This window comes from Corvus hawaiiensis, chromosome 7, assembly GCF_020740725.1.
Source record: "Corvus hawaiiensis isolate bCorHaw1 chromosome 7, bCorHaw1.pri.cur, whole genome shotgun sequence".
Taxonomy (NCBI): domain Eukaryota; kingdom Metazoa; phylum Chordata; class Aves; order Passeriformes; family Corvidae; genus Corvus; species Corvus hawaiiensis.
This window is the reverse complement of record NC_063219.1, coordinates 39,612,841-39,754,609: the sequence shown is the minus strand read 5'-3', so window position 1 is coordinate 39,754,609 and position 141,769 is coordinate 39,612,841. Positions and strand designations below refer to the sequence as shown.

The 141,769-nt window shown below is 51.7% G+C and overlaps 2 protein-coding genes and 2 long non-coding RNA genes across 4 annotated transcripts; 1 reads left to right on the top strand and 3 right to left on the bottom strand.

Annotated features, from left to right (window-relative positions):
- The first annotated feature begins 49,203 nt into the window (after positions 1–49,203).
- LOC125328991 lies at positions 49,204–53,456 on the top strand. Its single transcript, XR_007204998.1, has 2 exons — positions 49,204–51,342; positions 52,312–53,456. It is a non-coding gene; the product is annotated as an uncharacterized LOC125328991 (long non-coding RNA).
- Positions 53,457–59,449: 5,993 nt separating this feature from the next.
- Positions 59,450–86,584, bottom strand: KCNJ3 (potassium inwardly rectifying channel subfamily J member 3). The gene is made up of 3 exons (XM_048310338.1): positions 85,654–86,584; positions 81,383–81,599; positions 59,450–60,662 (listed from the first exon to the last, which is right to left on the bottom strand). Exons 1-3 carry the CDS (start codon positions 86,329–86,331, stop codon positions 60,076–60,078), a joined length of 1,482 nt encoding a protein of 493 aa, XP_048166295.1. The 5' UTR covers positions 86,332–86,584; the 3' UTR covers positions 59,450–60,075.
- Positions 86,585–90,359: 3,775 nt separating this feature from the next.
- GALNT13 (polypeptide N-acetylgalactosaminyltransferase 13) lies at positions 90,360–131,631 on the bottom strand. Its single transcript, XM_048310337.1, is given in 14 exon segments — positions 90,360–91,651; positions 97,209–97,238; positions 101,032–101,166; positions 102,147–102,245; positions 104,673–104,812; positions 107,667–107,847; positions 112,759–112,876; positions 118,418–118,588; positions 119,632–119,752; positions 119,755–119,838; positions 122,204–122,370; positions 126,975–127,143; positions 130,568–130,814; positions 131,536–131,631. Coding segments are annotated over 14 exon segments (1,815 nt in total). The 5' UTR covers positions 131,548–131,631; the 3' UTR covers positions 90,360–91,510.
- A 3,880-nt stretch (positions 131,632–135,511) lies between these two features.
- Positions 135,512–141,236, bottom strand: LOC125328990. Its single transcript, XR_007204996.1, has 3 exons — positions 140,266–141,236; positions 137,232–137,337; positions 135,512–135,568 (listed from the first exon to the last, which is right to left on the bottom strand). It is a non-coding gene; the product is annotated as an uncharacterized LOC125328990 (long non-coding RNA).
- Between the last annotated feature and the right edge of the window lie 533 nt (positions 141,237–141,769).

Sequence of the window (141,769 nt, the reverse complement as noted above, 5' to 3'; positions counted from 1 at the left end):
TCCGGAGGGGTGGGAATGCTGTGCTGTGTTCCTTGGGCTGTGGAGGCAGAGCAACAAAACCCCTGGCACAGGGACTGCAGAGCGGTTTGGGGTGGGAGGGACCTTAAATCCCATCCCAATCCCACCCCTGCCATGGCAGGGACACCTCCCACTGTCCCAGGCTGCTCCCAGCCCCGGTGTCCAGCCTGGCCTTGGACACTGCCAGGGATCCAGGGGCAGCCCCAGCTGCTCTGGGCACCCTGTGCCAGGGCCTGCCCACCCTCCCAGGGAACAATTCCTTCCCAATATCCCATCCATCCCTGCCCTCTTTCAGCTCAAAACCATTCCCCCTTGTCCAAAGTCACTCTCTGCCCATGTTAAAAGTCACTCCCCCTGGTTTTTATAAGTCCCCATTTTTTATTTCTATGGGGCCACATCAAAGGCTGCGGAGTCTGGGACAGCTCCACCATCCCTGCTGTTTTGTTGTTCCCAAAAGTCCAAGTTTTATTTCCAGAACTTCTTCCTGAGCTTTGGGAAGAAAAGCTGTTCCCCTCCACAGCAGAATCCCAGAGCGGTTTGGGGCTGCAGGGACCATAAAGACCCTGCAGTTCCAAGCCCCTGCTGCGGGCAGGGAACCTTGAAATTCCCTGGAGCAGCTGCAGCGTCCCTTGGGAGCACAGGGCTGGCTGTGGGAGGCGTCGCACGGGCAGGTCACTGTGCTTAAGGAGGTTTTTTGAACCGATCCATGTTTATTTATAAACCAATGATGTGACAGTGCTCACGCTGGGAACATCTATATTTTTCATCAAGGCTTTTTATTATGGCCAAACACGAAATCATAACTGTGAACAGGAAAATCCTGTTTAGCCATGGGCTAAACATCTCAGCACCGCTGCAGCCACACTCAGAGCCCTGGTTCACTCTTCAGCTTATCGGCCTAAACAAACATTTTTTAAAATACACTCAGAGCAAAGCATATGCTCAGGATTCACAATGGTTTTTTCCACCTCAGAGGATTTTCAAAGCTATTTGCCGGCTGGGAATGTGCAGATTCATCCAGGCTTGCTTGAAAAATTATCCTGTTTGTAAGTAATGACTTGCTGGTAATTGTTATCTCCTCAGAACTCGGGCACTTCAACCTGTGCTCATCCACGGGCTGATCCTGCCAGCAACAGGACCTTTATTTATCTCCTCTTTGGGATTTTGCAAAAATGTGGCACGGGAGGAAAACACAGCTCATCTGTCCTGGGGTGCCACCGTCAGAGCAGGGTCTGGGTGACCTGCCCTGATTTAGGAGCAGCTGCCACCAGCTCCAGGGGACATGAGGGCTTGGGGTTTGCTCCCTGTGGGTCACGGGGTGTGTTCAAGGGGGGTGCTCAGCCTGGGGTACTGATCCAGGACACTGCCAGGCATCCCTGGGATGGTCAGTGGGGATTAAAGCACAGGAGGAGCAGCTGAGGGAGCTGGGAAAGGGGCTCAGCCTGGAGCAAAGGAGCTCAGGGGGGACCTTGTGGCTCTGCACAAGTCCCTGACAGGAGGGGGCAGCCGGGGGGGTCGGGCTCTGCTGGCAGGGAACAGGGACAGGAGGAGAGGGAACGGCCTCAGGCTGGGCCAGGGGAGGCTCAGGGTGGACAGCAGCAGGAATTTCCCCATGGAAAGGGTGCTCAGGCCTTGGAAGTGCCCAGGGAGGTTTGGAGTGCCCATCCCTGGAGGTGTCCAAGGAATTCCTGGAGGTGGCACTGAGTGCTCTGGGCTGGGGACAAGGTGGGGATGGGGCACAGCTGGGACTCCATGGGCTGGGAGGGCTTTTCCAGCCTCAGGCATCCTGGGATTCTTTGTTCAGCCCCACTGTGGGGCCAATTCCCCCTCAGCACCCTTATGGCCATTGGGTGCAGTCTCTGTGCTCCACTCCCTGTGCTCCTCCCACTCTTCCCTGGCTGCTTTTGCTGATGTATTTTTCCAAATTCCCTCATTTCCCATTTATTTCCCACCTCCAATCCCTTTTTTCCCCTTTCTCTATTCCCAACTCAGGCTGAACCAGGTCAATGAGGTTGAAGAAACTTCAAGATACCATTTCCTAGCTTAAGCCCTGTTCCCTTAGCTCCGTCAGGGATCACATTGCCATGGAATCCCCTGGAAAGCTAAAAGGGAGGTGGGAGAAGCAGGAATGCCGAAGGGGCCGGATCCACATGCCCAGCATGGTTTGACTGACAAAATCTTCAGGAGCAAATCACCTTTGTGAGGTTAAACCCTGCTCAAAGCCCTGTTAGGGAAGGGGGGCAGCGCAGTCCCCAGTCCCAAATCAACGGGGAGATGATGGATCCTGGGAAGATCCCGGAGAAATGAGGCAGCTCCTGTGATTATGGCTGTGTGTGTTTAGTGGCACTGGAGCACCCTGCGTGCCTGGGGCTGCCAGAGGCCCTTTTCCCTCCAGGATTTCATACGGAGGAGGTGCTCACCTGCTCTAAAAGGTTTAATTGCCGGGGCTGATTCCCCCTCTGGAGTAATTTATATTGCTGCAAGGATGGCTCCCCGAGGGGAATATCCTTGGAAATTGTTGCTACCACGGAAAAGCCTTTTCCTGAGGATGAGAAATGCTGTGGATTCTCGGATTTGAAGCTGAGCTGCTCTTCTGGAGCCCCTTGCTTTCAGGGACGGGAAGGGGGTGCCTCGGGAGCGGGGATTCAGGCTGAATTCTGCCCTGAATCCTGATTAGGGAGAGCAGAGAGCTCCAAACCTGCTCGGGATGGACTGGCTGAGAGAACACCACAGAGTTATCCCTTGATTATCCCTTGATTATCCCTGTAGTGTCCGGGAGAGGTGGGGCTGGAGAGCAGGGCTCTGGTGCTTGCCCTGCCTTGGGCCGGGGCGGCACCACGGGGGCATGGAATGGGAACACGGCTTGGGAAAGGGGCACGGGTGCACCCTGCCATGGCACCCCGGGGCCCACAGAGCCGGCAAACCTCAGCCACGGCTCACAGGGGCTTTGGGGGGTGGAGATTTGGCACTGAAAATTATGGAAGCACATCTGTCTGTCTTGGAAATCATGGAATGCTCTAATGGTCTGGGTTGGAAGGGAGCTTAAAGCTCATCCCATCCCACCCCTGCCATGGGCAGGGACACCTCCCACTGTCCCAGGCTGCTCCCAGCCCCAATGTCCAGCCTGGCCTTGGGCACTGCCAGGGATCCAGGGGCAGCCCCAGCTGCTCTGGGCACCCTGTGCCAGGGCCTCCACACCCTCCCAGGGAACAATTCCCAATTCCCAATCTCCCACCCATCCCTGCCCTCTGGCAGTGGGAAGCCATTCCCTGTGTCCTGTCCCTCCAGGCCTTGTCCCCAGTCCCTCTCCAGCTCTCCTGGAGCCCCTTTAGGCCCTGCAAGGGGCTCGGAGCTCTCCCTGGAGCCTTCTCCTGTCCAGGTGAATCCCCCATGCTCCTGCTGGCAGCTCCTGGTGCTCTGCTCCCGGGCTTGGCAAACCCCTGGGACCCTCCTTTCCATGGTTTTTTCCCAGCCTTTGGCTTTTCCCTCCTGTTCAGGAAGCAGCCTGGGTGTGCTGGAGCAGGAGCTCCATCTCCACGTGCTGGGGATGCTTGTCAGAGGTTTGGATCTGGAAATGTTTGGAAACCAAGCAGTCGTTGGCTTCTCAGGGGCTCTGCTCCTCTCCCCATTGGACCCTTAATTCCATGTCCATGGTTCTTCCCAAGTTCCTTCGCTCCGAAGAAAACCAGGAACTGAAGAGCACTAATTTTCACCTCCTCATCACAATCACCCTAAAAGGGCCCAACTCCTCCATCCCCGGGCGTTTCCTCTCTGTCCTTCCCCACATCCCTTCCCAGGCCTTTTCCAGTACAGCTGGAATTCCGAGTGCCCTTTGGAGGCCTCGCTCTCCCGGCTGGGCCCTGGCTCAGCACAACCTCTGGAATTCTGCTCCCCCATCATCCAGCAGTGCCAGGCAGGCGAATTCCTTCACAGACTCTTCCTCCAGATTGCCAATTCCCGGCACAGATGGCTCTGCAGGAGCCTGTGTGGGAGAAGAGTGGCTTTTTAAGCCAATTAAACAGAAACCTTGTCCAAGAAGGCTTCTGGAAATGCTGGTGCCTGTGAATTCCTGACGTCCTGGGCTCTGTGCTGCCAGGGCTGCTCCTCCGAAGCAGGAGAGGGAGCGATGGGCACAGTTTCCTTGCTTTAAGGTCACTGCTGATTTTTAACGTTTTTTATTTATTTTTTTATTTAAAGCAAAACTCCTAAAAGAACTTCCAGCCTGGCAATATCACAGAGTATTTCAGATATCCAAGGAGAAGCTTTCTGTCATTTCTGCCTGTGAATTCTCCCTGCCACGTTCCAGGCTGGCCCTCAGCATGAAAGGCAAGCCATGATTTGTAGTGAGAGAGATGAGAGGAGGGCAAAGAGAGAGAAAAAGGTGTTAAACAACACCCAAAGGGGGAAATCCTGGTTAATAACATTAATATTTCCTTATTACTGAAGCATTTGGGCTCAAGAACCCAAAAAGCTGCAGGAAAAACCCATCCAGGTTGAAGAGAGGAGGCCCCAGGTCAGGGCAGGCCCTGCTTTGTGCCCATAGTGACAGAAACCCCAGTGTCCCCACACTGTTCCCCCACCTTGCTGAGGGGGCTGGAAAGGGGCTCAGCCCGGGAAAAGAGGCTCGGGAGGGACCTGCCCCCTCTCCACAGCTCCTGGCAGGGGGTTGGGATTCCCTCTCCATCCAGTTCACATCAGCAACAGGAAAATTGGTGAGACCGGCTGGAAGGAGGCTGTGGGGAAATCCTCTCTGGTATTCAGGGCTCAGGTGGGAGCTCCTGGAAGAACACCAGGAGTCCTGGCAGATCCCAGGCGATCCCAGGGCTGGGTGATCCCAGCCTGGCCATGTGGAGAAGTGTCTCCCACACCAGTGATGGTGCCTGAGGTGTGTCAGGGGCGTGGTTGGGTCCCTCTGGGACAATCTCAGGTCATGTGAGACCCCAAAAACCCCTGAGCAGGAGCAGTAATACCAGGCTGTGATAAAGCAGGGATTAAACCTGCTATTTGTGGGTATTGAAGCAGCCTGGATTCTTGCAAGAGCTTTATTCCCCTCTCAATTCCCCTTTTTCCAATGCTTTCCCCTCAGCCAGGGCTCTGTGTCAGACCTCGTTCATCCCCTCTCCACATTTACCCTCCCCAGCTTCTCTCAACACAGTTAAAGCTGCTCCAGGGCTCTGTGTGGTCTGTACTTACCTCAGATTTGGGGCCCTGGTAAATTTTTGTGTGTTTTTGTGATAGTCACGGGCTGATCTCACTCCTCCTGCTGCTCACACCTTTCTCCTATTCTCCAGTCCCTCATTTTCTCTCTTCTTCTCCTCACTCTGTAACTCTTTTAGCCAAGGGAATGTCCCTTCTCTTGAAGCCATCCCAGAACCCTGAAATAATAATTGCAATAATAATAATAATAATAAAAAAAATAATACAGCCAGTCACCAAGATTTCCCCTCCTTCTTTCCCCCTTCTTTTCCTCTTCTTCCCCCCCTTTCCCCCTTCTTTCCCACTCCTTTTCCCCTCCTTTTCCCCTTCTTTCCCTCCTTTTTTCCCTCCTTTCTGCCTCCTTTCCCCTCTTTTGCCCTTCTTTTCCCCTTCCTTCCCCATTCTTTTCCCCTTCCTTCCCCATTCCTTTCCCCCTCCTTTCCCCCCTTCTTTCCTTTCCTGAGTCGTCCTCTCTCTTTCCCTTTTCCACTGCTCCTTTCCACCTTTCCCTCCTTCCCCTTTTCCTCCTCCTTCCCCCTTCCTTGCCCAATGATCTCCAGATCCCACCCGGATCCCGAGTTTTGGTTGCTGTTTGTCCTTTCCTCAGTGGAATTGCTCCAGCTCAGGATGGAGAAGACAACCCGGGGCCAGCTGAGCGGGTCCTGCTCCATCCCTGGGATTGGGAATGGTGTTCATTGCTGCCAAACAACTCCCAAAGTCTCTCAGCCCTTTTCCCTTTGGATTTGGGGAGGGAATTGTCCGCGGGTGCTGCTGGAGGAGGCAGCGCTGGAGCTCGGCCGCTCGGAATTCCCTGTGCCGGCCCTTCCCTCGTTATTCCATCCCACACATCCCGCATGCGAGCGCCGCTCCGGCATTTACAGACGCGGGGAGAAGGAGCCGGGGCGGGCGAGGCTTTGGGAACGGGAAGGCGCCTGACAAACACGAAAGCGAATCCACTCGGGAATAAGGCAAACACTGCCGGGAAGGAGCGGGAATGAGACAAATATTGGACTAAGACAAATACTGCTGCGGATTCCAATGTCAATTCTGGCGGCAGCGGCCGAGCTGGGAGCGTGTTGACAATTGGAGATGAGGGGCTGAGACGGGAGGAGATGATCCTCCAGCCCTGGGCCGGGGTCACCGTGTCACTGGAGTGGGTGACCGGAATTACTGGGATACGACACCCGAACAAACAGGAGCAGGGCTCCTGAATACCTGGATGCAGCCGAGGGGTGGTGTTTGTATCAGCACAGCCCCAGGGGTGCTGGGATCTCCGGGCGTGTCGGGATTTGGAGCTGGAATTCCCTGGAGAGGAGGATATCCCAAACTGGCTCCCAAAGCTCTTCCCTATCTGCAGCAGGAGGGATGGGATGGGATGGGATGGGATGGGATGGGATGGGGATGGGATGGGATGGGATGGGATGGGATGGGATGGGATGGGATGGGGATGGGATGGGATGGGATGGGGATGGGATGGGATGGGATGGGATGGGATGGGATGGGATGGGATGGGATGGGATGGGATGGGATGGGATGGGATGGGATGGGATGGGATGGGATGGATGGGGACGGGATGGGATGGGGATGGGATGGGATGGGATGGGATGGGATGGGATGGGATGGGGATGGGATGGGATGGGATGGGATGGGATGGGATGGGATGGGATGGGATGGGATGGCATGGCATGGCTTGGCATGGCATGGCATGGCATGGGAATACAGCCACACTCTGTGGTAGATGGATGATGAGCAAAACAGGAAAACCCATTGGGGGAGGTGACAAAGAAGGGTCAGTATTTAGAAAATGGTGTCACTTTCTAGGTGACACCTGAGGGTGACAACGCCTGGCCTTCCCCAGAGGTGACCTGGGACGTTCCCAAGGCAGCCTTGTCCATCCAGAGGACTTGAACTCTTCCGGCACCCCCAGGGCAGCAGAGCTTGGCCCAAGTCAGGTCCTGTGATCCCTGAAGGTCCCTTCCACCCCAGACCATCCCATGGTTCTCCAAGGCCGGCTTCCTGACAGATCCAGCCCATGGAATTGTCTTGTGAGGGCTGAGGATGGAAAAACCTTGGAATCCTGGTGATGTAACTGGAGAAGGTTTTCCAGTTGTTTGGAGTCTCCTTCTCCAGAGATATCAATCCATGTGGGATCCTGTGCTCCGGGTGATCCAGCTTGGGGTGGATGACCTCCAGAGGTGCCTTCAATCCCAACCACTCTGTTTTCCTGGGATTCTGCACTGCCTGTCCTCTTTGAGGGGGGTTAATTTCTTCATTGGTTTGGGCATTTTGGGGGGGGAATTTGTTGGTTTGGTTGGGGTTTTGTTTGTTTGTTTAGTTTTGGTTTGGGGATTTTTATTGTTTGGGGTTTTTCTTGTTTTGTGGTTTTTGTGTGGTTTGTATTTTTATTTTATTTTATTTTATTTTATTTATTTTATTTTATTTTATTTATTTTCCTCCTGCCCCGGCAGGTGCTCGGTGCCTCCCAGCAGCTTTGAGCAGTCGCTTCCTCCATCACCCAGCGCTTCCCTTTGGACGGGAATGAGATTTTCCATCGTTCCTGACTCAGAGTTTCCTGGACATCCCACTCCTGGGACAAACTGCCTGGGCAATTTGCTCCCTTTTTACAGCCGGGGTTACCCTTCCCTTCTTCCCTCCTCCATCCCTACAGTTCCCACTCGGCCGAGCAATATCCTCGATGGAATTAATTCCCAGGAGCTGCTTTGGTCTCCCCTGGGATCCTGCCCGGTGCCAGGGATCAGCAGCTCCTCCCAAACCCCTCCCACTCCTCCCCTGGATGCAGGGATGGGGTTAAAGGGATGAACTTCATGGATGGATGGGATTACACGGGGAAAGGGAGGATCCACAGGCTGCACCAGGCTTAGGTAGGATTCCCACAGGGAAAAGCGAGGACTTAAAAAAGTCTGAGATTTGTAGCAGATGATTGGGGAAAGAAAGAGAGACTCAGGGGGGTTTCATCAGGAGATGGGGACAGGAGGCTGGGAAACATTCCTGAACAGCAGGAGGGTGGAAAAGAAATGGGATGTTAGAGGAGTTTAATGCTGTTAATCAGACATCTCTTCCCTTCTAAAAAAAGTGGTTTTCTCCTAAGGATTTTCAAATAAAGGATAAGTTTAATAGGAATAGTGCAGTGCAGCAGGAATGTGGGAACAAAAATGGTTAAATGCTAAAATCTCCCTGGTTTTCCTAGAGAATCAGACATTTTCCTATTTCCTATTCTCCTATTTCCTGTAAAATCAGACTTTTTTTAATACACAGACTCCAGCGGGTGTAAATCCTTCCTTATGCTCTCCTGGGGGTTTGAGGGGTGTGGGGCCTGTGGGACGTTCCCTTTAACGGGGAAGCAGCTCCCATTTGTGTTGGAATTAGGGCAGAGGGAAGGTTTTGCTCCTGTGCTCACCACAGTGGGAACACTGCGAGGAAAAAAAGGATTTTCATCCTCACGGTGCCTCTGGTTTGCCACACGCAGGATCCAGATTTTGGGTCTCAGCCACAGAAATGAATCATCTGTGAGGGGAAAGAGTCCTCAAGAATGGCTGGGATACCCTAAAAATGTGCTGAAAGTTCAGGAGGGCTGCAGATAATTGAGCAGAGCTTTTGAAATCCAGAATAAATCACTGAGGTTTGCAGGGCACACACAGAGTTCTCCACGGCCCTGTGCTTCACACAGCAAACTCAGCTGTCCCAAACAAAAACACAGCAGGAAAATGGGCTGAAAAAAGAGGATTTGGGGCACGTTTTGAAAAATTCGGCCACTTTGAGGAGGATTCAGAGCCAGCCATGAGTCCTCAGCATCATTTCTCACCGGGAGGGAAACACAACTGGGGGTGTCCTGGAAGGGAAATCTCTGGAGCCGTGGAAATCCTCGGCCCTTCCTCAGGGCTGTGCACAAGCAATATAAATCCCATTAAAATGGTCAAAGGAAAGCCAATTCCCACCAGTCCCATCAGCTCCCAGGATTCAAAGGAGCCCAGCACCTTGTGCCCCTCAGCTGCCCAAATCAGCCTGATGAGCTGCACCTTCCCATAAATCTCGCTTCTCCTTAATTAGGGCATCACTGGATGGCTGAGGCACAAAACTTCCTGTGCTGGGTTCTGTGGGAAGTGGGGCCAGGCTGGAAAATCTCCCTGGGAAGAGGTGGGAATACATTTGGAATCTCTCTGATAAAGGTTTGAGTGACTCCGGAGTGGGAAACATCCGCAGGAGGGGCTGGGAGCGAAGGAGGAATTGCTGCTGGATTCATCAGACTGCAGTCATCCCCCAATATTCCTGAAGAAAAACGGGCAGGAATTCTTTCCAACAAAAAGAAAGCAGCGTGGCAGAGAGTTGCCTGTGACACGGGGTTATTGATAGCAGTGATAAATTCCCAACATCCAGCAGGGAAAAACCCCAAGGGCAGGGCTGGGAGTGGGAGCGGGAAGCGCTGGGAAGCGCTGGGGCGGCTTCGTTCCAGCTCGGCCTCATTATGGCATCGGGAAGTGTAAAATCCAGAGGCTGGGGAAATGTCTCATTAAGGGCTTCCCGGCTCGTTCCGGGCCTGGAATAATGAAAAATGCAGGAGAGCCTCTGGCACACGGGGTGGGGGTGGCAGGAGCAGCCCTTTGGCACAGGGGGTGAATTCCTGGGATAGTCGGGATTGTCCGGCGTGGGAGGGGAGACAGGGGCAGAGCTGTGGGAAAACGGGGATGGGAATATCGGGGATCAGGGGGGGTTTTACACTAGGAGCATTGGATCTGGGCTCAGGCACAGAATCCCAGGATCCCTGAGGCTGGAAAACCCTCTGGGATCTTCAAATCCAAGCTGTGCCCGATGCCCACCTTGTCCCCAGCCTGGAGCACTGAGTGCCACGTCCAGGAATTCCTTGGACACTCCAGGGCTGGGCACTCCAAACCCCCCTGGGCAGCCATTCCAATGTTGAACAACCCTTGGCCTTGGAATTCTTGGCCTCGTTGGGTCTGTGTGGCCTCTGAGTGCAGGGAGGAGGAGCAGGAGCTGGGATCTGGGATAGCCACAACCTTTCCCTGTCTGTTTATATTCCCTCTGGATGCATCCAAACAAATTTCCCCGGAAGCTGGCAGTGTTTTCAGCTTCCAGAATAGCTGAATTGTTTTGAAATATTTGGATGCTTGAAATATTTTGATGCTTGAATTATGGTTTGATTTGAAAGATTTTTTTTGTTTGAAAAAGTTGGATGTTTGGAGTATTTTGATGTTGAACCAAAAAACTTGATTTAAAATTTCCTGTCTTTCTTTCAGGGGGTTGAGTTCCGACAGGGATAATCCAGGATTGGAAATTGCATCTAATTTTTGATCCATCCACTGAGAAAATAAACTGAAATTTAGAGATATAGGAACATTCTGGAGTAAAAGGAATTGTCCCTGGATTTTTTCAACACTGGATGGAGAAAATACCTGATCCAAACCCTTCTGAGGCCATAGAAAATATAATTTCCTGGAGAGGCAGCTGGAATTCCTGATGTCCAGGGATATTTAACTCCTACCTGGATATCCAGGTGTGTGGGGAGCGGAGGGATGCTCGGGAACCACCTCCTCCCATGGAGAGGGCGGCTGGAAAACTGATCCCGAACATCCCTGCCACCTGCTGCACGTTTGGAATGAACTTTTGGAGCCTTGGTAAGAGGTGAAACAGCACCAAGTTCCTGCTTTTCCCCCAATTTCCCACAGAACTACTCTGCAACACCACCTAGTGCTGCCGGAACGCGCAGCGGGGCGGGACGGGGCCGGCACCCACTGGTCCCAAAAACCCGGCTCGGGGCTTCTGCAGCCGGGAAAGGCACCGGGAATTCCTTCAGGAAGGGATCTCCTGCCCTGGGAGCCGATTAGCTGGGGAAATCAGGATACTGGGAAGGTCTAGGAGCCTCCCAAATTTCTTTGTGCGTTGTTGGGCTTAGGAGAAAGTTGTTTTTTCTGTCCCTGGAACAGCTGGAGCAGGGATTACTGTTCCCTGAAGGGCTGTGTCCATAGAATCCTGTAAGTGCCGCTGGCACAGCCAGCACCTCTCTGCCTCTGGAGAGCTGGACAGGCCTTGCATCCGTTTTTCCTACAGCACTTCCATAGGACAGGGCTCCAGAATTCGGGATACTGAGAGTGCTGCACTGAGGGGAAGGGATGGAGGAGGGGATTTCTCCAGGTGGGCACTTCCATGGATCCTGCATCCAGCTGGGGAGAGGAACAGGAGGAAAACAGGAGTTGGAATGAGGAGAAAACATCTGTGGGAAGCCTTCAGTTAATTAGTATTGTTGTAATTGTGGTGCAGTTATTATTATTATTATTATTATTAGGATATGAAAAGTTGACTCTGTTATCAATGCCAGAAATATCAATACCATTGGAATGATCCTGGAGGAGCAGGATCTAAACAGATTCCCGGTGGAGCACCAGGAATTCTATTGGAAAAGGATAACACGGAGTGTTTCAGGCACTCCAAGCATGTCTCATCCAGCTTTTCTGGAAAAGGTGGAGTTCTCTCGACTCCTTTCCTTTGTACTTGGAGGGAAGCGGTGAAACTTCTGGGCCAGGGCAGGCTCAAGGTGGACAGCAGCAGGAATTTCCCCATGGAAAGGGTGCTCAGGCCTTGGAAGTGCCCAGAGAGGCTTGGAGTGCCCATCCCTGGAGGTGTCCAAGGAATTCCTGGAGGTGGCACTCAGTGCTCTGGGCTGGGGACAAGGTGGACATCAGGAAAAGCTTGGACTCGACTCCACCTTTTTAGGGTGAGTGCATTCTTTAGGATATTCTTAGGGCGAGTTTCATTTTTAGGCAAGTTTACTTTTTAGGCTATTTTTCAGGGTAAGTTTAATTTTTTAGGGTAAGTTTAATTTTTGGGGCAAGTTACTTTTTCAGGGTAAGTTGCACTTTTAGGGTGGGTGTAACTTTTTAGGTGAAGTGTGTATTTTTTAGGGTAAGTTCAATTTTTAGGATAAGTTCATTTTTTAGCTTGAGTGCATTTTTTTAGTTCTGGTTTTAGGCTAAGTCTATTTTTTTAAGGGAAACTGTTTTTTTAAGATAAGTATTTTTATTCCAATCCACAAAGGGAAAAGGAGAAGGGTTAGAAGTTCTTCCGTGGCAGTGTTATCCTGGGAGAACATCCAGAGATTTGCCTTCAGCACCGGCGGCTCTTCAGCTCTGGAAGTTCGGAATTTGGAATTTCCCGATGCTCTTCCCTGCACCCCTCATCCCGCTGCATTCCCTGGGGGCAGCAGCTTGGATGCACCCACAGGAGGGATCCAGGCGTGTGGAGAGAGCTCCTGGCACAGAACACTCCCAGCCTGGAGCTGCTGTCCAAAGGCATCCACCGTGTCCAGGTGAGCCACGAGAGGTGCCTGTGGTGGCTGAACATTTTTTTGGACATCTCACCATGGTTGGAAAGTCCCAAAATCTCAGGATCACTGAGGCTGGAAAGGATGTCCAGGGACACCGAGTCCCAGCTGTGCCCCAATCCCCACCTTGTCCCCAGCCCAGAGCACTGAGTGCCACCTCCAGGAATTCCTTGGACACCTCCAGGGATGGGCACTCCAAGCCTCCCTAGGCTGTACATTCCAACATTTAACAACCCTTTCCATGGGGAAATTCCTGCTGCTGCCCACCCTGCCCCTCCCCTGGCCCAGCCTGAGGCCGTTCCCTCTCCTCCTGTCCCTGTTCCCTGCGAGCAGAGCCCGACCCCCCCGGCTGCCCCCTCCTATCAGGGGCTTGTGCAGAGCCACAAGGTCCCCCCTGAGCTCCTTTGCTCCAGCAGCTCTGTCCCATCCCTGTCCCTGCAGGAAGGGCCCTTCCCAGGCAGCTCTCCCGGGGCAGCCCCTGGAGCCGCCGTTCCCGAGGCTTTGGCTCCTTCCCCGCTGCTCTGGGATGCTGCAGCTCCAGGCAGTTGGGTTTTGCTCTGCAGCCTCCTCCTCACAGCCCGGCCCTGACAGCTCTGTCAGGAGGAACAGACAGGAGCCCTGATTCAGACTGAAGGCTCCTCTCTGATAGTGCAGGGCACCAAAGCAGATGCTGATAATCAAGATAATCAAATCATCTGCTGAGATGTGAGGCTTCCAGACGGGCAGACACGTTGGGCTGCGTGAGCAGCCCTGGCATTTATTTCACTCACTCCAGGCTGGCCGGGCTTTACAACCTTTTCCACACAAATTATTTTGGGGCTGGGGAAAATCGCTGTGAGTAGCAAGGCTGCTGCTTAGGAAGGGTCTGAGGCAGCCTCTGAGCTGGTTTAATCTGCCCTGACGTGGCTCAGTGCAGGCACAGACTGCACTCAGCAGCTGCCTCACCAGTGCTGGGCTCAAATGATGCTCCCACAGTGGCCAAAAACACCCCCGGGGGTGCTGGGGAGTCCCTGGGGTGTCCCCGGGGCATCCTGGCCAGGATGCTGCCACCAAAGGGACTCTGTGGCATGAACTGGCAACATCTGGGAACAACTTCTACATTCCCAGGAGCTCAGGAGTGTCCATCACGCCTGTAGCTGGGAGAAACCCAACCAAAAATGCTGCTCCTTAGGTGCTCCCATCCCTGGAAGTGTCCCAGGCCAGGCTGGATGGGGCTTGGAGCAGCCTGGGATAGTGGGAGATATCCCAGCCCATGGCAGGGGTGGGATGGGACGAGCTTTAAGCCTTCCAAACCAAACCACTTTAGGATTCCGTGGTTCTTATCCCTATTTAAAAAAAAAAAAAAAAACAACATTTTAAGATGAGTTTAGGAGAGTCTGTATTGGAGGAACTTTGTGGCTGGACCTTAAAACTTCCTGCACCTCTAAGGAATCCCCGGGAACGAGAGAGGAAATCCCAGCACGGGGTGCCTGCAGCTCCTACAAACCAAAACTCCCTGGAGCTAAAGGATCCCCAGGAAGGGGAGAGGAAATCCCAGCACGGGGTGCCTGCAGCTCCTCAGCTGCTGCTGGAGCCTCCCCGCGCCCCCAGCCCAGCAGCAGCCGCTGCCCATCCCCGAGGTGGGGCTCTGCTGTGCCCGGGGGCTCTGCTGTGCCCTGGGGTTGCCCGGCCGGGGCTCTGCTGTGCCCCCCGGCGCTGCCCGGCGCTCCGGGAACGCTCCAGACCCGGGATCCCGGCTGCTCCAGGCACCGCTCCCTGTCCTGGGCTCGTCCCGGCGCTGGATGGCAGGTACTGTGGGGGGCCAGGAATGACCTGACCTTCCCCAGGTGAGCTTTTGGACGTTCCCAGGCAGGGAATTCGCTGGGAGTTGTGTCCTTGGTGTTCAGTAGCACCTTCCTGAGCTGGGTTTAAAGGCGGAAAGTGGAAAGGGAATGACTCCAGAGCTGTTGGTTTGGAACTCTGGGGTGGCTCTGGAGATACTCCTGGGTTTGGTGGCGGCTGTGTCCTGCTGTTATTTACTCTCCGAAGGGAAGCGGGTAATTTGAATTTTATCTTCAGGGAAGTTTAGGAGAGTTTCTCTTAAAAGCATGAGCTGAGTCCACATAAGAGGTTTGGACCCTGAGCAGGGGCAGTGCTATGAGTCCCTGGCTGCCTGGAGCCCTGCTTGGGCCCGGGAGCTTTCGGGGAATTGGATGATTTTTAATAGTTTTTACTGCTTAAAAGAAATGGCAGGGTAACCAAGTAATAAAAAAATTTCCCATTTTTATTAAGGTAAAGAAATAGGAGCTTTCATTTGTTGGGTTTTGTTTTTCTTGAGTTTTGGTTCTGGATTTTTTTGGTTTGGTTTTTTTTTTTTTCTTGTTTGGTTGGTTTGAAGTCTTTTAAAATTTTGTTTTGGAGGGTTTTTGGTTTGGGCTTTTTGGGCTTTGGGTTTTTTTTTGTCTCTGTAATCTTTCCTTGAATCATCGTTGAACTTGAAATGACAACTCCAAACCTGCAGCTGGCCTCACTTCCAGCTCTGCAGCTGAGGTGCTGGAGTCAAACCACGGCTGTTGCTCGTTTTTGGCCCTTCTGCAGTCACAGGCTCAGATAAAACTAAAATAAAGCTCAATAACTTGACATAAGTTGGCAGGAAAGGTTTATTTAAATTAAATAAATACACAAACCATCCTCTGGCTGTGGACAGGGAGCTTGGACCTGTAATTTGCTGGGAAACAGGGAATGGAGGATGGGGGTTTACATTGCAGGGTTGTTCTTGAGGTGTCAGACTGGAACTTAGCAGGAACAAATCTGGGAATTCCCGCAATGCCTTCCCGTCAGCATTCCCTGCTCCCAGCTGCTGCTGGAGTGCATTAGCTGGACATTGACCTCCTGTCTGAGAGGCTGTCGGGGTTGGGATTGATGAGGAAAAGGAGCTGGAAGCGCTCCCAGCTCCTGAACCCTGCAGGGAGAGACGCGGGATTTTGTGGGGATGCGGAATTTGTCATCGCCACTGCCTGCCCCGCCCTGGCAGAGGATCTCAGGGGTCCCTTCCCACCCAAACCAGTCTGTGATTCCAGCTTCCTTCCTCCTCTCCTGGGAATGAGGAACCTGTGCTGGGGCTGCTGTGAAAACCCAGCCTGACTTCCCAGGCTGGAACAGGGAGGTTCTCACCCTCAGAGGGAACGTGGCAGCCGGAGAGATCCCAGGGAGCCCGACAGCCACGGGGGCTGCACATCCCGCACAGCCCCAGCTCCCAGGCCGAGAATATTCAGTGTTCCATGGGCTCTGCTGGCACCGCTCTGTGCTCGGAGCTGGAGAGGCCAGGGCAGCTCAGCTGGGACACAGCAGGGCTGGGACAGGGACACTTCTCAGGCTCCGCCCAGCAAGGAATTGCTGGCTGGGAGGGTGGGCAGGCCCTGGCACGGGGTGCCCAGAGCAGCTGGGGCTGCCCCTGGATCCCTGGCAGGGCCCAAGGCCAGGCTGGACATTGGGGCTTGGAGCAGCCTGGGACAGTGGGAGGTGTCCCTGCCCATGGCAGGGGTGGCACTGGGTGGGATTTAAGGTCCTTCCAACCCAGATAATTCTGAGATTTGGTGGTTCCTGCCCTGCTCCTTTTTCTGTCCATTTGGGGCTGGTTTCCCTGTGTTTTATGAGCTGTGTCACCTGCAGCAGGTGGGGACATTTGGGGTGATTCCATGGCTGTGCTGAGCCCCTGCAGGGATGTCATTAATTTATTAATTAGCTTAAAACAATTTAGTTGTGAATATTTTATTTGTTTCCCTAAAAAGTAAACTTTTAATTATTCCAACTCTTTGTTGGGATCATCCTCCTGCACCCGTCAGGTTTGAAGGAGGGATTCCACCTGCGATGCCCAGTTCCAGATGTGCTGATCCACAGCTGGACAGCCCCTGGCCTTATCCAGGGTGAATGTTGGGAATGTGATGGCGACACGACAGGGATGCTGGAACTGAAGAACAGCAGAGGCTGATATTGAATCAAATCTTTGTGGTGACTCCTGAGCCGGGTGAGGCTGTGCCGTGCCTGGCTGTCCCTGGAGCAGCCCCGGGATTCTGGGAAGCGTTCGGGAGGAGCAGGAATCCCGGCTGGGTGGGATTTGCACCGTGTCGCGTTACACGTGCTCCCGTCCCGTGCTCGGTGCTGCAGCACAGCCGCGCTGACCTCGCTTGGCTTCACACCACGGAGCAGGGCGGGAGGAGCTCCCGGGGCTTGGGAATGGCGTTTAGGGGGAATTGGGGCTGAATTCCAGCCCTGCTCGCTCTGGCGGTTTGTTTCAAAGCGTTTTGGTTCGTGCCATGGTTTTGTGTTTATATCCAGGGTTCTTACAGGATATTTTTATCGGGTGGCTGTATTTCCTGTTTTATCCCCATTTCTGACTCATTTCTGGGGACAGAACATGGGCTCAGACACTGAACCTCACTGGCTCCATCCCACCACCAAATATGGCAGGACAAATACCTGAAAATAATTGTCTTAATTTTTTATTTGTGATTTTGTGTGTTTGGGAGCATCCCTGCATCCATTTGGGAGCATCCCTGCATCCATTTGGGAGCATCCCTGTGCCCATTTGGGAACATCCCTGTGCCCGTTTGGGAACATCTCTGTGCCCGTTTGGGAACATCCCTGCATCCATTTGGGAGCATCCCGGAGCTCAGTGTTGGCTGGAGGGCCGGAGCCAGCTCGGAGGGATAAATAAGGAAATAAAAGGAGCGGCTGTGGCTGATGAGGGCCAGCTCCGCGGGAATGTTAATTGCTGTAATTGGCTCGCGGTTGCCATGGTGATCGCGGGGCGCTCCGCCGGGGCTGCCACGGGCGAGGGGGGTTTGCTCCCTGGATCCTCCCTGGATCCTCATTCCCGGAGTGCGGCAGCCCTGGAAAAGATGCCCATTTCCCTGGAACTCGTGCCTGGATCTGGGGATGCGCTGCCTGTGGCAAGCCATGGATATTTCATGGATATTCCGTGGATCTTCCATGGATATCCCGGGTGTATTTATTGCTGTGGGTGAAGCTCTGCCGTGGCTCCATCCGTCCTCTCTCCAAGGGGTCCCAAAAAAGCCCACTGGAGCATGTGAAGTGTGGTGGGACTCAATTGGCATCTGCAGGAATAATTGCCCGGCTGATCCAGAGGAGAGATTTCATTGGGGTTTTTTAGGAGCTACCCCTAATCCCATTCCTGGAATAAGGAATTGCTAGCTCCACAGAGGGTCACTCCCAGCCTCCCTCAGGGTTCATTTCTGGAGGGTCCCGGCTCAGGTATTCCTTTTGTGGAGGAATCTTCAGGAATTCCAAGCTTTTCCATTAGAAGGACAATTTTGGGAAGTTCTCAAGGAGCAGAACTTCAACTGTCACTTTTCCTAAGTGAGGATTCCCGTGTCCAATCCCCCATTCCCTCCCTCCATCCCTCCCTGAACCCCCACTGTTATTTTGAAGCAGAACAAAGTTTCTGATGGAAAGCAAAGAGCTGCCAGAGGGCCCTTCCACGCTTCCCGTGACAATAATTCCCTGCCCACCTCAGCCAGGATCAATCCATCCGTGGCTTTTCCTTCCCTGCAGCCCAGGGCAAGTGTGGAAGGAAAAATAAATAATTTGCGAGGGTCTGAGCAAAGCTCGGGATTATTCAGAGCTAAACTGCAGTGGATGAGGTGCCCCTGCCTGACGCTGCACTCCGAAGGCAGCAGGAAAACTTGGATGTGCAGCTTTTCCCGGAGCTCACGGAATCACAGCTGCTTTATTTGTGCTGTGACCAGGAAAAGCCATAAATAAATCATGTGCAGGATCCTTGCCTCCCCTCTTCCCGGATTTCCAGGATGCTGTGCTGGTACCGCATCCCTGCAGCCGGCCTGGATCCAGCCCCGTCCCCGGGGCCTCGAGCCCTGCGGAGTCGCTCCCGCTCCCTTTTCCCTCCCTCGCTCCCAGGAAAGCCCTGGAGAGCCACGTGCCCGGCTAATAACAGTCCCAGCCGCTGTAATTCCTCAGAAAATCAGGCGTTTGGGAAGGGTTATTGGAGCAGGAGCAGCTGCTCTGCGCCTTCGGAGCTGTGCCGAGGTTGTTGTGGTTCCCGAGCCCTGGACTGCCACAGGCTGGGATCGGGATCCCACGGGAGAAGCCCCGGCCTGGCACAGTCCCTCCCCAAGAGGTTGTTTATTTGCCATTTCCTTCGAGCTTTTCAGGCCGATTTCAAAGAGCAGGGTCCGGGGCGATTTTAAAGGCGTTGGATCATTTTTCCTGCAGGGAGAACGACAGCGCTGTTGGGGAAAGGGGGAAAGTTCCGTCCAGGCTTTATTGCCCAGCCAGGGGTTAAATCCTCGAGGATCCTCTCAGACAAAAAGCAAAACCCCGAGCTCGTGGCTGGATCACAAGTTTTTATGTAAATGAAGCCCAGAGCAGGTCCAGGGAGCAGTGAGGGATGGCGAGGAGTTCCCGGGTTTATTATTCATGGAGGAATCCAGCGGCAGCAGCGCCGTGCCCGGGGCTGGGAGCAGCGCTCGCTCCTGGCTCTGCTCTCAAACCCCACGGAGGAGCCGGGCCAGCCCCAGCCTGGGGATCTTGCTCTGAGGATCAAAAATAAGGATTAGAGGAAGGAATTTCTGAAGAGGTTTCAGTTTGAAATCTCCCTCACCGTGCTGAGCTCCGCAGGGACATTCCCAGCACAAAAATCCCTGGAACAAGGACCTTTATTTCTCCTGGAAGGTGCAGTTGTTAGCGAGGTGACAATCTCCTTTTGCTGCCTTTCGCTCTCACACAGTGACAATAAATCGGAGCTTTCGGGGCTTTTTCCTCCGATAATTCCACCCGAATCCGGGCTGGATCCGCTCCCCGTGCCAGGAGCTCGGCTCTAGCCCGGGTTTTCCTTCACGGAAAGAGCCTTAGCCAGGAATTTCTCTCTCCCCACTCCAGCTCTATCATTTCAAAGTTTATTCCCAAGCTTTCACTCCGTGTTGTCCCCCGGTCGCGCTCCCCTTTGCCAGCCCCAAGCATCGGTGCTGCGGGACCAAATCCCAAATTCCAGCCCAAAACACACAGAGGGGGATGTGGGCAGGAAAGAAAAAAAAAAAAAAAACCATCCCAAAGAAATCCCCAGCCTGGGAAAGCCGGGAATGCGACTGAGCGGCTCCGGCATGCGGGAAAAAGGGGACAGAGCAACTTGATTTTTAAATTCCTGTGAAACCCCAGGACTAGGGGTGGAGGGAGGATTTGGGATTTGGGATTTCACTGAGCACGTGAATATTTGTGTGTGTTCCTTGTGTCCGGCTCGGGCGGGGAGGACTTGCTGCTGCTGGTGCCGAATTCCCGCTGGAAGCAGCCGCGATGAGCCGGGAAGTCATCCCAGCGTAATTGGGACTTTTTGTTTTGTTTTCTTCAAGGCAATAATTGCCCGCGCTCCCTGATTGTTCCGAGAGGGCAGGGAAAGCGTGACTGTGGAGGCAGCGCCGGGAACAAAGCTGGGCTGGGATTGATCCTCCAGGGAAAAGGGGCTCAGCCACGCTGGGCTGGGTGCTCCTCTGAAAGGAGTCCTTTTTTTTTTTTTTATTAATAGAAATGCCAGTTAATTTGATTTATAATCCGGAGTGTTAATGGAAGAGAATCATAAAGCAGCCAGCTCGGGCAGCTCGCCGAGTGCCGTGCGGCTCCTCCCTAATTAGCCCCGAGCTGCCGGACAATTCCGAGCCCTGAACCCCCCAAAATCCAACCCCGCTCTGTCCAGCACCCAACCCAAAGTTTTGCTTTCCGATGCTCAGAACCTTCTGTTGTGGCGGTTTGGGGTTGGTGTTTTTTTTTTTTTTTCTCGGAAATTTTATTTTTATTTTCTTTTCTTCCCAGCACGGCGGCTGCCAGAAGCCAGCAATGAGCAATGTTTGAAGGGGCAAAAGCGCTGGCTGTAAATGTGCACAATATTCCACATTATATACATGTCACTCCCGAGCACCGCTGGAACGAGGCAGTGTCAAATCTGGATGACAGATTGAGGTGAAAGCTGGGAAGGGAGAGCCTGCGAAGGAGCAGCCCTGACTGAGGCAGGCACCCTATAGAATTTATCCTGCAGGCTATGGGGAACCGCTTCCACCGCACAAAGCGCTGCGAGAGGGATAATTGTCACTAATTTGGGGCTGGGCAGCCGCCGGTCTCACAATGCCACCTAGTGCTGCTGGCCCGGGTGACCCTATAAGCGGGACCGGCCCCAGGTCCCCAGAGCCCGGCCCCGACCCCAAAAACCGGACCGGCCCCAGGTCCCGGCCCCGACCCCAAAAACCGGACTGGCCCCAGGTCCCCAGAGCCCGGCGCCGACCCCAAAAACCGGACCGGCCCCAAAAAGCTTCCCTGAGCTGGGATGAAACCTCCTCCCGCCACAAAGTTGTTGGAAAGCTGCTCTGGGGGGAGGTTCCGGCCGTTCCCATGGCAAGGTCGTGCCCTTGAGGGCCGGGCTAGGGGATTGGGGATTCCCGAGACTGGGAGGCTCCAAAGGAGGGATAATGAGGGGTCAGGTGTGGTGTGGTGTGAGGGGTCAGGGGTGAGGGGTCAGGTGTGGTTGGGGTGTGAGGGGTTGGGGGTGGTTGGGGTGGGGGCTCGCAGCCCTGTGTGTGCACACGTGGGGGTTTGGCAGGTTTGTTTGGGGCTGGAAGGAAGGAACTAGCACAGCAATGAGGAAAAGCAGGCTGCAGTCCCAGAGCTGCACGGGGCCGGGCAACTTTGCTTTATAATTATTTTTTTTAATTATCTGATTTCACCTTTCCTTTTTTTTTTTTAATTTGCTCCCACTCAGTGCGAACAATTTTATGATAAAACATCCAGGCTCCACAGAGCTGGAAAGCCAGGAATGAGCTCCCTTGGGAGATGGAGAAGAAGCTCCTGGTCACTCTGGTGAGAAGGATCATTAACACCCATTCCTGGGTCAGCAAATTCCAGAGGAATATTCCCAGAGTGAACCTGGGTGCAGGTGGGAGCCAGGATCTTGGACATCCAGGACATCCAGGGCCAACCATCTCCTTACTCCGGGGTGGATGTTGGGAGCAGAGCTCCCAGTCCAGCATTGAGACTCCAAGCTTTCAATCATTTTTTAAATTTCAGTTTTTAACAGAACTCCTGATACTCCAAAGCCTTGAAAATCTGGAAAATAACTTTGGATTTGTTTGGATTTTTAGTGTGAGTTTGGGGGGTTTTTGCCTAAATCTGTTGTATCTGAAGCAAATATTCCATCAGAAATACATCAGTGATCTTGGGAAGGGCTTTACATCCCAATTTTCCCATATGGAGGGAACAGGGGAAGTTATTTGGGTTTTTTTGGTGTTGTTTCCCTCTCCCTGCACATTTTGGGCCTGGGACAAAAATCCATGGATGCTCCAGGATTGGGGAGCAGAGCTGGGCAGCTTGGAGGCTTTTCCTGGGAAATCTGCCTGGCCTTTGTCAGAAAGAGCAACAAAAAACCAGCAGGTCCTTAGAGCTCATTTTTATCCCACCCAGCTGGCATTTTCTATTGGAAAAAACGATCCATTTAAAAAATAATAATTAAAAATCTGATGAGTCCTGTAAATATCAGCAGTTCCTGAGCTCCCTCAGAATTCCTGCTGCCCGTGTGTGTCCATGTGCTGCTGCCGAGCTCCAGCAGTGGAAATTGGGGGAATCATCCTCCCAGAAGGGAAGTGGCTGCATCCAGCCCCTCTCCTGGAGCCCTCCCGCAGGGCAGCTCCAGCCCAGTGCATGGCACTGAGATTTAAAAGGATGTCCCCGGCAGGAATAAATCCTGGCCTCTCTGAGTCCATCCCAGGGTGGTTTTGGGGGGGTCTGGAGATGTTTTAGAGCCAGAGATTTTTTGGAGGAGCTGGGAAGAGCCAGGGTTTGTGCTGTTATTTTTTATTATTTTATGGAGAACTCGGAGAGGGGGAGCCTGGGTAGAGGAAGGATCATCAAATCCCAGACTGGTTTGGGGTGGAAAGGATGTGAAGGATCATCCCATCCCACCCCTGCCATGGGCAGGGACACCTCCCACTGTGCCAGGCTGCTCCCAGCCCCAATGTCCAGCCTGGCCTTGGGCACTGCCAGGGATCCAGGGGCAGCCCCAGCTGCTCTGGGCACCCTGTGCCAGGGCCTGCCCACCCTCCCAGGGAACAATTCCTTCCCAATATCCCACCCATCCCTGTGAATTTACTGCTTGCTGCAGGTCCATGGATTTACAGGTTCCTGGGGTCTCTAGAGCCGAGTTTCCCCCCTCACACCCTCTTTGTGGTGGACACCAGCTGTCGATTGTCCTGTCTGCAGTGCCAGGGCAGCGGATCCAGGGAATTCCGTGTGCCCAGTGCTTGGAGAGCCAGATCTGTAATTCCTTCCTTTGGGATCGGAGTGAAGCCCAGCGCAGGGTTCACGTGCCCAGGGTCAGGCTGTGCTGGGGAGGTCACTGTGGGACTGGAGTGGGCACTTCCCATGGAATGCTGCCCCTATCCCGGGCTATCTGCCGCTCTCCTGGGCACCTTGAGCTCCCTTCCCACTGTCCCTGTACTTCCCACTGTCTTGCCGTGTCCAGCCAACCCTTCACTTTCACGTCACCTCTCTGTCCCTCTCCAGGAGCTGTTCTTTTTTCCAGATTTTTTTCCATAGCAGTGTCCAGGGTCAGTAGGAGACTTCATGGACCAGTTCCCGTTGGATATTCCTTAGGTGCTGGCTGCTTTCCCCACCACATTTCCCTGCCTGGTTTAACCAATTCCAGGCACTTCCCTGACTGCATCCATGGGCTCGTGGCCGGCTGTATCTCCAACAGCTCCCAGTTTCAGGCACTCATCCTCCCTCTGTGTCTCCTTCCTGCTGCAGGCCCATAGAGGTGTGATCCAGGTGGGATTTCATGGAGTTACCAGGACAGGGAACGTCTCCTGCCCAGCACTGCACGGGCACGGAGGGAAAAGCGTTATTTAACTTTTGGGAGCACCCCGCTTTTGCCCTATAACGATATTCCTTCCTTGCCTCCATTAATCCCCACAAAACCGATCCTGAAGGACAGCTCGGGCTGGAGAGAGGGAGGGGGGCTGTGCCTGCAGCACCCAGCCCGCATTCCTGGAGCTGCAGCTCCATCTAGCCACGGCTCCGTGAGCGCGCTGGGATGCGGGATCTGGGCTATGGGATGCGGGATATGGAATACAGCCACGGCATCCCAGCGCACTCCCGCCGCCATCCCCCTCCCTGCAGAGCCCATCGCCCGCTCCTCCCTGACTCCAAATGGCTGTAAGTAATCGAGATCCCCTTGGTTTAGTTCTTTTCCAACTTTATCCCTGTTTTCTGGAGCACCACGCTCTGCTCCGTCACAGGCTGGGGTAGGACCGAGCCGCTGCACTTTTCCCCTCTCAGTTCCACGGAATTTTAGAAGGAATTTCTCCCGGCCTGTGGGAAGAGGCGTTAAAAGCCTTTTTCCTCCCCATCACAAGGGCAGGGCCCAAGTCGTTATCAGCGATCGCTATCTCGTAGTGACGTAATTAACGCCTGTAATTAACGCCTGTAGCGGATCCCTGCAGCCCTTACATGCAGCTATATCCCCTAAACCCCTGTATTTATTGGGTGCTGCTCCTGGCGAGGGGTACAAGGAGAGTTTGACCCCTCTGAGCCCTGGATCTGGCTCGGAACTCCCTTTCCCCCGTGGAAGAACCACGGAAAGCCCAGCTCTGGGAGCCGCCGCCCCTTTCTGCGCATTAAATAATGGAATTCAGCTGGAATAGCAGTTCATTATCTGTGCTCGCTGCCTCTGTCACGGGCAGCTGATGGCAGCTGATTGCAGCGAGCTCAGCTCACTCATTAATTGCCGTTGATTAACAGAGTTTGATAGCACGGGAACCCTTTCTGCTGCTGGGTTTTGCTGCTTTCCAGCGGCTCTGGATCCCAGGAATGTGGGGAAATACCTCCCTCTAGTGCTGCCGGCCCGGGGTTGTCTGGAATTCAATATTCTTCCTCTGACAAGGCACAGAGCTTGATGCCGGCTGATTTGGAGGGGGCTGGGGATGGCTTTGGGGATTTCCTGGAGGGGCTGAGGCTCCTTTGGAGCGAAATCCTCGTCCTGAAAGGCCACGGGCAGCGAGGGATGCACGAGGGAGATGTCCGAGGAATATGGGATGGCAGCAGGGAGGGAATTGCTGTTCTGCTCCAGGTGAGCTGAGTTACAACTTAAAGGTTTCCCAGACTTCTCCGGGAACCTTGGGGATGCAGCTGGGAGGAGACATAGGGCTGGCCCAGAGCACCCCCAGGCTCTGGTGGGCTCCCAGTTTCCCTGGAAGTGGAGCCCACCCAGGCACTCCTCAGCCCCACCAGCCCTGGAGCAGCCTCCCCATGGGGGGACACGAGGCTCTCCCAAATTTCCATCCAGTTCTGGATGGAAGCAACCCCTGAAAACCCAGCCCAGCCCCTCCTCATCACCCAGAGCTGGTGCTCAACATCCCACACCCAGAACTGCTCCCAAGGCTCTGGGGTATTCATCAGAACACTCTAATACCTGGGGGAATCGGGGAAAACTGGGAAGGAGGTGCTCATGGATGCAGAGTGATGGTTTCTGCCATTAATTCCCAAAGTTATTCCTCATACAGCATGAGAAGCTTTGCTCTGGCAGCACTCTACTGAAGTGTCTCGAATGTGCATTTAATTTGGATTTAATAACACCATTTTTCCCTCAGAAAACTCCGTCAATTATTGAAAGTATTTCTTGAGGTTTAGCAATTATTTAAGAGGTACATTTACAGTAAAGTAATTAACTCAAATGGCTTCGTGGTGGAAATGGTGTATTTCAAACAAATTTCAATATTTGTTCGCTGGAGAAAATATTTTCTCCTTCTCTAATTTGATCATCTCCAGGCATTGTCTGGGAAAGGTTTTAGTCTTAGCAACTTGCTGGGGAGTTTTGGGAGTCTTGGGGATGTGAGAGCAGGAAACACTTTTAGAGGTGGGACCGGCTCCAGCTGTATCCAGCCACTCATGGATTCTTCCTAAGCTGCTTGTTGGGTTTTCCTTAAAGAAAAAAATCAGCTGCAGGAGAAAATCAGGGAATCCTAAACTGGTTTGGGTTGGAGGAACCTTAAATCCCATCCCACCCCTGCCATGGCAGGGACACCTCCCACTGTCCCAGGCTGCTCCAAGCCCCAATGTCCAGCCTGGCCTTGGGCACTGCCAGGGATCCAGGGGCAGCCCCAGCTGCTCTGGGCACCCTGTGCCAGGGCCTGCCCACCCTCCCAGGGAACAATTCCCAATATCCCATCCATCGCTGCCCTCTGGCACTGGGAAGCCATTCCCTGGGTCCTGTCCCTCCAGGCCTTGTCCCCAGTCCCTCTCCAGCTCTCCTGGAGCCCCTTCAGGCCCTGCAAGGGGCTCTGAGCTCTCCCTGTGTCCTTCCCTTCTCCAGGGGAACATTCCCAGCTCTCCCAGCCTGGCTGCAGAGGGGTCCAGCCCTGGGAGCAGCTCTGTGGCTCCTCTGGACTCTCTCCATACCCTGCTGCTGGATACCCCAAGGCTGAGGGCAGTTGGGGTCTCACAGGTCCCCACCCTCCATCCCTTGGGCCCCTCTGTGCACTTTGTCTCCTCTTTCCCTCACTCTCTCACCATTCCATGATCCCATTTTTCCCCTGCATGTTCCCATCTCCTCTCCTGTCCCTCTCCATGGGCAGTGGCACAGGACAGGGAAAGGGGCAGGGCTCTGCTGGCTGCTGGAAAAGGAACCAAAACCTTGAATTTGTTTAATGCCAGCAGGAATCACCTGGGGGCTGAGCCCTCAGCAGGCCCTGGGTGAGGGGAGGCAGGAGGGGAGAGGCCCCTGGGGAAGCAGCTGATGCCTTAAGAGGCCTCCTAGACACAGAGGCTGGACAGGAGTAAAAGAATAAAATAGGTATTTATTGGAAAGGCCTTCAAAGGTACCCCCTGGGAGCCACAGGCTGTTACCAAAATGGACTCCAAGGTGGACCGCAGGTCACTCCTTCACACCTTTATAGGTTTGGTTCGTTTGCATAGCAGGGTTAATTCTCCAATTAAAGCTTCAGTTAATGATGTCATTTCCCCTCTGCTGGACCCCCTTAGAAGCTCTTTGGATTCTACTTTTTGGGGTTAGGATGGTCTGGGTGACCTTGGAGAGCCAGCCTGGAGAGGCTTTGTTATGTCTGCCCAGCAGAAGTGAGCAGGAGTTAGCAAGCGACAAGAAACCTCAGAGCTACACTCTAAGCACTACAGAATCAGCAAAATAGAAAAGCTAAAACCCAGGCATCACAGCCACCAAGTGACCTCTGAGGGACATTAAAATCACCCCAGCACATGGGGGCAGGCACATCCCTACATTTGTGATTGTCCCCACTGTTCCTCCTTCTGCCCTGAATGAACTCCTCTCCTCTATCCTCCTCCTCCTCCTCCTCCCGGCGTGGTCACTCTCACAGCATCTTCTGCTCGTTCCGAAGAAACTTTTCAGCCAGAATTAAAATGGGTGCCCAGGAAATTGTCGCCAAAACTGCCTCAAGCTCTCACCAAAACTGCCTCAAGCTGCATGGATGGAGATGCTGAGCTCCCAGCTGGAATGACTGACGTCCAGAGCTCAGGTGTGCGCGTGGGACAAGCAGGTGAGGGAACTCATCATTCCCTTTGGAATGAGGGCTGGGATGTCACAGGTGGCACGAGCTGACTGTAAAGCACAAGGAATCCGTGCCCAGGGATTCCCAGGAGCCAGAGGATAAAGCAAACCTGGGATGAGGCCTGCAGGAGCCGCCTGGCAGAGGCCACAAAGAATTCCCAGTCCACGGGAATGGTGTTGGATGCAGGTAAGGGGACAGCACTGAGGGGCACTGGGGGCTGAGCCCACCCACCGCCCATTCCCAGCCTGCTGAGAATCGCCTTCCCTTGGCCAAAAATGTGGCAAAGCTCTGGAATTATCTTTGTCCGTGCTGGCAGCAATCCCAGGAGTGTTCCTGAGGGGAATGTGGCTGGGACAGGGCACCAGGAGCACAAACCGGGCCCTGCAGACCAGCGCTGGGCCATTTTCCTGCACCAGGTTTGTAGGAAAACTCATTTGTGGGGATATTCCTGCCTGGGAATGGATGGATTTGCTCAGAGCAGTGGAAGAAACACGAGCAGAGTTGGGACAAATCCCTTGTTCAAGGCTTCCCTGGAAAATGTTGTATTATAAAGTCAGGGAAGTGTTAAGGTTGGAAAAGACCTTTAAGGTCATCAAGGTCAAGCATCAACCACAGCGTTCACCACTGACCCGCGTCCCCAAGTGCCACATCCACATATTTCCTGGGTATTTCCAGGGATGGGGGCTCCCCCACTGCCTTCCAACGCTTTACAAAACCCTTTCCATGAAAAAGTCTTTCCTAATATCCACCCTAAACCCCCCAGGCACAACCTGAGGCCATTATTCACCCAGGGCTGAACAACTGCGCTCGGAGTAGCCAGCACCTCGATTCCCAAAGGCTCTTCCCAGATTTTCTTGAGTGATGTTTTATGTGGATCTGAGCTGCCTCTGCACAGATTCCAAGCTCCATTCCTGGAGTTCCAGCTGTGCTGCTGGCCCGGGAGCAGCCCCCGGCATTGCTGCTGCCTCCCAGAGAGATTCCCTTCGGTGCTTGTTTGCAATACTGGCTGTTGGACCTTTCTTTCTGCCCAGAACTTTGTTTCTCCCAGCAGGAATCTCCGTGGGCTTGCTCGGGATGAGTTCCAGAGGAAATTCCATCCCTGGAGGTGTCCCAGGCCAGGCTGGACGGTGACTCCAGGGTGTCCCCTCCCTGCATCCCACTGAGGGGAGCTCTAATCCCAGCGATGAGCCCCGAGCCTGGCAAGGGATTTTTTTATCCGCATTATTTCTTGTGGCAATAGGACGAGGGTTGATGGTCTGAAAGTGCCAGAGGGCAGGGATGGGTGGGATATTGGGAAGGAATTCCTGCCTGGGAGGGTGGGGAGGGGCTGGGATGGAATTCCCAGAGCAGCTGGGGCTGCCCCTGGATCCCTGGCAGTGCCCAAGGCCAGGCTGGACATTGGGGCTGGGAGCAGCCTGGGACAGTGGGAGGTGTCCCTGGAGTGGCACTGGATAATTCCTAAATGTCCCATCCCCCCCAAACCATTCTGTGCCCTGCAATCATTTCTGTAAATCCTTGGTGCTTGGACTTGTTCTGTTGGTCCTTGGGTAGCAGAGATGGAATTGTTTGCAGGGTTTTTCCTCACAGGATTTAAATAATTCCCAAATTCGCTGCCTTAGCAGGGACATCGGCCCCTTGGTGTCCCTCCCAGCACCACGAGCGTGCTGTGACGGTGAGCGTTGAAATCCTGGGGGGACAAACCCGGCCAACACCCCTGGATGCCCACAATTCCAGCAGCCCGTGACGTCACAGAACAAATTCCAGCAGCCTTCAGCATTGTGGAACTCCGGGAAGGTGTTCAGGGAAGGCTTTAGATAAGGGCTGGGGGAGATAACAGCGGAAAGGTCAGAAATGGGGTTGGCAAGGCACGTCAAGGGGCCGGGGTGGCAGAGCTGTGCCCTGGCTGGGGGCCGGCTCAGTGTCCTTGTGGGGTGACTTCTGCCCACTGCCAGGGCTGGCACAGAGCCCGTGGGATGTGAAACGGGATTGGGAACACAGCAGCAAGCAGCAAACACACAGTGACCCTGTGATTGGGGCCCCACAGCTGCCCACAGCCGCTTTTGTATAGAATATATCGGGATTTGTACAGACACGGGATCCTGACGGGTCAGAGCAGGTTAGGAAATGCCAAGATAAATTATCCTGGTGCCCCCAGGGCTTGGCACTGCCTGCAGTTCCAGGCTCTCCTGTTATCTCTGTGCCCTTATCAGCTGTCCCCCTTATCATGGGGGAACATGGGCCTGGCAGTGCTTGGCCAGTGTCAGGTCATCTCTCCTGGCCTTTGGCTGAAGGGGACGGGGCTCAGAAACTGTCCCATTCCTTGTGGGAATCTCCTGGATTTATCCAGCCCTTCCAGAGGGTCTGTGCAGGCTGCATGTGGGGCTGGAATTCTCCTGGGCTGGGTCAAGCAGCCGGAGCTCCAGGGGGGTAACAGAGCTGGGAATTCTGTGCCAGCTCCCAGCCTTGGAAACCTGGTCCTGCTGGGGAACTCCTTGGCACAATTAACATTTCTAATGGTTGTAGTTGAAAGTTACATTTGTTCTGCTGGAACAACTTCAAAACGGCACATTCCTCCCTCTGGGTCTTCACATGTCCTAAAAATGGGATATTTGTTCTACAGGGTCTCTCCAGGGAGAGCTCCGAGCCCCTGGCAGGGCCTAAAGGGGCTCCAGGAGAGCTGGAGAGGGACTGGGGACAAGGACTGGAGGGACAGGACACAGGGAATGGCTTCCCAGTGCCAGAGGGCAGGGATGGGTGGGAGATTGGGAAGGAATTGTTCCCTGGGAGGGCGGGCAGGCCCTGGCACAGGGTGCCCAGAGCAGCTGGGGCTGCCCCTGGATCCCTGGCAGTGCCCAAGGCCAGGCTGGACATTGGGGCTGGAGCAGCCTGGGACAGTGGGAGGGGGTGGATCGGGATGATCTTGAAGGTCACTTCAAACGAAACCAGTCTGTGATTCCAGGTTTTACAAATGCAAGAACAGTTTTTGTTCTCTGAAATTTAAATTTTAGTTTTTGTTGACTCCAGCTGGACTTGGCCCCATCAAGGCCCTCTGCTCTCACCCGGGCCTGTCTGAGGGGTGCAAGCCACATTGAACCCCAGGTAACACCTTTCTTTTAGGGCTGCCTTCTAGTTCTGAATTTCCAGTTCTCATTTGAAATTTGAAAATAGTTTTGCTCTTCTGGAGGCACAAAAACAAGCCCAGGGAATGCCACCCCATTCCCAGAGCACCCTGCTGGCAGCCCAAGGTGGCAAAAAGCATCATGCTGAGCAAATCTTCCCTGGAAGCGCCTTGTTCCTAAGGTGGGGTTTGCTTCTGGAGTATCTGATTTATCCCACGTTAAAGGTTAATTTTTCCTTCTTTATTTGATGGAATTCCAGCAGGCTCCGCGTCTCCTGCGTTTTCTGGCAGCTCCCTTATCTGAGCTGCTCCAGAGCAGTTCTCCAACGATTTGTGGGCATCACGTGCCTCGCTGCCAGACTATTCCTGGATCCTTATCCATGGACAGCAGCTCCCTGCTCCGAGGGCAGCCGCAGCCGGGGTGGCAGCGGATGAGTGGCAGGGACGGGCACGGCAGAGGTGCCAAGGGAGTCAGGATCATCCCAAAGGCCCAGCAGGGGCTCCCAGCAGGAGATTTTATGTCCTTGGGGCCATTTCTTCCATGTGGGATCTGTGTCCCGGTGTGGGAATATCCAAGGGATGAACCTCATCCATCAGCTGATGAACCTCAACCCCAGCTCCGCTTTCCTGAATCCTTTGGGACTTTCCAGCGCCTCTCCAAAAGGAATTTTATGGGGAATGGAGTCCTTGCCTCCTCTGCCCTCAAGCCCAGCCTCCATAGAAGGCTGCTCCAGCTTCCATCCCCCCTTCCCTGGGCAATCCATCTCCCCTTCCCCAGGGAATCCATCTCCCCTTTCCCATGGAACCCAGCCCCCCTTCCCCAGGGAACCCAGCCCTCCTTCCCCAGGGAATCCATCCTCCCTTCCCTGGACAATCCAGCCCCCCTTCCCCAGGGAATCCAGCCCCCCTTTCCCATGGAATCCATCCTCCCTTCCCTGGGCAATCCATCCCCCCTTCCCTGGGCAATCCAGCCCCCCTTCCCTGGGGAACTCAGAGCTGCTGGGGGTGGCACAGTCCCCTCCACTCTCCAAGGGGCTCTCCAGCCCCTTCACCCCAAAAGCAGGAGCTTCCCCTTGGAAGCTGTTGCAGTCTCAGAGGGCATTTTAAGGTGGATCCTTTGCTGGAAACCACTTTAATGTGTTGATTCTTAATAGGAAAACAGAAATCCTGGAGAGCAGTGCCCAGTTCATGGCACAATCCCGTCCCAGCTTCCTTATTCCAGGGCATGGCCCCATCTTGCTGGAATTCAGAGCAATCCATGATGGAAAAATGGCAGGAGCTGGCTTCCCAAAGACACCCAGCCACCGGCAGTGCTTTGGGATGTGGAAGCTGGGATGAGCCCATGGATGGGGCTGGCCAGTCCTTTCCCACTGGAAAAAGGATCCACAGCCATCCCTCTGCCAGGGAGGGGGAGGGAGGCAGAGCCAGCAGCTCAACCCAAAAAAATCCCCAGAATGCTGGGATTTGAGTCTATTTTGCAGTGTTGTAGTTCGCCAAATATAGTTTTCCTGTAGTGGGGAATATTGATGGATTTCATCTGACTGTGCCCAAAATAACCTCTCCAATGTGCTGAGCACGGATTTTCTCAGTTGGTGACTGGGGCAGGGATTTCACAGAGCCCCACTTTGGGTGTAGGAACTCAAAGCTCATCCCAATCCCACGGGCAGGGACACCTCCCACTCTCCCAGGTTGCTCCAACCATCCAGCCCGGCCTGGAGCACTCCCAGGCTGGGCCATCCACACCACTGGGGCCAGGAGCTGCTCCAGAAATCCCTCTGAATCCCAAGTTCTGTGGGAAGGACAAAAGGGCGGCAGCTCCAGCTCTATTTCTGTGCCACGAGGGTGGCAGATGGTGCTGCTTTTGTGCTTCCCACTCTCCCAATGTTTAATTACAGCCCAGAAATAGCTGCCTCCATGGTCAGCTGCTCCTCCAGCACGGTGGGACGACAAGGAAGAACAAAACCAGCTTTTTTTTTCCCTTTCCCTTCAGGAAAAAACTCCAATAATTGTGACAGAGCCTTTTCAGAGAGGAGGGTTCTGCCAGGTTTATGTTGTGCCCCGTTTTCCTCCAGCCACCTGGAGGATTTAGTGACAGTAAAAGGGCTGTTCCCTAACAGGAGTGTTTATTACACAGGAAAATTCCAGGTTTTCTGCCCTGGATCCCTGCCAGTGTCCGAGGCCAGGCTGGACATTGGGGCTTGGAGCAGCCTGGGACAGTGGAAGTTGTCCCTGCCCCTGGCAGGGGTGGCACTGGATGGGATTGAATGTCCCTCCCATCCCAACCCATTCCATGATTCTGGTTTGATGAGCCAATGGCTGGGCCTGTGCATCCCACCTGAAAATAATCCCAGTGGGAAAGGAGAGCGGCTGGATGTACACCCAGCCCTCAAACACCTCCCTGCTCTGCCTTCACCCCATAAAAAATGGGATCTCTCCCTTCTTGCCTGACCCTGTGAAGTCTCATTCCAACGAATCCACCACCAACAGCTTGGCTTTGGGAGTGAAAGCTGCAGCCTGGAACCTGATTTTGGGGGAAAATCCAAACTGAGAGCTTCCACGTGCTCCCAGCCATGGGAAAATATGGCTTTCCTCAGGGAAAACATGTTCCAAACCTGGGGACAGGGAGGAGCAGAGGGTGGGAGCAGATGCCAGGCCTGGGAGCAGGCAGAGGGCACGCAGCCCTGGAACATCCCGTGCTTGGATTCTGCTCCTCCTGCCTGGAACGCTTTGCCATGGGAAGGGAAAACCACTGTAATTAGGGAAATAACAGCCCAGGCTTGTGTGGGGATGCCTCAGCTCTGGCAGGAACCATCCCTGGGCTTCCTGGGGAGGCTCCTTTTCCAACAGGGAGCTGCCCCGAGGTGCTGCAGGTAAAACAAGCAGCTCTTGCCCAAGGTGCTTCAGGGTAAAACAGGAAAGGTGAGGAAAAATGGGGGGGAAAGAATCTTAAATTCCGGTTAAACACGGAGCTAAATATCAAACTGATTTAAACCCAATGTGTCAGGTTTTCAAGCTGTTTATTTCTCCGTGTTTTTTTGGACAGGTGGAGAGAAAGAATCTGGAATTGGAGTAAAACACAAAGCCAAGTATCCAAGTGATTTAAACACAAGATTTGACTTTTCATGCTCTGCCAGCTGTTTATTTCTCCATGCTTTTTGGACAGGTGAGGAGAAAGAATCTTAAATTTGAGTTAAACATGGAGCCAAATATGATTTAAACCCAAGATTTAAACTTTTCAGGATGTTTATTGCTCACCCATGTTTCCTGGAAAGCTGGGGAGAGAGAATCCTAAATTCAAGTTTAACACAAAGTCAACTATCCAACGGATTTAAATACAAGATTTAAGTTTTCAAGCTGTGCCAGCTGTTTATTTCTCCATGCTTTTTGGACAGCTGGGGAGAAAGAATCTGGAATTGGAGTTGAACACGGAGCCAAATATCCAAGAGATTTAAACCCAACATGTAAGGTTTTTAAAGTGTTTCATTCTCATCCCTGTTTTTTGGAAAGGTGGGGAGAATCTTAAATTCAAGTTTAGCACAGAGCCAAACATCCAAATGATTTAAACCCAAGATTTCAGCTTTTCAAGCTGCTTATTCCTCAGGCAGGTGTAAATGTGAACCTTGCGTGAAGCAGCTGTAAAATTTGGGCACAGTTGTGTAAAATTCAGGCCCAGGTGTGTAAAATCCAGGCCCAGTTGTGTAAAATTTGAGCCCAGTTGTGTAAAATTCGGGCCCAGGTGTGTAAAATCCAGGCCCAGGTGTGTAAAATTCAGGTCCAGCTGTCTAAAATTTGGGAACAGCTGTGTAAAATTCAGGCCCAGCTGTAAAAAATTCAGGCACAGTTGTGTAAGATCCGAGCCCAGGTTGTGCCATGGGGCCAGGGCTTGGCACAGCCAACACCTGCTCACACCAGGGGCCAGGGATGTCCCAAAGGTGACACTTTGGTCCCCAGCCCTTGTTTTTGGTGACACCAGAGCCAACCCCTCGTGTTTCAGAGCTGGGAAAGGTTGCTGAGAGCAGGGACTGGAGAGAGGGAGCTTTGCACTTTCCTGGGAATGTGCCCTGAGCCGGGAACTGTGGCAGGTAATTGTGGAGTTTGTGTGAGTGAGTTCCCCTGCGTTCCTTAGAGGATCCAAACCTGGAATGAAAATGACTTCATTGCAGTTCCTGGGTGGGTTGAGTTGGGTTTTCTGTGTGTGGCTGCAGGCAGGGAGAGAACGTTTGCTGGGGGAGAGGAGCAGGAGGCAGAACACGGCTGGGAGCCCGTGGGCACCGCCGTGTGCTGTGCAGAATCAGGGAATGCCAGAATCCCAGCATGGTCTGGGTGGGAAGGGATCCTAAATCCCATCCAGTGCCACTCCTGCCATGGGCTGGGACACCTCTCACCATCCCAGGGTGCTCCAAGCCCCGTCCAACCTGGCTTTGGGCACTGCCAGGGATCCAGGGGCAGCCACAGCTCTCTGAGAATTCCATTCCAGCCCCTCCTCACCCTCCCAGCCAGGAATTCCTTCCCAATATCCCATCCATCCATCTAAGGATGGAGTGTGAGTTCATGGATGCTGCTCACAGCCCAGCAAAACAAATTGCCCTAATTAGTTGATCAACCCTAATCAATACCCAACCTGTGGTTATCAACTGTAGATTAATGATGGGAATTTCCATCCCAGGCTGGAATCTGTGCCCATAAATCACAGGGAGCATCTGGCTGCCTTTACAATATTGACCCACTTATATAATTTTGTGTTTTCCATAAATCTCCAGGATTTATTTGGTCTCCTCCCTTTGCTGTTTCCTTGCCATGGAGCTTTTTTCAGCCTTCAGAATCTTGGAGCAGCTGGTGCTTGGCTGACTTTGGGACCATCGTTTTCCGTGCTGAGATAATTCCCTCCTGTTCCAGGAGAGGATCCACTCTGGCCTGGGGCTGCTGCAGAGGGAGGGGTTTATTGGAATATTGTGAGGGATCACAGGAATTACTCTCCAGGGAGGGAGAGACAAATAATCCAGAGTCATATGGAATGAAATAATGGAACGGTTGGGTGGGAAGGGATTTAAATCCCATCCCATTCCCACCCTGCCATGGCAGGACACCTCCCACCATCCCAGGTGAATCCAAGCCCCAATGTCCAGCCTGGCCTTGGGCACTGCCAGGGATCCAGGGGCAGCCACAGCTGCTCTGGGAATTCCAGCGCAGAGTCTCCCCACCCTCCCAGGGAACAATTCCTTCCCAATCTCCCATCCAGCCCTGCCCTCTGGCACTGGGAAGCCACTCCCTGTGTCCTGTCCCTCCATCCCTTGTCCCCAGTCCCTCTCCAGCTCTCCTGGAGCCCCTTCAGGCCCTGCCAGGGGCTCGGAGCTCTCCCTGTGTCCTTCCCTTCTCCAGGGGAACATTCCCAGCTCTCCCAGCCTGTCTCTGTGGGAGATGCTCCAATTCCCTCAGCAATGGCACAAAGTTATTCCATGTGAATATGGAATTTTCCTGTTATTCAGCAGCGCTATCTCTCCTTGATTGGGATTTGATTGATTATTGCTTTTCCTCGGAGAAATCCTATTAATTGCCTCATTAGCATAATTTGGAATGCTAATTGGTGTCGTGTCCAGATTGGAAGGCACAGCCCCAGCCTGTGCCCTGCTGTCTCTGCTGGCAGCAGATCCCTCTGCCTGGCAGCGTTCCAGGGCCAGGCTGTTTTGGTTGAAGGAAAGGAGCCTGGATCTGGTATTTTCCAGGGAAAACGAGCTTCCGATTGCTGTCCCCAGTACTCACTGAGCCGGGTTTAGCACCAGGCCGGCTGATGGCTTAGGCCTGGCCGTGGCTCTCTGGCTCTGGCGTCAATGACACCCCGTGCAAAGGGCAATGGGATCGTCAGGGATGATCCTGCTCCTTGAATAGATCCCACTGATGGCAGGGAATGCTGTGGAACACATGGATTCCCCCAGTCCAAGGAAAATGTGTTTTCTGTGCTTTCCGTGACCCTGCTGCTCATCAGAGGGAGGCAAGGCCAGACCTGCTGATGTTTTACTGTGCAGCCACAACGGGGCTGAGGAGGACACTCCAATATTTAAATTATGGATTTCACTTTGGATAGGGTTTGGGAGGGCTTTGGGAGGGTTCCCCATCCCTGGCAGTGTCCAAGGCCAGGCTGGACATTGGGGCTTGGAGCAGCCTGGGACAATGGGAGGTGTCCCTGCCCGTGGCAGGGGTGGGATAGGATGGGTTTTAAGGTCCTTCCCAGCCCAACCCATCCTGAGGTTTTCGGATTCTATGGAATGTGTCTGGCTCGATTTTCCACTGCTTATTTTAGATTTTGGTGGGACTGGCCTCTAAATCCAGCTGGGGACTGAGAAAAACACCTGGAACAATCTTCCTTCCATTTTCAGTCATGTTCTCTCCTAAATTTCTTGAAATCTCAGGAAATATTTCAAGAGGAGAGGGAGCAAACCACCAGCAGTCGATCTCCTTCCTCTGGAAAAGGATGCTGAGGTTGGAGAAAATGGAGTGAAGGAAATCCCAGGAATCTGGGGCACCGGGGATTCATTCCCTTTGGAAAACTAGTCATCCCTCGGCCTCTGAAATTGGAGAATCACTTCCCTGCTGGGATGGCACAGGGACACCACGGTGAGGTTGGAAGGGATCACCTTGCACAGCTCCCTGGGGAAGCTGGGCCCTGCAGTTCCCAGTTTTTGGAAGGAAAGCTGCTGGAGTGTTACAGGGCCACGCCCAGCACGTCCTGGCAGGGGATGCTCCACACAGGAATTCCCTCTTCCACAGCCCTTGGAGTGTTACAGATTCCAGACCAGCTCCACACAGGAATTCCCTCTTCCACAGACCCTGGAGTCACAGATTCCAGACCAGCTCCACACAGGAATTCCCTCTTCCACAGCCCCTGGAGTCACAGATTCCAGACCAGCTCCACACAGGAATTCCCTCTCCACAGCCCTTGGAGTCACAGATTCCAGACCAGCTCCACACAGGAATTCCCTCTCCACAACCCTTGGAGTGTTACAGATTCCAGACCAGCTCCACACAGGAATTCCCTCTTCCACAGCCCTTGGAGTGTTACAGATTCCAGACCAGCTCCACACAGGAATTCCCTCTTCCACAGCCCTTGGAGTCACAGATTCCAGACCAGCTCCACACAGGAATTTCCTCTTCCACAGCCCTTGGAGTGTTACAGATTCCAGACCAGCTCCACACAGGAATTCCCTCTTCCACAGACCCTGGAGTCACAGATTCCAGACCAGCTCCACACAGGAATTCCCTCTCCACAGCCCTTGGAGTCACAGATTCCAGACCAGCTCCACACAGGAATTCCCTCTCCACAGCCCTTGGAGTCACAGATTCCAGACCAGCTCCACACAGGAATTCCCTCTTCCACAGCCCCTGGAGTCACAGATTCCAGACCAGCTCCACACAGGAATTCCCTCTTCCACAACCCTTGGAGTCACAGATTCCAGAGAAGCCTTGGAGAGGTCCAAGGCTAATGGAGAAGTGAAATATGGGATGTGTCAGGAATTTAATTAAAGAGAGAACGATTCCAGTCCCTCAGCTCGTTTAAACCAGAGCTCAGGAGGGTCTTCTCTCATCACAGGTAATTATCCAAGCATTCCCTGCTCCCATTCCCAAGGAAGAGCAGAGTGAGCTCATCCATCACCTGGTTAATGCCAGGGTTTGTGGTAAACAGGAACAAGGCGTTAGCAGGTGAAGTGTGATTGGGATCTTCTCAGCTCCCTCAGCACCAGAGGAACCTTTCCCAAACCTATCCCAAGAGGTGTTTCAAAGCAGAAATATTTTAAAATATTAACTAATTAATAATAAAATTTAATTAAATAATTGGATAATTAATTTAATTTCATTTTAATCATTAAATAATTGAATCATTATCTCCTCCCAGGGCAGAGAGGAAGAACAAACCCTTCTGTGGCACAGACAAAAAACCAATAATTCCCTGAGGCTTCCCAAGCCCTGGGTGCTGTCCTCGTCCTCTCCAGGGGTCAGAGCTGGGGACTCACCCAGGCTGAACCTCCTCAGGGGTGATGAATCCCCAGCACCTGCGCCGTGAATCCTCAGGGAAGCACTGGAGAGGGAAAACTGGGCAGAGCACGGCTGCTGCTCCTGGCAAAGGGCACCTGGAAGCTGTGCCAGGGCCTTGGGGTTCAGCCACAGCAGCCCCAGAGTGCTCCAGGAGGGCACAATTCTTGTACTGGCAGCTTGCATCAGACAAGGTTTGCTTTGGGTCCTTTTCCTCCCTATTTTGGTGCAGAAAAAGCCCAATTAAAGTGGCCTAAAAAACCCAATTAAAAGTGCAGAAAAAGCCCAATTAAAGGGGCAGAGAAAGGCCAATTAAAGGGGCAGAGAAAGCCAATTAAGGTGCACAAAAAGCCCCATTGAAGTTGCCTTCAAACATGGCTGGCAGGTTGCCTTCCCTGCCCATGGAGGGGATGGAATGGGATTGGCTTTAAGGTCCCTTCCAACCCAATCCCGTCTGGGATACGATCACAAAAAGGGTCCTTAAACCCTGCAGCTGCATCCCGGGTGTGGAAGAGGTGGGAATGCAGCAGCAGGTCTGGCATGGGCTGGGATCCCCAAGGTTCTCCCTCACCTCCTGCCCACCCTGTGCCTCGGACGAGGGGTGTCCAGTGGGACCCTCAACGTGCCAGTCCCGGCAGCTCTGGGATCTCCACCCCAGGCAGGGCAGTTCCAGGGGGGCTGCAGCTCCTGGAGAATCCACCCTGGGACCCAGCACCCCAAGCTGGGCTGGACCCCTGGATCCCAATCCCACAGGAGGCTCTGGATGCAGCAGCTCCTATCCCAAACCCGCTGGGCCGTGGGGCTGAGCTCGGCAGCTCCAGAGGAACAGGGGTACATTTTGAGTGGGAATAATCTGCATTATGAATGGAGGAACACGTCACGCCAGCCCTACACGGAAAGGCACTCACGGTGCTGCTCTCCAGAGGGTGTTGGAGGGAACAGGACTTCATTCCTCTCTCCATGATTCATCCATATGCAAAGCCCCTCTGTGGAGGTAAAAACCTTTTATGCTCATCCATAGATAACGAGGAAAGAGTTATAAATACTTAACGGTATTTAATCTCTCACAAGTGCGTGCTTTAGCTCTTCTTAGGGCTGGAATTGTCTCCTGCCGGGCCTCTCCCAGCCTGTTTGCCCTGGAGAACGGGAACTGCACTTGGAGACATGGATGCATTTAATGAATAAGTTGTCAGCTCGAAAGGAGCGCTCAGAAGGTTGTTAAATCCGTGTATCCAGACCGAGGGGTGGGCAGGAGAGGGGTGGTGCTGGAACAGCTGAGTCACTCAGGAGCATTTTATGGGGTAGAGCGAAGCTACGGCCCAGCAGGGAAAGGATGCCAGCAGAACTGCAAACCCCTTCCCTGCCTGCATGCAAAGGTGGAGTTCAGAAATCAGCTCCCCACAACAGGAGAAGTGTTTCAGGGCCTCTCCTAGACAGAAGAGTAGGAATGGCATCTCTAAGGTCATTCCTAACCCAAAGCATTCCGGGATTCCCGGAGTCTGAGTGGCAGTGGTTGATTCCAACCGGGATGGTTCGTTCTAGAACACTCTGAGTGCCAATGTGTGCCCAGGCTGCTCGCGCAGACCTCGAAGCCAGGCTCTCCACGTCCCCAGGTGCCACGTCCCATGGCTCAGGAGCCCCTGCAGGGGTGGGGGACAGTCCCCTGTCACCAGGGAGGTCACTGCACCGGGCTCTGGCCCTGCCTGCAGCCAGCCTCAAACACTGGGACAGCTCTTTGCAGCTCCTGTCTGAGCCGTTCCCCATCTCTCTGGATGGGGTGTGGGGTGCCAGGCTCCTGGCACGATCTCCCTGAGGCCGGGATGGGCCATCTGACTGCTTTGGGGACAGAACAAAGGGAGAACAGGGCAAAGGAAAATGATTTAGGATGGTGCAAAACCTGCCTGGGGAAGGGGCAGCAGAGCTGCAGCAAGAGCACAGCCCCAAGCTGCTCCTGGGAGGCCATAAAACGGTTACAGCTCATTAGCTAATTAGCTGAAGTGCTAATTAGGAGCACCCTGCCCTGCTCCAGGTCAGGCCCAGTAGGAGCTGCCCTGGAAGGAGCAGTCTGGGATGGTTGGGCTCCCTGCAGGAATTGTCCTTGCTGCTGGTGTGGGGTGCCTGTGGGGTGCGGGGATGTGGCAGTGGGATTTTGGGAAGGGCTTTGGGTGGCTGGGGTGGGGCTGGCTGTGCTTGGCGTGGTTTGGAGCTGGGCGGGGTGGCTCAGGGTGGTCCCTGTGCAGCCGGGCTGCTCCTGGGGGCTGCCCCTGCCTCGGGAGGGCTCCTGCCCTTCCCACAGCACCGGGAGGGCTGGACGGGAGTGCCTGGGGAGGGATTGTGCTCCCGGGGCTCTGGGAGTGCCTGGGGACAGTGAAGGAGCTGCAAACCCAGAAATCCAGAATCCACCTGAGGATGTGACTCCCGTGGTGGCAGGTGCTGTGCAAATGTCCTAAATCCCTCCTGGATCCCAGGATCTCCTTTCATGGCTCTCCCAGCTCCTCACCAGTTGAGATCAAACCCTGTAAATGGCTTTCTGCTCCCAGAAATGGCCCTGGGGGCTCGCTGGGGCGTGGAAGTGCTCAGGAGACTGAATTTCATTGGGGAAGTGGTGTTGGGGCTGAGAACTTGCAGTGCAGCTTGTCTGGCACTTGGCTGAGTGCGGAGGGGCAGAGCCTGCTCGCAACCCTGTTAAAGGGGGTTTGGGGTGATTCCTGGTGTGAACTGGAGCTCTAAAGGGAGCTGAAGGTGCTCTGACCCCGCAGCAGAGCCGGGAGGTTGGGTAGGAACGGGGCTGGGGTTGGCTTAGTGGAACACCTGCAGTGCTGAGGAAAGGATGTGGATCAGCCTTGCAGGGTTTTCCAGCCTTAAAGATTCCATGAAATGGTTTTTCTTGATGTGTTCAGGTATCCCATGGTTTGGGTGGGAAGAGACCCTAAAATCATCCAGTGCCACCCTGCCATGGGCAGGGACACCTCCCACTGTCCCAGGCTGCTCCAAGCCCCAGTGTCCAGCCTGGCCTTGGGCACTGCCAGGGATCCAGGGGCAGCCACAGCTGCTCTGGGCACCCTGTGCCAGGGCCTGCCCACCCTCACAGGGAAGAATTTCTCCCAGTTTTCCCAGTGCCCTTCCCACCCTGGGGACACCGTGGCTGCAGGATCTGGTTTAGTGTTGTCAGCTCCTGCCTGGAGTGAGACTGATGCATCCACAGAACCCCGTGGAAGCTCGGCTGCATTTTCCCCTCTTGCCTGGCTCGGATTTGTGTATCCTGGGCGCAGCTCTGTCCATTTTCCATCTCTTTGGATGGAATGTGCCTGTGCCAGGCTCCTGGCGCAGCTACCCTGGGCTGGGATAGGACTTCCAGCTGTTCTGGATAGAGAGGGAGAACCAGGCAAAGGAGCCTGAAGGGTGTAATTCCAAACCCTGGAGCGTTTCCAGCCTCTGGGACCAGATAGATGTGCCTGTCCCTACAACTTCCCCATCCTGTGCTGACAAATTGCTCTATCTTCACATGCACAGCTCCTGAAAAATGGCAAAATCTCATTATTTTGTAGCATATGGAACCATTCCAAGGCAAAACAGCTTCTCTGGAATATTTGCTGCGATTCCCAGGTATAAGTGGAAGCCATAATTAGCAGGCTGGTGTGAGAACCCAAACACTCCTCAGGCTGGAGGAGATGCAATCTGCTGAAGTAGATTCCGATCCCATGGGATGCTCAGAGCTCCTGCACTGCAGCTGGAGCTGGATTTGCATCCCGAGCCGGGTGCTGGCAGCTCTGGCTCTGTAACTGTTTGGATTTGGATCCCTCTGTCCATCCTGGCCTGCAGGAGCTCTCCAGAGCAGCATCCCAGAGCTCCTGAGGGCTCTGAAGGTTTCCCCCAGGTGTTCCCTGTTTGCTGAGCCCTGTCCTGCTCACCCTGGGTTCATCTGAGATCAGTGCAGAGAGGGGAGCTGGGAGGGGGAGCGGGTGTTGATTGGAGGCTGCATTTCCATGGAGTGCCCTGGAGTGGGAATAAAAGTCCTTTGGACAGTGTGCAGGCTTGGAAAACAAAGAGCAGAGCCCTCCTCCTCCATCTCCATGGAAATGCAGAGCTTTCCACCCTGTGTGCTTCACCGTTTAGGATCTCTGAGAGTCCCCGATGTATTTGGGCTGTGGTTGATTTAACCCTGAAGGATTTAACCCTTTGGTGCTCCTGAGATACCAATATACACCAGGAACGATTTTCCTGCATATAAAATGGGAATTAGGGAGGGATTTTTCTGTTTCTGGAGCAGGATTTACTCCCTGGGTTTTAAGGTGCCCTTACAAGAACAGAGTCTTCGGGTTTGGATAAAGAAGAAACTGGGAAGGAATTGTTTCCTGGGAGGGTGGGCAGGCCCTGGCACAGGGTGCCCAGAGCAGCTGGGGCTGCCCCTGGATCCCTGGCAGTGCCCAAGGCCAGGCTGGACATTGGGGCTGGGAGCGGCCTGGCACAGTGGGAGGTGTCCCTGCCATGGCAGGGGTGGCACTGGATGGGCTTTAAGGTCCCTTCTACCCCAAACCATTTTATATTTCCGTTCTCTTCACCTCCAACCCCGCTGTAAGCAGTGCCTGAAATGCGAGTTTCCCCCAGTGATTAACTCCGGACAGGGAATGTTGGCTACAAACACCTGGAGCTCCAGGCTGGCTCCTGGATTTTCTCCTGAACCAGGCCAGGTCCCATCAGCAGCCGCCTCGGGCCGGGCATGCAGGGAGGGAGGAGCTCATTAGCAGCTGGGTAATTCAGAGGCTTTTGTGAGAGCAGCCCTTGGATCCCTCCTGGTGAGCAGCTCCTGCACAAGCGGGAGGAAATGGGATCACTCCAAAGGGGATCACTCAATCCAGAGGGGATTAGAGCGGGGTTAATGGCAGTTCTGGGGTTAATTGTGGATCCCTTTTGTAGTGAGCTCCACCACCACTGGGAGGATGTGGGGACTGAGGATCCCCAGGAGCTCCAGGAGTGATTTCCAGGAGCTGCCTCTGTGACCCAGAGCTGGAATTAGCCGTGCCCATAAATGTCCCCTCTCCGCACGAGCTGATCCATGGATTGGTGTCCAGCCACTGGAACCAGGATGAAATGCCTTTTCCACCGCCGCGTTTGCTGCTTTTTCACGCTTGCCCTCACGACAAGTGTTGGTTTGGGATGGTTAACGTGGGTGAGCTTTAAGGTCCCTTCCTCCTCAAACCCTTCTGGGATTTCGGGAGCGCTCGGGGGCCGGAGCTGGGGCTGTAACAGCACCAGGGAACCTCGGAGCCCTAAACTGCTCCAATGTGCTAAACCCTGCTGCAAAAACCTCTCCCTAGCCTCTACCAAAGCCCTGCTTTCCATCCCCATCCCTCCTTCCTGCCCCTCCTCGCTCCCAGTTTCCCGAAGGCGGCACTGCCGGTGTTTGTAGGGAGCTGGGGATGAGCCCAGCGGGGGTGGGAGGCTCCTGACAGCCCGGAGGGGCTGCAGAGGGCTCGGCTCAAACCCTGAGCTGTTATTTACCCCGGGCAGAGCCACTTTGCCATGGAAAAATGCGGGTAATGGGTCCTGGAGAGGAAACTGGAGGTTTTTCTGGATGTTCAGGGCTATTATCCTTTAGATTAAGAGCAGCCAGTCCCAGCTAATGAGCTCCAGCCCACAGAGTGTGCGAGATGAACTCTCGCTACGTAGAGAGCTTTGGTTAATCTTGTAATTATCAAATGAATGAAATTACTTCTAACAGCCTGTAATTTCGTGGTCAAGCAGATAATTGCCATCCCTGCCTAAAGCAGGGAAAATCCGCCTTGGTGGGAATCAACTCTGGGCTCCAGGTGCAGGGGCAGCGGGTTCTGCTCATCCCTGCTCATCCCTGGCTGCCCGGGGGATTTGGAGTCCCCGTCCCTGGAGGGGTCCGAGGAAGGGCTGGAGGTGACAGTGCTGAGTTCTGCAGAGCCACGAGGTCCCCCCTGAGTTTCCTTTGCTCCAGGCTGAGCCCCTTTCCAGCTCCCTCAGCTGATCCAGGGAGGTCTGTTTTGGGGGGGGAAAAAATCCTTGGATTTGGCAATTCCTAATAACACATGTCCCTGAAAGTTTTGACAGCTGGGAATAGAAAACCATCAAAAAACTCTTCCAGAGCTGAGTCACTCGGTGCTCTGGGCTGGGAATGGGACACGGGCTGGGTTTAATGGTCCTGGAGGGCTTTTCCAGCCCCAGGGGTTCTGGGATTTTGTGGTGTCAGAGCTGCTGGGTCTGAGATCAGCAGTGGCCCCAGCCTGGCTCTCAGCAGATCCCAGCCCTTCCTGGGGTGGACATCCCACCCCTCTGAGCTCTGCAGCTTTGCCTCCTCCTCATTCCAAGCCAAATTTGAAACCCCTGCTGTTCAGGAGCTGCTGGAGCTGGATTTTTCCTTCTCTCTGTGCTTTGACCCAGCTGCTTTGGGTTTCACTAAGCAACCGCTGACTTTCCCCTTATTAACATTTGCTGCTGCTTATAAATAAGAAATGAGGTTCTAATAATAATCACTTTCTTTGCTTAATTAAGGCACTTCCATTTAACGACTGCTGAGTGTTTTTCTGCTTCCCGGTTTGTTTTTGAACGCCTTGCCTTAATGATGCCAGGGTTTGAGGGATGGCCCTCAGGAGGAGGAACTTTCCTGGACAAATTAGGGACTCTCTGGGGACTGAGCCACAAGTGGTGACAGTCAGGTGCGACCCAGGGCTCTGCCATTAATGACTTCCAGATGTTTCCAGTGAGGTTTTCAGGGAATGTGCTGGAAGAGGCAGGCAAGGAAATTAAGGCAGGTGATTACAGTAAATCCCAGTTCCAAGGGCAGCTCCTTTTTCCTCACCAACAGCCGGGAAAAGGGCAGAGCGGGAATAAATGGATACATCCAAGGGAGGGAGAACCAGCACCTCAAGCTGGGGGATGAGAGTAGCGAAATGCTGGAGCTGTGCCCGGTGTCTTTAGCAGCCCTTCCCACATTATTTAATGTCATTCCCTCGAAAACGTTCTTTTAAAAATACAACAGCTCCAGAAACAGCGAGAACTCCAAGGTGACATTTTGATGCATAAACACTTGGGAAACAATGGCAGGAGTTCACATCACACAAATGGGGATGTTTGTGGTAAAACCCGCAAGGGAACAACTCCGTGGCTCGGAGAGGAGCAGGTGCAGGGGAGTGATTCCTTTGGGGAATGTCAGCCCAAACTTCTGGGGTTTGGCCGTCTCCCTGCAGGAGCCAAGAGGTGCCTGGTGGGACAGGAAAAGGTGAAAGAAGCAGGGATTTAGACTGGATAAAGGAAAAGGTTTTTTACAGTGAGCGTGGGCAGGCCCTGGCACAGGGTGCCCAGAGCAGCTGGGGCTGCCCCTGGATCCCTGGCAGTGCCCAAGGCCAGGCTGGACATTGGGGCTGGAGCAGCCTGGGACAGTGGGAGGTGTTGGGGTTGAAATGGGACGGGATTTATGGTCCCTTCCAGCCCACACCAGGCTGGGATGTGCTGAGCTGCCCTTCACGAGAAGGGTTCAGGGAATCACAGAACGGCTCCGTGGAATGACCAAAATACCCCTCCCCAGCCCATGGGTGCCGGGCACTCTCACTCCAAAGTGACTCAGCTCTGGAAAACAGGGTTTTGGTGGCTTTCTATTTTCAGTTGTCAAAACTTTCAGGGAAATGTGTTATTAGGAATTACCAAATTAAGGACTTTCCCCCCCCAAATTAGAAATACCTGGATCAGCTGAGGGAGCTGGGAAGGGGCTGGAGAATTCCTGAGGGAGCTGGGAAAGGGGCTCAGGCTGGAGCAAAGGAGCTCAGGGGGGACCTTGTGGCTCTGCACAAGTCCCTGACAGGAGGGGGCAGCCGGGGGGGTCGGGCTCTGCTCGCAGGGAACAGGGACAGGAGAGAGGGAACGGCCTCAGGCTGGGCCAGGGGAGGGACAGGGTGAATATTGGGAGCATTTCCTGTCCATCCTATTGCAGGGCGTGAAGCTCCAGCATTCCCTCTTTGCTCCTGGCAGGATTTAGGTGTGAAGCCCAAGGAGCCCGGGAATGCTGAGTGCAAACATTTCCTGCCCTTTTCCAGAAGGTATCCACGGATTCCAGCTGATCCCGCAGGTGCCCATCCCTCCCCTGGCCTTCCCGTGCCCACCTGCTCCAAGGTGCGTGGTTCGGCTAAAAAAAGCTCGTTAATTAAACATTCCCGGCTGTGCCAGATGGAGCCGAGCTCCCAGGGCAGGGAGGGATTTGGGAACGCTGGCAAGGCACAAAAGGCGCTGCCAGCCCTGCCCTGGCTGGGCAGGGGGTGCCCGGGGATGGGGTGACAGCAGAGCCACCCCCGTGCTGTAAAGGGACATTAAAGGGGAAGGAATGTGGGATGTTGAGCTCCCTGCTGGGCTGGGTGATGGAAGAACGGCTTTCCTCTCTGGAATTCCGCTCTGGAAAGCGGCACGGGAATCGCAGCCGTGCAGGACCTGCCCTGTGGATGAGCTCCGTTCGCTCAGCGCTGCTCACACAGGAACGGTGGAGTGTCCTTTCCATCCAAGGTTGTTTCCATGGTAACGAGACGGGATCTCTGGGACCGGGAATGTCGCTGCTCCCTGCACCGGCGCTGGGAATTCTGCTCTGCTCCTTTCCCCACTGAAACAGGCAGAGGGGGCAAGGGATGGGAATAATCCTGGAGCTCCAGAACTTTCTTCTCTCATGCCTTGGCCGTTGGCTCGTGAGGGAATTGCAGGAATTTTGGATGGAAAAGCTGCAGCCCCGTCCTGAGCTGATGGGCAGTCAGGTGTTGGGTGCCCCTTGCAGGGCCTAAAGAGATTCCAGGAGAGCTGGAGAGGGACTGGGGCCAAGGCATGGAGGGACAGGACACAGGGAATGGCTTCCCAGTGCCAGAGGGCAGGGCTGGATGGGAGATTGGGAAGGAATTCCTGGCTGGCTGGGAGGGGAGGCCCTGGCACAGGTTATTCCATGGCTGGCCCATCCCTGGAAGTGTCCCAGGCCAGGCTGGAGCAGCCTGGGATAGTGGGAGGTGTCCCTGCCCACGGCAGGGGTGGGATGGGATTTAAGAGCCCTCCCAATCCAAACCATTCTTGGATTCATCCATTTTCCCAGTGCCAGAAATCCCTGGTCCCTCCAGCTGCAAACCTCGAACCCTGTGGCCGTGCCTGCCCATCCCAGCCTTCAAAACAGCCCGGGCTCATTTAACCAGAGCAGGACCCCAATTCTCGCAATCCCCCTGTACGTTCCCACCTCTTTGCCAGGTAATTTTCCTTTTGTTTCCCAAACAGGTGGCAAAGCTCTGCGGGCTGCAGTTGCTGGGTGTGGAGTGGGGCCCTCATTCCAAAGGGAAGGGCACATCCTGCTGATTAGGCTGAGCTAATTAACAGCAGCTGTATCCCCGTGGGAGCCCGCACACAGCTCTGGCACTTGTTGTCCCCTCCAGAGAGGTTTTTAGCGAGGTTCTGGGGTGTGGCAGTGCCGCAGCGTCCCCAGCTCTGCCTCCTCGGTGCTATTTTTTAGCAACAATCCGAATTATGGCCACAACAACTCCTGGTTCCCAAAGCCCGGCCACGCAGAACCCCTTCAGAAGCCCACGGCTTCTGAAATACGCTTTAATCAGGATTGCTGAGGTGCTGCCTATAAAACACATCCCATCCCTGACAGGAATGACGGTCTGGAGCCATTCCCTGATGAACTCCCTGTTCTCCGAGGGAATGTGCCCGGGCTGTAGCTGGAGTTCCTCATGGGGGAGGCTCTGTGGCCGTGAAAAGGAGCGTGAACCACCTGCGAATTCCTAATCCCCGGGGTCTGACAGAAGCCCAGGAAGCCAATCTTTCCCAAAGAGCGGGATTTCGGTGTCTCCAGGAGCAGGGAGCTCTCGCAGTTCGAGGCTCCGTGTCCAAAGCCCAGTTCCGTGCCTGTTTGGGCTCAAGTCATTTGTGGGAATTGCAGGTGCCACCGGTGAGTTTCTCTTTGGGCGCTTTTTCTCTCCAATTCCAGATGTAACGGCCTTGAACTGCCAGGTAGGGATGGATGGGATATTGGGAAGGAATTCCTGGATGGGAGGGTGGGGAGGGGCTGGGATGGAATTCCCAGAGCAGCTGTGGCTGCCCCTGGATCCCTGGCAGTGTCCCAGGCCAGGCTGGACATTGGGGCTTGGAGCAGCCTGGGACAGTGGAAGGTGTCCCTGGGTTGGAATGGGATGAGTTTTAAGGCCCTTTCCAACCCAAACCAGTCTGGGATTCCCTGTGAAGGTTTTTTGGTGATATTTTATGATTTTTTGGGTAAATGCATTCCCACTGGTGGTCCCAGCCAGTGCCAAATGTCCCCGCTCCATCCCTGGGCTTTAATTCCAGTGGGTCCCAGGGGGGCCTTCTATTCCAGCTGGATCCCATATTCCCTTTCCTTAGGCTGTGCTGCTGAGCCATCACCAGGAGTTCCTTTGTCCTGGTGTGTATATAAAACTATGGAGACCCTGATTTGGGATGCAGGGATCCAGCCTGGACTTGGGATCCTCCTGAGCCCGAAAACCAGCAATGCCTGTCCTGCGGGACAGAGGGGCAGCAGGAGGGAGAACCTGGGACACGGTGCCTCTCTCTGCTGGGAGCAGGGGCAGTCCAGCGGCAAATCCCCTTTCCAAACCTTTATTCCCTAATTAGAGCCATCTGGAAGCCCTGGATCTCAGTGGATTCCGATTATCCAGCGAATTTAATCATGGGATAATAGAAGCGTGGGCTGGAGAGGGCAGGAGGGCACCTGAAGGACCTTTCGGTGGCGCTGCCTTTGTCCTGCTGCCGGCTCCTTTCCCTGCTTCCCGAGGCTTTCAGGGCTGCAGAAAGCTCTGTCTCTATAGAAACGGGCCCTGGGCTCTGCTGCAGGCGCTTCTCCAGGGTTTCATTTCGGGAAATTAACGGCAGGAGGAGGAGAGAAGGAGGGATAAGGAAGGTCTCCAGTTTACACATTGAGGGGTTGTTTTGCCCTAATCGGGAGGGGAAAGGGGAAGGAATATTATGGGTTGTAGATATTTAATTAACATTTAATACACGTGGAAGAGTGGGGGCATTTCCATTTCTTTTGGCCCCCAAATGGCCACAATCAAACCACCAAAGCTGGATGGAAAATGGACACGAATTAATTAATTAATTAATTTATTTATTTATTTAGGAGAACCAGTCCCAGATGGATTTTCCTCCCGGTGTTTTTCCCTCTCTGAAGACAAACCCAGAACGTTTCTTTGGTGAAAACCTCTCTTTCTGATGTATTTGTTATAATTTGATGTTTATTATCCCGTGGGTTGCTTGGAGAGCCATCAGTGACAGAATTCCTGCCCCATTCCCAGCAAGGGCTGCCATGATTCCATAAGGAATTGGGTCTCCTAGGGAAACATGTGACTGTTCCCTCATTTACTCCTCCTTTGGGAGCAGATTCCATATGAATTCACATGGCTTTGGCTGAAATTCCAAGGATATTATTCCCAAGGGTCACTTGCCTACACTTTGGGTTGGATTGATCTTTCTTTAGGGCGTGATTTAGCAAGTGCTGGAAATTCTCCTCAGTGCTCGTGCAGCCTCTACTTCCAAAATATCCTGGGAAAAGGCTGGAATGCAGCATTCCAGCTCTGCCAGGAGCAGGGCTGTGTGGGAAGTGCTGCACAGAAACAGAACTGCTCCTGAAGAGCAGCAGGAAAGGAGGAATAAAAACCAGGAGGTTTTTACTGCTGGAAATGACTAATTTAAAACAAAACCAAAGCCTTTCCAAAGCATTGTCTCCTGCTGGAAGCAAGATTTTCCATCAGATTTTCAGGATTTGGCGAGAATGCCTAAAAGAAAGCCAGATAAATATTTCAGATGCTCAGCCGAAGTTCACTCCGGGAAGGAATTGCACCTGGAAGTTGTTCCTTGGGGTTTGTTTTATTTGGAGTGATGCTCTGGGCTCTTCAGGGTGGGGCAGGTCCCATCCCAAATATCCCATGGGAATAGAAACACTTCAGCATTCCTGGGATAAAGCAGTTCGTCTTCAGCTTTGGCCCTCCCAGATCCCTGAGGATCCGGTGCTGCCGTTCTAGGACTCTCAAAAGCTGGGAGGAAGCCCTGGGCAGCCCCTGGGGTGAGATCCCCTTATCCCTCCCAATTCCCAGCCCCTGGAAGTGACTGATCCCAAAATCCCGGTGGGGAAAGAGCGATCCAAACAGCAATTTGGGATATTAAAGATTTAGAGAGGAGTGGTGAGACCCTGCCAGCTGGGATGTGAACCATGGCAGGATAAGAGGATGAGAATTTGGGTTTTATTCCAGCAAAATTTGTATTCCAGGATTTTGGATGCCAGGAACAACTTCCAGGTGGAAGGGTTTGATAATATTCCCATTTTACCATCTCCTGACTCCAGAGCTCTCCTGGTGGGTGCAGAGCTCCCACTGGGCCCTCCCAGGGATGTGGGAGCCAAACTGGAACCCGAGATTCCGGATCTAAGGACAAAAGGGGAATATTTTGGAAATTATTCAATTCCCTCCCAGATAATATTCCAGCCTTGAAGTCTCCTGCCTCCCTGGCCTCCTTGACTGCCTGTGTAGGGCACCCCTGGATTTTCCAGCTCCCGGTTTGTCCGTGGCAATGGGATCATTTTGGCCCCGCTGGACGAGCACTGGAAAACAGCTTGGATTCCCTTTTTTCCCTTTTCCTCACAGGAATTCCTGCCACCAGGACTGGGGAGTTCTTCCCTGTGCTGGCACAGCCCAGAACTTCCTCATGAGGTGCAGCCAGAGGGATTTTTCATGGGCACATCCCATGGATTCCTCCATAAATCTCCGCACATGATCCGCGGGGAATTGGAGGCCAGATTTTGAGCGTGGGTAAGGGAGACCTGTGGGAAAGCAGCCGCTGAAGGCACCAGGACCACAACAATTCCTGAGCTCCATCGCCATGGAAACAGCGAATCCACGCTTGGGCCATGGATGCAAACTGGATTCCAGCGGGAGCAGCGGTGGGACGGCTCTGGAACAGCTCTGTGTGCTCGGCATGGAGGGGGAAAGGTGGGAGAAGGGGTTTCCATCTCCAGCTCATCCCAGTATTTCTGGTGGGTGATGCAGGTGAGCCATGGGATGGAGTAGGAGGGGTTTATTATCCACTGGTGAGGGCAAGGATGAGAGAAATCCCTGAGATGATCCCACAGAGATAATCCCACAATGGCTTTGCTTGGAAAAGCCTTCCAAGGCCATGGAGTCCAACCATTCCCAGCCCTGCCCCTGTCCCCAGGTGCCACATCCACAGGGCTTGAAATCCCTCCAGGGATGGGCACTCCGAACCTCCCTGGGCAGCTCCTTCCAAGGCCTGAGCACCCTTTCCATGGAGAAATTCCTGCTGCTGTCCACCCTGAGCCTCCCCTGGCCCAGCCTGAGGCCGTTCCCTCTCCTCCTGGCCCTGTTCCCTGCCAGCAGAGCCCGACCCCCCCGGCTGCCCCCTCCTGTCAGGGAATTCCAGAGAGGAAAAAGATCCCTCTGGATCCTCCTTTTCTCCAGGCTCAGCCCCTTTCCAGCTCCCTCAGGAACTCTCCAGCCCCTTCCCAGCTCCGTTCCCTTCCCTGGACTCCTCCAGCCCCCCAGGGCGTCCCAGAGCTGTCCCCAGCACTGGAGGTGCCCCAGCAGTGCCAGCACAGGGGGACAATCCCTGCCCTGGGGCTGTGTCACCCCAGGGGCTGGCACAAAATGAAATTCCATCTGGGAATTCCCAAAGGAGCGTGGCTGTTGAATCCAGGGCTCGGTAGATCCTGATCCAGGTGTGTCCTGCTCTTGTCCCCCAAGCTCGGGGCTGTCACTGGAAGCTTCACCCCCAATTTCCTCCAAGGCTGCAGAGCTGAGGAGCCCAAAGGCTCCTGCAGGAGGAAAATTCCTCGTGTGGGGACGAGGGATCCTTGGCTGCTTCCCGCTTTTCCAGCTGCACTAAAGCCACGGCAACCCTGTGGAAAGGAGCAAAAAAAAAAAATGGAAAAAGGCAAATGCAGAGCAGGAAAAGGGGCAGAAATGGAGTCATGGAGACTTTTCCTGTGCTTTGTTTTGCAGGGAATAAACAGAAGAAAGGAAGGTTTGGGCTCCAGTGGCTGCAGGGCCAGCCCTCACCGGGCTCTTGGATTTCAGAATGCTTGGAATGAGCTCATCCCACAAAAAGGAGCTGTGGACACATCCTGGATCAAGCTGAGGGTGGGGAGGCCCTGGCACAGATTCCCAGAGAAGCTGTGGCTGCCCTGGATTCCTGGAAGTGTCGAGGTTGGAATAACCTGGGATAGCGGGAGGTATCCCTGCCCACGGCTGGGGGGTGGGATTGGGGTGGAATTTAAGGTCCCTCTATCCCAAACCATTCCAGAATTCCATGAATGGAAAGCTCCCATTCCTCAGGGAGTCCCACTGGAAGGGTGCCCGTGTGTCCCAAGGGGGATCCCAGCTGTCTCCCTCTCCAGCCTGAGGAACAGCCATTTTTCCAATCATTTTCCAGAGGCAAGCTCCGAAAAATTCAGGAAGGAAGTTCAGCCTCATTAAAACCCCTCTGTGTGTTCCCTGTCCCTCCTGCCCCTCTGTGCGCGCCAAACTGTGCCAAAGGCATGGAAACAGAGAGCTGGGAATGGGATTCATCCCAGAAATCCCTTCCATTTGCATCCAAAGGCGGGATATTTATGGAAGCAGCAGCATCCTGTCTCTCTGGATCTCGGCCTGACCCGGGGAACCTTTTATTACAGCAAGAATTAATTAATATTTGATTATTTCCTGGCTCCTTGCCCCATTCCCTCCCATGGATCCCATGGGAATATTTTATTTGTATTGTGAAAAAAGGAGATTTTAATGAAATTCTGCTACTTTTGTGCTCTGAGTTGCTCAAATGGGGCAGGAAATTGAGCCCCACCCTTCAGACACATTAATTCCCACTGTCCAGGGAGGGAACAGGGAAAACAGAAAAAGATGGAATTTTTTTTCACTTCTTAAGAAATGAGAGGATTGGGAATTCCTGGAGCAGGAAAACCCAACCAAATAAAAACCTCAAAAAATCCCAACCAACCAAAAACCTTCAAAACACCAAAACAAAGCCCTGAAACACCAACAGAGAACCCCAGTAAAAAATAAAACCCAATTCCAAAGAATCCCAGGGGATATTTCAGAGACTTCCCCGCGTTTGAAGCAGCCGTTCCCCATCCAGAGGGGGACTTTTGGTCCAAGCTGGAGAAGGTTCTCCCAGTCCCATTCCGGCATCATCCGCTCCTTTCCCTGGACTTTCCAGTGCTCCAGGACTCCTCTTTTTCTTTCTCGAAGGAAAAATTCCAATTTATTTCACTCCACCTCATTTACAGACTCATTTCATTCCCTTTTTATCCCAAAATTCCTGAGCGCCGTGTCCATCCCCAGCTCCTCAGCTTCTTCCCTGCTCCTCCTCTTTGCGGGCAGGGATTTGATCCCAGGCCAGGATGCTGGGAAAAGCCTGCAGAGCATTCCCAGCTCCCTCCCGGCCCCAAAATCCCCATTTTTGGCCCATCCAGCTGTTTATAAACCAGGATTTTCCTGCCTGGGTTGGAGCAGCAGCTGAGCACTCCAGAAGGTCCCTCCAGGGTTGTCCTTCTGCTCCATCTCAGCTGGAATTGCGGGACTGGGAGCACTCGGAGCCTGTCCCTGAGCAGGGATTTCCTGAGGCTCAGCACAGCGGGAATGGAGCACACGGAAAAATATCCCGGAAAAGGCAGCGGGGATGCGGGGGAGGGCAGAACTGGGGGAGAAGGGCTGGAATGAGAGCTTGGAAAATAGGCAAGAGAAAAGAGAGAAAAGAGTTAGGAAAGGAAAATAAAAATATATAAAATGTAAAAGAAAAAATGATATAAAATGTAAAATATAAAATAAAAAATAATGTAAAATATAAAAAATAAAATAATATTAAATATAAAATGTAAAATATAAAATGTAAAATAAAAAATGTAAAATGTAAAATATAAAATATAAAATAATATAAAATATAAAATGTAAAATATAAAATGTAAAATATAAATTATAAAATAATATTAAATATAAAATGTAAAATAATATAAAATGTAAAATAAAAAATGTAAAATGTAAAACATAAAATATAAAATAATATTAAATATAAAATGTAAAATGTAAAATATAAAATGTAAAATAATATAAAATGTAAGATATAAAATATAAAATATAAAATGTAAAATGTAAAATACAAAATGTAAAATATAAAATAATAGAAAATATAAAATGTAAAATATAAAATGTAAAATAAAATGTAAGATATGAAATGTAAAATATAAAATAGAAAATAATAGAAAATGTAAAATGTAAAATAATATAAAAAATAGAAAATAATAGAAAATGTAAAATGCAAAATATAAAATTTCAGCTATAAATAGCAAAATATAAAGTATAAAATATATATAAAATATGAAATATAAAGTATAATATACAAAGTATAAAATATCAAATAAAAATAAAGCATAAAATACAAAATATTAAATGTAAAATATAAAATATAAAGTGTAAAATACAAAATATCGAATATGAACTAAAAAGTATAGACTAAAGAAATAAAATTCAATACATAAAACATAAAGTCTCAAATATAAAATACAAAACATAAAGATACGAAATAAAAATACGAACTAAAAAGATAAAATATAGAACATAAAAGCCAGAATACCAACTGTAACTATCGAACTACAGAATCTAAAATGCAAAAGAGGAAACACAAACTGTAAATGTAAATTAAAGCACATTTGGAAGGATCAAATACCCAGCACCTGCAGCAGAGCCGGCGCCTCGGACTCCTCCCGTTTATTCCAGTTTGGAATACGGGATCAAAGGTCAGGATTTGTTGTGGCAAAGCAAACGTTCCGTGCCTTTTCCCATCGAATTTTGAGTTTGGGATCAGAGGGATCCATGGAATTGTTGGGATGTTTCCCAGCAGCCTCTCCCAGGCGCCTTCCTTCCGCGGGGATTTGGGTTCCCTGGGATTTCCCTGCCTGTTCCAGGTGTCCACGGTTTGGGGTTGGATCATCTCGGGCCTGAGGAATTTGGGGGAAATCGGATGGAATTTTGTCCTCAGCTCCTCTCCTGGGATGCTCCTGGCACCTGGAGCTGCTGCTGGGATTCCTCGTGTCCCGCTGCTCATGGAATGAGCTGGAACAAACCTTCCTGCCCTGCCTCCAGCCCAAGGATTTAAATCTTTTTATAACATTATTTATTTGAAATATCTTTAATATTTCTATTTCAAATGTTATTTTAAAATAAATGATATTTCAAAAATCATTATTTTCAATACCCCAACAATTAATGCTTTAATGGCGCAATCATTGCTGGTTTTTAGTAACAGCAATTTTTAATAGTTGTGATTAAATATCCTTTTTTAAAGGAACAACGTGCTGCCAAGAATATCTTGGAGAATATTTGTTGGCATTTTCCACCCACGTGCTTTAAAAAAAAAAATCCATTTGTGATGTCCTGATGGACAGAAAAACAAACCACTTTGGTTTATTTAGTTAAAAAAGGAATTTAGTTTAAAAATTCAATTGATTACATAGTGTGGATTTATCATCAATCATGCCAGTGTAAATTATTTTATGGAGTTCCTCCCTGGAGCAAAGGCCACATCTCTAATACTTTCTATTATTTGTTTGTTATATATAGTTATTCTATTTTTATAGGTTTATTATTTTATATATATTTACTTTATATGACACATGGTTATATTTAATTACATATTAATATGGTCTATTATATATTTACTTTTATATGTTTATGTATCATTATAAATTTATTATATATGCTATAATCTATATGTTATTAATATTTTATTCCATATTTATTAATAGATTTCCTTCTATATTCCATTATACACTTATAAGAAAATTTTATTCTAGATTTATTAATATCGTCTATTATAGGTTTCTTTACATATATATTATTATAATACTTTTATTATCTATTTTTATATTTAGTATTTCTATTTCTAGTTATTATTTATATTTATATTTATATTCTTCATCCTGAGCCTCATCCTGACACCGGATTTTATCCCAGCATTGGGATAATTTGGGTTTTTCATCGCTCCTGCTCCTCCAAGGAAATGGAGCCTGGAGCATTCCCAGGAAGGTGTCAAGGGAAAAGTGTCCATGGATTGCTCCATGCCCATCCCTGCCTCACATTCCCATCTGTTCCCAGCTTTCCTTGGGGGTGGAACAGGGCCAAGGATCCAGATCCCAAAGCCCCAAAACCCGGGAGCTGGGAAGGAATGCAAGAGTTTGGGAATGAGGAGTAAACCTGGATCAGCAGGGCTTTAACCCACATTATTTATTATTATTATTATTATTATTATTCCATTGTATCATTATTTTATTGCATTATTATTACTAGTTCTATATTTACACTGTGATATGATTACATTCTATTAATTATACATTTTGTATCATTTTTATTCATTATTATTATTATTGATATTATTATTATTATTATTGATATTATTATTATTATTATTTTGCTCCCCAAGTGCTGGTGCCCAGCACTAAAATTTACACTCAAACCCCAAATCTGACACTAAATTGACACTAAAACCCGAAGAGGAAGCTCTGGGGAGCTCTGACAATTCCTGGAGCTTTCATTCCTGATGACAACAGGAATTCCCACTTTTCCACGGACAGGGAAAAGGCTTCTCCTAAACGAGTACAAAGACCTTGAAACGCAGCTCAACCCACCCCAATTTTTACTTTTGCTGCTTTTCAGAGCAAAGAAACTGATTTTTACCCACCCCCCCCAAAGGTGAGAGGAGGAAAAGTGAAGAGTTTATTATTGAGCATTTTATTCAAGTGACAAAAGGGGGGACAAGTGACAAACACCTTAAAACTGCCCCAATCTGGGCCAGTTTAACAAAGCTGGAACTAAAGCCGAGCTTTGCAGCCTCAGTCCAGGACTTGGTTCTGCTGTAGAACCCAACCCACACGTGCCCATTTATCCAGGGAGACACTGCATGCCCAAAAATGCGTTTATTTCTTTCATTTCTTTTATTTTGACTGAAATATTTACAATTTCCAGGAGAATCCAAGCGGGAATTCAGCAGGAGAGAACACAGACCGGCTGTGCAATCAATCAATCAATCAATCAATTGATCCTTGTTAATTACAGTTCTCTTTAAGGAGCAGAAGCAGCAGGGCTGGGTTCAGATGTTGGTTAATTCATGAAAATAAAGTGAGCACACCATAAAAATGGAATATTGACACGAGGAAGCCCCTAAAATAAAGAAATCAGTGCGGCCACGTGCCTGTGCTTGCGCCTCACCTTATCACGGACACCTCACTGTCACCCAACCCCGGCCACGAAGCGCGGGAATTCTGCATCCAGCAGGGATGGATGGACAGACACAGCCCTGCCGCCCCTCCAGCACCCAGCCTCAGCAGGCTGCCTTGTACCACAGCAAGAATTCCGGTCATATTTGCTTTTTTTGGCACCTTTTCATTTCAAAATGGCAATTTCGCAGTTAAGCCCAGCTATGTATTTTTATTAATTGGATCGAAGTGAGGCTCCTTCTCCAGCGTCTCCCCCACTTCCAGCGGGTTTTTGGAGGGTTTTTTCCAGCTCCAGCTCTTCTCCCTGGAACATTTTCCATTCGATTTGTGGAGATACCCATGGGGGACCCCAAATTGCACCCGGGCTGCTGTGCCAGAGTCAGGAAATACAATGGAATAAAATGGGATAGGATATGGAAAACAGAATAGAATATAGAAAATAGACTAGAATATCGAATATCGAATATCGAATATCGAACAGAATAGAAAGGAGAGGAAAGGATAGAATTAAGAGTTAGAATTAAAATAGAATTAAAATTAGAGTAAGTATAGACTAGAACAAGACTAGCTCAAGAGTAAGAATAGGAAATAGAATATATTAAGAAGAGAATAAGAATAAAAATAGATCGAGAATAGGAATAGGAAATAGAATAGGAGAAATAGAATAAAGTAGGGTAGAAAAGAGAATAAAATAGAACAGAATTAAAATGGAACAGGAATAAAAAAATAGACAAAAGAATAAAATAGTAACAGGTTAAGAATAAAAATAGAATACAGAAAAAGAATAGAATTAGAATAGAGTAAGAGAATAAGAAGAATAAGAATTAGAATAGAGTAAGAGGAATAAGAATAAGGAAAAATAATCAAATTAGAACAGAATAAGAAAAGAATAAGAACTAGAATTAGAATAACCTGCAGTGCCACCCAAAAACCAGGCTAAACCATGGAAAGGAACTCTGGGACTTGTACAAAGTCCTCGGGAGCACAGTGACAGTCACACACTGGAACTTCCAGGGAAACTGGTGGCTGAGGCGGCTCCAGCAGTGCTGGGCTTCCGAGGCCTTGTTCCGCACCAGCCTCTGGAACAAAATCCCAGTTTTTTTCCTCAAAGCCCATCAGCTCTGTTATTAATGGCCCAGCAGCGTGGGCATCGCTGCAGGGTGGCCCAGGAGCCAGAGGTGCCCATCCATGGGTGCTCCTCTGCCCACTCCCGGCCATGGCTGGGAGCACCCGGACGTGACCCCAGGGGTTTTACTCACAGCACGGCACTCGGAGCCCTGCTCCTGGCTGCTGCTGGGCTGACTCTCCTGCCCAGCCATGGTGCTGCCCATCGCCCCATCTATCCCAAACCTCCTCCAAGAAGGAGCCTCTGGGAAGGCCCCAAACGCAGCCCGGGGGCACCTCAACCCTTTGGATTCTGGGGAGGTGCTCCACCACCTCAAGGCCTCATCACAGAGCCCAGCCTGGCTTGGTCACAAACGAGGCAGGCAAAGGGAACCCAACCACAACCAGCGAGGAGTCAACCCCAACATTTCACCATTCCTACAACGTTTGACTTGTTCTGAAGCCCCCAGCGTGACCCTCAGCCCACAACAAGGTCAAATTGCATCTGCACCACGGCAACAGCAGCGAGGAGCAAGCCCCAGCATGGGACCACCATCCCCTGCCTGGGGGGGAAACAAATCCAGGCCCAGAGGGATCGGGGGAGTTGGGGCTCTGCCTTTGGGGTGCAGCTCATCCAACAGAAGAGCCTGCTTGGCACCACGGGCACATTCAGCTGCTTTCACGGCTGGCTGTTTCAGCAACGGGAGAAATCCAGCATGTCCTGCTGATTTTCTTCCACACATATTGTACATTTTTAACAAGTTACTAATTGTACCTGAAGTGTGAACTTGGGTCATTTATTTATTGTTTTGCCCAGGCTTAGGAACAGAAGTTTCATTCTCTAAACAAAGCCTGATGAAATGCAGATTATTTTTTTTCCCAGTATTTTTTCCAGTGGCTTTGACACCCCAAGAAAACCTGAAAGCAAACTAGAAACCAGCAGTGGATTTAAGGCGAGCAGATTTGGTGTGAGGGGTGAACTAAAACACCTCCTTGGAGGAAAAAAAACCACATGCAGCAACAACTTGGGTGAGCAAACCACGACCCACAGCAGGAAAAAAACCCCAAACGCTTTCAACTCAAGTTAAACTTACCCTGAAAGTTCCCCACTCCGTGTTGTCCCTATTCCCTCGGGAATACGGGGGAAGGAAGGCCCCTCTGCGTGTTTTTCGGGATATAGAGTATAAATATAGGAGGAGTCATGCCACGGACTAGATGCAGAGATTGCACACTATTATTGCATGCGCTGGGTAGTACATGCCAAGGACGCGGCCCTCGCTCGGAATCCCGCGGGACGCTCCCGCCTCCCGGAGCGCCGGCTCCATCCCGGAGTCCGGCCCGGCCCTCGGCGGCCCCGCTGCCCTCGGCAGTCCCAGGCGCGCGGGATGCCCGGCCCGGCGCGTTATGTGAAGCGGTCGGAATTCATTTTGCGCAGTTTGGGGGGGAGGTTCCCCTCCATCCTCCCGCCGCCCCCCGAGAGCTTCTGCAGCTTGGGGGGCAGCTCAGCCACCGACTGGCTCATGGGATCCGACATCATCTTCGTGGTCTTAGAGCCCAGCTTCTCCTCGGAGTTGCCGGGCACCGAGCTGATGCGCTGGAGTTTCATGGGCAAATCGCCCATGCTGTAGGCCTTCTCCGAGGTGGTGGAGCTCATCCTGAGCAGTTTTTTTGGGAAGTCGTCCCTCCCGGTGATTTTCTGCAGTTTTGAGGGCAGCTTTGTGCCCACCTCGTCGAGCCCATCCAGGCACTCCACGGAGTTGTTCCTCTCCTTGCTGTTGCTGACGGCGGGCGGGATCAGGGGTGAGGACATGAGGAGCATCTCCTCCTGCTCCTTCACGCTGTAGGGTGGGGTGGGCACCTCGAACGTGGCGTGGAACTGGGAATAATCCACCTTGAAGAACCCTTCTTCCAAGGAGATCACCGGGAAGAAGCGATGGCCCCAGAGCACCTCGTCCTCCGTGTAGGATGTCCTGGCTTGGCATGTCATCCCTGCAAGGAGAAGGGAGGAAAAGCTTCCACCAGTTCCAGGAAATCGGAGATGCGCAGAAATCCTTGAGCAATTCCATGAACTGGATTTTATGGGTTTAAATGTATGAAAAAAAAGCACTGGCCTGCATTTGTTTGGAGGAAATGATGCACCAGGGGAGGTTTAGGTGGATATTAGGGAAAATTCCTTCATGGAAAGGGCTGTCCAAGGCAGTGGTGGCGTCCCCAGCCCTGGAGGGATTTCAAAGCCCTGTGGATGTGGCACCTGGGGACGTGGGGCAGTGGTGCTGCTTGTTGGTTGGACTTGATGACCTTAAAGGTCTTTTCCAACCTTAAGGGTTCCGTGATTTTAGGATTCTACAGCTGTTAAAGCATCATTCCCAAGGGGAATGATACCAGCGGAAGGGGCGGAACTGAGGAATTCCCACCTACATTTACAGACTCTTTGTGGCGGTGCTGCTGCCCAAGGGACATCAGGGCTGCCTGAGAACCCTGGGACTGAACCAGCAGGAGCTGTAAGAGCAAATGGGACTTGTCAGATCCTAAAGTATTCCTAAGTTATTCCATATTTCCCTCATGTCCATGAACACACACAAAACCAGCCCCTCATAGGCACATTCCAACCCATCAGGGAGCAGCAAGTTCCACAAAATACATTTATTCCTCTCCAAAGGCCTCACCAGTAATCTGCTCCCAGATCCATCGCTGCCAGGCTGGGATCCAGCTCCAAAAAATTATCAGGGAATAAAACCATGACTAAGAGGCACAACACTGCCCTTCCTCTTCCTCCCACCGTGGAGAAAAGTCCCCTCAAGCACCAGACTTGGCCACCCTGGTGACCCTTGGCAATCAGAGGGAGATGACGCTCCTGGATTGCTGGAGGCTTCCTGCTTTTTAAAAATTTTTATTATTATTATTTTTATTTTTAACCCCTCTCTGTAGCAATCTGTAAATTACGCTGCCATTTGCTCCTCACGCAGCCAAGTGGAACTGTGACATTTGGATTTCAGGAAGCTCCATCCACCTCTGCAAACACATCCCCTGCCTGGCTCACCAGGATGATGCCTGGGAGCCAGGAGAAAAGGAAAGGAGCTTGGGAAGGCACAGGAAAAACAACAGCGGGGCTGCAGCGAGGGGGAGTGGGATGGAATGTGATACACAGCCAGGAAAATTCCAGTTTATCCCACTTCATGCTACTGCTGACGGGATCAGTGTTGGTTTGGCTGCTGATCACAAGACAAAACTCTGCTTCCCACTTTATCTCTTGGGAGAAAACCATGAATCCAGGATTTTAGCATTGGATGCTGCTCCCACTGCCGGGAAGGCCTCACACCTGCAGGAACACACCCAGAGCCGTCCCTCATCCAGGACATATTTTTTGTACTTCCCAGTGAATCTCACCCAGAGGCCAGGTGCTCCTGCTCATTAACTGGGGTGGAAGCAATCCCCTTCCTAAAGGGTTTAGGAAAAACCTGCAATTCTGAGAAAAATGGCAATTTGAGTGAGCTCTGCTTCCACCTGCGCCCTTCACTCTGCAGCTGCTCAGGAGCAGCTTCACCAGCACATCCCAGAGCTTCCCCTGCTGTCCCTCAGCCCTGACCCCCGCTGGGACCTCCTCAAGTACTGAACGTGGGATTCCACATCTGAATCTGTACCTGCATCTGTATCCCCATCTGAATCCATATCCACATCTGCATCTGTATCCCCATCTGAATCCATACCCACATCTGCATCTGTATTCACATTCCCATGCAAATCCATATCCACATCTGCATCTGTATTCACATCCCCATCCGAATCCCTATCCACATCTGCATCTGTATCCCCATCTGAATCCATATCCACATCTGCATCTGTATCCACATCTGAATCCATATCCACATCTGCACCTGTATCCCCATCTGAATCCATATCCACATCCACATCTGCATCTGTATCCCCATCTGAATCCATATCCACATCTGCATCTGTATCCACATCCCCATCCATATCCACATCTGCATCTGTATCCCCATCTGAATCCATATCCACATCTGCACCTGTATCCCCATCCGAATCCATATCCACATCTGCACCTGTATCCCCATCTGAATCCATATCCATATCCACATCTGCATCTGTATCCCCATCCGAATCCCTATCCACATCTGCACCTGTATCCCCATCTGAATCCATATCCACATCTGCACCTGTATCCCCATCTGAATCCATATCCACATCTGCACCTGTATCCCCATCTGAATCCATATCCATATCCACATCTGCATCTGTATCCCCATCCGAATCCCTATCCACATCTGCATCTGTATCCCCATCTGAATCCATATCCACATCTGCACCTGTATCCCCATCTGAATCCATATCCACATCTGCATCTGTATTCACATTCCCATGCAAATCCATATCCACATCTGCATCTGTATTCACATCCACATCTGAATCCATATCCACATCTGCACCTGTATCCCCATCTGAATCCATATCCACATCTGCATCTGTATTCACATTCCCATGCAAATCCATATCCACATCTGCATCTGTATTCACATCCACATCTGAATCCATATCCACATCTGCATCTGTATCCCCATCTGAATCCATATCCACATCTGCATCTGTATCCACATCCCCATCCATATCCACATCTGCATCCACATCCCGATCCAAATTCCCATTCACACCTATATCCACACCCACATCTGCATTCCCATCCCTGTCAGCATCTGCCTCCCCATCCTCATCCTCATCCCCTTCTGCATCCACATCTCCAGACCCAGCTCCACCTGCATTCCCATTCCAATCTGCTTCCACACCCTGTCAGCAGCTGCATTCCAAACCCCGTCCCCATCCCAGGCAATCCCATGGCAATGCCAGGGGCTGTTCCCAAGGGCTATTCCCACCTCCTGCTCCGTGGTCCTGCCTCTCCCAGCAGGCTTTCCACGGAGGACTTTCATACCCACCATTACCATGGAAAAATGGATCAGCTGAATCTCGGGAAAATCAGCCGCAGATTCTGTCTCATTCCCACATCAGCTCACTGGAGGGATAAATATTTGCAGGAATATCGTTTGTCTTTCAAATCCATGGATCTCCTTCCCCAACAAACCCAAGGGCACAAATTATTTAAGAGCCTCTCAGGATGAACAGCAGCAGCCAATATTCCCAACATGTCAGCCAATATCAGCCCCAGCTCTGAGCTCACAGGGTTGTTCTGCCATTCCACACTTGTATTCCAGCAGTAACAGAACCCCAGGATGGTTTGGGTTGGGAGGGTCCTTAAAGCCCATCCCATCCCACCCCTGCCATGGCAGGGACACCTCCCACTGTCCCAGGCTGCTCCAAGCCCCAATGTCCAGCCTGGCCTTGGGCACTGCCAGGGATCCAGGGGCAGCCCCAGCTGCTCTGGGCACCCTGTGCCAGGGCCTGCCCACCCTCCCAGGGAACAATTCCCAATTCCCAATATCCCATCCAGCCCTGCCCTCTGGCACTGGGAAGCCATTCCCTGGGTCCTGTCCCTCCAGGCCTTGTCCCCAGTCCCTCTGCAGCTCTCCTGGAGCCCCTTCAGGCCCTGCCAGGGGCTCGGAGCTCTCCCTGTGTCCTTCCCTTCTCCAGGTGAACATTCCCAGCTCTCCCAGCCTGGCTCCAGAGCTGAGGGGCTCCATCCTACACCAGGACCTTTGTCCCCAGCACACCTCCTAAAAAGCACCACGCTCCAAATCCATGAGTATTTCCACGTTTTCCCACAGAAAGGGCAGGATCAGTGGGTGCACGCCACCTCTGCCAGCCCTTCCGATAATTACCCCAGGATTACTTTCCATGAATTTTGCTCATGGATATCGCTCCTGGCTCCCAGTTTTCCATTCCTGCTGTTGGCATGGAAGGGTTTCCATTTCCTGAGCTTTTCTCCCCTCTCGAGTTCCCCCTCAGCAGGGCCCGCAGCCCGCGCTGCCTCCGCCGCCTCCACCCCGACCACGGGCCTGCTCCCAGCTTCCCAAGTTCTCCACGTGATTAATATTCATTTGCAGGATAAATTCCCAGCTCCGGCTTGGAAGCCAACAGGCTGCCTGCAGAGGAATTATTTATTATGGAATTAAGCAGCCGTTCGTCAAAGGAAAATGTTTGGAGTGTTTTGTTCCCTGCTCCCAGCTCAGCCTCCCTCAGGCTCTGCGAGCTGGGAACCAGCAAAGCTCTGCCTGCACACAAATCCCACCTGAACAGGTACAACAATCCCAGATTCCAGCAGAAATACCCCAAAATATCCAATAAAACCCCTCTCCATCGCCTCGAAAACAGGGAATGCTTGTTTTGCATGCGGGGAATCCAGAGGAGCTGTGGCTGCCCCATCCCTGGCAGTGTCCAAGGCCACTTGGATGGGGCTTGGAGCAGCCTGGGACAGCAGAAGGTGTCCCAGCCATCCAGGTAAGGACGATCCTTAACTTCCTTCCAATCCAAGCCATTCCGTGTTTCCGTGATTCTCGCTGTCAGCCCAGCTCAGAGCTGCATCCCTGGATTAATGAGGGGGCAGATGGAGGCCAAAAAAAAAAAAACCCGTAAATAAATGCTTTGACTAATTCCACCCCCTAATAATCCTCCAATTACTTCCAAATTTCCGAAGGACCCAGATGGAGCTGGCTGTTTTCTAGAGCCTTAACATAAATTGCCTTGAAAAGAATCCCAGCCCTGCCGTTACTTATCCCATCTGATTCCCGAGGCTGGCTGCTGCCTGGGAAATCACGGATCATTAACCAGCTTTTAACAGCCCCCCCTGCCCTGGAGAGGCCTCAGAAGCAATTCTGGCACCCAAAGGTTCTGTGGCTCTTTTCCCTCTCCAAAGTAATGCCAGAAATTCCACCTCCAGCTGCTGGAATGCAGCTTGCTGGCCAAGGGCTGGACACAGGGACATCAGGTGTCCTTCCCAACGTGGAAAAGTTCATCTGAATCAGTGGGGAAAGAGGGAATTAATGGGGAATTATGGACTCAGCAGCACATGGTCCCAACAGCCACAAAAAGGGCATCTCTGTGTCCCAGGATTGGGAGGAAGAGGAACCTCCAGCAGGAATTTCTGGCCAAAATGCACAAATCTCCTTCTTTTTGTCAGGTTTTTAACTTTTTCTTAGGAAGAGCTCCTGCCCTGCAGGTTCAAACTCCTGGAGCTGAGCCAGGGGCTCCTCCCTGTGCATTTTGGGGGTTGATCTGCCTTAAACCTGCAATTTTCCTGGAAAACCTCCAAAATACCTGTTAAAGGTGAATCACACAGCAATGACTGATGAATTTCTAACAACTGAGCTAATTCAGAACTGCAATTTAAGGCCCCTGAAGGGAAGAGTAAAGCCTGATTAGGGCTTGATATAAAACATACAACACTCACCCCCCTGCTCTTTCAGGGCCAAGGGAGGATTTGCTGCTGCAGGAAGAAGGATTCCCACAGCAACCTCTCCTCTTCCAGGGCTGCAGAGGAGGTAATGGAATCCTGGAATGGTTTGGGTCAGAAGGGAAGTTAAGGATCATCCCATCCCACCCCTGCCATGGCAGGGACACCTTCCACCATCCCAGGGTGCTCCAAGCCCCGTCCAACCTGGCCTGGGACACTGCCAGGGATCCAGGGACAGCCACAGCTTCACTCCAAACACAGGGATAGCAACTGCTCTATCCAAGGAAGAGTGGGAGATCCTGATGTTCCCACCTGGAACGGTGACAGACGGATGGGATCTGCAATCAGCCCTGATAACAGGGACACCGAGCGGGGTCAGCCCCCAAACCAGGAGGGTTTCAGCTCTCAGGCTCTTCCTCTCCCCCTGCACTGCCACGCTGTTTTCCCATGGAAGTTCAGCCGCCAGACTGGGAAATGCACAGCCCGCCGGGAGCGCTCCTCCGCAGACAGAGCGTGGGGCTGAGGCTGCACCACCTCCATCTCCCGGCAAGAACAGCTATTTCTGGCGCTAACGTTTCCCAGCTCCGCTCCAAGGCTGCTCCTCCATTAAAGTGACGATGGCTTGAAGTGCTCCAGAACGTTCTGGCAATCCATGGCCAGGGAGCTGGGAATGTTCACCTGGAGAAGGGAAGGGCACAGGGAGAACTCAGAGCCCCTTGCAGGGCCTAAAGAGACTCCAGGAGAGCTGGAGAGGGACTGGGGACAAGGCATGGAGGGACAGGACCCAGGGAATGGCTTCCCAGTGCCAGAGGGCAGGGCTGGATGGGAGATTGGGAATTGGGAATTGCTGGCTGGGAGGGTGGGGGAGCAATTTTTCCATAAAACCCCATTTTGGTTAAAGAGAAATAAAATACAGCATTTCCTGAAATGTGAGGCACAAAATGTGCCCTAAAGGTACCAACCATAAAACCCCTTTATGAACCCATGAACATACCACAGAATCCTAGAATTATCTGGGTTGGAAGGGACATTAAAGATCATCTCATTCCAGCCCACGGGCAGGGACACCTCCCGCTATCCCAGGCTCCTCCAAGCCCTGTCCAGCCTGGCCTTGGACACTTCTAGGGATCCAGGGGCATTAATTTCCCATTAATTTTAATCCCTGGGAATTCCAACACACAGTGATTTACCACATCAACTCTGTGTGCAAAAAGGACCCAAAGATCCCTTCCAACCCAACCATTCCATGATCCCATGCTCCCGTGGCTCCAGGATCACTCCTGTCAGTCAGACATCAGTTTTATCCCAAATACTTTATTTCTCCTCACCCTCAGGAGCAATCCCAGGCTCCTGCTCCTCTCCTCAGTCCAGCCCCGTTGTTTATCTCCACTCCATAAATACCTCCTGCTTTATTCCCACTGTTCTCCCGGAGCATTCCTGACATTTAAACACATCCACTGACACCAAAGGTATTTCCCTTATCAGCCAGGCCTCTTCCCGGGGCGCTTTTCAATCCCTCACAGCCCCAGATTTCCCTGGCACCCTCAGCACCTCGGTCGGGTGTTTGCCAGGACCATGCTTAGTCCAAATCACGGCAGGTTTCCAAAATCCCATGGAAGCAGCACAGGAAAGCACATCCTGCTCCTGCTCCCACACCCAGGGACGCAACAGGCTGCTGGCAGGTGAGGAACATCCCTTTTTTGTATCAAAAAAAGAGGGGAAAATGAAAGTTTGGCAGCCTCCAGGGCTGCCCTGCCAGGTCTGGAGCAGGGTTTTCCATCCTTTTGGAAGAGCAGAGGAAGGAGCAGTTATCTGGATCAAACCACCCGGTGCACATTCCATGCAATAATTAATCCGGGGAATCTGCCCTGCTATTTTTATCCTCTCCTGATTTTTTTAATCCCAACCCCAGACTCTGCTCCATTCCTTTCCCTACGGCCGGAATGCATCAGGGCTGATCCCAGCCCCTCCAGCCCCTTCCTTGGAGCAGGTTCCTTTCCCAGAGCCATCTGCCACGTTCCCAGGTTTGCATCATTCCCCTCCCACCCGGCCAGGATTGACTCAGCAGCACCAGAAGGGAAGGATTTCATTCCCTGCTCCAGCAGCTCCCTGCTCGGATGCACCGGGAAGGGCAGGGAGAAAAGGATGGAGGGAGGAGGGATGGGAATGGGAGAGGCAATGCATCCCTCCCCATGGATGGGGATATTCCCAGGGAGCTGGGGACATGGATAAAATAGGGTTTGGACATAAACTGGAATTGCCCATCCATGCCCTGGAGAAAAGCAGTGGATGCTCTCCAGAGCTCCCATCAGCCTCCAGTATTCCCAGATTTTTCCTGACAGCACAGTCCTGTGAAAATATTCCTTATGCTAAACAGAGAATCCCAGACTGGTTTGGGTGGGATGAGAAATTAAGGATCATCCCAATCCAGCCCTGCCATGGGCAGGGACACTTCCCACTGTCCCAGGCTGCTCCAAGCCCCAATGTCCAGCCTGGCCTTGGGCACTGCCAGGGATCCAGGGGCAGCCACAGCTGCTCTGGGCACCCTGTGTCAGGAAAAAAAACCCTTCATGGAAAAAACAATCCAGGCCTGGCAGTCCCCATCCCTGGAGGGATTCCAAAGCCCCGTGGATGCGGGGACATGGGCCAGTGGTGGCCTGGGCAGTGCTGGGAATGGTTGGACCCCATGCGCTCAGAGGGATTTTCCAGCCTAAAAAATGGAGCTGGTTCTGCTTTCCATGGAGCGTGGGCTCCAAAGTGCAGCTGGAAATGAGGGGATTCATCTGTGGCTCAGTGTTGGGAATGGCAGGGAAGAGTCCCAGGGAGAAAGGAATGCTCTGTGAAATCCCAGGAGATCAGAGGTCTCTCGGAGCAACACCTGAGGGAAGTCAGTAAAAAAGGGGAAAACAAAGATATGGGCAGGAATTCCTGCTCTCCAAACGGGAACGCTTCCACTGTGAGGCTGAGCCCGGCCCTTCCCTCCCCTCTCACAGCCACTCCTCCAGCAGCTCCCGCTCCTCCAAACTCCCACCCGGCCATATGGGCTCAGCACCGAAATAGAGCTCTCCTCTGCAGGGCTTGGCAGCCCTACCAACACCCCGAGGGAGCCAGAGACGCCTTCCTGGCACGGAAAATCCAGCTCTCTTCAGATGGAAAGGGACAATTCATTGGGGCGGACAGCGGGGCCACACAGGGAGAGCATTCCTGGGCTCCAGGGCCTGGGGACGTTCCCTCAGTGCTGCCAGAGGGACACCTGCTCCAACCCAGCATCCCTGCCCATCCACCCTATGGAAAAAGGCTCTCAGGATGCTTGGGAGACTGATTTAAATAGAACAGAAAGTCAGCAGGTGCTTTCTGAGCTGCAAGTAACCTGTATCAACGGCAGGCTGATCCAGAGGAGGATGATCCGCCTCTGATTGCCCAGAGAAGCTGTGGATTCCCCACCCCTGGAAGTGTCCAAGGCTGGATGGAGCTCGGAGCAGCCTGGGACAGTGGGAGGTGTCCCTGCCCATGGCAGGGGTGAGATAGGATGGGCTTTAAGGTCCCTTCCCACCCAGACCATCTGGGACTCCATGGTTTTACAGAAGGCAGCACGGAGCTGTTTGGGAATAACCTCTCGGGGCTTAGCGCCACTAGTCTGACGCAGGGACTGACCTGTTGAGTATCTTTAAAATATTAAATATTCTGAGGCCATCAATTAATCCCCACAACTGCTTCCAACAAAGCTGCTCCGTGATTCCTGCTCCTCACCTGCAGTCCCGGCCTGGCCAGGGAATTCAAGGAGATCCCTCCCCCGAATTGATCAGGAGAGAAGGAAACAGCTGGAGCTGTGCCAGAGGGGGATGGGATGGAGCTCAGGGAAAGGTTCTTCCCCCAGAGGGTGCTGGGCACTGCCCAGGCTCCCCAGGGAATGGGCACGGCCCCGAGGCTGCCAGAGCTCCAGGAGCGTTTGGACAGCGCTGCCAGGGGTGCCCAGGGTGGGGTTGTTGGGGGGTCTGTGCAGGGAAGGAGCTGGATCCACGATCCTGTGCATCCTTCCAGCTCTGACATTCCCTGATTCTATGCAGACCTTGTTCACCATCCCCTCCTGGGATCCCAGTATTTAAAATTCCTGAGAACACAGACTGCACTCCCGTGTTCCCAGGGGTATCCCAGGGCTGGATCCAGGGGATGACCCCTCACAGAGGGGACATGGGGCCAGTGACCGCCTGCTGTGGGACAGGAACACCTGGAAAAGGGGATCACCAACCCCTGGCAACCCCAAACCTCCTGCTCTGAGGGATTGTTCTGCTCCTCTGTGCCCCAGACAGCTGCTGAGGCTGGGTTGGAGCAGCTTTCCCAGCTCCTCACCTGCATCCATCTGTCTGGCACTGGGAACATCCCAGCTCCCATCCCCACCTCTCCCAGGCCGGAACAGCTCCTGTCATGTATTTCAGATCCATGCACAGCTCCAACACCACCTCCCTTGAACTAAACATAGCTCGTGGCACGCAGGCGGCGGGAAGAGCTGACAAACATTCCCTGCCTGACACCGGGAGCACAGCGCTCCCGGGAAAGAGAGGATCGGGGCTGTCAGCACTGCGGGAACGGCTGTCAGGCTGGATTTGGGGCTGGAAAAGGCTCTTCGGGAATCCACACACACCTTGCTGGGCCATGGATATATAAATATATACAAATTTATACAAATAGCATGGGATGACAGGCTCCCAGAGTGGTTTGGGTTGGGAAGGACATTAAATCCCACCCCATTCCACCCTCTGCCATGGGCAGGGACACCTGCCACTATCCCAGGTTGTTCCAGCTTGGCCTGGAACACTCCCAGGGATGGGGCAGTCTCCCCTTCCCATGCAGGGAGCAGAGAGTTCAATGTGACCTCCCCAACTTGGAAAAGCTGAAAACCTTTTCCCCCTGCAAAACCTTCCCAGCCAGCATCTCCACATCCTCAGCAATTCCATGCTGGATTTTCCCCACTGGTGACCCATTTTCCTGCTCCCCCCAGGTGCATCACCAGGTGCTCAACACCTCCAAGCTGCTCCTGCATCCGCAGCATCCTCAAACCTCTCCCGGGGGAAAACAAACACCCCAAAACACGTGGGATAAACACCCCCAAATCCCACAGGCCCGGCATTTCCTGGAGCAGAGGCAGATAGGGCTCAGAGGTTTTGGATGCTGCTCCCTCCCTGTGGCTCCCACCGCGGTTCAGATCCGAGGGCGGCACAGAGGGAAATCATTTCCTGCAGCGTGGGCAGGAGGGAGGGAGGGAGGGAAGGAGTCGATCCCGAGGGCAGGGAAGGTTAATTAGGGCCCACATCCCTGGGGATGGGATGGCATCCAGCAGGCTCGTTGTTCCCAGGAGGATGGATCCGCCACGTCCCAGCCCGAGCCGCACAAATACCCACATGCCTGCGGGGGTTTCTAATTTTACATCCCAGCCTTGCTGCCATCCCGAGCGTGCTGATTGAGCTCTCCCCAGGCTGGCTTAAAAGCCTCCGAGTCTGGAGCATTTTTGTCGTTTTAGGGGAAACGATGCCTTTTTTTTTTCCTGAAGGTTTCAGGAGCGGCTCGGTATTTGTGATGTTGGGAATTCTGGCTGCTGCTCTTTGCCTTGGCCCATCCCAAATGTCAGGGCACTGCTTTGCTTCCAGGAAAAATCCTGGTGGGCTGCAGAGGTGCTTCCACACCTCCACAGGATCCCAGCCTGGTTCGGGTGGGAAGGGACCTTAAATCCCATCCTATTCCATCCCTGCCATGGGCAGGGACACCTCCCACTGTCCCAGGCTGCTCCAGCCTGGCCTTGGACACTGCCAGGGATCCAGGGGCAGCCACAGCTGCTCTGGGAATTTCATTCCAGGGCTTCCCCACCCTCCCAGCCAGGAATTCCTTCCCAATATCCCACCTAACCCTGCCCTCTGGCACTGGGAAGCCATTCCCTGTGTCCTGTCACTTCTTGTCCCAAGTCCCTCCACAGCTCTCCTGGAGCCCATTCCCCTCCCTGGAAGTGTCCAAGGCCGGGCTGGACGGGGCTTGGAGCAGCTGGGATAGCGGGAGGTGCCAGGGATGGACTGGGATGGGCTCTAAGGTCCCTTCCCACCCAGCCCATCCTGAAATTCTGTGATTTACATTCTTAAAACTTCCTGGGTAGGAGCCACTGCTGCTCATTTTCCCTATCCCCATCTCATTCCCATGTGCCCAGTCTGGGATGAACAGGGACAAGGCTTCAAAGCAGGAAGCCACAGCCACCCCACACGGTCATCCCAGCCCTTCCACCCCCTAAGGGAATTCCAGAGGGAATTCCCTTTGCAGCAGCACCCCAGAGCCCCCCGAATCCGGCTGCTCCCGAGCGCACCCGGCCCAGACCCATCTCAGTGCTCCCGAGGACAGCAGCAGCCTCTGGAATAGCGGATCCCACTCCCTGAGAATCCTTAATTGCTTTGTTTGTGTTTACGGGGCTCTCAGGCTGATCTGCTCAGCGCTAATGAGCCATTAACTCCCAATTAGGAGCTCTCCGAGCACAGCTCTAATTCCAGGGAGCTCTGCTGATGAATTAATTACCAGGTGAGCTCGGCTGCTGCCTCGGAGCGAGGCCTCCCGAGCCCCAGCACCCCGGGAACAGCATTCCCTAAATAACTGCTCCTGGAGACACTGTGTTCCTGTGGGAACACAGACTCACCACCACGAAATCCCAGGATGGGTTGGGTGGGAAGGGACCTTCAATCCCATCCCAATCCACCCCTGCCATGGGCAGCGACACTTCTGCTATCCGAGGCTGCTCCAGCCTGGCCTGGGACACTTCCAGGGATCCAGGGGCAGCCACAGCTGCTCTGGGATTCCATCCCAGGGCCTCCCCACCCTCCCAGCCAGGAATTCCTTCCCAATATCCCATCTACAGTGGAAATCTGGAATGCTTTCACAGGCATCATGGATCAAGCCACAACTCCAGGCATGTTTTCCATGCGGCTTTTAAATTCTTAACCTCTGCCAGGTATTAAAAAAAAAAAGGAAAACCCCATTTTGTTCTGGCTGAGGTCCCTGGTACAAAGCACCCTGTGAATTTTTCCGAGCTTCCCAAGCCTGCCCAAGTCTGGCTGCCGAGCAGCACTGGGGGAAGCAGCCACGGGCAGGGAAATCGGAGGGAATATTAAATATAAATCCCAGCTCCTTCATCACGTGGAGCGCTGAACACGGAGTCAGCAATGTTCCACTGGGGGAAATTCCATCCCAGCTCCGTGCCCCGGGAATTTAAAGTGTCTGCAGCACAGCGAGGAGTGGGAAAGGCTCCAGAGGCACATTGGGAATGTGCTCAGCACCTCGGGCTGTGTCCTGTTGGGTGAGCACAGCTAAAAGATGGGAAGGGTCAAGCGATGGAACAGAAAGGCAAAAGGGATGAAGCGTTCATAGGGATCAGGGTTTGGGAGTTTGGAGAGCTCTGGGATGTGCTTTTAGCTGGGACTTGGAGTGGGGCCCCTCGGCTGCTGCTTGAACCAACCCCAGCACCCAGGAACCACCACCCCAGCCAGAATCCCAGGATCACTGAGGCTGGAAAAGCCCTCCAAGGGCCTGATCCCCACCTTGTCACACAGCCCAGGGGTCGATGGGATCCTGGGAAGGAATTCCTGGCTGGGAGGGTGGCCAGGCCCTGGCACAGGGTGCCCAGAGAAGCTGCGGCTGCCCCTGGGTCCCTGGCAGTGTCCCAGGCCAGGTCGGACGGGGCTTGGAGCAGCCTGGGATAGTGGAAAATGTCCCTGCTGGATGAGCTTTAAGGTCCCTTCCCACCCAACCCGTTCCATGATTCTGTGATTCCCTGATCTTTATCACCCTCGCACTGACAACGTAATTTTAAATTTAAACATGTTCCAGTTCTTGGTTACACCGATCCCAAAAATACTCCAGAAGCCACAACCAGCCCCACACCCACCTCCAGCCCACATTAAATCCCTGGAGGTTTCCTGGAGAAGCCAAAGCCGGGACACAGCCAGGAACACGGGGAGCAGGAAGATGGAGAGAGCCCTCCCTGTGGGACTCGCAGCCATCCCATGTCCTTAATCACAGTTAGTGCTGCCTGTCCCGGGTTATTCATCCCGGAGCTCCGAGCTGTGTCCTGACGGATCCGGTGCGGCCACGGATCGATATCTTAACGAGGAGAGAGGAAATCTCATCAGGAAAATTGCTGCTCCAGAGGCTGCCTTGCCTTGGCTCCATTTATCTCTGCACCTCTGGGTCATCTTTCCCTAGACCTGTCCCAATGGAACAGGAGGTGATTCCTGATGGGATTGGGGGGTGCCTGAATCACCCCAGAGCAGCTGTGGGACCTCACAGCATCCCAAAGTTATCACTGCCACGAATTCCAGAACATGGAATAGTTTAGGTGGGAAGGACCTTAAATCTCATCCAGTGCCACCCCTGCCATGGGCAGGGACACCTCCCACTGTCCCAGGCTGCTCCCAGCCCCAATGTCCAGCCTGGCCTTGGGCACTGCCAGGGATCCAGGGGCAGCCACAGCTGCTCTGGCAATTCCAGCCCAGCCCCTCCCCACCCTCATATCCAGGAATTCCTTCCCAATATCGCATCTAAATCAACCCAAATCCTTCAGCTGCAAGCCTTTCCCTCTTGTCCTTGTCACACAGGGGCTCCTTGAATCGTTATCATTTCTGACAAACCCCGAGCAGAAAGAATCCTTGGAGGCAATAAATGGAATAAATCCATAACAACAGCAGGAATTTCAGCACAAGGGGCGGGGCAGGGCAGAGGCACAGAGCAGATCCGGGAGCTGGATAAGGAGAGGGGGATTCCAGCCCAGGCTGCATCCTGCTGCCCACAGCCTCACGCAGATAAGGCTGACCCAGCTCTGCTCCACAAGCAATAAATCTCCGGATAAATCGACTCCATGGAGCATTTTCCTGTCTGGGGGCACAATTGTTTGTTTCTTTGTTGGATTTTTATTGTCCTGCCAGTGTTGAATTGCAGGGGCAGCCACAGCTGCTCTGGGAATTCCAGCCCAGACCCTCGCCACTCTCCCAGCCAGCAATTCCCAATTGCCAATCTCCCATCCAGCCCTGCCCTCTGGCACTGGGAAGCCATTCCCTGTGTCCTGGCCCTCCAGGCCTTGTCCCCAGTCCCTCTCCAGCTCTCCTGGAGCCCCTTCAGGCCCTGCAAGGGGCTCGGAGCTCTCCCTGTGTCCTTCCCTTCTCCAGGTGAACATTCCCAACTCTCCCAGCCTGGCTCCAGAGGGGCTCCAGCCCTGGAGCAGCTCCGGGGACTCCTCTGGGCTCTCTCCAGCAGCTCCAGGTCCCTCCTGTGCTGGGGCAGCTCTGCAGGTGGGGTCTCAGCTGGCCGGGGCAGAGGGGCAGAATTCCGCCTTCCTGCAGGTCACAGATCCCAGAGGCACCTGGACACCCTGATCCAATGCCCTGCTCCTGGCAACCCCATCCTCCCCCTGTTCCCACCACTGCCCGGATTTGGTGTGAAATCCCGGGATTTAGGCCCCAGCACTCACAGCACAGGGGCTGAGTTTGCTCTGCTGGGAGCTTCGGGATTCATTCATGTCCTGCACGACGTCCCCGGGAGCTCCAGGGAGTCACTAAGGCTGCAAACAAGGCTGAGGAGCCCGCAGTAAATGCTGCACTGAGGGCAGGGAGCTGTTCCCAGCAGCCTCTCCCAGCGCTGGGATGGCACACACGGCTCCAAACCCTTGGAACCCCGTCACGGTCACTAAAGGGCTTAGTCTGGACTCCCAGATGAATTCAGAGCAACAAGGCGGGATGAGGATCCTCCCTGGATGCTTCCAGGGGCAGCTCAGCGGTGAATAAACAATGGGCAGCCTTTGTCTCCATACCCCAGAAGGGCCCTGGGATCAGCCAGGAGTGGGCAGGGCTGCATCCCTGGAGCGCCATTCCCACAGGGATGCAGCCCCCTCACCCATTCCCTCTCCCCCTGCTCCCCAAATCCCACAGAACCAGCACAGACAGCAGGGAAGGGGCAGGAGGGGCCCCAGCCCTCCAGGCTCTTTCCAGCCCAAGCACAGCTTTCCCCTCGATAAATTCCCAATTCCTCCTGACACTTTGGATGACTCTCCTGGAATGTCCCGGCATTTTACCCACGACAGGCCTCTCCCCCTGCTCCTGCCAAGCACTTTTATCATCATTTCCTTCACAGTGGCATCGGTGCAGCTTGGATTGTGTAACACACGAGGAGCTAAACCAGCACTTTTCTCTTACACCTCACCTTAAAATCATCCCAAGAACCAGCAACAGGCACAGAACCAGGCCTAAACTACAACTGGTTTATGTCATCCGTAAACTGGGAGTGCCCAGCTGGGACAAATCTGGCTGCTAAGTGTCAGACAGGCAAAACAACAAGGCCTGGCTCAGGTTCTTCCCTTGGGATGAACCCCCAGGATATGGAATTCAGCTCTCAACTGCTGGAACTGTGGATGTTTGGGAAGGGTTGGGGTGTTTGGGCTGGGATGGGATGGAAGAGAGGGGCTGGGGGTGTCCAGGGAAGGGAATGGGACTGGGAAGGGGCTGGAGAAATTCTGAGGGAGCTGGAAAGGGGCTCAGCCTGGAGAAAAGGAGGATGCAGAAGGAAAAGCTCTGCAGCAGAGCCCTCCCCAGACGTCCCTCACTTTCCTTTCCCCTCACATTTTCTCCCACTTTTTGGTTTTCCCCTCACGACAAGGGGGACCCTGAGGGGCTGGAGGAGTCCAGGGAAGGGAACGGAGATAGGAAGGGGCTGGAGAATTCCTGAGGGAGCTGGGAAAGGGGCTCAGCCTGGAGCAAAGGAGGCTCAGGGGGGACCTTGTGGCTCTGCACAAGTCCCTGACAGGAGGGGGCAGCCGAGGCGGTCGGGCTCTGCTCGCAGGGAACAGAGACAGGAGGAGAGGGAACGGCCTCAGGCTGGGCCAGGGGAGGGGCAGGTGGGAAAAATCCTTCATGGAAAGGGCTGTCCAGCCCTAGCACAGGCTGGAGGCTCCATCCCTGGAGGGATTTCAAAGTCATGCCCACAGACAGCCCCTCACCCCAAAGCACATCCTGCTCCCCACACGCTTCCCAGAGAATTCCAGGTCAAAACCCTCCAAAAGGCAGAAGAAACCCAGAGTTAATCACGAGGAGAGCTCAGGGGTTTGGGCCTTTCCAAAAGGAGACATCGTGTGTGGCAGCTCAGGGACTGCAACAACTGCACTGGGAAGGCCAGTTCAGTTTGGATCACAGAATTCCAGAATGGTTTAGGCTGGAAAAGATGCACAAGATCGACTCCAACCATTCCCAGCAGTGCCCAGGCCACCACTGCCCCATGTCCCCAAGTGTCACATCCACAGAGCTTGGAAATCCCCCAGGGCTGGGGACTCTGTGCCAGGCCTGGACAGATGTATCCAGGAAGAAATTTTCCCAAATATCCAACCTAAACCTTCCCTTAAGGCCATTCCCAAGCCAGGATCCCTCAGGAGAGCACATCCGTGAGGAACCAGCCGGGAGGGAGCTGCAACATTTAACACCCCGTGCGTTGTGCAGAGCTGTAAATAAATAAAGAATAACGAGCATAAAGGGATCCAGGCCAAGGAGTAGGTATCCATGGAAAAGGCAGCCGGGCATTCCTGGCAGGTTTTGAGCAGCACATCTGCCTGAGGCAGGGCCCCTGCTGCAGGTTATTGAAGGGATGAATAAATAACACTGAACAGGGATCAGTCAGCTGCAATATTTCTGCCAGCCACATCCATAATGCACGGAGGGCAAAGATCCAGGGAAAGCTGCACTGCCAGCGGATGCAGGAGGGTGAATGAGGAGCGGGAAGAAGTTGCTACGGAGGAAAAATGGCTCCGATTTCAAAACAATAAAGGATTCAAGGAGCCACTGCGTGACAGGGACGGGAGGGAATGGCTTTACACTGAAGGATTTAGGTTGATTTAGGTGGGATGTTGGGAAGGAATTCCTGGCTGGGAGGGTGGGGAGGCCCTGGAATAGAATTCCCAGAGCAGCTGTGGCTGTCCCTGGATCCCTGGACAACCTGGGATAGTGGGAGTTGCTCTGCCCATGGAATGGGATGGGCTTTAATGTCCTTCCATCCCAAACCATTCCAGGATTCCGTGAATCAGCACCACTGGAGCACTGCAGGGTTTATTTGTCCGTGAATGTCTCCAGGAGGAGCACGCTGTGTCTATATTTAACCAGCAGCAGCCCCACATCCCAGCACTCCATGAAAAATTCAAGCCCTTCGCCTTCCCCTTTCCCACCCCAGCATTCCCGAACCCCCTCCAGCTGCAGCAGGACACAGCTCCCACAGGGAGCTGCATATTCCTCTTTTCCCTGCTCTGTCCCCCCCAGCTCCTGGCAGCAGGCACAGATCCATAGCAGAGATCAGGGGTTGGTGCTCCCGAGCTCTCCGGCCGATTGCACACGGGCATGATCGCTCCTGCTCAGCCCTCCAACACTAATTCATGGGAAAAATGGAACTCCACATGGAGCCTGCTGATCCAGAGGCTGTGGAAGCGCCGGGTCAGCACAAGGAGGCTGCTCAAGCAGGAGGAGTTCTCTCTGATGAGGCGGGAGCAGGGAATTTTTGCAAAGCCACGACTTGCGCTGAATCACCGGGATTATCCGTGGGGAAAAGGAAGGTCCTGCCCGGCTCTGGGTCAAAATCGCTCCCACTTTTCTCTCCCAGGTCTCCAAAGGGATCTCGGGGAGGAAAAGGAGGGAGCAGGGAAGGCCTGATGCAGGGAAATGGGGAATTGCTGCCTCTGGCAGGAGGAGGGAGCATTATCCAAGATAAAAGTTATGTAAGGGATGGATCCCAGAATCCCAGGCTGCCGTGGGTTGGGAGAGACCTTAAATCCCATCCCACTGTCCCAGGGTGCTCCAAGCCCCATCCAGCCTGGCCTGGGACACTTCCAGGCATTTGTTGTTACCAAGCTCTTGTCTCCCACCAGACACTTCCTTCCCTGCATTTCCCCAGCACATTCCACCTTCTCCTCAGCTTTAAAAATCCCTTTTTCCCCCTTTTCCAGCCCAGCAGCTCCAGGGGGACAGAGGGAAGCTGGAGCTGAAGGTCCCAGTCCCAGGAAATCCTGGCTCTGCCAGGGCCCAACGTGTTTTGTCCACATGACCAAGAAATATTGGATTTTCCACTGCTGGATTTTGTCTCACAGCAGCACTGGGAAAAGATCTGCCTGATGTTCAGCCCCGAGAGTTTTAAAGGAATGTTTTACAGGGATATTTTAAGGGAATATTTTATCATGCTCAGGTTATGCTTCGGAATATTTCAAATAAAATAAATGCAATTTCAAAGCCACTTCCAAGGTGTGAAATGCTGAATACTCTTTTCCTGTCACCCTCCCATCCAACACACAAGAAAAAAATCCCAAAATCCGAATGGAAAGATAAAAATAAATAAATAAATTGACCTTTAAAGGTCCCTCCCAAGCCAAACCATTCCAGAATTCCGGTATTTTACTCTCCACCTTTAAAGTTCCTGAATTTGTATTGAGGTTTCTCACTGACCCTGAGAACAGACATCCAAAACAATCCCATTTTTAAAGGGAATTACCAGAATCCTGTAATTTCCAATTCGGTCCCAGCTCTTTATTCCCTCCAGTTGCTGCATTCTGAACTCACACTCCCTGGATCTGAGAGAACCCTTCCTGTGCTTCCATAATTCCAGTTTTTTCCTGTTTTAAAGCAAATCCAGAGGAGAAGGCCTTTGATGCCATCCCGATTTCTTTAATTAAAAAGCCTGGCAGGCTCTGGAGCTCTTTAATCAGCAAATCACGGGAAGAGGTCTCCAAAATAAATTTAATGAGTTTGGAAAATGGATGCACAAACCATTCCTGCAGAGTTTTGTCTGCTTCAGATTCCCATTAAGGGTTCATTTTCCAGGAATTTTAGCAGCTTATCAATAAATTGCAGGATAATACACACAATTATAAAAGGTTGCATAATCCCAAACACATCCAGAGGCAAATCCCAGCAGGAAAATCCAGGATGAAAGTCCAATTCTGCCCAGGAACAGCACCAGGAAGCTTTGCTGACAACAGAGCTTCCAATTCTCCATCCCAGCAAGGGAAACAAGGACAAAATCTGGGAAATAAACCCTTGGAATGTTCTCCCCAATTCCACATTATCCTAATAACAGAGGGGTGGAAGACAGATCCAGAATAACCTGGAATGATCAGCACGGACCCTCAGCAATCAGCAGCAGCTCCGAGTGCTGAAAAGCCCCTGGAGCATCCCCGCTGGGAAGGGCTCCAAAAAATGGGAACAATCCCAGCCCCAGAGTGGGGCATCCTCCAGCTCCTGGGTCTGGGATTGGGAGGAACTCAGAGCACTCCCCACGCAGGAATTTTAGGTCATGGAATCCTGGAATGGTTTGGGTTGAAGGGACCTTAAATCCCATCCCATTCCATCCCAGACACCTCCCACTATCCCAGGGTCCAGCCTGGCCTTGGACACTCCTGGGGATCCAGGGGCAGCCATGGAATAACCTGTGCCAGGCCCTCCCCACCCTCCCAGCCAGGAATCCCTTCCCAATATCCATCCAAATCTTCCCTCTTTTAGCTAAAAACCATCCCAAGGAATCACCTCCATCACCCTTGGCCGTGACCCCTGCTGTGACTCCTAAAAAATCCCTCAGAGGAGACATTTCCCTAAAGGAAAGGCCTGGCTGGAATCTGGGAAGGGAAGAACTCAGCTCAGCCCTGCTGCTCCCCCCAGGGAATTCCAGGAAGGATCAGAAGCTCCCAGCTTCCCTCCTCCCTCTGGGAATACGCTGGATCCGCTTCCCACGTCTCTTCCTCCAACCAAACCCTGTCATTATGGAGGGGAAGGAGAGCAGGAAGGAATGTCGGTGTTTCCCAAAATTCAGAGGCAGCACACAGACCCCATCCAGGCGGGAGGCATCCCGGAGAAATCGTCTGGATCCGGCTTCATGAGGGAAGGCATCGGAAAGGGGGATTTTCATCAGCCAGGTGGGACTGATGAGCAGGAAGATCCCGCTTAACTCATCAGGCATCTCCCAAAAAATCTCCAGGGCCTCTGCAGCCAGCAAAAGCCAAATTTATTGGGAATATTTCCTCAATATTTCCTCAATTTTCCACACTCCAAACCCCTCGGTGCTGGAGCTGATCAGAGCCAAGGGATGAAAGCAGGGAAGGACGCTCAAGGAAAAAAATTCCTCCCAAGCACCTGCTGGAGCCAACCTGGAGCTCCAAATCCAGGGAAAAGACAGAGGTGCCTCAAACCGTGGATATTCGGAAAGCCCAACTTTGGCTGCCTCAGAACACCTCGCAGCGTGCCCGGAGGAGCAGGGAGCGCTCCAAGGCCGGGAGGGAATTCCAGCCCCGCGGACCCGCGGTGTCCCCACTCACCCGTGGTCTCGACGATTCCCTCCAGGATGACAACGATCTCGAACTGCTCCGTGTGGATGCTCCGCTGGGAGAGGTCGTAGAAGGGGCTCTTGGAGTCGATGACGTGGCAGATGGTCAGGGGGGACACCAGGAACAGCTGGTCCGCCCCGGTGCTGAACCCCACGTCCAGCTCCAGCTGATCCAGGGGCAGGAATTCCCCCTCCGGAGTCTGCCGGGACTGCGAGCGACAAGGAGGGAAAGAGAGGTTGGAGCTCCTCATCCCTGGAGTGTCCAAAGCCAGCTTGGACAAGGCTTGGGGCAACCTGGGATAGTGGAATGCCTGCCCATGGGATGGGATTTAAATCCCTTCCCACCCAAACATTCCCAGTTCTGGGATTTCACCGAGTGGAATCGGGAGTTAAGGACAATGTGGTGCTTGGGGACACGGCCAATCCAGGGAAAGTCCAGGATGGGCTCTGGGGGGGGAAGGAAATCATGGAATCCCAGAAAGTTTGGGTTGGAAAAGCCCTCCAAGGTGGAGTCCAAGCATTCCCAGCACTGCCCCAGGTCCCCAGGTGCCACATCCACGGCTTTGAAATCCCTCCAGGAATGTGACTCCAGCCCAGCCCCGGGCGGCCGTGCCAACGCCTGACCTCCCTTTCCCTTTCCATGGGGAAATCTTCCCTAATATCCAATCCAGCTCCAGGTTAAATTCCCACAGCCCATCAGTGCCCTCCCTCCCTCCCTCCCCTGCATCCGTGGGGTTCCCAGGGAATCCAGCACATCCCTCGCAGCCCTGCCGTGGGACAGCTGCAGGAATCCAGGTGTTCCCGGATCCAGCTGGGATCCCACACGCTCCGAGCTGCTCCCAGGGAATTCAGAAGGAATTCCAGAGCTGAAATCCAGATAAACCAGATAGAAGCGAACACCTCCCCAATCCCTGGAAGAACCCGACCCCAGGCAATTCCAGAGGGGATATTTTGCAAAGGAATGACCCTGAGTAACTCCCTTGCTCCAAGCGATGAGGGGGGGAAAGTCGGGAATTCTGAGGGCCATCAAAGCTCTTTCCACTCCCAAAAACCCATCCCAAAATTCCCACTGCAGCACAAGAGGCTTTGCACTCATTTCCCACCGCAGGGCTTTGGGGTTGGCTTTGCTCCTGGGCTGAGCTCAGCAGGACAAAGAAAGGAATATCCCCCCGTGGATTGGGAGTTCCAATTCCACGCAGTTCTGCAGGAAAAGAACCTTTTCCATACCAAAAGCCCTTCCCAAAGGAAATCCGGGCCCCCCGGGGCTGCACCTCAGCTGACACAGGTGACTCCCAGCCAGGGCAGGAGCTCCGAGGGAGGAGCTCCCCAATTCCCGCTCCGCGTCCCCGTGCCCCCGAAAGCTGGGAATATAAACCGGGCTCGGCAGTGCCCTGGGAAGAGGGATGGCTCTCCCTGCTGCAATCCTTGGTTTCCTCTTTTTCCCCTTAGTTTTCCCTTTTTTTCCCATTTATTGGCTTCCTTTTCCTCCCTTTTTTCCCTTTCCCTGCTTTTCTGTTTTCCCTTCCCCCCTTTTTTTCCTTTTGTTCCCTTCATCCTTTTTACTTCTTCCTTTTATTTTCCCTTTTTCCTATTTTCTTTCAGTTTTCCTTTTATTCCCCCCCTCTTGGGTCCCTTTTATTTTCCCTTCCTTGCTTTTATCCTCTTTCCTTCTCTCATTTTCCATTTCTTTTATTTTTCCCTTTTTATTTTCCCTTTCCCCTCTTTTTCCCTTTTGCTTTTATTCCTTTTTTTATCTTTTTTTACCCTTTCCCCCCCCTTTAATTTTCCCTTTCCTTTTATTTCCCTTTTTTCTTTAATTTTCCTTTTATTTTCCTCTTTCCCCTTTTTTCATTTTATTTTTTCCTCTTATTTTCCCTTTCATTTCCCTTACCCCCTTTTTTTTATTTTACTTTTCCCTTTTATTTTGCCCTTCCTCCATTTTTCCTTTTTTCCCCTTTTTTCCTTCTAATTATCCTTTCTTCCCCTTTTTTTTTTTCCTTCCCCTTTTTTTCCCAGGAGGCCTGGCCAGCCACTGCTTTTCTTCCAAGCACAAACCTTTCCTTCCCCACATTTCAAACCCAGGGAATTCTTTTGGAGCCACGCTAAGTTGGAAGCTCCAGCTTTTAAAATTCTCCCTGTGGCACTCCCAGAGCCAAAAAAAAGAGAGCCATTTTCAAATGCTGGCCTGGAAATGTCTCATTTTTGATCTTTTATAGCTTGAAATACAGGAAGTTATTAAATATATTTCTATTTCTATAGTATGTAGATATATATTTATACATTCATCGTTAAATGTTTCAAAAGGAATTTTATAAATAATATATTGTTTAATAGAAATACATTTATGATTGCATACGATTTAAATCCAGGATGTTATATTGTTATGCTATTTTTAGATATTTATCAATAGAATTAATATCTATAAACAATATTTCCAATATTTATAAACATACATTAGCACTTAGACTATTTATTAAGGCTATTCCATCATTTTAAAGCTATTAAAGGGCTATTTGGGGAGTTTTTTAGGAATTCTTTCCCTCTTTTAGGCACAGACTCCCTCAGGGTTCAGGGGAACCCAGCACTGGGACAGCGCTGATCCCAAAATCCCATGGGAAACAGGGATTTGGGGAGAACAGGACAACTTCAGGAGCCTCCCATGGGGATGAGCGTCCGTCCCTGGGGGTGGCTGGGGGAGCAGGGAGCAAAGGCGGCCACATTTCCAGGGGGGATTGTCCCGGGAATGGGGACCCTGCCTGGCCCTGCACAGCACCCTCATTCCCGGCAGGATACTCTTCCCATGGAAAGAGCACCCACATTCCCTGCACAGCACCCATCCTGAGGGAAGGACACCTCAATTCCCTGCACAGCACCCACATCCCAGCCAGGGCATCCACATTCCCGGCAGGATATCCCCTGTTCCCTGCAGGATACTCTTCCCATGGAAAGAGCACCCACATCCCAGCCAGGGCACCCACATTCCCCGCAGAACATTCCCATTCCTTGCACAGCACCCATCCCAAGGGAAGGGCATCCACATTCCCGGCACAACATCCACCCTGAGGGCAGAACATCCATGTTCCCTACGCGGCACCCACATCCCGAGGGCAGGGCACCTCCATTCCCTGCAGGACACCCAATCCCGAGGGCAGGGCACCCCCATTCCCTGCCCAGCACCCAATCCCGAGGGCAGGGCACCCCCATTCCCTGCCCAGCACCCAATCCCGAGGGCAGGGCACCTCCATTCCCTGCAGGACACCCAATCCCAAGGGCAGGGCACCCCCATTCCCTGCAGGACACCCCGTTCCCAGCACCCACCTGCGGGCACCCCCGCTCCCGGGGGATCCATGCGGGATGCTCCGCACGCGGCAAACGCCTCCCGAGCCGGCCCCTTGCTCCCACCGCTCCATCCCGATTCCCGACCCCTCTCCTCTCTGGATCCGCGGCCGCCGGGCGAGCCCCTCACCAACACCGGCTCTTCCCAGCTCTCCAGGGCAGGGATTTTCCAGGTCTAACCCTGGCACCCGGCTTTCCTTGGAGTTCACATCAATAAAGTTCTGCCTGGCTGGGCTCAGCATTATGCCCGGAGCTTTCTCCTCCCCGGCTCACAGAAGGCTTGGAGCTACAAAGGATTTACTTGTCAGGCAAACGGAGCATTTTATAGGAATCTATAAATATCCATCCCAATCCTGCGCCGAATGTAAGAATTATCCCCGAGGAGGGTGGAATGCGGTGCCTGATGGCTCCCGGAGATGCTCCCTGAGGCAGGAAAGCAGGACAGGGATGGACGCTAGGACAGCAGCAGGACCCACAAAACAATCCAGACCCACAAAACAACCCAGGATCATCCAGTCCTAGCCCTGGCCGTGGGCAGGGCCACCTTCCATGGCCCAGACTGCTCCAAGCCCCAGGGACACGGGGACAGGCACGGGCAGGAGCGAGGGGTGTCCAGGGGACACGGATGTCCCCAGGGGAGCGGCAGTGGGGCCCCGCTTCTGTCACAGAACCATGGAATTGTTTCGGTTGAAAAGCCCTCCAAGACCATGGAGTCCAACCATTCCAACCATTCCCAGCACTGCCAAGGCCCTCATGGAATTATTAAGATTGGAAAATCCCTCCAAGACCATGGAGTCCGAGCACTCCCAGCACTGCCAAGGCCCTCGCATCCCTAAGCGCCACATCCACACGGGATGGGGCCTCCACTGCTGCCCAGGACAGCTTTCCAGGGAGGAGTTTCCCCACCACCCCACTGGGAGCACCCACCTTGAGCAGCTTGCAGCGGATCTGCGCCGAGACCATGTGGCTGTTGCGGAGGTTGCCCACGCGGAACATGAGCGTGAGCTTCCCGTCGCGCATGGAGATGGCGGCGTGCTCGCTGAACATCAGCGTCTCGGCCCTCTTCTTGGGCTGCGACATCTTGATGAACATGCAGCCGATCAGGAAGGCGTCCACGATGGAGCCCAGGATGGACTGGAAGAGGAAGAGGATGATGCCCTCGGGGCACTTGTCGGTGATGTAGCGGTAGCCGTAGCCGATGGTGGCCTCGGTCTCGATGAAGAAGAGGAAGGCGGACGGGAAGTTGTACACGTTGGCCACGCACGGGGTGTAGCTGTCGTCGTGCGCCTTGTTGAGGTCCCCGCGCATGTAGGCGATCACCCACCACATGGAGGCCATGAAGAGCCAGGCCACGGTGTAGGTGAGGATGAAGATGAACAGGTTCCAGCGCCACTTGAGGTCCACCAGGGTGGTGAAGAGGTCGGACAGGTAGCGGCTGGTCTCGCCGCCCAGGTTGCCGTGCTGGACGTTGCAGCGGCCGTTCTTGTCCACGAAGCGCTGGCGCTTCCCGCGCGGGGCGCTGCGCGGGGGCGGGAGGCCTCCGCCGCTGGCCGAGGTGCTCACCACCTGGTACTCATCGCCCAGCTTGCGCCGCAGCGCCGACATGCTCCGCGCACGCCGCGCACACCGCGCACAGCCCCGCGCAGCCGGCAGAGTCCCGCGCAGCGCGCACAGCCCCGCGCACAGCCGGCTCAGCCCCGCGCAGCGCGCACAGCCCCGCACAGCCCCGCGCACAGCCCCGCGCACAGCCGGCTCAACCCCGCGCACAGCCCCGCGCAGCGCGCACAGCCCCGCGCACAGCCGGCTCAGCCCCGCGCAGCCCCGCGCAGCCCCGCGCACAGCCGGCTCAGCCCCGCACAGCCCCGCACAGCCCCGCACAGCCCCGCGCAGCCCGCCCGGCCCCGCCGCGCCGCGGCCGCGGAACCTCCGCCCGGCGCCGCCGCCGCCACCCACGCGGAGCCGCCGGCAGCGGCCCCGGGCAGGGCGGCACCGCCCCGCGCAGCGACCCTCCCTCCGCACCGCCCCGCGCAGCGACCCTCCCTCCGCACCGCCCCGCGCAGCGACCCTCCCTCCGCACCGCCCCGCGCAGCGACCCGCCCCCCGCGCACCGCCCCTGGATCCGCCCCCCGCGCACCGCCCGGCGCACCGCACCTGGACCCGCCCCACCCTGAGGTCCGCCCCCTCTGACCCCGCGCAGCGTCTGCCGCGCACATCTCGCTCCTCACCCTCGCCATCCTCAGTGCGCTCCTCATCTTCCTCCCCCGAGCATCCTTCCCTCATCTTCCTCCTCCCCATCATTCTCTCTCCAGCATCCTCCCCCCAGCATCCTCACCCGGGGCTCTATCCCTCCTCCTCCTCCTCCACCCCCGGAGGGACTCCAGCTCCCACAGAACCAACCAGGAGGGGGCGAGGGGAGGCCGGGCACCCCCACTCCTTCCTATCCTATCCTATCCTGTCCTACCCTATCCCATCCTATCCCATCCCCTTTTATCCCATTGTTCCCTTCACTGCATTCTATTCTATTCTAAGCTGTTCGAGTGTTTCGATCCTCACAGCAGTGCCAGGACAGAGGGGACACAGCCCCTTCCACCCGGGAAGGAAATCCCTAAAAGTAGCAGAGCCACAAAGCTCAGCCCTGATGCAGACCTGGTGGGAAGTGGGAATCAGCCCCAAAGTTTGGATGAATACACAGGGAATCATGGAACAGTTTGGGTGGGAAGGGAGCTGGGGTTGCTCCGAAGGGTCAGGCTGCATCCAAGGGTGCTCCTCACCCACTCCTTCTCCTGGTGCTCCAGAGAAAACTTGGATTGTCAGCTTTTAGCCATGTGCTAGAGCCCAGCCACACCTCATTGCCTCTTTATCCCTTCACCTTCCTCAGAAATAATTCTCAAGGATTTTTCCTGCCACTGCATTTCTGTTATTTTTTTCTGGTTATTTTTTTTGCCAGAAAATGAATTTAGTTTCTCACTTTTCTATTTTCTATTCCCATTCTCCTGTTCCCAACCTTTTCTCCCTGAAACACACGCTGTCCATTCCTTTCCCCACCCACTTAAAGGGAATCCTGGGTGGAATTCATCCCAAATTCTGGCTGAGCAGTGCCAGGCTGCCAGAATCCTCCTGGCTCAGAGATCCTCAGGCCTCGCCAGCTTTCCATCTCCCATTTCGGCTTCCTCCATCCCTCCTGCTTTCCCAGAGGCCTCTCCCACCTCTTTCCCATCCCTGGGCTGGAATTGGGCAGCTTCCATGTGATCCGTACAGTGACAATCCAAGGGGAGCCATTCCCTGTAATTACTGCAATTAAAATCCGCATCATCGCTGCTTTTGGGGGGTGAGCGGATTCCCAGCATCCATGTCCTGCCATCCGGGGGGAGACGAGGAAAGAGTGGGAGTGGGAAAGGAATGACGGCCATGGAGCAGCGCCACCCCAAGGGTCCTGGCGACGGGAAGCTGCTCCAGGGAGCCCTGGGAGAGCTCTTCCCCCCGGACTGACAGAACTCCCAGCTGATCCGCCGTGCCGGAGCCACGGGGTTTTCCTGGGTTTTCCCAGCACAACCCAGGAAGCTTTGGTGCTGCCAAATCCCACTGGGCATGAGAGAACACCCAAGGTCCTCCAGGATATTCTCCAGGATCTCCTCCAGCTTTTCCAGGAGAGCCCAGCACATCCCACCCTGGAATTAGTGGTGCCTTCCCCTCAAATTCCCTCTGATGTCCCGAGGCTGCTCCTTCCCGCTGCTCCCAGCACGGACACGGAGGGAGGAGCGGCCCGGAACAGATGTGAGGCCGCACATCTGCCCCGTTCCTGAAAAAATGCGGGAAGCTGCGTCTGCCTCACTCTGAGAGCCCCTGGCAGGGCCTAAAGGGGCTCCAGGAGAGCTGGAGAGGGACTGGGGACAAGGCCTGGAGGGACAGGACACAGGGAATGGCTTCCTACTGCCAGAGGGCAGCGATGGATGGGAGATTGGGAAGGAATTCCTGCCTGGGAGGGTGGGGAGGGGCTTGGATGGAATTGCCAGAGCAGCTGTGGCTGCCCCTGGATCCCTGGCAGTGTCCCAGGCCAGGCTGGACATTGGGGCTGGGAGCAGCCTGGGACAGTGGGAGGTGTCCCTGCCCAGAGCCTGCTGCCATCCCAGCTGAACATTCCAGCTGAGCTTTCCCATCCCACGGTCCGAGGTTTGTGTTTGGGTCCATTTAAACTCACCTGCGCAGGAATTCCCTCCGGAGCTCCTTTTCCCGCAGTTCCATTTCTTACCTGCAATTCCCCAATTTCAGCACCTGGAAGCTTTTCCAGGCTTTAGCTGACGTGGGGATGACAACAGATAAAATGCTTAAATTAATTATTGAATTAACAGAGACATTCCCAAACCTGGCTCATCCAATCCCACTGCCTGGAAGGTGCCTGGATATGGATTTGAGGGCCGATCCTGCTGTTTTCCCTTGGGAAAATGTTTTCCAGTTTGAAATGGGACTTGGAGCAGGTGGCTATGGCACCAATGCCAGGATTTTCCTGACCCTAGAAACATCCTGAGGGGTTTCATCCAGAGGGGAGAATCCCTAAATCCCTTAAATAAATCCCAAAGAAAGGGATTAAGTCAGATTTCCAGGGAATGCGATGGAGGTTGCTTCCCTCTCTGTCATCTTCTGTCAATCTTAATAATTAACATTCCTGAGAAATTCCAAAAAAAAAGGGGAATACGTCCACACTGGCACTCATCCCTCCCAAAGGGATCACCAGGTGATTCACCGCCAGGCTGCGCAGCCCGTCATTAAGAGGAGCAGTTAATTATTAAGTTAATTGCCCCTCTGCAGAGTCCGCTAATTATCAGCCGGGAGGCTGGGCCTGGCCGGGGTTCGGTGTCACCTGCAGAGCCAGCCTGGAACACGGAATTACTGGGAAAGGGGATTTATTTGGGGCTATAGATAAGGAAGAGACTCTGGATGCGGGGAATCTCATTAAACGAGGTATTAATTAGTCCTTTGGTGATGTAATTGACTGAAGGGCACTGCAGCAGTGTAGGAATTCTGAAATTATATATTCATGTATCAATTGTATTTCTAATTAGGATTCTATACATAGCTCCGACGTCGAGGAACCTTGGGATGGGGCAGGGATGTGGAGCTGTCCCCCTCTGGAGCCGGGGGTGTTCCACAGGGAAGTGACACCGCCCTCCCCCGCGGTCCCCAGGACGTTCCCAACCTCCTCCTTCCCAAATTCCCGGCCACAGGACCCACCCAGGGCTGTGGTGAGGCCAAAACCCTCGGGAAGGAGATGAAATAAATAATTGATTCCTTTTTTCCTGCATGGAAATTCCTGTTTCAATTCGATCCTGATGTTTTCCTGCTCTTTTTACAAAGCAGAATAAAATCTCCCCTTTCTGGGGAGCTTTTAAGCCACATTCTGTATTTTGGGGGTGATTTGAGGATGAGGAGCAGGAATATTTGGGCAGCGAGGCTGGAGATGAGCCCCCACTCCAAATTAATCCAGGATATTCCAGCTCCATGCACGCCCAGCAATCCCTTTTCCCAGTTTAACTCCCTCCTGCTTCCCATTTCACGCTGTGTATCCAGCAGATTTCCTCTGCAGTTCTCACCATACCCAGATATCCCAGGATGAATCCATGACCACCAGAGCGGGATACAGAAAATACCGGCATTTTTAATGACCCAGTGCATTTACAGAGGTTTGTGGGAACTGTGAGGGAAATCCTGGGAAGTATTTCCCCACTTACGCCTGCTGGGATCCCGCTGCCCTGGGATTTCAGTCTCCTGAAGCCCCTGGGCACTGAGAATTCCCAAAATCCCAGCCCAGAGAGGGACACAGCTGCATTGGGGTGGCCCCCAAATGAATGTCCCCCACACATTTCGGGAATGTCCCCGCATGGACAGGCCCTGTCCCCACATCCCGGCTGGGAGCAGCTCCCGAGTGCCAGCGGCGCTTTGGGAACAGCCACGCCCACAGAAGGATCGAGCCCCAAAATTCCCAAAGGCAGAGAGGAGCCTCTGTGGTTCCTACGGGAGCGGGAACAGCTGGAGGCAGAGCTGGGAGGGGATGCAGGGACTGAGCTCTGCCTGAGGCCTGCGGGATGCAGGGATTCATGGATGAGTTGGGGATGGAGGGATGGAGGCTCTCCAGGCTCTGGGGCCTCAGAGGGGCACTCTGGGTCCTTCCAGCTGTTCCCTGAGCCCCAGCTCCGGCCCCAGTTCCATTCCCATGGAGAGGACAATTCCAGTCCCATGCAAGGAGGGGACAGTTCCCTCCGTGTCACTGCGAGGTCCCGTGTGTGCCGTTCCTTCCCCTCGGCATTCCCGTGTCTCCTGTTGGGATTCCTGGTGAAGTGCAGTCTTGGCCTGGTTTTCCCAGCACCAGATCCCATTTTTTCCCCGCACAACCCAGGAAGCTTTGGTGCTGCCAAATCCCGCTGGGCATGAGAGAACACCCAAGGTCCTCCAGGATATTCTCCAGGATCTCCTCCAGCTTTTCCAGGAGAGCCCAGCACATCCCACCAGCTCTAGCCACGCCTCCCAGCATGGCTCCCAGTGCCAAACTGGTGCCACAAAGCCTTTTATACTGGGCCACCTCTCCGTGGTGACAGCCCCACCTCCATATCCCAACTTCTCCAGCGGATGGTGCCTGTGGAATCTCTGGAGCACGCTGGAGTCGCTACCAGCAGGCCTTGGATCACTCGGAGGCTCCGAGGGGTCCAGGGGCGCCTGTGGCACCGGGAAGCCCCCGTGACTCGGCTGGGGTCGGGACTGGGCTCTCTCCAGCACGGCGGGAGCGGCGGGCTCAGGCGGCCAGGGTCATGTTGCGCAGCAGCCACTGCTGGGCGCGGCCGGGCCCGCACTCCCGCATGGTGGGCACCAGCCGGTCCTCCTCCGACGGCTCCGCCAGGCACTGGTTGCTGTTCAGGTGCCTCAGGGTGAGCTTCTGCAAGGGGCGACAGAGAATTCCCGTGAATCCCAACATCCCGTCGGGAAGCTCCTTCAGGCCCGGCCCGGGCGCGGCATGGGAACCTCCTGGAGCACGCAGGGCCTGCCAGCCTCGTCCCACATGGAGCCACCCAGCTCTGCTGGACCAACACGTCCCCCAGCAACGGGAAGGCAATTCCAAGGAACTCTCATTGCCAAGGCACAGCTGCTGGATGGAGGAGTTTGGCCTCCGTGGCCACATGGAATGTTTGTGAGCTGATGGAAAGGTATCTGCTCACTATCCCATGGAAATGCTCCTGTTCCCAGGGCATTTTTCCTTCTTGGGACACCCCTTCTGTTGCCACCACATTTCTGAGGGATGGGGAAGGAATAAAACACCGTTGCACTGGGAGAACAAATTCCCGGAGCAATCCTGGGAAGTTGAGCAGGAAATTCTGCACTTCAGTAACAGGGCAGGTACAGCCCAGCTGAGCCGGGGCTGCTCCCTCCCCTCCCTCCCTGGGCACCCTGTGCCAGGGCCTGCCCACCCTCCCAGGGAACAATTCCCAATTCCCAATCTCCCATCCAGCCCTGCCCTCTGGCACTGGGAAGCCATTCCCTGGGTCCTGTCCCTCCATGCCTTGTCCCCAGTCCCTCTCCAGCTCTCCTGGAGCCCCTTTAGGCCCTGCAAGGGGCTCGGAGCTCTCCCTGTGTCCTTTCCTTCTCCAGGGGAACATTCCCAGCTCTCCCAATACCCCTGGGAATGGGGAATTTCAGGATTGAACTCCTGCCTGCAGAGCATCCACTGGAGCAGAGCCCGATTTTATGGCAAGGGAACAAAGCGGGAAAACCAGGATGGGCAGGAAAATCCTGGAGGCTCCCAGACAGGGGAGAAAGGAGGGATTAATCCCAAAATTCATCCCAAACAGCCCGGGCTGAGGGCAAACTTGAGATTGCCTTAGGGACAAGGGGGGCTGGGATGGTGGGAGCTGCTTGAGGGCTTGGGCTCACCCAGGAGGATAAATACTGATAAAATAAAATAGAAAATGCGTAAATAATAGAAAAGACTAAAAAATACGAGAAAATATAAAATAATAGAAAATAATAAAAAAGATTATATATAATATAAAAATATAAGTTATAAATACTATAATATAGATTCATACAAAATATTAAGATTGATATATTGTATAAAATCACATGGATTAATATAAAATATAAGACAACAAAAAGATGTAAAATAATATAATCTAGATGAATATAAAAATATAACGAAGAATAATATGTAAGAATAATATAAAATATAAATTAGTATAAAATAATATCATCTAGATGAATATCAAATATAACATAAAGAATAATATGTAAGAATAATATAAAATATAAATTAGTATAAAATAATATAATCTAGAATAATATCAAATATCAGATAATAGAAAAATAATGTAGCAGAAAATAATATAAAATATAAATTAATATAAAACAATATAAATTAGAATAATATGAAATATGAGATCATATAAAAATAACATTAAAATAATGTAGCAGGAAAAAATATAAATATAAATAGAATATAGAATAATATGAAATATGAGAGAATATAAAATGAATATTAAAATATAAAATATAAAATGAATATAAAATAATATAGAACAATACAAAACATGAGATCATATAAAAATAATATAAGAATAATATAAAATATAAAATATAAATGAATATAAAATAATATCGAATATTATGAAATATCAGCTAATATAAAAATAATATAAGAAGAATGTAAATAATATAAAATATAAATTAATATAAAATAATTTTAAATATTATGAAATATCAGCTAATATAAAAATAATGTAGCAGAAAATAATATAAAATATAAATGAGTATCAAATAATATCATAACTGAAGGAGAATCAGGAATCATTTTAACAAGTGTCTGATGCTCCCAGGGCTCACAAACACCATTTATGTTCATTATTTGTAACATTTCTGTATAATATCATATTTATGGACTAATGTGGCTTTATAGTCCTAGATGGCATAATAAACCTACACTGGTGTTCAGCAGTGCCAATTGATATCTATTAGAGTTCATGTATTTGTATCAGTTTTATTTTTATCTAGAAATAAAAATATGTAAAAAGAACACCTATAGAGATCAAATCTTAAAAATATATGAAAAAAGACTTTTTTCTGGCGTTCCAACTGAACTGCTGGGAAATTCCTGCAAGGAATTTGGTTTTACTCCTTGGGCTCCTCCACTGAGTGTAATAAATTCTCTCTGAATTCCATGAAAAAGTTGATGAAAATTCTGGGAACAATTATATAAAAACTCTATGAAAACATGTACCAAATTCTACGAAAATCTCTGAAAAACCCCATGAAAATCCCACAAAAATCCCATGAAATTTCTATGAAAATCCCATGAAAATCCCACGAAAATCCCATGAAAATCCCACGAAAATCCCACGAAAATCCCATGAAATGCCTATGAATATCCTACAAAAATCCCATGAAATTTCTATGAAAATCCCATGAAATTTCTATGAAAATCCCATGAAATGCCTATGAATATCCCACAAAAATCCCATGAAATTTCTATGAAAATCCCATGAAATTTCTATGAAAATCCCATGAAATTTCTATGAATATCCCACAAAAATCCCATGAAATTTCTATGAAAATCCCATGAAAATCCCACAAAAATCCAATGGAAGTCCCACGGAGAATTCCACAGAGAATTCCAGGAAAAGCCGAACCTTTTTGAGAAAATCTTTTGCAACTGGAATGATTTTTATGTGTCGGAATAAGAACCAAACCTTCACCTCCTGCAGGTTGGAACAATCCCGGTGACAGCAGGAGATCAAGGGAGCTTAATTCATCTAAAATGAATTAAAGCTAGTAATAATTAACACTAATAATTGCTAGTAACTAATAATCACTAAGACAAACTAAGAACCAACACTAAACATCTGTTCTATCCTAAAGCTACAAAATCCCCTTCTGTCTTGTTTTATAGGAGAATTCAATATGAAAAAATTCTGTTAAATGATATGAAAAGGGTGTGGAAAAATTCCATCCAATTCTACGAAAATGGCATGGAAAGTTCTAAGGAAAGCCTGAGGAAATGATACTTTAAAATGATATTAAACTACATGAAAATGATACGAAAAATTCTATCAAATTCTATGAAAACTCCATGAAAAAGTCTAGGAAGAACTACTCAATTTGATGAAAATCCTATTAAAATTCGATGCAAAATTCCATTAAATTCTATGAAAATTCTATGAAAAAAAACTGTAAGAAAATTCTATGAAAAACTGTAAGAAAATTCTATGAAAAACTGTAAGAAAATTCTATGAAAGTTCCGGGGAAACTCTCTGAAAGAATTTAAGAAAATCCTTTGAAAATTCCACCAAAAAAATCCATACAATTCAACGAGAAATCCAATGAAAAAAAATCCATGAAAATTCCATGAAAGAATTCCACGGAAATCTACCAATTACAGACAAATGAACATTTTTTAGACCCTCCAAAAGATACAAGAAGTCAAAAACCTCTGATGTTTCACCTCCAAATAAAACAAGCCAGAAATCCCGCCGAGCTCCTCCAGCAGAGACCAGCGCGGGAAGATTCCCTGGGAATTCCTTACCCCACTACATCCCAGATTTCCTTCCAATCCCAACGTCCCTAAAGGAAATAGTCAGTGGGGCTGTAGTAAATCTTCCTAAAGACTTCCAGGCGGGAATAATTCCTGAGGATCCAGGTCTGCAGGGGGCTGCCATCGCAGGCCTCCACCGTGGGGCCCTGGGAGCCGTCCTCGATCCTGCCCAGCGTCAGGCACGACTGCGTGATGATGTGCAGGAATGTGCGCCTCTGGAAAACCGGGAATGCTCAGCAGGAAGAGCAGGGAAAACACACAGGGATAGACTGGGAGTTACTAATGGACAACGGGCTGGGAATGCTCCAGGGACAAAGTAACTAATGGAGAATGGGTTGGGAATGCTCCAGGGACAAAGTTACTGATGGGGAACGGGCTGGGAATGCTCCAGGGACAAAGTTACTGATGGACAATGGGCTGGGAATGCTCCAGGGGCAAAGTTACTGATGGACAATGGGCTGGGAATGCTCCAGGGGCAAAGTTACTGATGGAGAATGGGCTGGGAATGTTCCAGAGACAAAGTTACTGATGGAGAATGGGCTGGGAATGCTCCAGGGACAAAGTTACTGATGGACAATGGGCTGGGAATGCTCCAGGGACAAAGTTACTGATGGGGAACGGGCTGGGAATGCTCCAGGGACAAAGTTACTGATGGGGAACGGGCTGGGAATGCTCCAGGGACAAACATGAATATCCAGAGGGAAATTCATGGACTTAGCTCCACCCAAAATCTCTGCCCTGCTCTTGAGACCATTCCCAGGATCCAGAGCGGGTTGTGGCTCCCAATCCCACCTCTCCAGCCCCTTGGATTGCTGCAATTCCCCACTACAAAGATCCAGGCACAGATAGGGTTTTTCCTGCACAAACCACCCTGAATCCCATTTGGGAATGACCCAATTAAAAATAGAATTAATTAAGTATTTCTGACTTCTTTTCCCAACAGCAATTCCAGCTTTTCCCTCCTGGTGCCAACTCCAGGTGGGGTGAGATGAAGGGAAGCTTCCCCTTCCCTAAACTCTTCCCACTGTCACCCCATCACTGTGGCACCAGGGCTGGAGCAGCTGGAATGCTCTTCCCACATCCCAGCCCTCACCCTCTCTTTTTCCATGTTTTTGGCTTGGGAATGGAAAAAGTGACGTGAGGATAAAGGAGCCACTAAAAATACCAAGGCCAAGTGTCCCTAAAATGTCACTTGGAGTCACTGCCAGGGACATCAAGGCTGGATCACTCGGGATCAGCGCTCCCTGTTCCCATCTGTCTGTGAATCTTTCCAGGGAAAGCAGAGGTCCTTGAATAAAGGACTCAGAATTCTCTCCCAGGTGTTTACAGGATATGAAATATCCAAAGGCAGCTGATTCCTCACATGAGGATAAACGTGATGGTGGGAATCCAAGCAGGCTTTTCCTGATACGTGGATTCATGGAATGGTTTGGGATGGAAGGACATTAAATCCCATCCCAATCCATGGGCAGGGACACCTCCCACTGTCCCAGGCTGCTCCAAGCCCCAATGTCCAGCCTGGCCTTGGGCACTGCCAGGGATCCAGGGGCAGCCATGGAATAACCTGTGCCAGGGCCTCCCCACCCTCCCAGCCAGGAATTCCTTCCCAGTATCCCACCCATCCCTGCCCTCTGGCACTGGGAAGCCATTCCCTGGGTCCTGTCCCTCCAGGCCTTGGCCCCAGTCCCTCTGCAGCTCTCCTGGAGCCCGTGCAAGGGGCTCTGAGCTCTCCCTGGATCCCTCCCTTCTCCAGGTGATCATTCCCAGCTCTCCCAGCCTGGCTCAGGGAGCAGGAAGCTCTGGAATGCTGGAGCAGCAGCTGTGGAGAAGCACGGAGTGAGGGCACTGCTACAGGCACTGCTGGAGGAGCTGCTCCAGGGGTTGGGATGCGGCACAGGGATGGCACCAGACTTACCTCGAAGCTATATTCCCATTTCCCAAAATACTGAGGGAAGGGAAGACAAAAGGAAAGTGGAGTCAGAGACCCAAGATCCATCTTTTGTGCAGCCCCTCAGCTCTCCCCGGATGGAAATTCCACAGCTTTGCAAGGACACTGTGATTAGGGGCAAACAGTGGCAATTATACAGGAAAAACCCATGGAATTCTGAGTGGGAAGGGATCCATAGGGATCACTGATCCAACCCCCAACCCTGCCAGGATATCCCAACAATCCCATCCTGTCCCTGAGAACGTTGTCCAAACATTCCTGGAGCTCTGGCAGCCTTGGAATAAACCCTGAGGGATTCATCAGAAATAAACCCGGAGGGATCCATCAGGAGTAAACCCTGAGGGATCTGCCAGGAGTAAACTCTGAGGGATCCATCAGAAATAAACCCTGAGGGATCTGCCAGGAGTAAACTCTGAGGGATCCATCAGAAATAAACCCTGAGGGATCTGCCAGGAGTAAACTCTGAGGGATCCATCAGAAATAAACCCTGAGGGATCTGCCAGGAGTAAACCCTGAGGGATCCATCAGGAGTAAACCCTGAGGGATCTGCCAGGAGTAAACCCTGAGGGATCTGCCAGGAGTAAACTCTGAGGGATCCATCAGAAATAAACCCTGAGGGATCTGCCAGGAGTAAACTCTGAGGGATCCATCAGAAATAAACCCTGAGGGATCTGCCAGGAGTAAACCCTGAGGGATCCATCAGGAGTAAACCCTGAGGGATTTGTCGGGGACAAACCGTGACATCACCATCCATCCACAAGGAATTCAACTCCTTCCTATCACCTGTGACACATTTCCAGCCTTATTTTTTCCCTGGATTCCTTCCTGCGTGTCACGTGCCAAGATTTCATCCCTCTCCACATCCAGAGGTTTCCCTGGATGCCACAACGGGAATCACCCTGGCTGTGGGAGCCTGGAATTTTATGCAATATTGAAATAACACAAATTAAACTCAATTATGAGATTATAAAAAATTAATAATGGCAGGAAATCATAGAAAATTCCCTGAAAGTCCCTTTGGGAAATCCCTTTTTAGGATTATTCCATGTCCAGCTTTTGTTGTCCAGTGCCAAGTCAGAATTCCTAAAAACCACCCCAAATCCCTCTGTGCAATTCCTGAATAAGCAAGGAAAGGAAAAATCAGTGTAATCCCACTGGAAAACCAAATTAATCCAAACAAGGGATCCAGGCAATATCCCAGAACTGTTTCTCTGGGAAAAAAAAAAATTGGAATATCACAACTGTTTGTGTCCTTGGGAAATCAATCCTGGGTATTAGGAATGTTTGGAGGTTAATAATACACCAATAAATATATAATTAATGGAAATAAAGCAATTCAAGGGAAAATGGGCAATATCTGAATATTCCAAGGAAAATTGATAATAAAAGGATTTGGTCAAGAAATCCAGGGATAGAGAATGCAATGGGACGTTTTCCAGGAGAACAAGTGGCCAACCCTTGGAGATGCCATGAAAACCCAGAGTATTCCTGTTCTAGGAGCTCCATCTCATGGCCGAGCCGGGATTTACACAATTCCTGGGAAATCCTGCTCACTTTAAGGGAAAACCCGGCCCATTCCCTGTGTGTGTGTTATTGGAAGAATTCCAGCTTTCCAGGCAGGAAGGTGACACCAATTCCTGTGAAATGTTGGAAATACCTTTAAAAATCCAACGGCAAATCCATCAGTGTTTTCCCACCTTTGCAGCCATGGAAAAATCCAACAGAATTCATTTTTCACATGGATATTTTTCCATTTATCCTTTGAGGAATTGCTGAGCCCAATGTGGAATATCCCAGTTCTAGGGTGGGAAGATCTGGTGTTTTCAGGTGCTGCACCTTGAGCCAGTGGCAGAGGGCAGATCCCACCATCCTGCTGCATCAGGAATGTTGGATCCAGCGGGATCCACCAGGAATTCTCCAAACAAAACCAGCCTGGATCCCTGGAGCCCTGCCTGCATCTTCTGGGGACAACTGGGAGCAAGGGAATGTTGGGTTTGGAGATGGATCAGGAACCTGGGACACCAAATCCATGTCCTGGACCTCTGGATGTTCCTTAATATCCATCAAAACCAATAAAACACGGATTAAAAATCAATTTTCATCCTCATTTCCTCAGGAATGAAGAGAAGGAAGGTGCAAGATCTGAAATCCCAGGGATTTCCTGCTGGAATGAACATTCCCAAAACCACCCAAACTTTGCAAAGTGTGCAGAGAGAAAAAGAATCTCCTTGTTAAAGAGAAAAGGGGTTCAAATGAAAATTATGGAACTGTTTCTGTTGGAAAAGCCCTCCAAGATCCCAAAGTCCAACCATTCCCAGCACTGCCATTATCCCGTGTCCACATGGCTCCTAAATCCCTCTGGGAATGAGGAGCTGCCAGGGCTGGACAAGTCTTTCCATGAATTTTTAATTTTCATCTCCTGTCTCCCTTAAAAAGAAGGATTTTTGGCCATAAAATCCTGAGATTCCACACTTATTTTATATTAATTTGGGAATTTCATCCCATTTCTTCAACATGAACTCCCTTTAAATCCTGGGAAAAGGCACTTCCCGCCTCACGGAGGTGCCAAAATGAGGAGGAGACTGGGATCCAGAAAGGGATCAACCACCATTTAATACAACTGGAATAAATAAACTGGGAAAACGTCACTGAAAATGAAAGGAATTTGGGGTTTTCCTTCATTTCTGTAAAAACTGCCCACGATTCTTCCATTGCCAAACAAGGCGAGCGGCAGCTCCTGGGAATGAGGCTTTTTAAACCAGAACAGACTTTTTCATCCCGCTAAAATGAGAATGTATGGAGTTGTTACATGGAAAATAAAGCCCCAGCCTGGAAGCTGGCGTTCAGTGGAGTCATTTTCCCTCAGGAACACCCTGCTCCACAGGGACATCCCCATTACTCCAGGAAAAAACCAGGAACGGCCTCAGGCTGTGCCAGGGAGGCTCAGGTGGGACATCCCCCAGGACAAAGGGGGAACACCCCGGAATTAGCGGGGCTTTCCCCTCAAATTCCCTCGGATGTTCCCAAGGCTGCTCCTTCCCGCTGCTCCCAGCATGGACACAGAGGGAGGAGCGGCCTAGAACAGTTCTCCATGAGCTGATGGATTTTTTCCTTGGCAATCAGCAGTGCCGTGGATTCCCAGAGTCCTCCCACCGGGATGGGAGGAGGGGGCGGTGCCCCACAGCAAGGAAAGGCTGACTGGATGCAAAGCCCCTCGGGAAATCCAGGTGGGAATTTCCAGTTCAGAATCACATGGAGATGCTGAATGTTCCTGGGATGCAGAACAGAAAATTCCACAGGGAATCATCAAATCAGCTCAGGAGCAAATCCACACTGAAGGCAGATGTGGACGAGAGGGAACGGCCTCAGGCAGGGCCAGGGGAGGGGCAGGGTGGACAGCAGCAGGAATTTCCTCATGGAAAGGGTGGTCAACGATTGGAACTGCCCAGGGAATGGTGGAGTCCCCGCCCCTGGAGTGTCCCAGGAATTCCTGCACGTGGCTGGTTTGGGCCAAGGTGGGGATGGGGCACAGCTTGGACTTGATGACCTTGGAGGCCTTTTCCACGCTCAAGCTGCACATGAGGAGGAATTTCCCCACGGAAAGAGTTCTTAAACATTGGAATGGCTGCCCAGGGAATGGTGCAGTGCCCATCCCTGGAGGCGGCACTCAGTGCTCTGGGCTGGGGACAAGGTGGGCATCGGGCACAGCCGGGACTCCATGGGCTGGGAGGGCTTTTCCAGCCTCAGGGATCCTGGGATTGTCCCAAAACCACGGCCAGCCCCGGGATACCTCGGCATCGTACTCCCAGAGCTGGTTGCCCCTCAGGTGGTGGCACTTGAGCATGAGCACGGGGCCGTTGAGCCGCGACACGTCCAGGCACAGGTCGTCCGTGCGGATCTCCTTGTCCGCCGTGTAGGAGAACACCTGGAACACAAAGCGGGGCTGGGAAAGGGCTGCAGGCTCCAAAGCCAGCCCTGGGAGCGACCCCGGGGTGTCTCAGGAGCTGAAGGAGCCTTTCTTTGGAGAAATCCATTGGAATTCAGAAGGGGAAGGTTTTCCAACGCAAAAGCAGCGAAATGAGGCCAAGTGAGGATGGAGGAAGGGACAGGAGGAATGGCAGGAGTTGGGATGAACCTCCAGGATAAATCAGGGATGGGAACATGGAGCATCCCAGCCTTTCCCCAGGAGCAGGTGGCTGGAATCCCGGAGCCACCAGGGAATGGTGGCCATGCCAGGCTGGCACTGCCCCCCGGAAAATGATATACATAATTAATTGAAACTTCTAATGAATTAAAATAGAATTCATTTCATTAATTTAAAAGCCCCTTAATTATAATTTACACCCCAAACCCCACGTGAAGCAGCCCTGCTAATTTGAATACCCACTGGGATATGCAAATTTTATTCTAATTAACCCAGAGTCATTGGGCACAAGACCAAAGAATTCCATCCACTTTCCCACTCCCACAATTGGAATTCCACTAAAGAACTGAACTTCCATGAATATCCTGGATATTTCTCTTCCCTACACACACTTGGAACAGATGGATCCAGCCACATTCATGGAGATTCCTGCCCCTTTCATTTGCATGAAAATAAATTCAAATTCATGATCAAATTCCCTAATGCTCGTGTCTGGAATGTTGAATTGATTATTAAATGACAGCAGGATTATATTCAATATATTCCCTGGGATACTTCCTATGGATATGCACCAACATTCCCAAAACATTTGGAGCTGAAATGGAACAAAATGGCTGAGTACTCTTAAAATCCTGAATATTCAGAACTCTCATTGATTATTTTTCCATTATTTTCACACAAAACCAGAATTGAGATGGATATTTTAAATATTCTGAAGGAATTCTTGGCCAAACAAGCCACTTTTCTCTGGTTTTGTTTACCTGGTTCCCTCCCATGCCGTGGCAGTTGAAAAATCCCACTTTTTCGTTCTCCTTGCGGCCCATGTTGTCCAAGCACTGGTTGGTTTCAACGTTCCTGATCTGGAGAAGGAAAAGAGGTGAAATGTTCCCTGAAAAACTTCCTGGAGCTGTCCCATTTGTGCAGAAAATTGCACTTTGTAAACAGATCACGTTCCCAAAGAGCCATGGAATGGTTTGGGTTGGAAGTGGCCTCAAAGCTCATCCGTGGCCAGGGACACCTCACACTGTCCCAGCTCCATTCCATGTCAAGCCACGAGGGAATTCAGGATGATTATCCCAAATCTCCACTCTTTTTCTCCCTGTTTATCCTAGAAAAGAACAAAATCCTCACTTGGGAAATGCACTTTGAGGCCTGGTGCTGATCCCGTTTGATTTACATCATTTTCCCTTGGATTTGGGCCGAGGAGGAGCCTGGCCAAGCCCATCCAGAGCAGGACACGGATCATTTGTGACCTAATGCTGCTGCTCCAGCTTGGATGGACCAAATCCTGCCCAAATCTCTGCTGAAAGGCAGGAAAATGTCCAAAAAATGCTCTTCCAATGCCTTAAAACTCCCCCATTTCTCTGCTTTAAGGCTAAAATTCCCTCTTCCTGCTCCACTGGAACAGCCAAGCAGGGGTTGCATTCCCAGCTCCTGCCTGAGCTGCTGTTTCCATGGAAACTGAGGCCCCACTGCACAAATCAGGTGTTTTAATCACTATTTTCTGCCTTTCTCTTCCCATTTTCCAGCCTGCCAACGTGGCACAATCCCACTTTATTTGACATTCCTTAGACAAGTCCTTTCCTCGCTGGAAAGCCACACTTCCCTTTGTTTTGGCAGGATTAAACCGGGAATCCTCCAGTGCCTTTTATCCCTGCCTACAATGGCAAATTTCAATGGGAAATCGCTTCCCTGGCTGTCAAAAAAAGCCATTTGTTCCTTGGAGTGTTATTCCATCATCCAATCCTTTGATTGTTATCCCATCACATTTAAATCAACCCATTCCAGAGCTTTTAAAAGGCAGAGTAGGAACAACCCAATGGAATATTTTTAACTGTGAATTTGTTGGATGTGAAAGAAATTCCAGCTCCTGGTGGTCCCAGAACCTTGGGATTAGCAGGAATGTCCATGATCCTCAGCTCCAGGCTGGAAAACACTCGGTGAACAAACATTTCTTTACCAAAAAAATCCCAAAAAAGCCGTTTTCAGTCTCTTTCTAAGCAATAAATGATGATGGAAGGTTCCCCTCAACAGCTGCATATTCCTCGTGTCAAAATATTAATGCCAAACTTCACTCTTCCAGTCTCCTGCTCCATTGGGAGATCAGCGTGGCTGGTGAGCATTTGGAACAGACACTCCATTCAAAGGGAGATTGTTAAGGAGAGGGAACACGTTTGGAAGAGCAACTTCCCCTCAAAAAGGACGTAAAGCAACACAGAAATCAAGAGAAATAAGAACTAAAGAGAACAAAGAGACAAGGAGGGAACTCCAGCACCTGAGTCCTGGCTCTAAAGCCACCTCATCCCCTTGGGAATGGCCCCATTGGCTCTGGACACCTCCTGCTTTCCTGCACTTACTGGTTTCCACTTCCTACTGGTTTCCTATACTACTCATTTTTTCTTTACTCACTGGTTTCCTGCATTACTGATTTCCTTTACTTACTGGTTTTCCAGTACTACTGGTTTATTCTATTTATTGGTTTCCAGTACTACTGGTTTTTCCTTTACTCACTGTTTTCCTCCACTACTGGTTTCCTTTGTTTACTGGTTTGCTGCACTTACTGGCTTCATTTACTGGTTTGTTGCACTTACTGGTTTGTTGTTACCGGTTTCCTCTCTCACTGGTTTTCTTTCCTCGCAGGTTTCCAGTTCTTACTGGTTCCTTGTACTACTGGCTTCCTTTACTTACCAGTTTTATGTATTTACTGGTTTTCTGCACTACTGGTTTCCTTTATTTACTGGTTTTCTTTATTTATGGGCTTCCAGTTCTTACTGGTTTCTTGTGCTTGTCAGTTTGTTGTAGTTACTGGTTTGTTGTAGTTACTGGTTTTCCTGGTTTCCTGGACTTACTGGTTTGCTGCACTTACTGGTTTCCTGTAATTACTGGTGTTCTTTACTTGCTGGTTTGCTGTAGTTACTGGTTACCTGTAAGATCGATTTCCTTTGCTTACTGGTTTCCAGTTCTTACTGGTTTCCAGTTCTTACTGGTTTCCTTTATTTATTGCTTTTCCTAGTTTCCTAGACTTCACTGGTTTGCTGGAGTAACTGGTTTCCTGGACTTACTGGTGTTCTTTACTTACTGATTTCCAGTTCGTTCTTTACTTACTAGTTTGTGGTACTACTGGTTTCCTGCACAGGCTCATTTCCTTCACTTCCTGGTTTCCTCTTCTCCTGCTTTCCTTCACTTCCTTGTCTCCTTTCTTTACTGGTTTCCTTTCTGTACTGGTTTCCTTTCTTTACTGGATTGCTGCCCTTCCCAGTTTATTCCACCCCAGGGCAGGGCCGTACCTCTCCCAGGGAGTAGTAGCGCCGTGGGATCTGCGAGTCGGGGTAGACGTTCTCCAGGTACCAGGAGAAGGGTTTGCAGTGGAGGCTCTCCCGGAGGGCCTTCCTGGCAGAAACATCTCCATAATCCACCTTCACCACCCCTGGAACGGGACAGAAGAACCCATCAGACATCAGCAGCCAGGGAAAATCCCAGAGCCACCTCCAGCTCTCCTGAAGGGCTTTCCTGGCAGAAACATCTCCATAATCCACCTTCACCACCCCTGGAACGGGACAGAAGAGCCCGTCAGCAGCCAGGGAAAATCCCAGAGCCACCTCCAGCTCCCCTTGATCCAGATCCGCGTGCTGGGATTGGGAGCACAGGATGTGAGGGATGAGCAGCTGCCTCTCTGTGGAGCTGTGCACGGGATAATTCATTAATTAGTTAATTAATGGAGCCAAGTGAAATGCTTGGCAAATGAGCTTTTTCCTTTCCAGGCCGTTTATCGATCTGGAAAGGCAGGACCGTAGAATTCCTTGATTTCTTCATATTCCAAACTAGTAAAGGAAAACTCCAATTCCTTGGTAATGCAGAGCTACACTAATCCCAAAAGGGGAGTTTTCCTCGCTGCTTTGGGATCTTTTCCCTGTTTTTTTTAAATCCAGGTTGGATTTATTACAAACTCTGGCTCCTGACTCATCTCAGCCCAAATAAAGGTGTTCTTGTTATCCACACAAAACCACGAGAAGGCACCCATTAAAAATATGCTCAAGATCCCAAAAAATAGACCTGGGCTCTCTTCCAGCGGAATTCTACTTTCACAGGGATCGGGATTGCTCCTGACTTTTAATTTGGGATACAATCACGAGGTGTGCCCTCAATTATGCTGAGAGTTCTGTCTCACACTGGGAGCTCCTCTCTCTCCTGGGATCCTGGCTCAGGAATGGGATGAATCGGCTCCCAGAGGAGCTGGGGGATGAGGCTGTGCCCATGGATAGCAGAGCCCTCATTACCAACAGGCAAATTCCTTTGTTCTCCCAAAGAATTATCCAGAGATCTCCATTTTCCTCATTAATAGGAAGGGAAAAGGATCAAAAAGCAAATTAGAAATACTTAGGAGTATTTCTGATATTTAAGAATGCCCTACTAAAAAAAAATCAATTATTTCCTACTTTTTTTTATGGAGAATTTCCATTAAAATGTTTCTTTTATTTCCCTTCCCCTCCCCCTCCTCTCCCCCCCCATTTGCTTCTTAATGCTGGGGAACAACCTCATTATAATTTATCAATTAATTACTACAGATATTAATGAATAACTTGGGAACAGATCAGGGAATACAGAGAGCACCTATTCCCAAATTCTTCCACATGACTGAAATTTGGGATTACACAAACCTTGTCACTGGCAGTGACCTAATTCCACCCTTTCCCTGCAATCCCATTTTCTCCAAGGGCTCTCTGTTGGAATTTTGTATCAAATCCTGGGAATGAGTAACTGGGAAGAAGAGAGCGAACACTTAGGAGCACTAAATTCCAGCTGGATTTGGGCTCATTCCAGAAGGGAAAGGCAGTTTTTCCTCATGGAAAAACAAGGAATAACCTCACAATAAATATAAAAAGCCGTTTGGCATTTCATCCTAATTTTTCTGTTTAAAAGGAATAGTTTCCTTAGAAATTGTTGGGACAAAATCCATGAGGGAGAGATCCATAAATGTCTTTTTTTTTTCACCATTACCAGGCACTTAAAATGAGCACAGACTTTTTAAAATTTAAATTTCCTGTCTCATTAAGGGATTTCCAGGACTGGGAATATTCTACGAGCACATCCCATCAGCCACAGAAGAAGTGGGATACCATGAGCAGAATCCCAGAGCTCCAACTTTCCAGCTGGGATTAAATGCTGGTTCCTGATGTCCTGAACCTCTGGAAAAACCAAAGTCCTGGAGCAGCTTGTGGAAAACAGCAGCTGGAACAGGCTGAGGGATAACACCAGCAAATTGAGCAGGAGCTGAAGCACAAAGCTCACACGGATCTTATTGACTTTCCAGGGAAAATTGAAGCTGACTCTGCTGCCACGGAATTCCAATGGGAAGGAAGTTTGAAGATGGCAAAATGGGAAAGTTATCTCACAATGATCAGTTCCAAAGGCCATGGCCTCTCTCTACCCCATGCAGGGAAGGTAATTCCCGGTGGTGTGCTCCAAAGGGTTCCTGCTCTCCAGACCACGACCCAGAGCACCTCTGCTGTCCCTCCCACTGATGTCCTCTCTGAGAAACCCTGGAGATTTTAGGGATAACCTGGGCCCCTCAGCACAAGGAGGACATTGAGGGGCTGGGGGTGTCCAGGGAAGGGAATGGAGCTGGGAACGGGCTGGAGAATTCCTGAGGGAGCTGGAAAGGGGCTCAGCCTGGAGAAAAGGAGGATCCAGAAGGGAAAAGCTCTGCAGCAGAGCCTTCCCCAAACTTCCCTCACTTTCCTTTCCCCTCACGTTTTCTCCCACTTTTTGATTTTCCCCTCATGGCAAGGGAGACCCTGAGGGGCTGGAGGAGTCCAGGGAAGGGAACGGAGCTGGGAAGGGGCTGGAGAATTCCTGAGGGAGCTGGGAAAGGGGCTCAGGCTGGAGCAAAGGAGGCTCAGGGGGGACCTTGTGGCTCTGCACAAGTCCCTGACAGGAGGGGGCAGCCGGGGGGGTCGGGCTCTGCTGGCAGGGAACAGGGACAGGAGGAGAGGGAACGGCCTCAGGCTGGGCCAGAGGAGGCTCAGGGTGGATATTGGGGAAAATTCCTTCATGGAAAGGGTGCTCAGGTGGAGTCCCCATCCCTGGAGGGATTTAAAACCCTGTGGATGTGGCACTTGGGGACATGGGGCAGTGCTGCCCTTGGCACTGCTGGGAATGGTTGGACTCGATGATCCTGGGGAATTTTTCCAACCTAAACAACTCCATGACACCTCACATTTCCAGCTCCCTTTCTCCAGGAAGCTTTCCAGACCACGAGACAATCCCAAATCCAGCCTTACCCGGGGAGATGATGTAGAAGAAATCCTTGAACTCGTCCATCCAGACCTCAGCCAGCCTCCGGTTGTTCTTGTTGATGACGTGGCCGGTGCCTCCCGGGAACGTGTAGGGAGTGGCCTTCCGGAAAACGTGGCCAACGTGGGAGCAGGTGACGATCTCCAGGGAGCCCCCACACTGCCAGATCTGCAATGGGAACACGGCAAGGGTGGAGAGAACAGCCCCAGACGCTGCAGGGGCTGGCGGCGTGGGAGCCGCGTCCCCGTTCGTCTGCCCACGCCATTTATCTGGGAGTTCAAGGGAATGCGAAGGGAAAACTCAGGGATACAGCTCTGCGTGGCAACAAACGTGCCCAGAGTGGAAGTGCTGGGAAAGGGTCACTTGGATTTGTGTCCTTGGAGCACAAACAAGGCCCCATCCCACCCATCTTTTAACGGATTCATGGAGGCCATGGGTTTTCCAGGATTCCATCATCTATCAAGGAACAGAGCAGAACTTCTACCTGCACACTCATACAGATATCAAATGTTCATCGATTTCTATATACAATTATCTGGATTTATATATTTATCTTTATTTACATTTGATAGATGTATTTGAATGTAAGTTTTTCCAAGAAGAATGCTGCCCATGGCCACCCTGAGGAAAGCCCCAGCATTCCCGGGATATTGTCACACACAGGGACACAAAGCAGCACATCCCAGCCCCTCAGAGGTGCAGAATACCAGGTGTGTTCTCTGCCTCACGTGCAGGTGAGATCCCAAAAATCCCATAATAAATAACGAAGACAATGTGGGGAACTCTTCCCAGATGGAAATTTTCCCTTCCAGTGCTGGAGCCCAAATCCATGCTCGGGACAAGCTCCGTGCCCTTGGTGTGATGCCCAAATACAAAATGTGATGGAATCCTGGGATTCAGAACTTTGGTTTAAATAAAATAACAAATCTTGCTGCTGGATCACTATGGAGTGAGACAGGCAGGGAACCCTGGAATTATTTTGGTTGGAAAAGACCTCCAAGATCACGGAGTCCAGCATCAACCACATCCACCACTGATCCATGTCCTCAATCCATGGCTTTTAAATCCTCTGGGATGGGGACTCCACCAGTGCCCCGGGCTTTAGTCCTCTCCTAAGCAGCCAGAAGGATACAAATGATTTATTTCAATGGTTTATTTCAATTATTTCAATTCTTTTATTTCAATTCTTTTGTTTCAATTCTTTTGTTTCAATTCTTTTGTTTCAATTCTTTTGTTTCAATTCTTTTGTTTCTTATTTCAATTCTTTATTTTGATTATTTATTTCAATTATTTTATTTCAATTCCTTAAATTATTTATTGCAGTTATTTCATTTTAAAATTTTAATTCTTTTACTGCAATTATTTACTTCATTTTTTAATTTCAATTATTTACTGCAATTATTTTATTTCAATTCTTTTATTTCCAGGCCACTCCTGGCGTTAAATCCCTGAGTTTTTGGGGAGTTTTAAACAGAAGCTCTGGTAGAATCTTGGAATTAGAGCTCCTTGACAGGGACCTGAGTTACCATGGCAACCACGGCAGATTTAGTTAATTAGGGCTCCCTCCTTTTCCAGAATTCCATGAGAATGAGGAGGGATGGGTTCTGGGGGATCAGCAGCAAAATATCCCAGAGTTTAATTGCTCAGTGACTCTGGGGGAACTTTGGGATGAGGGATGAAGGGAATACCAGAGGGAGCATGGAATAAATTCCAGAATATTTACCAGGGATGTGTCCATGGAGCAAACTGGGAGCATGGAATAACCCCAAATATACCTCAGGGAATCAGTCCCAAATATTCACCAAGGATGTGCTCATGGAGCAACCTGGGAGCATGCAATAAATCCCAAATACACCCCAGGGATGTGTCCATGGAATAAATCCCAAATACACCCCAGGGATGTGTCCATGGAATAAATCCCAAATATACCCCAGGGATGTATTCCCAGAGTGACCTGGGAGCATGGAATAAATCCCAAAATATTCCCCATGGATGTGCTCATGGAGCAATCTGGGAATAGCTGGACACGCCAGGAAGGAGGACAGCCAGTTTTAGGCGCCCTCCATCCCAACTCCCAGCATTCCCTTGCTGTTTTCCCCTTCCAGCTGGCAGGAAATTCCTCCCACGCCACTGTTTTAAAATATCCCTTCCTGGACACTTTTCCAGCCCATTTTTGGCTCTCCTTGGAGCAATCCCTGTGCCAGCTGGGATTGGGTGTGGGGGAACCTGCACCCTCCTCTTAGGAAAAGGGATTTTTCAATATTATTTAAAAATCCCAAACAAATCAAACTTCTGGGATACTCCCTGGGAATGTGACTGCTTTCCAAAAGTTCCCATCCTGCCTAAGGATTACGGGATTTCAGAGATTCCCTACACAGGGATTGTGTTCCCTACACGGACTATGGAATGCACTCATCCCTCGCTGGTTTGACTCCAGGGAGTCAGGGAATGGTTTGGAATGTGAAGGGGAACTAAATCCCATCCCAATCCATCCCATTCCAGGGCAGGGACACCTCCCACCATCCCAGACTGCTCCAAGCCCCATCTAACCTGGGCTTGGACACTTCCAGGGATCCAGGGGCAGCCACAGCTGCTCTGGCAATTCCAGCCCAGCCAGCAATTCCCAATTCCCAATATCCCACCCATCCCTGCCCTCTGGCACTGGGAAGCCATTCCCTGTGTCCTGTCCCTCCAGGCCTTGTCCCCAGTCCCTCTCCTGCTCTCCTGGAGCCCCTTCAGGCCCTGCAAGGGGCTCGGAGCTCTCCCTGTGTCCTTCCCTTCTCCAGGGGAACATTCCCAGCTCTCCCAGCCCGGCTCCAGAGCCAGGATTCTGACAGGATTCTAAAGGAATTAACCCTTCCTGCTCCGTATCCATTTCCTGTCACAATTCCCACAACAGCCAAAGCAGGTATTCCAGAGATCAGAACAACTTGGCACTGTCACATCCCTTGGGAAATCCCCTTTTCCCTGTCCCTGCTGCACTTCCAGCAGTGCCAGAAATCCCAAATAAACCCCATCCTACCCCCCTCAGAGCTCACATTCCCTTTCCCAGCCCTGCCTGGATTATCCTAAGGAATAAGCTTTTTTTTTTTCTGACAGATGGATTATTTTAAATTCCATTTCCAAAGCCATAGTTATTCCTTTTGGAGCATCCAGTTTCCAGGGCATTTTCCAAGTGGGGAAAAAAACACTTGGAGAATTTAACAGGAAACTAAAAATTGCAGTAATTCCATAAATAAAAATAAGGTTTAGGAATAAATCAGGTTTTCCTTGACTAAAGCAAACCCTTGGAGCTGTAAGAGATTCCCGCCAGGAATTATTATTATTTTTCCCTAATTAAAAGACACTCCTAAAAGGAGTCATTAAAGACCCATCAGCAACAAGAAGCAACCAGAAGAAAAAACCATGGATTTTCCCCAAATAATCCAATTATACCCCATGGATGCTCCTCCTGGAAATGCCTCTGAGAGCAAAACCGCTGGAAATCCTTTCCATTATTCTTTGGGATAGTGCTGGAGCTGGATGCAGGTGAGACAGTCGACACGATCCAGGGAAAGCAAAGGCACTGGGTAACGTTTTTGAGGATTTGGGAATTATGGGGGCTTGGGGTTATTTTTTGGGATTTATTTTTTTGAGGTTATTTTCATTATTCTGGACCAATCCCACACCTCCTCCCTCCCACTTGGTGATAAAATCCTGGATGCAAGAACAGCTCCAGGAACATCCCTGTGCCTCACTCCAACCCCAGTCATCTCCCACGCCATGACCTGCTCCCGGTGCTTTCCTGACTGGAGATATTCCCGAATCCCGCTGGATAACGGCAGCTTTGGAGCTGCAGGAACCTCCCCCATCCCTTGGCTCTCTCAGCTCCCAACTTCCCACAGATTTGTTCCCTCAGCCGGGATTTGAACCCCTTTGCTGTCCCTGATAAAGTGACACAAAATATCCCTGGATTTTCGGCTGGATTTCCTTCCAGAGGCTCTAAATCCCAGCAGACAGCAGCAGGTGATTCCCTGGCCTTCCCATGGCAATATCCCGATTTATTTCCGTTCCTGACCCCATTAATTCACTGGTTTAGGGTGGGAAAGGCACATTTTTCATGCTTTAACAGTGCGTGCCACTCTGCTCCAGGGATCTCCTCTGAAACATGGAAAACCAGGGAAAAGAATTCCCGCACAGGGGCCTAGGCACATCCAAGGAGGAATTTTAGGGGTTAAAGCACCAAAAAATATGGGAATCTCCTCATTTGAAGCATCCAGGCTCAGGAAGGGAACAGAACCTCTGATTTTCCTGCAAAGGGAACAATTGAAGTCCAGAGGAATGGCCTGGAAAAGCTTTCAAATTCCCTGGAAGAATCTGCTTCCTAATAACCTTCAGAGGGGTTCCTGGCATGGCAAATGGTCCTGCTTGAATGGAAAAGAGAGGAAAAGGGAGGAAGGGGCATTCCCAGGATGTGCTGTGGGGACCAGGCAGGGATCCCGGGGGTTATTCCCAGAATTCAATCCATAAATTTGGACACATCAGAGGAGTTCAAACATTCCCATTCCCAACATCCTTTCCAGCCATTCCTTAGCAAAGCCTCAATTTCCCACTTTTCCTTTCTATCCCAAGGGCAGTGACTGAATGGATTTCCCTCCGAGGTGGGGCACACACCTATCCCAGCAGGAATATCAGCATTTTCCGCAGGATATGGAATTCCCCTGGCACAGACCCAGAATTCCAGCCAGAACTTGCAAGTCCATGATGTCACCATTCCCAAAACGTCTTTAAAACGTATTTTTAATGTCATTTTTAAACATAAATTTACATCAAATTCCCACTGGGCACCTCGTTTCTTCCATGAAGGAACGACTAAAATATCTGGAATTTTGCAGGGATAAAAACCCCCCAAAATTAAAACATTTCATGCAGCAAAAAAGCCCCACAACACCCCGACAAGGCTTCCCCAGATTTTAAGAATTCCATTTAACCCATGACTTGCAGGCCAGCTAAAGCAGGAGCTCCCTGAAGGAATGACAGCACAAACAGGGGGGAATTTTTTTTTGGGGGGAAGAGAAAAGGAAGGAAAACACGAATTACCCTAAAGGACATTTCAAGATTCTCGCCACCCCAGATATCCATTCCTGCATCGTAAGTTCCTATCTCTTCAAAGTAGCTCCTGTCAATAGAAAACAGGCCACCAGCCATAGTTGGGGTCCTGGGTGGGAAACAAACAGGAAAAAAACAAAGGAAAACAGGGGGGAAAAAACAGGGAGAAAGGAAAGAAAAAAGAAAAAAGACCTTTTAAAGGAAAGTCTGGAATTTACAGCACATTTCACTGCCTCACACATCGCAATTCTAGGGAAAACAAGGGGAAAATGAGAATTTTAACTGGATTTTTCCTGCTCTTCCCCAAAATCTACGGAATTTGGGCCCAGCCACGCTCCAGGGCTGCCCCCATTTCCATGGATTATTTCAGGAGAACTGTGAGGGTAAAGTGGGTGGAATTTGGGCCTCCTCAGTGAACAGCTCTCCAATTCCAGTTGGGAATGCTTGGGAGGAGTTGGATGGAAAGAAAAAAAGACCTTTTAAAGGAAACTCTGGAATTTGCAGCAGATTTCAGTGCCTCACACATTGCACCACACAGCAATTCTAGGGAAAATAATGAGAAAATGAGAATTGAAATGGATTTTTCCTGCTCTTCCCCAAAATCTACAGAACCTGGGCCCAGCCACACTCCAAGGAGCAATAAAGACAATTTTAACTGGGTTTTTCCTGCTCTTCCCCAAAACCCACAGAGCTCAGGCCCAGCCACACTCCAGGGTTGCCTCAATTTCCATGGATTATTTCAGAACTGTGAGGGTAAAGTGGGTGGAATTTTGGGCCTCCTGAGTGAGCAGCACTTCAAATCCAATCGGGAATGCTTGGGAGGAGTTTAATGGCTTGGCTTTGCCTCAGAGGGAGCCCAAAACGGCAGCAAATTCCCAGGAAAATCTCTCCTAACAGGATTAGAAATCCTTACAACAGGCAAATCCCCAGTGCTTTGTGTGGGGATGGCCTATTTCCCTGGAAATGTCTGCTCCCTGTTTTCCAGCACCCAAAGCCTACACGACACAGGAATGCCCAGCCCAGCTGGTGGGAGCACAGGGATTTGGGAGGGAACAACTCAATCCCAAATCCCAGCTTTCCTCTGAGTTGTCCCAGCACAGCCAAAGGGGCTGGGGGCTCGGCTCATCCCAGCGCCATCTCCTGAGGTCCCAGCATCCCTAAACCTGTGGGATTTGGTGGTGAGGACCTCTGGGAACACTGAGGTGTCACAGAATCCTGGAATGGGTTGGGTTGGAAGGGATCTTAAAGCCTATCCCATTCCATCTCTGCCATGAGCACGGACACCTTCCACTATCCCAGGTGATTCCAACCTGGCCTGGAACACTTCCAGGGATCCAGGGGCAGCCACAGCTTCTCTGGGAATCTGTGCCAGGGCCTCCCCACCCTCACAGAGATGGATCGGGGATCAGCCACATTTCCATGCTCAGCTTCCAAACCGAGGCCAAGCGGGTGACCCTGGATTGGGAGCGTGACTCCAGCCCAGCCCATCCCAGTGCCACCACAGCAGGACCAGTAAGGGCAGCTGGCAGGCCAAGGATGAGCTCCTCCCTCCAGGAATTCAGCAGCCTGCTTGGGAAGGCAGTGGGAATGTCAGAAACCCAGGTGCAGCATTCCCATCAGCAATCCTGCCCACATTCCCTCAGCTTCCAGGGGAGCTCCTCTGGATCCTGCCCTGAGCAAACGCTGACACACAACAAACTCCCAGCAGCAAACGCTTCCTGAAAAATGCAGGAAAGAGCTGCCAGAGGGACTCCATGGGAGGTGCCATCCATGGAATTGCCTGGCATGGATCAGATCTCCCTTCAGAAGCTTCCGTGTGTCCCCCAGGGAACGTGGACTGGCTGCAGAATTCCCTGCGCACAGAGCCCAGCGGTGCTCCGGACACAGCCCTGCCACCGAGGGGTCCTTATTTCTTCTCCAACTCCACAAATCCAGGGATTTTTGCCTGCTGTGTATTTCCTCTTCCACAACAGCTGCCCATCATTCCCCCTAAGAATTCCCACCGTTTTTCAAGGAAAACCCACCGTCCCTAGCGCTCACCTTCCTCCCCTGCCCTCAGCACCAAAGCTCAGTGAATTCACCCGGACAGGGATATCCCACTGTGACAAGGCCTAAGGATTGGTAACATCTCCAGAGCCGGAGTTATCCCAGTGACAACAGAATTTGCAGCATTCACATGGAATCAGATAAAATCCTGAGCTGCAGCCAAAAGCAGGGAATAGTCTTTGTTATCCAGACAAAAAATCCCTAAAAAGCCACTGCGCCACAAATCTCTGGGGGCTGCTGGACCTTTGGAGCACGACACCAACCCCTGGAATTCTGCACGCTCCAAGGCTCAGGGAATACCTGCACTCCAACCACAGCTCCTCCTGAATTTCTGGAGAAGACACATTCCAAGCGATCCCAGTAGAAGTCAGAGAATGGAATATCTGCCTGGAGCAGCTCTGACTCCAGAAGAATCTTTAATTCCAGGGTTTCTCCTGGATGGCCCCTCAGTCTGGAATTTCAGCAAAGACTCCTCAGGAGCTGCAAGGTTCCGATGCTCCTTCTGTTCCTGATCATTGTACGGAATTATGGAATCATGGAATGCTTTGGGATCAAAGGGACCTTAAAGCTCCTCTATCCATGGGAAGGGACACCTTCCACTATCCCAGGTTGCTCCAACCTGGCCTTGGCCATTCCAGTGATGACATTCCAGCCTGCTGTAGGTGGTAAAAAAACTGGAAATACATCCAAAATCCTCCAAGGAATTCCAGGATCTGACCAGCACCAACTTCCATGGCCTCATCCCCATGGATGCCCTGACCTGAATCCAGTGCCTGGGCCAGTCCCCATCCCAAAAACTTCCCACCTCCATCCAGCTCCTCTGAGCGTTGGGAAAGGCTCCAGCTGCCCCACAGATCCTGGGATTCCTTGGGATAGAATCCCATTTTAGATTATTTTGGGGAAAGGCCATTCCCACCTGGTGTTCATGGTGGGCAAGGGAGAAGAAAGTGAGGAGCAAAGGGATCTGAGGTTGGGATTAAAACCCAGGAGAAGGAATAGGGGCAGTGGTAGAAATGGGGAGTGTGAAAAGCAGGAGCAGCATTCCAGGATGGAATCTGGCTCAGCACGGAGCTGTCCAAGGTGTCCCCGCTCAGCACAGCCATTCCCTTTGCCAAAAGCACGGCAAACAATCCATCTTTTCCAAGGGATGCTGCAGCTCCTTCCCGGCCGTGCTGCAGCACAACGAGCCCTGGGATGTGCACAGCAGAGCCATGGAATTCATTACCCTTTCCCACTAACCCTGGAGATTCCAGGGAAGGCAGATCCATGACTCAGGATGGATCAGCTCCTGAAATTCCCCTGGCAAACCTTCCGGCACTACCCAAATCCATGGACCAAAAAGAGTCAGGGACCCTTTCCCAGGAGTTCAGCACTTCCTGCCTTTAATTCCACCAGGGTTAACGGGATAATTCAGGGAATGGGATGGCTCAGCTCTGTCCAGCCCCACCACCAGCTCTTTTTCGGAATCCATCCTCATTTTTTCCATAAAAACCCTTCTCCGATAACAAATCCCACATAAATAAGAAATCCCATCTAAAATATTCCATGGTTGGATAACTTAAGAGCTACAATCTGAAATTTAGGGAGCAAAGGTCAGGATTTATCCCTGTTCTTACAGAAGAAAAATTCTTTGGAGTGGAATTTGTGTGGATTACATGGATTTGAGATGGTCCAGAAGCAGAGTTTGGGTGCAGCAATTCCAGAACAGACACGGACAAAGGGGAATCCAGGGATATTCCTATTTCCTCCTGGTTCCACTGGTTACAAAGCAAAAGGATGGATAAAAACGAGGCTGGAATGACATTACAGGACAGGGAAAGCAACATGGAATAAAAACTGAACTCGGAATTTGCTTCTAAGTTGTGGGGTTAGGCTGGGCTTTATTCCATCCCTCTTTTTCCTGGAATATTCAGTGGCAGCTGCCGAAACTCTTTGTGACAGGGGTGAAATACTATTTTTGTCATGGAATTGTTGAGGTTGGAAAAGGCTTCCAAGGTCATCGAGTCCAACCTATTCCTGATCCCCACCTCCAGGGATGGGGACTCCAAACCTCCCTGGGCAGTTCCAGTGCCTGAGCACCTTTTCCATGGGGAAATTCCTCCTGATATCCAACCTGGCACAGCCTGAGGGTGGAATGCAGCTCTTTGGATGTGGAATTTGGGGTTGTTCCCCACACCTCAGGGCCGATGAACACAGTGGAGCTGTTGGGTTGGACTCGATGGCTTTTCCACCCTGATAATTCCATGATTCTGGCATTCTCTGACACCAAAGACTGAAATGCCTGGACTAAAGCCCAGGACTTTGGATTTAATCCAGCCTAAAGCACCAACCCTTCACTCTCAGCTCTTTGTGGCAACTGTGGCACAGGTGACATTCGTCCCTCTGCCCCCTTTGCTTCCCAACACCCATTTTATCCAGAGAATCCCCCAAAATTCCAGGCAAAAACTGATGGGGGAAAAAAAAGGAATTTTAAAAAAAACCTTTTTTTTTGGTTGATTTATTGATTTTAAAAGTCAATTCTGTGTCTGAGCCAGGACTACTTTTGAGCCCTGCTCCATTTCAAGGTAAGGAAATAAAAACTGGGATTGCATTCCTTTGAAAATTCCCTGTGCCCAGGAATGGGTTCTGGAGAGCCAGGATGGATGGAGCTCAGCACGGCTCTGCAGCTCGTTAGGATAATTAACTTTCCCAATTTCCATGCACACCTGAGCTGTAATCAAGAGCTGCTGGCCTGATCCACAGCCCAGGGGGGAGATTTTGGATCAGGAGGAAAACAATTCCTGGGACTCCAAAACAGCCTCTGATGGCCAGGGCCTGCCTGCTTTTCCTGGGAATAAACCCCAAATCAGCCTTTCCCTGATTCCAGGCTTTCCAGGACAATCAGGGACACAAATTTCAATTTGGAAAGGTTTTTCCTGCCCTTCCATCCCTTCCTTGCCTGGACACACTGACCCTTGAGCTGCCCCTCCTTCCACCTGCCCGCTCCAGGCATCTGCAGGACAGGAATTCCACCCACTTCCCGGATTTAAAACCATTCCATGCACTCGGGAAACCTTTCTTCATCCTTTCTGGAACTTTGCAGGAAGCCCCAGCAGCCACTGGAGCTGAGCAAACATCCCATGGCCAGGAATTTATTCCATTTTTCCCTTTCAGCTCCATTTCCAATCCTGGGAGAGGTTTTGTTCCACTCTATGATTCCAGCAATTAAATGGAAGAGGTCAGGACATGCTCTTGGATCATTTTTCCCTCAGGGTGCTCTGTTATCAATCCTATTTTCCAAGCAATAAACCAGGAATTTAAGTGCAAATCACTGGGGTTCTACACTCAAAAAAGCTCTGAAAACCTTTGGAATATCTGCCTTAAATTCCCAAAAACCAGGAACAAAAATCCACTCACAGCGAATTCACAGAGGGAGCTGCGCAAGCAGGAACATTTGCAATTCCTGAACGTTGGGAAAAGATGGAATGGGGTTTGCCAGCTCCGAGCCCCACGCTGCAGCAGCAAGGACACATCAGGATGGGGCCTTCCCTGCGGTTCTGACTGCGATCCTGCAGCGGGATTTTGGGAATCAGGGGGGATTTTGTGGGAACAGAGGGGCACTGACCTGACAGGCAAGGTCCTGTCCCCTTTCCTGCGCTCCATCTCCCTCTGGGGCACGGGATACCAGCGGAAGTTCAGCTTCCAGTTGAAGCCTCCGTAGGTCATGTCCGAGCCCGCCATGTACTCGAAGGTGTCGTCGCTGATCACGTCGATGATGGGACATACCACGGTTTTCCTGGGAAAAGAAACCGGGAATCTGGGGGTTATGGTGGTGTTTGGTCACGGTGGGAGGTGGGAGGGGTTGGGGGGTTGGCGGGGGGGGAAAGAGGGAAGGGGGGAAAGGGAGGGGAAAGAAAGGGAGGGGAAAGAAAGGGAGGGGAAAGAAAGGGAGGGGAAAGAAAGGGAGGGGAAAGAAAGGGAGGGGAAAGAAAGGGAGGGGAAAGAAAGGGAAAATAGAAGGGGAAAAAGAGAAGGAAAAAGAGGGGAAAAGGGGGAATAAAATGAGGGAAAGGGGGGAAAGAAAGGGGAAAACAGGAGGGGGAAAAAAGAGAAGGAAAAAGGGGGAGAAATGGGGAAGAGGGGGAAGAGGAGCAGGAAAGGGGGGGGAGAAAAGGGGAAGGAGGGAAAGGGGAAAAGGGTAAAGGAGGGGGAAAAAGGGAGGGGAAGAGGGGGAGAAAAAGGGGGGAATAAAAGGAGGGAGAAGGGGAAAAGAGGGAAGGAAGGGGGAAGAAAGGGGGAAAATAGGAGGGGGAAAAAAGATGGGAAAAGGGGAAAAAGGGGGAAGTGAGGAAAGCAGAAAGGGGAAAAGGTGAAAGGGGGGTGAAGAGGAAGAGGAGAAGGGGGAAATGGAGGAAAAGAAGGAAAGGAAAAAAGGGAGGAAAAGCAGGGGAAGAAGGGAAGAAGCAGGGAAAAGGGACAAAAAAAGAGGGGAAAGGGGTGGAAAAGGATGGTTAAAAGGGTGAAAAAAGGGAAACCAAGAAAAGAGAAGAAAAAAAAGGTGCAAATTTCCATGAGTTCAGGAGATCAGAGCGAAGTTGTTCCTGGTAAAAAAGAGGGAGGAAGCTTCCTTTGGAGTGGGAGAGATCCAGCCCTTGGGAAAGCTGCTCCACTCCCACATTTATTTAGGAATGAGATTTTCATACAAACAGCAGCGAATTAAAACAAAATAATTTTAAATAATCTTCATTCCAGCTCAGTGAATCCTTTTCATTCCTATTTCCCAGCAGCCAGGGAAGGGCCTGGAGCAGCTCCCTGCCTCTGGAGCTGGGAATTCCTTACCTGTCCTCCTTGATGCGGGCCAGGAGCGGCTCCAGCCAGCCCAGGGTGCACTCGCAGTGGGCATCCAGGAATGTGATCACCTGGCCCTTGGAAGCTGCTGCCCCTCGGAGCCGTGCCCGATCAGCCCCGACCTCTGCTCCATCCGCAGGATTTTTACGGACACTTCCAGCTTTTTCACGTAATTCTCCAAGGAGGCCTTCAAAAACTCTGCCAAATTTGGGGGGAAAACAGAGGGAAAATGAGATTTTTAGGGAGGTTTTATTCCAAGGTAGTGACAGAAGCTCCCTGCTTGGAGCATCTCATGGGGTTGGAATGAGAGGAGCTTTAAGGTCCCTTCCAACCCAAACCTGTCCCTGATTCCAGGATAATATCCCAGGAATTTTAAATAAAGCACAACCAGTTCCTTGCAATAACCAGCAACCACAGAACGAAGACACTTTGGGGCAATTTGCTGCTGGTTCAATCCAAAAAATGCCTTTTTTGGATGGATTTCCCCATGGGAGCTCTTTGAATGCTTTAGGAAAATGGGAATTACTTGGCTCAAGTCCTCCTCCACCTTCTGGCACAGGGAATCATGAAGCCACTTAATGAGCAGGGAAATGCAGGAGTAATTAGGGTTCAATTAACGCTCCGTGGGGCAGAACCGAAGGATGGAGCGGGTGCAGCCTCTGTCCCTGGAGCAGCTCTGGGGTGAATTTGCCATCAGTGCCCATTTGGCTGCTGCAGGATCCTTTATCATCCTATGGATTCCATTTAAGGAATCTGATGGGATTCCTTTTCCAAGGAGTCCCAGTTCCACAGGCCGAGTTTGCTTTTTAAAGGCTAGGGTTAAAACAGAAATGAAAAGGCAAAAAAAAAAGTGAGGAGAGAAGGGAATGAAGCCCAAAGAGGAGCTGGAATGAGATGGTCCCTTCCAACCCAAACTGTTCTGGGATTTCATGGAATTGGCTTAGTGGGGATATTCAGGAAAATCTGAAACATGGAATGAGGAGGGTTGAGAGTCAGGAAGGAAAGGATTGACCTTTCCAGGAATACCAAATTAACTGAGCAGGATATGACCCAGAGCCTGAAGGGGCTCCAGGAGAGCTGCAGAGGGACTGGGGCCAAGGCCTGGAGGGACAGGACACAGGGAATGGCTTCCCAGTGCCAGAGGGCAGGGATGGATGGGAGATTGGGAAGGAATTGCTGGCTGGGAGGGTGGGGAGGGGCTGGGCTGGAATTCCCAGAGCAGCTGTGGCTGCCCTGGCAGTGTCCAAGGCCGCGTTGGACAATTGGGATAGTGGGAGGTGTCCCTGCCCATGCTGAGGGGTTGGATTAGGAGCCCTTTAAAGGTCTCTTCCAAGCCAAACTATCCGGGGATTCCATGAATTTTTTCCACACCCTGAGAGGCAGAAGGAGCAGATAACCCAGGAGGCTCAAAGGCCCAGCAAGGGTCATCTCCTGGCACCAAAGCCGCTCTTCTGACTGCCTGGGTTTCGTTTGGTGCTGCTGGTGCTGCTTTCCCTGCCGTGCCTCAGCCGCCCCTTGGAAGCAGAGTGAATCTTGCCAGCGAATCCACTGTGCTTTGTAGTTTAACTTAAGCCTGGCTTGTGCTCACAGCCTCACTGGTGATTGTCTGAGCCATCTCAGCTCAAGGTTCAGGACACCACAAGACCTTGCGCAGCAGACGGGGTTTTGGGGCGCTCAGTAAACCCCTTGTCAGAGACTGAAAAGAGCTCATGCCTCAAACATCGATACAAAGCTCTGCTCGTTATAAAGAAGCTACAACCCAAGAAGTCTCCCTGAAGAGTGGGACTTTGGACTGAAAGTCAAACTGCTGGTTAGATAAAGGGGAGCACACTGTTCAATCATCCCCGGCTGAGTTTGGGCTGGGGGCAGAGCACAGCTCACAGAAGCCAGGCTTACACAGACTCCCCCCAGCCGAGGGGGGAGAAGGAGGTTTTGGGTGCATGGTGCAACCTCTGCTCAGAGGCACTGAACACCCCTCCTCAGTTACACAAACCGGCCCAGCTGTGGAACCCCCAACCCCACAGGCCACATCCATGGGACTTCCACGTGAGAGGCAGCCCAGGGGGAGTCACAATCCATCAGAGACCCCCCAAAGGGCTCCCCAGAGGCTTGGCCCCACAGGGCTGCACGTGATGGAACAGACCCAGAGCCCGCGCTGAGAGACTGACCCCCACCCCACGGGGACATGCCTGGCCATTGCCACCTGGCTCAAGGGTGTACCAAACCCTGGGATCCTACACTTCACCACCAAGAAGACCCACTGGAGAGCACCAACAGGACATTGCTGGGATCCACAGAGTGTTGATATTTTCCTTATTCTGTCCCTGTCACTCTCTTTCTGTCCCCCCACCTATTTTCTACTTCTCTCTCTCTCATATTGACCATCAAATAAAACCCTTACTATTGTCCCTGGCATACGATCTCGCTCGCACCTTAATTCGGGCAGAGGCATTCCTAAGAACCTTAAAACAGGATCACAACACCCCTGTCTAGTGCCAGAGGCCTGGGCAGAGGCAGGAACTCGTTCCCAACCCCCGTGTCCATGGGGAAGCCCCAGGCCCACCTCTCTCGCTGGCGTCATCCACCAGGACGATCTCGGCCAGCAGGCGCGGCGGGGAGCGCTCGATGACGCTGTGCACGGTGCGCAGCAGCGTGCTCCACGCCTCGTTGTGGAACACGATCACCACGCTGGTGTTGGGCAGCTCCTCCGGGTACACCTTGGTCTTGCACCTGCCCGAAAACAGCAGGGAAAAAAACCAGGGGAAGGGGGTTAAGCTGGAGGAATAGACCCAAGGAGATGTGCGGCTTTCCAGGATGGAAAAGGGGCCTGGAAGCAGCCACGGCGCTGCTGCCACATCCAGGGAGTTCAGGGTGATGGGATGAGTTCAGGGGACAAAGTGGAGATAGACTGGAGCTCCAACTGCTCTGCCTCTTTCCAGGCTGGAAAAGGGGCCTGGAAGCAGCCATGGCACCGCTCCAAAGGGGTGGTTCCACATCCAGGGAGTTCAGGGTGATGGGGATGAATCAAGGAGCGCACTGGAGATCCAGAGACCGGAATTCCAACTGCTCTGAGCATGAGGCAGGCTGGAAAAGGGGCCTGGAAGCAGCCATGGCACTGCTCCAAGGGGAACCTGCTACATTTCAAAATGCTGGGGATGAATTAAGGAACAAACTGGAGATCCAGACACTGGAATTCCAACTGCTCTGAGGCTGGGGCAGCTTGGGAGGGAAGATGTTCCTTTCCCAAGAGGTGTTTGCTGGATGGAGGAAGGGACACGTGGAGCTGTTGTCACTAAAGCACCTCAGAGCCACTTCCAGGAGTCTCTGAGTCACTTAAACAACCAGGATCAGGAAGGACAGAGACACACACAGCAGGTGTGCCATCACCATTCCTGCTCCCAGAGCCATTCCCATGGATATTTCTGGGAAGTGCAATGGAATATCATCAAAATCCAAGAAAACTTGACTAATCTGGACCCTGAATTCCTTGGCATTCTTGGCTGGGCATGGCCATGCTCCAAGCCTGATGCTCATCACAGCTCCAAGGGCTGGACAGCCCTTTCCAGGAGGGAATTTTCCCCAATATCCACCCTGCCCCTCTCCTGGCCCAACCTGAGGCCGTTCCCTCTCCTCCTGTCCCCGTTCCCTGGCAGCAGAGCCCGACCCCCCCGCTCCTGTCAGGGAATTCTAGAGAGGAAAAAGATCCCTCTGGATCCTCCTTTGGTCCAGGCTGAGCCCCTTTCCAGCTCCCTCAGGAATTCTCCAGCCCCTTCCCAGCTCCGTTCCCTTCCCTGGACTCCTCCAGCCCCTCAGGGTCTCCTTTGCCATGAGGGGAAAATCAAAAAGTGGGAGAAAATGTGAGGGGAAAGGAAAGTGAGGGAAGTTTGGGGAGGGCTCTGCTGCAGAGCTTTTCCTTCTGCATCCTCCTTTTCTCCAGGCTGAGCCCCTTCCCAGCTCCCTCAGGAACTCTCCAGCCCCTTCCCAGCTCTGTGACAGAGCTTCCCAGTGCCAGCCAGCCCCTGCATTCCCGCTGTGTCCAGGAGCACCTGCCAGGAGCTGGGAGCACATGGATAAAACCTTTCCTGCCCTTCCCCATGATGGTGACTCATGCTGGGATTTTCCTAATCCCGAAATCCAGCTGGTGCTGGAGAATGAGGAATCATCACCTGCTCCTCACACGCTCTCTCCCCATCCCCCCACACTCCCTACACTGCTCCCTGATTTTCCCACTCCCACGACGCTGGAACTGCTGTCCCAAAAATCCTGGTTTTATTCCTGTAGAAAATAATTTCTCAGGAATGAATACACATGGAGGAAATTCAGCTGTGGGAATGAGATCAAAACACCTTTCCCTCCATCAAAACCACGGAAATGAGAGTGAAAACCCACCTATTCCCCCTCCTTCCCGCTGGTTGTGGGCAAATTCTGGGATCATTATGGGTTATTCTGGGATTTTCAGAGAATCGTGGAATGTTTTGGGTTCAAAAAGGGACTTCAATCCCATCCAGTGCCACCCTGCCATGGCAGGGACACCTTCCACTATCCCAGGGTGCTCCAATTCCTGTCCAACCTGGCCTGGGACACTTCCAGGGATGGAGCAGCCGCAGCTTTCCTGGGAAACCTTTGCCAGGGAACCTCCGAGCTCATCTCACTCTCCCATTCCTGACATTCCAGGCAAGGACCCGGCTCAACCCCACGGATCCATTTCAGCCCTGCGCTGTTCCATCACATTCCAGGTACAGCCATTCCCGGGTGGATTCGCCTCCAGGGAAGCTCTGGAGCACACAGGAAATGGCCTGGGATGAGCTGCCAAGGAAAAGCTGAGCTGATTCAGGACGGATCTACCTGGAACGTTTGAACCCTGCCTGTTTTCCCAAAGTTCCCATTCCAGGGCTGAATCCAGTTTAACCCAGCAGCATTCCATTATTTAGGGTATTTACAGGAAAACCAGGAATGTGGGGCACCTCCACATCCTTGAGAAATGGGAAACAGCCACGGATTTTTCAAAGCTCATCCATGCAGACCGAACCCTTCTAATCCCCCTCCCAACCCCCATTTCCAGAGGTCTGTGGGAAAAGCGGGATCCTGGCTGTCCTGCAGATTTTCTGGGAGAAGGTATCCTGGGAAGGAGGTGAGGGCCCTTCCAAGGCAGCCTGAAAAGTCATCCTTGGAAAAAGAATTCCTGCAAAACAGCCCTGAGTTAATCTGGGCTCTTATCCAAACTGTTCCAGCCTTTACTGCAATTCCAAGCCCCTTGAAACCAGGAATAAAGGAAATAAAAATATCCCCTCTGGAATAATTTTCCTATAAGTAAAATCCTTTTTCTCCTCCATCCAGGGATGTCTTGGGGGCCCCTCTGAGGCTGCCAGGGAGGAAAATCTGTTTTCCATGATTTTAACACTAATTAAGGAGCTGACAGCTCCCATTTTCCAATTTTATCTCCCGATCCAAACGGCTGCTCCAAAGGCAGCTGCAGCCCATGTGGGAAACACGGAGGGGAGAACAAGGATTGTGCTTCTGGAAGGGAAATTTTTGATGTTCTCTGAATAAAGGAGAACTTCAACAATCCAAGTGTGTCCATGCCCATGGAAAAAATTCCAGTACTTACGGATATTTCCTGGAGTGACAGGAGTTCTGTCACTGCCATCCCTTATCCATGGAATCAGAGAATCCCAGGATGGTTTGGGGTGGAAGGGACCTTAAATCCCATCCCACCCCTGCCATGGGCAGGGACACCTTCCACTATCCCAGGTTATTCCAGCCTGGCCTTGGGCACTTCCAGGGACCCAGGGGCAGCCTCAGCTTTCCTGGGAAACCTGTGCCAGGATCTCCCCACCCTCTGAGGAAGGAATTTTTTATCCACCACTACTTAGAGCTGGAAAAACCCCAAATCCAACAGGTCCCAGTGCAGGACCAATGGATCAGGTGTGAACATCCCAAAACAAACCAAATTTCCCTCCCCTGAGGGCTGAATTTCAGGAATAACAAATGTTGGTGTCACCTGAAAAATCCAGTCAAGGCTCCCTGCCCTGGAACATGGATCTGAGGGAAGGATTTTCCCAATTAAAGGAAGTTTTCCCAGACATCCATCGCCACCCCTGCCCTGCTCCTTCCCAAGCCTTTTCCCCACCCAGGATCATATCCCAATGTTTCTTCCTTTGGAGAATCCCCACAAAACTCCAGCCCCGTGTTTAACCCTGGCTGCTATTCCCAAAATTCCAATGTTTCTGCTCAGCCCTGGATGTTCCCAAGCACTGGAACACACCCAGGAGACAATTCCAGCTGAAATCTCCAGGAGAAAATCCAATTAGGATGCTCCAGCAATCTGTGGAATGGCACTTGCAGCCTCACTCATCCGGAAAAGATTGAGGATGGATTTCTTCCCTCGCTGGAGAAAATCCTTAGGAATGAAATGAGGCATTTCTCTGGTGAGTTAAGCCGGGTTTAAGGTTTAATCAACAGCTCCTAATTAGAGCTGGCTCTGATTACAATCTCCAGCCTGGCCATTTCCAACAGGACCCCGGCAACCCAGGGACACTCCCTGACAGAAAACTCGGGATGGAATGGGAAGCAAATGAAACCCTTTGTGTGAGATCCCGTTGATCCCATTGATCAGCTGGAATTAAATCAGCCATCCCAGGGCAGGGATACAATGGGAGTCGGTCCTGCTTGGATACAGCAACAGGATGGGGATTTTGTGGGATCCTGATGAGGCAAATCATTCCCACAGAACTCGGAGCAAATTCCATTTGACTCTGGAGCCAGGCTGGGAGAGCTGGGAATGTTCCCCTGGAGAAGGGAAGGACACAGGGAGAGCTCCGAGCCCCTTGCAGGGCCTAAAGGGGCTCCAGGAGAGCTGGAGAGGGACTGGGGACAAGGCCTGGAGGGCCAGGACACAGGGAATGGCTTCCCACTGCCAGAGGGCAGGGCTGGATGGGAGATTGGGAAGGAATTGTTCCCTGGCAGGGTGGGGAGGGGCTGGGATGAATTCCCAGAGCAGCTGTGGCTGCCCCTGGATCCCTGGAAGTGTCCCAGGCCAGGCTGGAGCAGCCTGGGACAGCAGGAGGTGTCCCTGCCCATGGTCTGGATGAGGTCTGAGGTCTTTTCCAACCCAAACCATTCCAGGACTCCATGTGCTGGTTTAGATGGGATATTAGGAAGAAATCCTTCCCTCTCTGCCCCTGGAAGCATCCAAGGCCAGGCTGGACATTGGGGCTTGGAGCAGGTGGGACAGTGGGAGGTGTCCCTGCCGTGGCAGGGCTGGGATGGAGGGGACTGGAGCTCCCAGCCCATTCCATGGCGCAGCATTCCCGGGATTGCCAGGCTGGCCTCACCCGTCCAGCCGCACGTCGGGCAGGCTGCGGTTCAGGGCGATGCGGTCGCTGGCCATCAGGTTGAACTGGTTGATCTTGAACAGCTCCTTCATCTTCTCCTGCTCCTCCTTGGGAATGAGCACGGCCCTGCCCATCTCCCCAGGGCCTTCCTGGTTCCGGGAAATAACGGCTGGAAAACACAACAGCAACAGGCACCTCGAGCATGTGGGAATTGCATTTATCCTCCAGGCCTTGGGAGCTTTTGGTGTTCCACAAGAAATGCTGGAAATCCAATAACAACCCCCATTTTCCCTGCTCCACTGGGAGCTTTATCCCTCTCTGGATCCAAGAACATCCAGTTCTATTCTAAGATGATTAAAACCCTGGATTTGTTCCCTTCCACCGTCCCCAATGTCCAGCCTGGCCTTGGACACTGCTAGGGATCCAGGGGCAGCCCCAGCTGCTCTGGGCACCCTCACAGCCAGGAATTTGTCCCTCATGCTTTGTTTCCATAAACTCCACAGAGAATCCCATAAGATAAAGGATCAATTTGGCATTCCCATGATGAATCCCACAAAATAAGGGATCAATTTGCCATTCCCATGATGAATCTCTGCTGCTCCGAACTCCACACTGGATTAGCTCAATCCAGAACACGAAGAATTCCAGATTTAATTATCCAGCAGCAATAAATGCTGTCGAGTTGCCAAAAGCATCATTAAAGAGATCATTTCCCTCACAGTATTTCTCAAGATTGGAGTGCCAGCATTCCAAAAAAAAAAACCCCAAAAGTTGCTTTTCAAGACTAAAAGCATCCAAATTCCTGGGAAGTTCTGCCAGGAATAGACTTTTGTGTTGTGTGGAGAACCCAGCCCACACTCAGAGAGCCTCGAGGCAGAACAGCTCAGGAGGAGCGGGGAGGGCTGGAGTGAGAATAAAATCAGCAGCAGAGATCCAAAAAATTCCATTTCTGAGGGATGGGAAATCCTCTTATGGATCCTGGCCAGGGTTTCCAAGAGAAGAGCTGGAAGGGGACAGCAGCTCGGAGATTTCTGTGGCCAAAGCAGGGTGGGAAGAGCCCAGGGCACTGCTGGGATTCTCCTGCAGCAGGGACACCGAGGGGCTGGAGCGTGGCCAGGGATGGGAATGGAGCTGGGAAGGGGCTGGAGCACCGGGAAAAAAGGGAGGAAGGGGAAAAGGAGAAGGGGAAAAGGGGGAGAGAGGGGAGGAGGGGGAGAAAAGGGAGGAGGGAGAAGAGGAAGGGGGAGAAGGGGAATAAGGAGCAGGGGGGGAAAGGGAAGAAAGGAGAAAAAGGGAAGAAAGGGGAACAAAAAGGAAGAGGGGGAGAAAAGGGGGGGAAAAGGAAAAAAGGGGAAAAAATAAAGGGGGGGGGAAAATAAAGGGGGGGGAAAAACCAAAGGGGGGGGGAAAAAATCTGCACGAGGGTGGGACATTCCTTGTGCTCCACCAGGTCCCACGGATGAGAAAATCGGGAATTTGGGAAGGCAGGAGCTGAAGTCAGGGATGGGGGAGGTGGACTCGTATCCAAACAGCAAGAAAAGGAAAATGCAGAGGTTGAAAACGGAATTAAAATCCATTTTCCTGCGGTTTGTTGGATCAGGAGGGAGATTCGCTCTCCCAGGAGCCAAAATTTCCAAGGATTAAGAACTCGGCTCCTAAATTTAGCAAATGCACCCAAAATCTAGGGACTCCTCCTGCAGCAAATATTTTGGTGCAATAAACAAGAAATCAGTGAAATCTCCCCCTGATTCCACAAAGGAAGCAAAATTCCAACAGAATCCACTGGAGATTAGGGATCCAATTTTTTGTGTTTTCCAAGAGGGAAAACCACCCCAAAATCCCCCATCACAACACACAGGTATTCCCTAAATCCAAAATATCCTGTTAAGCTCCAAACCCTGGAGCAGCAAATCCTTGGGAAGAGTCTTGAGAGACTCAGCCCAGTTTTATTCACATTCTGGGGAAAAAATTCCAGCTTTTTTTAAAAACTGAGGGCCCAAAGATGAATCCAGGCCCAAACCTGTCCCACCAAACACTGGGAATCCACAACTTTTAATTAGCTAGGAAGAAAAAAAAAGGGAATTTGACAGATTTTCAGCCATTTAATTCCTAAAATTCAGGTTGGATTGAAGGGAACATAAAATAAACCCATAATTTAATGACAAAGTGGGATTTCATATTAAAAATATTCAATTTTTAACGACAAGTGAATTCCTCCAGCTCAGGATATCAAAACACGGTGCTGACTCCAGAGTTTTCCCAAAATAATTTGCCAAGCTGCTGAATTGGATCTAAAATAATAATTTCTCTGTTTTCTGGTGTGTCACAAGGTGCTCCCAAGGGAATTCTGCTCCTAAAAATCCCCTCCAGCTGATGAAATCTCCAATTATCCCCATTAAGAGCAAGCACAGGGAAGGAAATGAGTGGAAAGCCGAGCCAGGCTTTTTCAGGAATATTTCAGCAGCACATGGGCAGCTTTCCATAAATTCCTGCTGCACGTGGAGAGCTCTGCAGCACCTCAGAGGGGGTGGGAGAGCTGATTCCATGGACACAGGGCTGGATCCATGGGGAAAAACATGGAAAACACCCGCAGGAATTGAAAAATCCTGATTGAAAATAGGGGAAATCTGGATTTTGTGCTTATTCCTGCAAGTCTGTGAGGGAAAGTTAATTTATAATTTAATTGTATTTAATAGGTATGGATTTAAAATGAAACAGGGGTTTTTATGGGATATTGGGAAGGAATTCCTGGATGGAAGGGTGGTTTCCCCGAGAAGCTGTGGCTGCCTCTGGATTCCTGGGAAGTGTCCAAGGCCAGCCTTGGAGCACCCTGGGACAGTGGGAGGTGTCCCTGCCCATGGAACTGGATGGGATTTAAGGTCCTTTCCAACCCAAACCAGTCTGGAATTCCATCATTTCTCCATTTGCACCAGATTTCCCCACCAAATTCCTAATGGAATTCCTTAAAAAAATTTATTTGGGTCATTTTTTATATATATTTAAAGCAGACCCCACCCTGTGTTGATGGGAGTTTGGAAATCCCTTTGGAATTTCACTTCCATGGGGGTCCAGGGCTTACATTCCATTTTCCCTGAGCCAAAAATGGGAAGAGACGGGGAAGGGGAAGGGGAAAGGATCCAGGGAGAGCTCCGAGCCCCTGGCAGGGCCTGAAGGGGCTCCAGGAGAGCTGCAGAGGGACTGGGGACAAGGCCTGGAGGGACAGGGCACAGGGAATGGCTTCCCACTGCCAGAGGGCAGGGCTGGATGGGAGATTGGGAATTGGGAATTCCTGGATATGAGGGTGGGGAGGGGCTGGGCTGGAATTGCCAGAGCAGCTGTGGCTGCCCCTGGATCCCTGGCAGTGCCCAAGGCCAGGCTGGACATTGGGGCTGGGAGCAGCCTGGGACAGTGGGAGGTGTCCCTGCCCATGGACGGGATTTAAGCTCCCTCCCAACCCCAAGCACTCCATGAAACACAAACTCAGACAAGCCTAAAGCAGCGCTAAGTGCTGCCCATCCCGGGATTTTCCCTGCTGGGAGAAGGCACTGAGGGGCACCAGGGGAGGTGCTGGAAGGGGCGGGAGCGGCACTCACCCCGCAGCGCCGGCAGCAGCGAGCGCTCCTTGCTGTCGTCGCACTTGTTGCACTCGCTGAAGTAGAGCAGCAGGAACACGTCCAGCAGCACCCAGAGCAGCGATGTGGCCAGGACCACCCTGCAGTAGCCAAACCTCCTCATGGCTCCTTGCTGGGAGCTGCTGCGGAGCCCCGGGAGCGGCGCGAGCGGAGCGGGATCACGGCGCCACGGCACAGACCCAGCAGGGAGGCGGAGAGCGGCATCCCACTGCGGGCACAGGGAAAGCAGCGCCCGGTTTGCGGGGATTCCTGGATTTCACGGGTCTGCAGCCACTTACTGGACATTACTGGGCACTGAAAGTTTCGTTTTCCTCAAAGAATGGTTTTTGTCTTTCCTCAGTATTGGGTTTTTATCTTGCCATCTCGTGGCCACCAAAGATGCCTGGGGAAAGGGCAGTGCGGTCACACATCCATGGATTTGGGCTCCTGCCTGGATTAGGGAGTTTGGAAAACAAAGCTAAAGGTGAGGCCTCCATGTCCAGTTCTCCAAGGGCTGGAGCCAGGCTGGGAGAGCTGGGAATGTTCCCCTGGAGAGGAGAAGGATCTGGGGAGAGCTCCGAGCCCCTTGCAGGGCCTGAAGGGGCTCCAGGAGAGCTGGAGAGGGACTGGGGACAAGGGATGGAGGGACAGGACACAGGGAATGGCTTCCCAGTGCCAGAGGGAAGGGATGGATGGGAGATTGGGAATTGGGAATTGCTGGCTGGGAGGGTGGGGAGGGGCTGGGCTGGAATTCCCAGAGCAGCTGTGGCTGCCCCTGGATCCCTGGCAGTGTCCCAGGCCAGGCTGGAGCAGCCTGGGATAGCGGGAGGTGTCCCTGCCCATGGAATGGGATTTAAGGTCTTTTCCCACCCAAACCATCCCAGGATCCCATGATCTCCCCGTGGCTGGGATCTGCAATTAGAGGTCTGTAATTACCGACTCCCACTCACCATCACCTGCATTCCGTGCCCAGACTCCGTGTCCTGCTCCAGCCATGCTCTCAAAGCATTCCCTCAGCACTGAACCTCTGGATGATTTTCCAAGTGCCTGGAAAACAAAAAGAGAAGAAAACCCCAATGACTTTTCCGTATTTCCTGAATTATAACAAAATTTTTTATAATTAAAAATCTCTCCTCAGTTTTGTCCTCATTTTAACTTCCTTATCTTAACCCCTCCAGTCTTCATTCCAGGAGTATCCCAAGTGGGATCTTTCCATTTTCCATCCCATTTTAATTCAAGTTCATCAGGGACGGAAGAGCAGGAATGATTTAAATAAATTAAATGAATGATTTATTTCATCATTCCTGCAGCATTTCTGTACCGACTCCTCATTAACAACAATTCCCATCTGTCCTAAATATCAGCCAATGGCTCTTCCTGCTCAGGGATTCCCAGGCAGCGGATTTAAAATTCCAGGAATTGCTGTTCCAGGATAACACAATCCATTTCCACACCAGTCACGGGGAACAGCTCTATTACAGGAAGAAAATCAGGAAGAAAAACCAAATTTCCCAGCAAATCTGTGGATGCTCCATCCCTGGAAGTGTCCAAGGTTGGACGGGGCTTGGAGCAACCTGGGATAGGGGGAGGACTCCCTGCCCATGGAATGGGATGAGCTTTAAGGTCCCTGCCACCCCAAAGCATGCCAGGATTCCATGATTCCATAAAATCCCCTCCTCCAAACCCCCAAAAGGAAGCAGCTGCCCAAAAAATAGGATTTATTTGAACTAAACAGAGCCTGACAGGGTTTGCAGGAAGAGAAGGAAGGGACAAATCCTGAGCTTCTGAGCTCCCACTTCTGGAATAAACCCAATTTAACCCATTATCCTGCAGCAAAGCAGAGGGGAACTCCTGCCCCAAACCCTGCAGCTGGGCAGGGCTGGAAGCAGGAAAAGCAGGATTTGGGGATAGGAAACGGGGCAAAATGAGGAATCTGCCAGCCTTTCCTAGAACTGACCCCACAGGATGCTGTGCTGGGGCGTTACGGAGGCTGCAAATCCCAGCGAATGGGAATTCCAAACCTTGACTGACCTTTGCCATGGATTAAAGATCCCAAGTTTCTGCAGATATAAAACAACTGTCCAGGATTCTTTCTTGTGACCCCACAGAGCCCCTGGTTATCCCCACAGCCACGCCTGACCACTGTTTCATTTTCCCCGGGGCTCAAAGCCACAGAATCCATCAGTTCATTCCCTTTCCCAGCATCCCTGCAAGGTAAAATAAACATGGATACAGCAGAACCCCCACTCTTGCGCTGCATTTTCCCACCACTGCTTGGAATTTCATTTTTTAGTGGAACTTGTGGTCATCTCTGACTCTTCTCGGGGCTGGAGAGGTGGAAATTGCAGCAGCACATGGAGGGGGTAGGAAATGAAAGGGGGTTCAGAAAAAATCTCAGCATTTTAGGGAATCACAGAATCCCAGACTGGTTTGGGTTGGAAGGGACATTCAGGATTATCCAGTTCCACCCCCAGGGACACCTCCCACTATCCCAGGGTGCTTCAGCCTGGCCTGGGACACTGCCAGGGATCCAGGGGCAGCCACAGCTGCTCTGGCAATTCCAGCCAGCAATTCCCAATTCCCAATCTCCCATCCAGCCCTGCCCTCTGGCACTGGGAAGCCATTCCCTGTGTCCTGTCCCTCCAGGCCTTGTCCCCAGTCCCTCTCCAGCTCTCCTGGAGCCCCTTCAGGCCCTGCCAGGGGCTCGGAGCTCTCCCTGTGTCCTTCCCTTCTCCAGCTGAACATTCCCAGCTCTCCCAGCCTTTCTGGCCTCATTCCAAGAGGTCAAAGCCCTTCCATTCCCAAATGGGCACTTCCTGTAAATCCGGATCAGCAGAGCCCTGAGCAGCTCCTTAATCCTCTGTCACTCCTCAGGCTCATCACAAATGAAGTGTCCCAATCCTCAGCAGGACAGGAATAACCTGTGATGGAAATTCCCGAAGAAAATCCCAGAGAAAATCGGAGGAATTGTCCAGTTTACCGCCCGGCTCTTCGACTGACTCAGCAAAGGAGCACAGCTGGAATTCCAGATCCAGCTGCATCCTGGGAATGTGATGAAATCTTCCTAATTAATACCAGAACCACTCTGACCTCAGTGTGGCCTCACAAACCTGTGGAACTCCAGCCTTTCTTGGCCACCTGCATTCCCAGGAATACCAAACCGAGTGCCCACATCCAGGTGCTTGGGTAAGGAAGGGCACAAAACCCAAATCATTGCCAGCATTGCTCCCAAGCCAAATAATCCCGTTTTTATGGGGTGAAACCTAAACCGGGGCTGAACAACAGTTCACGAGTCAAAACTGCTTTTAGTGCCACCCTAAACCCACCCTACGACCCTACCGAGGGTTTCCATGAGCTGGGCCTGGCAAAGCTCAGCTTAACCCGAGCTGTGTGACAGGAACAGGCACAGGCTGGGGCAGGGGTGTTCCCCTCCTCCCCTGCCAGATGTGGCCACAGCTGCAGCAGCCCCAGGCAGCTGCAGCAGTGCCAGCGGTTGCCTGGCAACAGAGGGATGCTCCTCTGGGTACCCGGACCTGCCCAGTGCCCCCAGTTTGGCCATCACGTCCAGTACTGGGCTGCAGCAGCTTTGGGATTGCTCTCAGGGATTTGTTTTCCCTGCTCCAAGGGGTTCCCAGCCCTTCCCGAAGCCTCCCAGGCTGCCCAGTGCAGCCCCAGTTTGTCCATCAGATCCAGTATGGGGAACCAGGGAGCCCAGCCCGGCTTTCCAGCTTTGGGATTGCTCTCAGGGATTTGTTTTCCATGCTCCAAGGGGTTCCCAGCTCCTCCAGGGAGTGCCACGGGATCATCCAGGAATCCATCCAACCCCAGGGGCCTTTCCACAGGAGAAGGACAAGGAACCCTCCTCCTGTCCCCTGGTCACACCGCAAGGACTGAGGAAGAGAAATGAAAACATCCCAGAATCCACCCTGGCTCTCCCACAGGATGAGAGCTCTCACCAGAGCTCAGCCATGGAAATGGGATCAGAAATATTCCCAGGAATCTGTTATCCTTTGTGCTGCTGGTTTGGTTAAACAGGGAATTAAACCTCACCCACAGCCAGGAGGGGTCGGGAAGTTCTCTGGGAAAAACTCCCAAGCTGGAATAAAATCATTCCCAAATATATTTTTCCACTGAAGGAAGGCAGAATCCTCATGCAGAATTCCCAGCTTTCCCCTCTAATAAATCCAAGGATTGTTCCTCACAGCTGTCCTGGGATTCACCACACAAAAATATTCAAGTGGCACAACAAAACATGGCAAGGAAGGTTTGGAACTCCCCCTTTCCAAGGCACAGCTGGATTTTTAAAGAATCAATTTTTTTTAAATGATAATATAAAATACTATATTAAAATAATCAAATTAAATTGAAATTATTCAATTAAAATCTAATTTTAAATTCTATTTGATCTAAGCCACCCCAAATATAAAATCCACCTTCCAAACCCCACAAATCAGCATTTAATTCCACGAGCAGCTCATTAATTCATGGATAAGGAAGAACTTTTAATGCCAGAACTGTCAAACTCCAATCGGGGAAAGCTCTTTCGAATTTAGTAAGGAATAAAAATGGGGGGGGGAAAGGGGGAAAAAAGGAACCAGGTACCTTTAGTCAGAGCCACGCAGTGTTTTGCGGTTTCAGAATTAAATTTTCTCTGCCTCTCTCGTCCCCTGAAATTCAATAATAGCCCCATTCTTCCCTCGGGAATGCGTTCCCATGACTCAGGAATCCAGGTGGAAAAGCCTCATTAATTCCTCTCATCCCAGAACTCGGGAGGAAAACCTGCCCTGGGTTGGGGGGGCTTTGTTCAGGCCACAGCCACACAATTCCGGGATTCTCCCCAGTTCCATCCTCCCAGCACCACATTCCCAACAGCCCCGTGTGTCCAGAGCCACTCAGCTGGAAACTATGGGAAATTTGGGAATTTACCTGGATTTCCCTCTCCTTTAAAGGCCTGGTGCTGTGCTGGCACAGAGCATCAAAAACCTGAAGTCAATTAAAATAGAGATAAACAAAAATCCCTGAATCTTAATGGAATATCACAGAATCCTGGAACGGTTCGGCTGGGACATCAATCCATGGGCAGGGACACCTCCCACCATCCCAGGCTGCTCCGAGCCCCACCCAGCCCGGCCTTGGACACTTCCAGGGATCCAGGGGCAGCCTGGGAACAACCCGATGTTGGGAATCAGCACCCAAGCATGAGAGGACAGCCTCTTTTCAAAACCTCCCTCCTGTTCCTGTTCCCTTCTCCAGATTTTTCCCTCAAACACAGCCCACCTACAAAAGCAAATTGAGGGATTTTGCTCACCGACCTCCCAAATTCCTCCTTCCCAGGCAGCCCTGGCATCTCCCATTCCCACATCTCCTCCTCTCCCAGGTGAGGCAGGGATTTCCCCCCTCGGCAGCTGCAGAGCCTCATCAAGGCCGATCAGCAGCCACAGCTGCCTCTGGATATTCCCATTCCAGAGCTGGGAGCTCTCCCACGTTCCCGGGGAATTAAAAGCACTTGAGCAGCACTGACAGCTTGGCAGATCCCACCCAGGAGGAGTTTTCCAGCTCCTCCAACACAAGGAAATGTTGGAGAAAACCAGAGTGACCCAAGGAGCAGGGAAATCAGGGAATAGTCACATTCCCAAGGCTGTCGGAGCGCCAGGAACGTCAGAGCCAGGGTGGGAGCGTTGGGGTGTCTGAGCAGGGTCAGGGGTTGGGTCAGTGATGCTGGGGGTCCCTTCCAGCTCTGGTATTCCAGGATTCTGGGATCTGGGGAATTCATGGAGCAGAGGACGTGCCGAGGGAGCAGGGATGTCCTCATGGAGCAGAGGGTGTCCCCCACGGAGCAGAGGGTGTCCCCATGGAGCTGTGCCCAAGGGGATTGGACACCTCCCACCCCACAGAGATGTGGGGCCATTATCAACGGGACACCAACACTGCACAAATCACTGAACATCCCCATTGCACCAGGCATAAAAACATGGAATTCTGAAGTTGGAAAAGACCTTTAAGGGCAACTCCAGCTCTCAACCAGCACCATCCCTGTGTTAGCACTGAACCCTGACCCCGAGTGCCACATCCACAGCTTCGGGAACACTCCCAGGGATGGGCACTCCACACTGCCCTGGGCAGGACAATCTTTTCAGGAAGGAATTTCCCCAATATCCACCCTGCCCCTCCCCTGGCCCAGCCTGAGGCCGTTCCCTCTCCTCCTGTCCCTGTTCCCTGCGAGCAGAGCCCGACCCCCCCGGCTGCCCCCTCCTGTCAGGGACTTGTGCAGAGCCACAAGGTCCCCCCTGAGCTCCTTTGCTCCAGCCTGAGCCCCTTTCCCAGCTCCCTCAGGAATTCTCCAGCCCCTTCCCAGCTCCCTCAGTTTCTCCTCATCCCACCCGTGCTCCATGGACAAGCAGAATTCCCTCACTTCTTCGGGAAAGAAACCGAATTTCTGAGCACCAAAAGCCGCTGGGACAACCAATAATTGTCACGTCCCACTCGCCCCAGCTCCAGACCCATCCTCACAAAAGGACTGGAATCTCCTCTGCCCATTCCTGCTTTATTCTTCCCCCATGCCCAAGCTTTTGAGGGGAGCAGATTTGCTGGAATTGTTTGGCTCTCCCTATGTGGGATTTAAAAATAAGACAAAAAACCCCCAAACCTCTTCTCCCGTGTCCATGAAAGTGCAGCCACGTGGAGCTCAATGCTCCCACATTTCCAGGCAACGTTTTCCTTGGGTTCAAAAAAACCCTCGGGAATTTTCTTACCTAAAACAATAAAGGAGAGATTCCCAATTCCCTATTTCCAGGCAATTCCTGGAAAATCCCTCATGAGCCACAGTTTCCCTGCCCTCCATCGGCGGGGTTTGCTTCCCACATTGCAAACCCCAAATTCCATTAAATATTAGGAGAAAGTAACTCCATCCCGTTCCCCACATTCCCACATTTCAACCAGCCCCAGTTTTCCTCGGAACGGCCTTTTGGGGCTGCAGATGGTGGGAGCAGCTCTGGCACCTCTCATTGCCAAGGAAATGGAGCTGTTTCTGGAGCAGGTGGGAAGAAGGTGGGAACAGGCAGAAAAACCCCAGAACCGTGTGGGATCACGTCCCCCCCTCCCCTCGGAGGGGAGAAAAAAAGCAGCCAATTTTTCCCTTAAAAAAAAGCAGCTTTCTCACAAGAAAAGCAGATTTTCAGACAAGAAATTCACTTTTTCGAACAAGAAAAGTAGATTTTTACACCAAAAGGGAGGTTTTTTCCTCAAAAAAAGGAGGTTTTTACACCAGAAGAGGAGATTTTTAGGCAAGAAAATCACTTTTTTTGCATAAGAAAAGCAGCTTTTTACACAAAAAAGGTGGGTTTTACTCAAAAAAATGAGGGGTTTACTCAAAAAAATGAGGTTTTTACTCAAAAAAATCACTTTTTTGAAAAGCAGCTTTTTACACAAAGGCGGGCTTTACTCAAAAAATTGAGGTTTTTACTCAAAAAAATCACTTTTTGAACCAGCAGCTTTTTACACAAAAAAAGGGTGGGCTTTACTCAAAAAATTGAGGTTTTTACTCAAAAAAATCACTTTTTTGAACAAGAAAAGCATCTTTTTACACAAAAAAGGCAGGTTTTACTCAAAAAATGAGGTTTTTACTCAAAAAAATGAGGTTTTTAGACAAGAAAATCCCTTTTCGGAACAAGAAAAGCAGTTTTTTACACAAATAGAGGGACTTTTGCTCAAAAAGGTGTGTTTTTATGCAAAAAAGGTGGGGTTTTACTCAAAAAATGAGGTTTTTAGACAAGAAAATCACTTTTTTGCACAATAAAAGCAGCTTTTAACACAAAAAGGGAGGGTTTTGCTCAAAAAAGGAGGTTTTTACACCAGGAAAGCCGATTTTTAGACACAAAAATCACTTTTTTGAATAAGAAAAGCAGCTTTTTACACAAAAAGAGAGGTTTTTTACTCAAAAAAGATGGGGCTTTACTCAAAAAAGGTGGGTTTTTAGACAAGAACACTTTTTTTGCAGAAGAGAAGTAGATTTTTACACAAAAAAGGAGGTTTTTACTCAAAAAAGGTGGGGTTTTAGACAAGATATTCACTTTTTTGCACAAGAAAAGCAGATTTTTACTCAAAAAAACGAGGCTTTTCACGAGAAAGGGAGATTTTTACCCAAGAAAATTCGGGTTTTTTACACAAGAGAAGCAGATTTTCCCCCTGGTGTTTTCCCGAAGCTCATGCCCAGCCCGCCGGAGATGGGAAGTCCGGAATTCCAGCCCTTTTCCCGATGCTGGGACCCTGTGGACACCGGTGGGATCACACAGGTGGCACACACAGCACGATTTGCCTCTTCCAACACAACTTCTGGGAAGAAACCCCTTCTAAAACCAGGCTTCATCCCCTCCAAAATCCACTTTTTACATCCCCAAAGAAATAAAACCCAAAAGGTTTGGGAGTCCCAGGCCTGGCTGAAAAGCCATGGAAAGCTAAAGCGGCGCTTTCTGATGGATGCGGAATTCCAGCTCTCCTCGTTATCACTTTCGAGTGGCTTTGCTGATAACACAAAGCACCAAGTGTGCAGCACAGCAGGAAACTTTAAAAACACCTAAAAAATACCCTAAAATACCTGAAAAATACCCTTAAAAATATCCTAAAATACCCTTTAAAAACACCCCAAAAATACCCTAAAATACCTGAAAAATACCCTTAAAAATACCCTAAAATACCTAAAAAGTACTCTTTTAAAATACCCTTAAAAATACCCTAAAATACCTAAAAAATACCCTTTAAAAACATCCCAAAAATACCCTAAAATACCTTAAAACTACCCTTAAGAATACCCTAAAGTACCTAAAAAGTACTCTTTAAAAATACCCTTTAAAATACCCTAAACTACCAAAAAAATACCCTTTAAAAATACCCTAAAAACCTACTAGATACCCTAAAAAATACCCTAAAAAACACCCTAAACCCCTCAAGTTTTAAGGCCTCATCTCCCCTTCAAAGCCCAGCAGCCACCAAGAGTTAAAATAATCTTTGCCTCCATCATTCCCAGCGTGCCTTAATCTCCCATTAATCTTTCCTCCCGCTATTCCCAGCGTCCAAATAAATTCCTGCCCGTTATTTTCCGCCAGAGAGCAGCTTTCAGCAGTTACTGTCTCTTTATCCATTCAGATCAATCCAATTTCTAATCAAAAAATGGAAATTAAAGTTTCTTTTCCACCAGCTTGGGAGCGGCTTTTAGCCGATTCCTTGGAAAGCGGCTGGCATCCCAACTTCGGGATTTTCCGAGGGAAAATCCCAGCTTTTAAGAGCCGTGCCAAATCCCATTTCCAGCAGTCCGGGTTGTTTCTCGCCTTACTTCCATGCGGGAGGAATTTAAGTGGAATTTAAGTGGAATTATCCCGGCGCATCCTGCTCGGTGCGAGCGCTGCGAAAAACCACCGGGAAAAACGGGAAGCAGCCAGGCTGAGGCGCTTCCAGGGAAACCTGCGGCTGGGACTGCCAGCCCCGAGCATTATTCCAGGGAAACCTGCGGCTGGAGTAGCCCCAAACGCAATTCCAGGGAATCCTGACAACCCCAAACGCAATTCCAGGGAATCCTCACAGCCCAAAGCTGTATTCCAGGGAAACCTACGGCTGAAATCCACAGCCCTAAGCGCTATTCCAGGAAAACCTGCGGACGAAATGGATAAAACGTCGCTCCATCCTACCATAAGCAGCCTCCGTGCGCCGTTTTCCAGGGATATTCGGATCCTTCCTCGCAGCCCAGCGGAGCCGGTGTCGCTTCCTTGGGGAGCTCCCGAGCAAATCCCGGGGCCGGGCTTCAGTCAGGGCTTGTCACACATCGCTGGCCCCAGCCCGGCTGATCCCGGATTAAATAAAGCTCCCTGGAAGCGGCTGGAAAGGCGGCGGCAGCGGGATCGGGGAGAGCGGGGGGAGCGCAGGGCAGCGCAGCCGGGAGCGAGGGGATCCCTCTGGAAAACCGAGCCGGGAGCGAGGGGATCCCTCGGGAAGGGAGAACGGAGCCGGGGCTGGAGGAGCAGGGGGAGCCCGGCAGGAGCCCCGAGCTCGGAACTGGCCCGGGGGGGGCTCAGCCCCGCCAGTCCGGGGGGCTCAGCAGGGTCCAGGGGGGCTCAGCAGCATCCAGGGGGGCTCAGCAGGGTCCAGGGGGGCTCAGCAGCGGCCAGGGGGGCTCAGCAGGGTCCAGGGGGGCTCAGCAGCGGCCAGGGGGGCTCAGCACCCTCCTCCTAAGGGGTTCTCAGCGTCCGGGGGTCTCAGCACCGCCAGTCCTGGGGGGGGCTCAGCAGCATCCAGGGGGGCTCTCAGCCTCCACCGGGGGCTCAGCACCGTCAGTCCGGGGCTCCAGCAAGGTGCCGGGGGGCTCTCAGCCTCCACCGGGGGCTCGGCACGGAGCCGCCGGCCGCCTCCTCCTCCTCATGGCCGGGGCCGAGCGGGGAGAGCGCCGGGAGCGGCCCCGGGAGCGGCCCCGGGAGCGGCCCCGCCTCGGCCGCAATGGCCGCGGCTCCCGCGATGCTGCGGCTCGGCCCGGGGGCAGCGGGGAGGGCTGGGAGACGGGAAATGATGGAGGGAGGGATGAGGGAGGGATGAGGGATGAGGGAGGAAGGGCCGGGCAGGTGCCGGGGGTGGCTCCGGCCTCGCGAACCGTGCGGGGAGGGAAGGGGCGGAGGCGGGGGAGAGGGGGCGGGGATGGGGATGGGGAGGGATGGGGCGGGGATGGAGAGGGGTCGGGGGGTGGGATGAGGTGAGGAGGGGAGCCGGGAATGCGGGAAGAGGGGATGAGGAGAGCTGGGGTAAGGTGCTGAGCGGAGCAGGGATAGGCAGGGACGCTGGGGGGATCGGGGTTTGGGATGGGGTGATGAGGGGAGCAGGGGAAGGGCAGGGACACTGAGGGGATGGGGGAATGTGGGAAGGGGTGATGAGGAGGGCAGGGGATCAGGGATGTGGATCTGAAGGGAGCAGGGGAGGCTGGGGGGGCCAGGGAAGCACAGGGAATGCCGAGGGAAGCACAGGGAAGGCAGGCACGGGCACTGGAGCAGAGCTATTTCCCATATTCCAGGTCCCCAGTCCCAAGGGCCCTTCCCATCCCAGCTGGATTCACACCCGTCAGTCCCGGGGGCTGCACCTCTCCTGCCGGCCTTTGGCTGGAATTTCCTGACTTTTGGGAGGGAAATTCGCTCTTTGGGAAAGGAAACC

Excerpts from the sequence above, each read along its gene's own strand:
- KCNJ3 (XM_048310338.1), bottom strand. The coding sequence starts at position 86,331 with ATGTCGGCGCTGCGGCGCAAGCTGGGCGATGAGTACCAGGTGGTGAGC. Across the intron at positions 81,600-85,653 it reads TCCGCTGCAAGCTGCTCAAG|TCCCGGCAGACTCCGGAGGG; the intron begins GTGGGTGCTCCC and ends TGTCGCTCGCAG. Across the intron at positions 60,663-81,382 it reads GGGAATCGTCGAGACCACGG|GGATGACATGCCAAGCCAGG; the intron begins GTGAGTGGGGAC and ends TTCTCCTTGCAG.